The 143,835-nt window shown below is 48.6% G+C and overlaps 4 protein-coding genes and 2 non-coding genes across 6 annotated transcripts; all 6 read right to left on the reverse strand.

Annotated features, from left to right (window-relative positions):
• Positions 1–12,964: 12,964 nt before the first annotated feature.
• LOC149336966 (uncharacterized) lies at positions 12,965–14,518 on the reverse strand. Its single transcript, XM_089554295.1, has one exon. The coding sequence runs from the start codon at positions 14,324–14,326 to the stop codon at positions 12,965–12,967; it is 1,362 nt and encodes a 453-aa protein (XP_089410421.1). The 5' UTR covers positions 14,327–14,518.
• Positions 14,519–24,478: 9,960 nt separating this feature from the next.
• On the reverse strand, positions 24,479–41,946 carry LOC149336967 (uncharacterized). The gene is made up of 3 exons (XM_089553216.1): positions 41,621–41,946; positions 34,393–34,522; positions 24,479–24,658 (listed from the first exon to the last, which is right to left on the reverse strand). The coding sequence occupies exons 1-3, from the start codon at positions 41,944–41,946 to the stop codon at positions 24,479–24,481; spliced, it is 636 nt and encodes a 211-aa protein (XP_089409342.1).
• A 4,459-nt stretch (positions 41,947–46,405) lies between these two features.
• LOC149336968 (uncharacterized) lies at positions 46,406–80,688 on the reverse strand. The gene is made up of 8 exons (XM_089554296.1): positions 80,625–80,688; positions 70,255–70,477; positions 64,817–64,973; positions 55,671–55,774; positions 54,967–55,099; positions 52,240–52,434; positions 50,580–50,702; positions 46,406–46,570 (listed from the first exon to the last, which is right to left on the reverse strand). Exons 1-8 carry the CDS (start codon positions 80,686–80,688, stop codon positions 46,406–46,408), a joined length of 1,164 nt encoding a protein of 387 aa, XP_089410422.1.
• A 37,149-nt stretch (positions 80,689–117,837) lies between these two features.
• TRNAT-GGU (transfer RNA threonine (anticodon GGU)) lies at positions 117,838–117,911 on the reverse strand. The gene has a single exon. It is a non-coding gene; the product is annotated as a tRNA-Thr (tRNA).
• Positions 117,912–118,403: 492 nt separating this feature from the next.
• Positions 118,404–118,477, reverse strand: TRNAT-GGU (transfer RNA threonine (anticodon GGU)). Its single transcript has one exon. It is a non-coding gene; the product is annotated as a tRNA-Thr (tRNA).
• A 2,743-nt stretch (positions 118,478–121,220) lies between these two features.
• On the reverse strand, positions 121,221–125,627 carry LOC149336971 (uncharacterized). The gene is made up of 3 exons (XM_089554793.1): positions 125,367–125,627; positions 124,595–124,721; positions 121,221–121,392 (listed from the first exon to the last, which is right to left on the reverse strand). Exons 1-3 carry the CDS (start codon positions 125,612–125,614, stop codon positions 121,333–121,335), a joined length of 435 nt encoding a protein of 144 aa, XP_089410919.1. The 5' UTR covers positions 125,615–125,627; the 3' UTR covers positions 121,221–121,332.
• Between the last annotated feature and the right edge of the window lie 18,208 nt (positions 125,628–143,835).

Raw genomic sequence — 143,835 nt, forward strand, 5'->3', positions numbered from 1 at the left:
AGCGTGTAGCTGCGCGCGAGGGAAAATAGCTTTGAGGAAGTGACAACCAAAAAGAAAAAAAAGCGCTTCGCGGGGTGGGGGGGGGGGGGGGGGGGTTAGCCCGCTACCTAAAAAAAGGGCGCGGCCGGGAGAACAGGTAGGGAGATATGGGAAGACTTGAAAGAGAGGGGGAAAGGGGCCAAAACACGTGAAAAGGGTTTGGATTTTTGGAGAATGAGTCACATGGCCACAGGCAGTACGGAAAGCAATACCTACAAGGAACAAGTGGATGGGAAACACGGAAGCGTCAAAGTATTGCTACAAAGCTGCAGCAAAAGCCCGAAAATTTTGAAGTGAAAAACTTAGAGCTTCAAGACGAATTTCGCCAAAACGAGTTCAGACACTCGCGTATTTTGTGGGGCCGTATGATGTGGCTTGTGTTAGTTCAAGATAGTTTAAAATGTTACCACATAATAACAAAAATATAAAGCAAAAAAATATCCAAGCAGAATGCGTGCTCTTTCATAGTTTCATGTACCGTACATACGCCAAACAAGCTAGGTTAACATGCGTCTAACGCCAGTTGTCAGTCCATTTATTCAGTGGTCGTCGAGGAATCCTCAAATTGTTTGTTGGTGTGGAAGTTTCGCGCAAAAAAAGCAAGAACAAACAAAGGCATGTTGAATTGTGGTTCGCAACTACTTTCGATGGTTTTCATCAATAAAGGTCATATTCGAAAGAAAAAAAAAATTGCGAGTAAATATGCAAGGACGTGAGCAAGAGCTATATTGCCCCCAATGCAAATTACGCAACAGAAGAATAAAATGGTCAAAAACAACAATTTCCAACACTACGATTTGCAGAAAAGGAAGGAAGTAGCAAATCAGAAAACACGGGAAAGGCGCGATCACAGGGCACTAGGTAGGGAAGCGTAGGAATCGCTTAGCACGTGTCCGCGTGCGTTTATGAAGCACCCGCCTAATATTTCACGAGCGCAACGCATGATTCGAAATTACGAGGCGACTGCTTCGTTTCTGGACGTTGCCAAAACTGAGCACAATTTCGGTTTAGCGAATGCATTACGTTGCCAGTGAGCATCCGATATTGGTTGTGCCACTCCTTAGCACATCCAACAATGGCCCTGGTTGTCCGTCGCTTTACCAGTATTGGCTGAGCCGTAATTAGATCCTGGCTATCATGGGCCAGGTTAGCCAGGATTGCCCCACTGTTTGCCATTGCTGGCTGTGCCATCATCGAATCCTGGCTATCATGGGCCATGTTAGCCAGTGTTGTTCCACTCTTTGCCAGAATTGGCTATGCCATTTCCGGGAGCTGGCTATATTGGCCTAGGATTGCCACCGCTTATCCAGTGTTCAAAGTATACTGGCAAACGTTGGTAAACATTGTGTCATCCATTAAAATGGGTTCAAATTATTTTTATTGTCGAGTACCATATCGGCAGTTCATAATTTTCGAACGCGCTAAAACATGCGAGTTCAAAGATTTTATTTTATTTAGTATTATATTTTAACCGAACACTTTTGCAGTTTTGTGAGCAAAGCTACCCATGATTCCGTTGGAAAAGCTGCACTCTGGTTGCGCAGTGAGCAGCAATAATACGTTTAGGAGAACTGCGATCGAAATCCTGTTGATCAGAATTAACGTTCTGATTACACCCGAGACGCCTTTAACAAAAATTGTAAACAGGCGCCTTCAACAAAAATCAAATAAGTTTGATTTGATTAAATTTTTGGAATACAAAAATCACTTTTTTTTATTCGCTCTAGGAATTCACTGCCGCAGTGGGCAGCTGGTGTCTGCTTCATGGAGATCGCGATACAAACGTAATAGATTAGCGCAAGTGCATTCGCTAAACCGAAATTGTGCTCAGTTTTGGCAACGTCCAGAAACGAAGCAGTCGCCTCGTAATTTCGAATTATGCGTTGCGCTCGTGAAATATTAGGCGGGTGCTTCATAAACGCACGCGGACACGTGCTAAGCGATTCCTACGCTTCCCTACCTCGTGCCCTGTGATCGCGCCTTTCCCGTGTTTTCTGATTTGCTATTTCCTTCCTTTTCTGCAAATCGTAGTGTCTGAAATTGTTGTTTTTGACCATTTTATTCATCTGTTGTGTAATTTGCATTGGGGGCAATATAGCTCTTGCTCACGTCCTTACATATTTACTCGCAAGTTTTTTTTTCTTTCGAACATGACCTTTATTGATGAAAACCATCGAAAGTAGTGGCGAACCACAATTCAACATGCCTTTGTTTGTTTTTGCTTTTTTTGCGCGAAACTTCCACACCAACAAACAATTTGAGGATTCCTTGACGACCACTGAATAAATGGACTGACAACTGGCGTTAGACGCATGTTAACCTAGTTTGTTTGGCGTATGTACGGTGCATGAAACTATGAAAGAGCGCGCATTCTGTTTGGATTTTTTTTGCTTTATATTTTTGTTATGTGGTAACATTTTAAGCTATCTTGAACTAACAGAAGCCACATCATACGGCCCCACAAAATGCGCGAGTGTCTGAAGTCGTTTTGGCGAAATTCATCTTGAAGCTCCAAGTTTTTCACTTCAAAATTTTCGGGCTTTTGCTGCAGCTTTGTAGCAATACATTGACGCTTCCGTGTTTCCCATCCACTTGTTCCTTGTAGGTATTGCTTTCCGTACTGCCTGTGGCCATGTGACTCGTTCTCCAAAAATTCCAAACCCTTTTCACGTGTTTTGGCCCCTTTCCCTCTCTCTTTCAAGTCTTCCCATATCTCCCCACCTGTTCTCCCGGCCGCGCCCTTTTTTTAGGTAGCGGGCTAACCCCCCACCCCGCGAAGCGCTTTTTTTCTTTTTGGTTGTCACTTCCTCAAAGCTATTTTCCCTCGCGCGCAGCTAAGCGCTTCGCTGTTCGTGCACCCTTCCACGATCTCCCTGTCTCCACCTTTCAGCTCGAGGACTTTTCTCGGAACCACAAAACCTGTGTAAAGGAAAATGACTCTATCCCCTCCAGCCAACCCCTCCCAGCCCCCACCATCGTCTCCACTGCTCGTCTTGAAACCGCGCGACGCATCACAATAAGACATTCTTGACTCCACGGCGGAGCCCAACCACGTGCACAACCAACACGACGAAAATGCATGCACACTCGAGCTAGCACCGTTCATAGTCTGTGCACGCGAAAAGCCACGCTCATATATTAGGAGAGCACCGACGCTGTTCGTACCGCCTGCAAGATCTTATTTGTAAGTACTAAAACTCTTTTATCTTGATATACGACTGGAAGTTAAAGTGGTTTTTGTAGTAAACGTTGCTTTGACTACATGCGCCTTTATTTTTTCGGCAGGAAAACAGAGCGAGCCAAAAAGCACGAGGACGACTTCTGTGTACCCACTCTCATTGCGAAATGGCTTGCTTGACGTCGTGCGCAGTGCAATTGTGGCCGAATGGTGAGAATTTAATTTTTCGTCTTTGGTGAGATGAACTCACTGAAGATTCACTACTATGGCTAACAGCGGGTTTGAACTCATATGACTTGAGATGGGATGCATTCGGGAATATGTCCTTTACCGCTTATGCACGACGGAAATCAGAACCGCATAATTAATTTTCCACTGCAGACCAGTTGGTAAGAATATGTGTAATACTTCCGTACTGTTTCTTTTTGCCTTCTACACTTGCAGACTCAATAGAAAATCCGCAATTTCTGGTTAAAGCTTTTGCCCAAGTTATCTCGCAATGAAAAAGGGCATTACTCTGGACTATCAGACTAGTATTTTTGTGTGGTTTCAAAGTCGCAGTTTCGAATCCAATATAGCATGCATGCGAAGCGACTAAGGTAAAACAAAGGTGCTGGTTGGTTTGGTTTATGGGGTTTGACGTCCCAAAGCGACTAAGGCTATGAGAGACGCCGTAGTGGAGGGCTCCGGAAATTTCGACCACCTGGATTTCTTTAACGAGCACTGACATCGCACAGTACACGGGCCTCTAGAATTTCTCCTCCAAAGAAATTCAACCGCCACGGCCGGGATCGAACCCGCGTCTTTCGGGACAGCAGCCGAGCACCATAGCCACTGAGCCACCGCGGCGGCCAAAACAAAGGTGCCCTGAGTTCCTTGCGTTTAGCGTATTTCGCAAAAAATCGCAAGCCGTATTTTTAACCCTGTTAAAAAAAACTAATCAAAAATGTTGTTTTGACGTCCATGTGGAAGAGACGCTACAACCTGTGCATATTTACTTGAATAAAAAATTAGCTCGCAATTTAGAGATACGAGTTATGATATTAAAACAAAATAATACATTAATCTGTTTTCAATATCACATTAATTTGCTTATCTCGCATTGAATATATTTACTGGGAGTGCGACACGACGCATTGGACTAATTAAACCATTTGGTATAAGAGAAGTTTAGTAAATTAAATTCCACTTTGTGCAACTAATGTTGTGCTGGTTCTTCAGAATACATTTAAAATTATCCTGTAAAATATGTTGCTAGTGTCTTCACGATGACTGTGTTTCACAAAATTCGGTGTTATTTAATCATTTTTGTTTTGTTCTGTGATGGCTATAAGAATTCAACTTACCATGACATCATGCATCTCGATCGTTGCAGGCTTGGCGCTTCGTGAAGCCATCGTGCAAGAGCTGGACGAGGAATTTTTTTGAATGCAGTCCAGCAGCCCTCTTGCAAGTGGAGTGCAACGATTACTTCGGATATGACTGATCAGTTCACTGGACAGCTCCGTTGAGCATTTTATGGATGCCTTAGCCGTGCCGCAGCAGCTTGCCCAGATGCTTTGCCCAACCTGATCGGCACGCACCAAACTTGAAAATAAATTGTTTTCCCACAGCCTCTGCCACCATGCTCTTGGGCCCGCTTTTTTTACTCCCCAGGGTGGCTGGTGCTAGCGCAAACCATCCTGTGCGGGCTAAAAGCGTGATTCTTGTAACTCAAAGCAATAAACGGGTCTTTTTTCTGGAATTCTTTCGCACCCTCTATTATGAATATTTGCTAGGTAGAATGGTATGTACATCCATCCACAGTGCCGGTCATTGGCGACTGGGTTAATTGCATGTGCCAGCGTTCGAAAGCTGGATGCCATTATTCGAAAACTGGAAACCATTATTAGAAAGCTGGATGCCATTATTCGAAAGCTGGAAACCATTTTTCGAAAGCTGGCTACCAATGTTTGAAAGCTGGCAACCAATGTTTGAAAGTTGGATACCAGTATGAGACCTTTGCTGGCCCATGCTGCAGAACGAACATCGGTACTGCGTTGGCCGCTTGATCGTCCGAACATTAGCCCAAAACTGGCATGAAAGTAGGTCCAATGTGTAAAGTGGTAGCGCTCGGCCCAAATGACAGTGTAGGACCGATGTTCGTGCCAATTTTTGCCAACAGTTGACCGACCTTCGGCCAATGTTGTTGTGCTGCCTGGGATGCTACTCCTATAATATATGGTCGTAGGTTCCCAACTCCTGGCACCATCTTCAGACTGGATTAGTCTCCTCCGGGTATATTTTACTCAACACATATGGACTGAGGAAAGATCTAGTGCTATCTCCTTATTCCTTCCCTCACGGCGTGGTTCGCGTGTCCACAGAGGTGTGAGACAGTTACTGCGCCGTTCCCTTTCCTCAAAAACCAATTTCGTAACCTTCTCCAGACGCATTCCTGCGCCTTGAACAGCTGCTTATCCGGGACGCGGATAATTCCTCCACTGCACACACTTCAAAGGGCACCAGCCCATCTCTCGTGGACCTCCGCGGAACGGCCGGCTCGTCTGCTTGGCTGACGAAACCTTCAGCGTTGACGTGAGCGGCCTTGATGACAGAGTTCCCAGAGTCTGCCGGTACCCAGACAATCTCCGCCTCCCTACTCCCTCGCCCTGTGGCGCGATTCAGAAGCCGTGTCGCTGTGACATTTTGCCTTTCATTAAATTCCGGATGGCGAATTTTGAATTACTGACAAGCAGGTCAGCTTTAGTATTAGAGCCCTCCACTACGGTGCCTGTTACCTTGCTGCCTTCTATCACGGCACTGTTAAGGTGTACATCCAGAAATGAGACAGTAAATGCCTTTCATTTCCTAAATAAAAAAACTCTTCGATGAATCCCTCCTTACTGCAACTTAGATTGTTTAGCCTTCGTTCATTCGCAGAGCGCACGGGCGCTAGAAATCTTACCTAACCTTACCGGGAGTATCGACTGCCCCATGTGAAAATAGTCTATAGACTTTCTGTGCAGTTTTTATGAACTACTGCCATCCTCTAGACCTTCTTTTGAGGCTGTTGACAAAAAAATCAAGCTTGTTAGACTTTCTATAGAGATTCTATAGACTGCTCAAAGACTCTTTGTACTATAGTCATGTAGATATGTTATGTATGGATTCTGTATAGACTGTACACTATCTACAGACCGATGTCCATAACAATTTCCATTTCTCTATATTGACAATCTTTAGGCCTTGTTTCGACGAAAGGCAGTAATGATTTCAGTTTCCTTTTGGTAAGTACAGTCGATAGTTTTCTTTTAGACGTAAGTCTAAAACAATTTCAATTTCTTTTTCTCCTAAGAAAACCATAGAGTGCCCGTAGACTAAATTCATTAACGATTGAAATTTCTGCACTCTGCTGGGAAAAAAACGGCGCTAAGACGAAGGACAAAGAAAAGAGGACAACAGGACCGGCGCTGACTATCAACTGAAAGCTTTATTAGAAACAACACGCAATTTATACTCCATCGACAACCAAGAGCGCATGGCAACACCAAAAGCTACAGTGATACATCAATCACCTGGATCCGGATACTTTAGTTCACAGTCATGAACTGTTACAGAGGGGATGCTCACGCACGAGTCAGTTTTTTTTTTTATATATGAAACGCTTCACTGATTTCCCGTGTTAGTTTATCTTTGTGCTTAAGCAGCATCCTAGTTTCATTAAAAATGGGGTTACATGATTTTTCAGAAGAATCAGGTTGGTTATTCCGGGGACAGTTCCTGTAATGCAAGGCGAAGTTTGACGACGGAGCCCCTTTTAAAGAGGTGTTGTGGTCTCATAAGCGGGTGTTCAAGCACCTTCCTGCTTGACCTGTATAGGTCTTCCCGCACGTGAACGGCACTTCATACACAACCCCTTCATCATAAGGGACGAACCTCAGGTCATGCTTAATCTGGCAACCTTTTTTTTGTTTTTCTTCGTTTCTTTTCCTCTTCCCTGGCCCTTCTATCTACAATGGCGCACAATTTGCCGAGATTGTTTGGTGCATAGAAAAGAACATCAATGCCATATCTGCTGCCTACTTGCTTCAAACGATGTGACATTTGGTGAATGTACGGCAGAACAACGAATTTCTTTTTTTTCCTTTTTTTAAGGTTCCTGTGGTTCATGCCTTTTGACCCTTTTAATTATCTTACTTCAGGCAAGTAATAAAACATCATCTGGAATGCCCGCACTTCTCAGCCTCTGAACTTGCTGATTAAAACTTGTACTGATAGCATGCATGCATGATTTGGCTATGGCAGCACCTAAGCAAGAAACTGCTATGCCACATTTACCAACCTTAGAATGCGCTGAGCGAAAACTGAGCAAAGGCTTCTCAGATCTCTGAAGGAAGGATTAGCACACGTGATCTTGCTTCGTTGCCAGTCTTATATATAAAAACTGTAGCTCATTGTCGTAAAAGGTAGGTCGTGTCCGCTTTCGTCAAAAATCTAACACCTCATCGATCTGCCTATTGAAGTCATGATGTTCGACAAAAACGAGATTATCATCCACATATCTGAAGATGCGTTTTGGACTGACGCCCAAATTACTTTTAATAGCTTGATCTACATAACTGAGAAAGATGTTACATAGTATAGGAGCCATTTCTGAACCAATGCACACCCCCTGTTTTTGAGTGTACAACTTCCCTTCCCATTCAGTAAAGGTGGACTTAAGATAAAAAGACAAATGCTCCAAAAATCAAATCACTTTCATCATTATCGTCTTTTATACACTTGCTAACATATTCTAGCAGGCTATTCTACGGAAGTGAATAAAATAAGTCCTGAACATCTATGCTGAACATACTGCACAAACCCAGATTATGACACTTCAAATAGTCGACAACAGCCAGGAAATTAGACAAAAGAAACGGATCAACAATTATTAGTTAACTAAGGTTTTTCTGTAAGAAACTTGACACCTCATATTGCCATGTTGCTCTTTCTGTAACAATACAGCAGAATAAAACATCGGGATTGTGCGCTTTTGCTGAAAAAAATACATCCAGACAATCTTTAGCATTCTTAACAGACGAGTGGAGCAACTGTAGATTCATTTCCCCCAGTAACTTCAAGGCTTCTCGCTTTTGCTGTTTTACATTTGCAGGCAATGGTTTAGAGTTCTTTGCGATGGTTACTCTGGCTTTTTCAGTAAACAGTTCTTCCGGGAGAAAGACAAAATGCCCCTCTTTTAACAGCCTCAACTTTTCAGACTCCAGAAAATTAGCCAGCGGCGCTAAGTTACGACTTCTTCCCGGCACGTCCTGAGTCCTTTTCAGAGCATCAACACATTCAACGACGCACCTGGGCCGCTCCTCTTGCCGGACAAGACGTGAGATGGACCTTCCAAGAGCCAGTTTCAAGCATTAAATGCTTTTAGCTCCCGTTGTCGGAAGTGTGGTGACGTCACGCCGAGACCGAGAGCCATCATCCGGGCACTGAAATCCACTCATCCGGGCTCTGAATAAAAGGGAAGTTTATTCAACAGTTCAAACAAAAAAAAACATTGGAAACACACTCATGACTGAGGGCAAAACAAATGTATACAAAGTGGGTGGCCACCCAGAAACACCATGACCTTATTTTAACACACCGTACATATCACAAATTACAGCCTACAGTGCATAGAACGAACACTGCAAAAAGAAGAATCAGCCTCCCGTGGCCAACGACGCACGGGGGGGGGGGGGGGGGGGAGGCAAGGATCTTTCTCAAGGTGATTGGCCCTTTCAAAATTATACGCCACCATCCTCGAACAAACCAGCATAGTCGGTAAAGAGAGGGGGGGGGGGTCGGCCCGGCTAATACCGCAGCGCCGGCATAACCAGCCGACTTCGTGCACGACAAAGAAGTGTGTGTGCCACCGTCGCAGAAACCGCGCCTCCCCATCCGCTGCAAGCCTTTCAGACAGGTATTGCCAGATGAGGAGACGCAGGCTCTGCAACGCGGGGTACTTAGCCGTCGCCGGTTGACGCCGGGCTTCGGCCAGACAGCGGCGACGCCACAAAACAAACATAGCGGACATAAACACTAGTTTGCCAAAATAATCCCGTGGTTGCCGGATGCCTGGCCCGGCACGAACTGAAAACATCCGATACACCTGCCACCACATTATCCGGGCAACACGGCACTCAAAGAAAGTGTGTCGCGCTGTCTCTCGCGCTCCACATTGCGCGCACTGGGCGTTGGGCACAAGGCCCCATGATAAGAGGCGTTCGCGCGTGGGGAGGACTCTCCATCTCCTCCTCCACTCAAAGTCGCGGACCTGCGGAGGGAGCCGACTTGTGCACCACGTGCGCCACTTGCGTACCGCGGTGCGCCGCTGGTCGTCGGCGCCAAGGCGCACGCACGCGATCATCTCGCTCAGCCGAGACGCGGGCGTCTCAGTCAGGTCGACTCCTGGCAAGTCAGTACAAACAGACTGCTTAAAACCAGCAGCCGCTCTATAGAAGCGCAGAGGCCTCTCAGCCTGTGGACCTATATGGCGCTCATTGGTGAAGAAGCGCCGCACTGTGCTCATCCAATAAAACATGAGCGAACGCCCAAGGTATGCGTCGCTCTCCACCAGCGTGGTTACGAGCTTGGCGCTGAGCGCACGCGCCATGGTGGCTTCACAGGGCAGCCCGAGTCCTCCTCTAGAAGGCGGCAGCTGGCAAAGGCGTCGAGCGACCTGCGCCGTGCCACCGTCCCAGACAAAGGCGCCCACAAGGGACGCGAGCCGACCCGCCGTACGACGCGGCATCACTGCTACGCGGGCCACATAGTGGGCAAAGGCGCACGCGTGGCCCTTGATGACGCTCACCCTGGCCTCCATGGAGAGGCCGAACTGCGCTGCCATCCTTAGCGCGCTCGTCGTGCGCGCAACAACTTCATCCCATGTCCGGGACGACACACCGCTCTGCTCAAAAAGGACTCCTAGCACTCGGACCCCGTCCACGAAAGGAATGGGCACCGGGAGGGGATCGCTGAAGGTCCCAAAACGAAGCGCCCTGCTCTTGCTGGCGTTGAGCTCGGCACCAGACAGCGCCGCGTAAGTAGTAAATACGGCCAGGAAGGCCTCAAAACTCCGAGCGTCTCGGACGAAGCTTGAAATATCATCGGCATAGGCCGAGACGACGATTGTTTCCTGTCCTGTCAATGGAAAGCCGCGGATGCGTTCGTTGGAGGCGACGCTGCGCAGCAGGGGGTCCAAAGACAGGACGAAAAGAGCTGGAGAAAGAGGGCATCCCTGGCGCACGCCACGTGTTACGGGGAAAGGAGCGGTGACTGACCCGTTCACCAAGAGTTCGGCCGTGAGGCCCGAGTACAACGATTTGATGCGCTCAATGAAGCTCGCAGGCAGCCCAAAGCACCGCAAAACGGAGTATAAGTAGCGATGCTCTACTCAATCAAAGGCCTTAGCTTGGTCTAACGAAACAAAAACCACGCTAGTCCCTTTCGCGTGTGCGTATGCGAACACATCGCGCGTGAGCGTGAGCGACGCAAAGACCCAACGGCCAGGAACAGCGCAAGCCTGGAAGGGGCTAACGAGGTTTGGCAAAAGAAGACGCAAGCGAGCGACGAGAATCGAGGCGACCAGTTTGTAGTCAGTATTGAGCAGGGTTATCGGCCGCCACGCCGCCGGGCATGACGACGTCGTTCCCTGCTTTGGTATCAACACGATTCGGCCCGCACCGAAAGACGGTGGCTTAGCTCCTTCCTCGAGGAAGGCGTTCACCAAATGCGTGAGGAAGTCCCCGAGCATATCAAAGAAGGTGTAGTAAAACCCGGAGACTAGACCATCTGGTCCGGGTGCGGAGGCGCGACTCATGTCGCTTAAAACTGCGTAGACCTCCTCCCGCGTGGCGCGAGCGCAAAGAGCCGATTCCGCGTCGTCGGGCGCGTCGGGAAGGGCGGCGCAAAAGGCGTCTACAGCAGCGTCAAACCCATCCCACTCGCACAGGCCTTGCGACGCAAAGATATGGGCAAAGTGGTCACGGAAGACGTGCTCGATGTCTTGGACCTGCTCGGAAATCGTGCCATCTGGCATAGTTACGCTTCCAATACGGGCCGGTCGGTCGCTCTTGTGGCAGCAGCTGTTCGCGTGAAAGAGGTCAGCGCGTTCCTGCGACGGCATGCGGAGATTCGCTGCGGTGCAGGAGGCCTGGGAACCCTCTTCCAGGATGCGGTGGTACCGGACGCGAAGAGTGTCCAGGTACTCTCGCATCGCAAAGGTGAGCTCACCCCCTTGCTTCACGATACGCATGCGGCGTAGCACGTCGTTGAGCGCCGCAGTCTTCCGCGCATGCTTTGCTCTGCCAGCCCGAATGAGAACTTCTCGCCATCGTGTTTTCAGGGCGTCCCAAATCAAGGGACTGAACTCAAAGAGGGCAACAGAGTCCACCAAATCTGCACGGATGTCGCGAATGCTCTGGTCGTCCACCAAGAGTGAGACGTCCATTCTCCAAGTAGAGAAGGTCGCAATTCGGCCCTAAGCGCACCTCAAGGATACCGCGACAGGTAAGTGGTCGCTGAGTGCTCGGGCGCCTGGTGGAAATGGCACTACCTCGCAGGATACTAGTTGCGGCACGAGGGCTGGAGGTAGGTACACCCGGTCGATTCGACTGGCGCTACGGCCCCTAGCACGTGTGGCCACGAAAAGGTTCCCGTGCAGTTCGACCCACGCGTCCGTAAGGTGCAGCTGGCGAACCAGTTTGCCTAGCTCTTTGGCGTAATAATTGGACGCACCTTGTCTGGGGCCCTGAATGTCACGCCACGAGTCTAGGACGCAATTAAAATCCCCCAGCAGGGCATATGACACGGATTGAAGCAGGTGGGATGTAAGAGAGCGGAAAAACTCGCCTGTCAGAGATCGCGTGACGGGCTCGTACAGGTTTACAAAGCGAGTCCTCCGCCCGTCGAGGAAAATGTCCACCACCAGTACTCGACCATCGTAACCAAAGGTACAATGCGCATCTGCGCGGAAAGCCGGCGTGAGGAAAACAACGCCCACACCGCAAGACCGTGAGTCCGTCAAGGAAAAGAAAGCATCGACATGAAAGCGTGAACGAAAAGAAATAACGACTGCACTGGTGCGAAAATTACACTCCTGCAAAAACAAAACATCAATTTGGTACGAACGCGCAAGGTGAAGCACCTCCCGTTGCTTATCGGGAGAGCGAAAACCCTGCGCGTTAAAGGAGGCGAAACGAAAAACAGCCATCATGAAAATAAAGGAAGCAATGTAACAAAAATAAACAACGAAACAAGTAAACAAAACAAAACACTGATGGACTCACAGTACAGTTCTGCGGATAGAGTCTGCGAGTGCGTTGATACACCGGCGCTGGGGGGGCGTCGAGGTGCTTGGGAGGCGTCCCGGGTCCCTGCTGGCGTCCTGGCTGGCGGCCCCGCGGCGGCGGGACGACGATGCCAAGCGGTGCTAATGGTTGCGCGGTGGAAAGGTCCGGCCGATGCGCGCGGCTGCGGCAGCAACACACAGTCACACACGCACCAACACACTCCACCGCACAAACACCGTCCATCGTTCGCCAAACGCGCCGACGGAGCCAGCGCGCCGAAAAGATAACGGCGCCGTAGAGCGTCGACAGAACGGCGCTCGGGCGGCCGCCGAGCAGAGGGGGGGGAGGGGGGGGGTGGAAGGAAAAGGCCCGGCAGGGCCTGAAGTCCGGCGAGGAAGCGCCATGGCGGAAACTATTCGTTTCCCTCGACTATATTCTAGTTCACTATACCCTCGACGTCCTTGTGGACGCCGTCGCCGTCGTCGTCTGTCGTCCTCGGTGTCTTCTTCGGCGCCTGGGTGGCCGAAGAGCAGGTCGCGCTGCCGTCCGACGACGAGGAGAGCTGGCGCTTGGGGTCGTCGAGCTCGAGAGCCTTGCGCGCCCCCCGCACCAACTTAGCTGCGCACGGGCCCTGCGGCGGCAGGGCGACCGGGATGTGCGGCGCCATAGGTCGCGACTCGCTTGAGCCGTCGCTGCTCGGGGCGTCCTTCACGGGTGTGTGCAGGGCGTCACTGGGGGAGGGCGAGCCAGGCGACGCGGTGTCCGTGCCCGTGCCCTCGTGCTGCGCCGCCGTGGGCGCGTCAAACAGCGAGACCTCCAAACTCGGAGGTTCCACAAAAGACGACTCGCCCTGCGAGTCGTCAGACTCGGACGAGGTCGATTCCGCGACGTCGGAGTTGCCCGTGGACAGCTCCGTCGCGGATTGGCCGGACGAGGTGCCCGCCGTCTCCGTGCCCGCCTGGTCGTCATCGGGCTTGGTCGCGGCGTCGTCCCGCACGTCAGCCCCCTCGAGAGGGCTCGCCGCCGCCTCCTGTGCCGCGCCGCTCGAACCGGCGCCAGCCCCCTCAGGTGTCGCCTTCGGCCCGGGTTGCACACCAGGCTCCTGGGAGGGTCTGGCTGCCGCAGCAGCCGCGGCCGCCGCGTAGGACCGCGGCACGACGCAGTCGGAGGACGGGTGGTCGCCTCCGCACCTCTTGCATACCGGTTTGCAGTTGGCGCCGATGTGTCCGTACGCGCCGCACCGGCCGCAGCGCACCGCCTTACACGTAGCGCCGAAGTGGGCCTCGGCGCCGCACCGGGAACAGACGCGTTTCATGCCTCGGTACTCAATCATGGCTCGAGGACCGGCCACCGTTAGGAAGTTCGGCGGAGCCCGGGTCATCTCGAGCTTCACCAGGCGCGTCCCGTTCCCGATGTGGTTCTTGGACTGGAAGGCGACCTCGGTGATGGCGCGCACCTTCCCGTACGGTGTGAACGCCGCGGCGAGGTCCTCGTCGCTGACGCACGGGGGTAGACGGAAAACCGTCACGTGCACCACTGGAACCCCCATCTGCTCCAGTGGCACCTCCTTTCCGGCGATGAGCAGCGAGCCCACCGCCACCATTTTCGCTGCCTGCGCCATGAAAGCCACGGCCGCCAGGAAACGCAAACCACCAAGGTGCTGCAAAAACGTCAGCCCGCCGACTCCGACCACCTCCTCGAGGGTGTCGATGAGGCGATCGGCCGGAACAGGTTCCGGCACAGAAAACAAAAAGCATTGCGCCTTTGTGGGGCGCACTGCTGGGCAGGGTCTCTCCATCGCGACGGGGCCCGGGTCACCACGGCAGGAGCGCGGCGCCGGGCAGCAGGACGACAGGCAGGACCTCCGGGACGCTGGATCCGGGGGCCCGCCTGGACAGGAAAAGCTCGATGATCCGCTGGCTCGACGGGCAGCGTAACGGCATCCGGGCACCGTACGAGACTTAACGAGATTTAACGAGACTCTCTAAGCCCTCCTACGGGACCGGCATACAAGTGCCGGTTGCTCTCCAAGCGAGTCACAAAAAATAACTGCTGCCAGTGTCTTCTCAATGTTTATCAAGATATCAGTCGAGCTGTGCATTTGATAATGCACGGAATTATAATTTCCGATTTCTGATGACGCGTGCAAAAAGCACATACATGCCACAATACACTTCGTTGTCATACGTGATCTGTTAGGGGCTTTGAGAGAAAGCCGCTTAGAGAAAGAGGGGAGCTCCAGGGCGAGAAGGGCTTTCGGCTGAAAAACTGCTTTCGCGCGCTCCCCAAGGATGGCGCTGCGGTCCTACACTCACGCATGTAAAAGACCGGCCACTTGGCCTTCAAGCCCTTTCCCCCTCTGGCAGGCAGATGTATAGACCGTTTACAGCGCGCAGTTCTTCCGTTTGAGACCAGATGGCGCCACACGTGCGCTCGGAACACGGCACCATTACTGGCCTCGTAAGTCGCCGGCGTGTAGGCCTCGACGCAGCCGTGGAAATATCGCGGGTGGCTGCCGAATGTGTTCTTTCTACGATGTGAAAAGGCAGAGGAAACACGTGCTGTGCTGTGGATTGCAAGAATTGCGGCAGAGAGTTAAAAGTGCGGGATGCGATCGTTTGCGAGCTTCACGGAACCGAACTGCACAAGTAGGTAATGCCGATGTTCACGCCCGTTCGACACGCACCCTTTCCGAACTGGCGAACGCAACAAACACGTTCGCTAGCGCTAGATAGCTAATAAAGAAAGGTTTCGTTCCTGGAAAATCTGCGAGGGTAAGTGCACAACACAGGCGCATGAAGAAGCTGTTCCGCCACCGAAACCATGACGGCGTGCTTTCAGTTGTTGTGCACTGTTTTGAGACCCCATTGATCGTAATTGTGTGTGGCCATTAGTAAAAGGAGCGCCCGAAGCCGAATTAGGAACGAAAAAAAAAAAGACGACTTGCGCTCCTACATGCTGCTTCTGTTTAGTATGCACCGCACAGCCGTCCGAGCCGACAACGCTTACCGTCAGTCCGTGTATTACACGCCGTCTTGGTGCTACTGTTCAATTTCGCTCCAAGTAGCGCGGTTTCCGTGGACCGTATTCGGATTACAGCATTTGGTTTACGGCTGCTGTGCTGGGCGGTTGTCACTTGGTCGCGGTCCATGCGAGACAGTCACTAAAAGTGATCCATAACTACAGCGCAAACGACAGGACAGAGATGAAGAAGGGACACCACACAGCGCTGTGTGGTGTCCCTTCTTCATCTCTGTCCTGTCGTTTGCGCTGTAGTTATGGATCATCAAAAACACCAACTCGCCAGCGCTGTGTGGTGTCCCTTCTTCATCTCTGTCCTGTCGTTTGCGCTGTAGTTATGGATCATCAAAAACACCAACTCGCCCAACAAACAGCGCTGTGTGGTGTCCCTTCTTCATCTCTGTCCTGTCGTTTGCGCTGTAGTTATGGATCATCAAAAACACCAACTCGCCCAACAAATGCTTTTGTCGAACTAAAAGTGACTCCGCACGCTCAGAGTGAAGCTGATTAATTACAACCAAAGAGACCACGAACATTTCCATGTCCGCATATCGAGCGTCGAGCTTACCAAAAATTTTTATATCAGGCTGACGTTATTGTGAAATTCGTCTAGCATGAACGCGTTGCCACGCGCGCGTTATAACAATTATATCGCGGAATCCTTCGAAATGATTGCACGCCAGCTTGTGACGGCTGCTTGATGCATGGTACTGCTACCATGATAGTCAACCTTTGTGCGTCTATTTATATTTGTGCAATTCTATGTTTATTCAACCAGTAGGAAATATTTCAGGTTTCCTTAGCACCTTAACAGGTTGTAAACAAATGCATACGATGTGCATGTGAGCGTTTTACAGCAGTGTCTGCATGCAGGTACACGATAGGACAACGACCTGTAAGGCCGCAGGAACATTCAACCTTGCCGTTTTATATAATAACAATAAAAAAACATTAAGCAGAGCCTTCAGCGCATGCAAAGACAAGCATTCGGGCGATCCGTCCGTTGGCTCGAAGAATCGGAGAGCTCAGCGGCTCTACGCGACATGAAGTCCTATCGCGTTTTCACGCCTGAAGTGATCAAGTTAGGGTTGTCACATGTCCTTCCAAGCTTTGGCCAAACCACAGTTTCGTCTTCCCTCTCCTTTACCACCGCACCAGCCGAAACACTGCCTGTCGGAACAGAACCGTCCGACGCAGCAGCCTTCGCGACGAGGCGCGCGCCGAGCGGTCAGGAGGCGAGGAATGGCGGCGTGATCACGTGATCAAAGATGGAAGCCCCCATGATACGGCGCTGTAAAGCGTCTATACACGCTCGCGGAGTATTCGAACGCGCTGCATATACATTCTTGTCAGGCCTGCGTCTCGTCGTGTCCGCGTACGCTTCTGCATCGTCCTGGATTTCAATGCCGCCACCGTCACAGCTGCTTAAGCCGAGCAATGGAGCCTGTGTTAGGCCCGTAAACATTTCATGCTTACTCTACTCTCGATTACGGGAGAGGCATTTTTTTTTCAGCCAGCGTCGGCTTCTGCGAACGCGGTTGTTGCTGCGACGCGCGTCTTCCCTTTCTTTTCCCTTTCCTATGATCTTTTTCCTCTTTGTCAAGCGTCGGCTGGAAGCAAAACTTCGGACCGACCTTCAGCACCTCCTGGAACCTCTCTGGCACTCGCTGCTCACCCAACACCAGTATCTTCCCTTCAGGATTTGTGGGCTTCATTTTCGTAGGCGTCCAAGGGCGGCACGAGTACCAAAGGAAATACGCGTACTTGTTTGCCACTTCACACCACTCACGGAAACGCCGGGCGTGAAGAAGATCCTGGCCGCATGCTACCCAGAGGCAGTCCTTGTAAAAGCGATGCTGTCGCCACCACTCCGAAGATATTATCCGGCACATCCTGCGGCTGTGGCCCTTTGAAGGAAGCATACCGCCGCACAACACCTAAACCTCAACCGGTTACAGTGCACGACTCGCATGCCACGAGGCTAGCCGTGCCTTAAAAGCACACACAGCGATTAGTGAAGCCAATGCAGACTGGTTGTCAAGTGGAGCGGGGTTAACACAAGGAACAGGACTCAATGTACAAGAAATAAACTTCAACAAAACGGACATTTCAGCTAGTTAGTATATACTGCTGGGAAAAAAACAGCGCTAAGACGAAGGAAAAAGAAAAGAGGACAACGGGACCGGCAGCAAAAGAAACGAAGAAAAAGAAAAAGAAAAGGTTGCCAGATTAAGCATGACCTGAGGTTTGTCCCTTGTGCTGAAGGGGTTGTGTATGAAGTGCCGTTCACGTGCGGGAAGACCTATATAGGTCAAACAGGAAGGTGCTTGAACACCGGCTTAAGAGACCTTAACACTTCTTTAAAATGGGCTCCGTCGTCAAACCTGGCCTTGCCTTACAGGAACTGTCCCCGTAATAACCAACCTGATTCTTCTGAAAAATCATGTACTCCCCTTTTTAATGAAACTAGGATCCTGTATAAGCTCAAAGATAAACTAACACGGGAAATCAGTGAAGCGTTTCATATCCAAAAAAACAGTGACTGGTAAGTTAGCATCCCCTCTGTAACAGTTCATGACTGCGAACTAATGTATCTGGATCCAGGTGATTGATGCATCACTGTAGCTTTTGGCGTTGCCATGCGCTCTTGGTTGTCGATGGAGTATATATTGCGTGTTGTTTCTGATAAAGCTTTGAGTTCATAGTCAGCCCCGGTCCAGTTGTCCTCTTTTCTTTGTCCTTCATCTTAGCGCTGTTTTTTCCCAGCAGTATGTACCAACTACTTCAACTCTCCGTTTTATAGACACACTAGTGACTATATTTAGACCACTGTATATAAAAATATCAATTTCTTTTTTTTCTATAGGCAACCTATAGAATTCCATTAGACTAAAGTTTCCAGCAATTTCAATTTTCTATCTTCTATAAACAACCTATAGACTGCTTTGCAGCAAAGTTTAAAACAATTTCGATTTCTACGCCTATAGATTTGATTCTGTCCTCTACGCATTGACTAGTCTATAACGAATTCAATTCGTTGTGGCCTATTCGACATGTATACATAGCACATAGACTCAAGTTAGTTGATACTAAGGCCAGTTGTCGGGATCACTAGTGTTGTCTCTTCCAGTTTTCTTGGGATTAATGTGCTGCCGCTGCAGTGTGCAATCACAACACATTCACCTAAGACGGAGGTTTTGCATTCCTGGAACGCTAGGGTCCACTTTCTACCACGTTACCAGGACAGTAAATGTCTTGATTATATGTAAAATCTGAGCACCTGTTCAAGCGATGATTGAAGACATCTAAAAATCTATACGTGTATGAGCGCCAGTTTACAGGAGCTATTCAGTGGCCTGAATTGGAAACAGTTTGGGATAAGAGTTAATATAGAATATCTTGGTAATCTGCGATTCGCTGATGACGTAACCTTCCTAAGTCACTCAGGATACGAACTGCAAAACATGAGGAATGCATTAGACAAGCACAGCAGTACTTTGGGTCTAAAAATTAACAGGCAGAAAGGCAGAGTAATGCTGAACAGCCTCGGAAGAGAAGAGAGAGAGAAAGTAACTTAATGAAAGGAAAGGTAGAGAGAGAGAGAGAGAAACATTATTGCAATCGAATGGCGGGAGTTAGGGCAGGTGGGCTTGTTGCGGCCCCCAGGTGGGGGCGACTTCCTGGGCACATGAACCAAGTACCAGTTGGATGGTCTTGTCTGGCCTTCTGAGAAGTTGGTTCCATCCCTCCTCGGAGGGAGCTGGCATTAAGGTTTGACGGGGCGGGTTTCCCATGCAACCCCAGAGTGTGTGCGCCTCAGTGGCGACTAAGAGGTTGGCCAGCGGTAAGGTGACCCTGGCCTGCTAATCCACGCTGGCGAAGGGGGAAAGAGAAAGTCTAAAGAGATTGAGGGTTTACAGCATTTTGAAACTGCTATTGAGGTGCTGGGTGCGAGTGGTAAGGGAATACGTGTAGTTATGAAAGGTAGTGACCGCAGATCCGTATTGCGAGAGAGGAATGAACAAGTATGTGGTGGAGCGTATTTGGCAGATTCTCTCAAATCGTGAATGGCGGTTTACCAATATCCCTCAAGAGAAAGGTATATAACAGCTGTACTTCGTCATTACTCACCTATGGGACAGAAAAGTGGAGGATAACGGAAAGGGTTCAAATTAATTTATAGACAGCGCAGTAAGCTATGGGAAAAAAATGATAGGTGTAACGTTAAGAGACAGGAAGAGGACAGAGTGTGTCTGGGATCAAACGCGGGTTATTGACATCCTAATCGAAATCAAGAGGAAGAAATGGACTTGGGCAGGGCATGTAATTCTTTGGCAAGATAAACGATAGTCCTTAAGAATAAGACAGGTTGCGGGATAAATATAGATGGATAAGATTTAGTAGTTCGCTGGGATAGGCTGGTCAAAGCTGGCAGAAGGCAGGGTTACTTCTGGAGGACAAAAAGTTGGGCGAGTTGGTTCGGTTCCGTCATTATACAGTGCGAAAGACGAAGACAAAAGAGAATTACGCGAGACAAACCCGACGTTTTCTCCCAGCGCCGTGTTTTGCACGCCTCGTTTTCTGTTGTCTGTCTTTCGCGCTCTAGGATCATATCGACAGGGTTAATTGGAGAGATATGAGTGAGGCCTGGGTCCTGCAGTGGGCATAGTTGGGCTTATGGATGATGATGATGATAGCTTCCAGGGAACTGGTTCCGCGAGACATGCTCACGCCCGACTACTGACGCCCCCAGAGGCAGCATAAAAGATAAAGGTTTATTGCGGACCGAACCAACGCTTTCAAAGGGGCACAGCATAAAACAGCCGCTGAACGGGAACATTCGGTCGAGGCTTTCGACAGCGTAATGCTATGGCTACAAGAAAATGCGCGCTAACAGGTTTGGTTTATTGGGGTTTAACGTCCCAAAGCAACTCAGGCTATGAGGGACGCCGTAGTGATGGGCTCCGGAAATTTCGACCACCTGGGGTTCCTTAACGTGCACTGACATCGCACAGTACACGGGCCTCTAGACCTTCGGCTCCATCGAAATTCGGCCGCCGCGGCCGCGAACAGTCGAGCGCGGCAGAACAAAAATACACTGAGACCCGAATCGCACGGACAAACAAAAAAATGGCCTCAGGGTACATGAAACCTGACTGCTCGCATAGCGGCCACTCAGGCCAAACAGCAATTCCATCTTCGCAGATGACACTTTCATCCTGGCTCTTCATCCTCGTCGGGCGCCGCTCCGCCACCCGCGTACTGTACAACCTAATAGCTCGTGCTGGTCGCCGAATGCGTGACCGCGATGAATCCCCCCATCACGCAGCTTTCGCTGCCCTTATCATCACCGCTGCGATCACGTGCCACAACTCCCGAGCAAGAGCTCAGTCATGCGCAGTGGCGCGGCGTGCGCGCACCCAGATGACTGGAAGAGAGCGCGCGCAGTTGAAAAGGCTAAAAAGGGGCCGTCAAGACGCATACATATATACAAAAAAAGCCACCATATCTTAACGACCGTGTGTAGTATAGTCGTTCAACTTGGTGACATTTATTGACTTGTGTCGACGCTTTTTACTCGTTAAAAGCACGAGAAATGTGGGTAGCATCTCTCCAGCCCTTTCTGACGAAGCTGGGAGGGTCTAGTGTAACATTCTCTGTCGCACCTTCGATGTCCTGCACTCTTCATGTGCCCTAATGTTCAATAGGTTGAGCATTACGCACTGCGTCTAGAGAACAGCACTGCAGAAGGTGACCGCAACTATGTCTACAGCCATGCACCTCCTAGGCTATTTCGGGAATTTAAAAGAGATGTTCGTACAGGACAATGCAACTTCCTCGTGTCTATTCTGTTGAAGGAGCCTTGAAAGGCTTCTTTTGGTTATATGGAGACGTACATATTGTACGCGCCAAGAAAAAACTATGGGGACACTTTGGCGGCCTACAGTGCGCTAGGCGAAAGCCTTTGTCACGCTACTTCGACTGCCAATGACTGCCTATGCGTGTTACGGCTGCACCACTTGGGAGCCATCCTCCTCCACTAGCTGTAGCACACCGACTAGGTGTTGGCTCCAGCATGGGTGTCGTGCAGAGAAGCGTGTTTCAGGACATAGTCCCGTTACTGTAGACCGTCTGTTCGACCCACTGCACGTTTCGTTTGTGGCTCCGGTCTCCAGCGTGTGTAGAGCGCTCAGAGCACGACACTACATATCGCCTGCATCCATGGTTCATCTATTCTGCCTTTTTCATTTACTTGTGCTGCCATCTGTCGTACTGCACTGGAATCAGACTGGCAGGGTACTGACCCAGAGTAAGCGCCCTTCAAGACAGCCGAACATGGAGTTGCTGGCGCCGAGCACGCAGTGATTACGCCGAAGATGGCAGGCATGAGTCAGTGTGTCGTATCTGGAGGATTTCTAGGACTGAGTTATAGCTGTGTGAGAAGTCTGACGCAGGCTGCTAGTCCCACGGAGGAGAAAATTCGCGATCTGCAGGATCGTCGCTCCAAAGAGGGCTGGTCCGACGTTTAGGGAAATCACCCAAGCTGGAGTGTATTCGAAATGACGGGGTAATTACTCATCAGCATGCTCTCAAGAGCGGCCGTACGGCTAAAAGGAAAGCGGCACGGCTGCCACAGAAACCACGTAGAGAAAAATTCGTCCTGAGGCCAGGACTCGAACCCGGGACCATCACCTTACCGGGCAGTCTGTGTACCAGTTCAGATTGGTGTCTGGTTTAGAGACATTTAATGTCCCAAAGCGAATCAGGCTATGAAGGACGCCGTAGGGAAGGGCTCCGGAAATTTCAACCACCTGGGGTTCTTTAACGCCCACTGACATCGCACAGTACACGGGCATCTAGAATTTTGCTCCGATCGAAACTCCATCGCCAGGGTCGGGATCGAACCCGTGTCTTTCGGGTCAGGCTGAGCAGGTGAGCAATGGCGCAGTGGCACAAGACAGGTGGTATGGCAGGTGTTGCCATCGGCCAGACTCGGGTTGCTTGGGTTGTGTTGCTACCCAGGTAGCTCTTCCCGAGCAGCCTCTCATGATTAAATAATGGGCTGTGCCGCCAAACACTGTAGACAGGTTGCCCACCACCCGGTGGGCAGGTGAGTAGCCTGCCACAAAACCGGTGTCAGACAAACAGGCAAACACACAGCGTCCAATTGTGCTGAAAGGACAGTAGAAGTCCTAGCGCACTAACTCGATCGTCATGTTGAAGCCCCGGAGTAACTCGCGTAAGCTCGGAGGAGTGTCGCGTTAGCTGCAGCGATTGGCAGGTGGGCGTCGCGCCCGCTGCCGCCCACTGGAGAAAGGGTGTGAAGTTGGAAGAGCGTGAAACGCGGTTGCGTGCACATGCAGATGCCAAAAAATTGGCAGTGTATCAGCTCTCTTATGCCAGGATATACGTAGCGTGAGGTCACGACGAGGTGTCCGCATCTCGGTGGACACCTGGACCAGAGGGAAGGCGCATACACTGCCCTCTTGTAACAGTGGACACCTCAACCATCACTCGCTCCTCGCTCATCGCGCATGCGCAACTTGGCTCATCCACGCTCACGCGAAACTGCTCATCCATGGCCAGTGTAGCTCACGCTACAAAAAGGGGACGAACGATGAAGTCACCGAAGGAACTTGCAGTGCAGCAAATCGTCGACCATGGATGACAGCAACGCAAAAGAAGGGGCCAGCGTGAGCCAGCCAATTCAGTGGCTATAGCGAGGCGGCAAGCCGAAGAAGAGCGCCGAAGAGCGTGTAACTTTGTTAAACACGATGTTAAAAAAGATGAAAAGTCAGAAACGCGAACAAGAGCGAGAAAGAAGAGGCGGAAGATAAAGTCGCAAAAAGAACATGCAATCGATAGATGTTTAGAATTGGCTACAGGGACTGCCGAACAGAGGCCACAAAGTCTGAAACGCCAATGAGCAGCTCTGGCAGCTTATCGCAAGAAGAAATCCGAGGAACGACAGCAAGAGCATAAGGCTGCCACTCCAATTTTCAAGCTTTTAAAAAGCCAAAGAAAGATAAGCAAAGCTAAACAAGGGCAAACACTAATCTGGCAAGACTAAAGGTGGGAGGGAAAGGAATTGAGGAAAAAAAGGATAGCGGCGTACGCCGCATCTATGCGGAACAGCCATTTCCTCGGATCACTCAAGCAGCAAATTTGAAGCTTGAGAGGGCTATTGCTTCTCTCCCTCGGTCTCTGGCTGGGGCGAAACATAACCCCGTTTCGTAACCGAAGAAGCAATTGTTTTAGCACAAAAATGTGCCGTACGCCATTGGTTCTGCGAGCATCTGGAGTACACCGAAAACAACGCGGTGCCTTGATGCATTCGCAGGATGTCCTTCGCCACTCGTAGTTTCCTAACTGCGCAGCACCGCAACCTACTCACACCATGGGGTACAGTAACGTGCACCTCACGCCTCGGTCTTCTCTAGACCGTTCCGAGTTTTTCCTAAATCCCAGCTCCATACCAGCCTCATTGTGGTAGAGGCCGCTCGACTTCAGCGTGGCAGACAAGATTTTACTCGAGATAGCCCGTGCGAAAATGACCCTGACACATGCCAAATGCGTCCATGCAACCAGCCAAGAGACCATGCATGGAATATCAGTGACTAAACAGCATGGGTAATGGAATGGATTCCCAGAGACGGTAAGTGTAGGAGGGTATGGCAGAAAGTTAGGTGGTCGGATGAGATTAAGAAGTTTGTGGGGATAGGCTGGCCGCAGCTGGCACAGGACAGGGCTAATTGGAGAGATGTTTCCTGTGCAGTGGGCTTAGTCAGGCTGATGGCGATGATGAAACAGCATGAGAGGCCATTTTTTCAGCAGTCAAGATGCGGCCATCTATATAACCTGAAGGAGTTCTCAAAATATTCAAGAAATTAAGTACACTCGCATAACTACGCATAATTTTACTGCCCCACTAAGAAAGTGCCAGGCCGTCTGCTTCGTTCTCGCCATGCCGTGCCGCCTGTTTAGAGCGCCTCTTGTGGGTGCTTATTTTGCGCCTTCGGGTGGCCGTCTCCCTTCCACTCGGGCGACTGCGGGAAGCACTGGGAGCCGCGTTCGTTGTAGACTTCCAGCCTTTCAGTGGAGCCCACATCTGAAAATGAGAAGCAGCACTGATGAACATTTCTTCACCGGAAAACACTTCTTCAGGAGGGTGGCTATGTCATCTAACCATGAGGCACTTAGCTAAAGCAAAAACTCATGTTTGCCCAGGCATGTCTAATGCAGAGGTGGTTGCATGTGGTTGTACTCCTAATAAATAGGTGCTAGGAATGTGGAAAGTCGGGCTGCTTTGTCCATATCGCCAAATTCGAGGGAAAAAGTGAGTTTACGCGGAGCACGGAGGCCGATGTTTCTCTTACATATGTGTGTATTTCGTGCTACTTGAGCGGTATTTTCCACTGCTTTACGAAGCGCATGCACGTTTGCAGGTACACGCAGTCGCAACAAGTATCGAGGGCAAAGATGGCAGCCTGCGTTACGCGGCTACAGAGTTGTAGTGGTGCTATTAGATGCATTCCTTTCATCGCAAGTGGTAATATGCATGCCTATATATGCAGCAACAGCGACGCCTTTAATACCGTTACAGAGTCGCTTTCGGAGATAGCTCTCGTTGTAATACAGGGGCGGAAGTATTAATTAAAAAGATCAACAGAACCCGCTACGTTGTGAGCGTGCCTAACACGGCTTCCAGGGTCTTGATCGCCGTCATTAGGTCAGGTCACCGCCAAGTAAGTAAAAATAAATAGTAAATTGGTTTTTGAGGAAAGGAAATGGCGCAGTATCTGTCTAATATATCTCGGCGGACACCTGAACCCCGCCCTAAGGTAAGAAAAGAAGGTGTGAGTGAAAGAAGAAAGAGAGAAAGAAGAGCCGTGGTGGAGGCCTCCGGAAAAATTTCGACTACCTGGGTGGGGATATTTAACGTGCACTGACATCGCACAGCACACGGGCGCCCTTTGCATTCCGCCTCCATCGAAGCACGGCAGCCGCTGTAGGGTTCGAACCCGGGTACTCCAGCTCGGTGGACGCGCGCCTTAACCACTGAGCCACCGCGGCGGATCCCCAAGTAAGGCATGATATAAGGTTCTCCCAACGACCTGAGAGAAGCACATATCCTGCCTGAAAGCATACATCCTGAATAACAATTTTTAAAGCGGAAACCTTTAATGCCTCATCGTTGTAAGCAGGAGTTGTCGACAGAAATTTCACGCTTTTCAATCGCTCGAAATGGTCGTGACGTCACAGTGCGCGAATTTCAAACGGGGGCAATTGTACTTTGGCTAGTGACCATGCACCGGCTCGTTTCCAGGATTGTCCGAATGGGCGGGGACCCAGATCAATGTGATCGGGCGGGTATTGGAGATCTTTCGTAAGATTTTGATGGCTTCTGAGTGGGGCCTTCCTTTTGCAAAATTTCGAATCGCTGTTTTGGAGTCACTTATGATTTGTTTGGCAGTGGTGGAGGTAATGGCTAAAGCTATGGCAGCTTCTTCGGCCTCCTCCGGAAATTTTGTTTTATTGATTGTCGTCGATGCAAGGGGAGAACATCGATGATCGACAACTGCCAGAGAAAAGGCGTCTCTGTCCACATGTTTTGCCACGTCCACGTGTCTCGTATCTTTCTGAACTGAAAATCTTTCGTGAAAATTTTGTGCCCTAGCCTTTCTCTGTCCGTACCGTAGCGTGGATGCATGTTTTTGGGCAGAGGAGGGACTGTTAAGTGTTCGTGCACGTGTCTTGGAATTGGCAAGGTGTATGTACGGATTCCTTCATATTGTATTCCTGCTTTCTTTAGGATAAAACGTCCCGTTTCAGTGCCTAATAGCCTTTCATATTGTGCGGTGAGGTGTGCTTCCATCATTTCCGCTAAGGTGTTATGAATTCCTAACTGTAGTAGTTTTTCACTTGGTTTATGACGAGGGAGGTTGAGCGCAGTTTTGTAGGACTGCCTCATTATACAATCCAGGTCGTCTCTTTCTCTCACTGTGAGGGTGACGTATGGTGTAGAGTAGTTGACTCTGCTAAGAACGAAGGCTTGTATTAGTTTCTTGGTCTCGGCTTCTTTAACTCCTCCTCGCCTATTCGCGATGCGTCTGATGACGAAGGAGATTCGGCTGACAGTGTTTCTCAGTTTCTTAATTAGTGTGTCGTTTTTTTGGTTTGACTGTATCAGCATTCCCAAGATTCTTAGTGTTTCCACTTCTGTGATGGCTGCCCCTTCCACGTAGATTTTGATCTCAGGCGCTGTATTCTTTCTTTGACGCTTTGGATGTAGGATGAGGACTTCAGATTTTTGGGGGGAACACGCGAGTCCCGCGGCTTGTGCCTCCTCTACTACTACATCTGCCACTTGGTGTAGCGTATCTTGTATCGTGGCGATACTCCCCTTGGTGGTCCAAAGAGTGGTATCGTCCGCGTACAAAGAGTGTTCTAGGTCTGGGATTTTTGCGAGTGCGTGTGCCATTTTGATGAATAAGAAGGCGGAGAGGACCGATCCTTGCGGCGTTCCTCTGTCTCCTAAACTGAAGGTGTGGGATTTGATTGCGCGAATTTGAATTTTAGCCGTTCTATCGCAAAGAAAGTCCTTGATGTAGTTAAACGCTCTTTCGCCCACATTCAACGGTGAAAGAGATTCTAGGATTGCTTTGTGTTTGACATTATCAAACGCTTTCGTTAAATCTAGAGCTAGTATTGCCCGGGTACTCCTTTATTGCTCCTGGGATAGGACTTCGTTTGCTAGTCTGAGCATCGTGTCCTGTGTTGATAAATGTGGTCTAAAGCCAACCATAGTCTGTGGATATAAATTCTCTTTGTGCATGTGAGACTGGAGTCTGTCTAGTATGACGTGTTCTATCAGCTTTCCTATGAGAGAAGCACGCGAAATAGGTCTGAGGTTTCCGAGCGCGAGCTTTTTGCCCGGTTTTGGGATGAATTTAACGATGGCATGTTTCCAAGCCGCTGGGAGTTTTCCCTCCCTCCAACACTCGTTCGCAAAGTCCGTGAGGGCTGTGATGGAAGCGTCGTCTAGGTTTCTAAGTGTCTTATTGTTATGGCGTTTTCTCCCGGGGCGGATGTCGTACGTATCTTATGGAGGGCTGCTCTTACTTCCGCTATTGTTATGTCAGCGTCCAGGATGGGGTTAGGTTGTCCTTTATAATCGTGTAGGGACTGCGTCTCTCGTGTTGTGCAGAAGTATTTCTGCTGTAGCGTGTTGATAATATCTTGATCCGTGCCTGGGTCCATGTTTAAAATTTTGTTCGGCCAAGGAGCGAGTGACAACCTACAAAGAAATTACTACCCACTTCAAGAAAGAAAGACAAATCTTCCCAGAACCACATAAATCTCTGAGTAAAACACAACAAGTCAGTTGGCAGCAGCTCCAGACACTTTCTTTAATCCGTATATGTACTCCATATGGTTCCCGGAGCAGTACAGCCCCGTCTGTTCTCTCTGTGGGCACCAAAAGGCAGACACACCGCACATCCTATACTCATGTAATTACGACAAGCCATCGCAGAGCCTGAAGCTCTCTACCCAATCTCAGTGGGAGGCCGCGCTGCTCAGCTCGGATCCGGAGGTTCAACTTCGAGTCACAGAGCGAGCCAAAGAGGTCGCCGAACGACATCGTCGGTCGGCCACCTGCCGTCCGGCCTAGAAGAGGAGCCCACCGCGCGGAGGGGAACACGACCCCAATCCGCGCCCAAGACCTCTTCTTTAATAAAGTTTACCTCCTCCTCTTCCTTCTAGTGACCATGCAACCAATTGAAGGGATCGTACAGTGATGTGCTAAGTAAGTGGGACTGAGTTTAGTTAATTGCTTAATTAACCAGTTAGCCTAATTAACCTTTCTAGTCACACCACATAAATAAATAAAACCGAGTTGCAAATTGGTCGAGTTGGGGAATCGAACCAGGGTCTCCTGAGTGCGAGATGAGCACGCTAACCACTCCGCCATGCCAGCTCTTTCCTCCCTTCTCTTACGGCGAGGTCCAGGTGTCCACCGAGATATGCGAGACAGATACATTTCATTTCCACAAAAACCAATTTACCGACGAGCAAGGCGTACAGCCGAACGGGCGATAGCGTTCTGTGGACTCCCTGGCAGCGCTGCAAGACGCTGTTGCAATCCACTCTTAGAAGAGTAACAACATTTTAATCACACAAACAGCAACACCGCGCTTAAGGCTTTCGCCTCATCCCACTTTAGGTCAACAAAGTGCCGCTCTGAATTTTTAGCCTCATCCCTCTGCCGATATTCCCGCCGCGGTGGCCCAGTGGTTACGGCGCTCGGCTGCTGGCCCGAAAGACGCTTGTTCGATCCCGGCCGCGGCGGCCGAATTTCGATGAAGGCGAACTTCTAGAGGCCTGTGTGCTGTGCGATGTCAGTGCACGTTAAAGAATCCCAGGTGATCGAAATTTCCGGAGCCCTTCACTACGGCGTCCCTCATAGCCTGAGTTGGTTCGGGACATTAAACCCCAATAAACCAAACCTCTGTCGATATCCACGATAACGGATGCCCGCAGTAATACATAAGTAGTTTTCAGCAATATTTTGTGATAAATTAAGTCCTGCACAATCATAGCAACGACGTTGGTGTACCTCATAAACACGTGAGATAAGATTATTACCATAGTAACATGTACGCTCAGTTGAAAAACACATTAATTAACTAAAATCCGGCATTCATAAGTACAGCAGTTAGTTTTCGTTGCTAAATAAAATGGTAGTATATCGTCAGGGCATCCAATATCAATTATTAGATCGGAAGAGACGCAATTTACTTTGGAAGTGTGGGGGAGGAATTTGTGCTGTCCAGACGCATGGGACAGGCGCGCGGAAGCCTTGGAGCGGGCGCAGCCACGACTACGGGCTGACTTGGCTCGGAGCGGACGCCCCACTCTGCTTTCGCTCTTGCCATCTGGATCAATGCGTGGGATGCGCCACTCGAACAGGGGAGAAAGGGAAGGAGCGTCCATATTCATTAGCTGAAGCTTCCCCGCGCTACTCCCATGCGACTGTACAGGCGAAATCCTTCGATCCATAGTGCCAATAAGGGCAATTGCATTTTTTTCTCATCTGATAATCCTTATAAACTCGATGCAGTAACGGCCAGCTACAATTCTTCAATAACACCCAAAACACTAACTGCTAAACTCAAGAAGTTATTAGCAGAGTAAAGATCAGGTTCTTCTTCTTCTTCTTCTTTGCACCACAGGTGCACCGCCAGAGACGGTTGGTAACTCGAACTGAAGCTCTTCGCACCAGGGGTGCCACGTCAGAGACGCTCTTGTGATCAGTTGACACGCAGGGATAAAAAAAGGCAATAACTGAGGTTTATGTACAGATATTTACAACGTACAGAAGTTTAGACACTCGAGACAAATTAAACGGCAAAAGACAAACAACAAAAAGGGCGGAACTGGCTAATACTAGGGGAGGCCCCTACTCGGCGTTGCCGAAGATGCGTTGCATCTCACCTTAGCGCAGAACCCCGCTTCCAGCTCCGGGGCCCGGTTTTAAAGCCCTAAAGGCCCGGCCCACATTTCGTAGCTTCCAATCATGTTGTGCTCTCAACATGATTGGTCCATCAAGAGCCTGGCCAGCCCTCCAGCTGCTGTAAAGTAGAGCTCTCTCTCCACCACAAAATAACAACAAACACAAATAGACATCCGTGCCAGCACGTGTGCGAATCAGTACCGCGGGTGGGGGGACACCCGTATACCTGCCGGCGCGTTCGCGAGCGGCCGCGTTCCAAGAAAGGAGACGCTGCGCTTTGAACCCCCCCCCCCCCCCCCAGCCGCGTTCCGATGACCCCCGCGAACGCTACCGAACCCTTACACGCCCTTCCCAAGATTCTACAAAGGGCTCAAATGCCACTTTTAGAATTATAACAAAGGGATCGGTACGGGTCACAAAATCACCCTGTGGGTGACATACTGCAGCTACACAAACACTGGCACGAACAAAACCAAACAGCAAAAAAAAAAATGCACACGGGCACCAAAACGACACAAGCAAATTGCACACTCAAATACACACAGTGGCATGCCTGCCGTGCGCCGTAACACAGCGTCCAAGTTGATGGGCTGTACGCAGTTCACCAGCATGCACACCCGCGTCCTGCTCGACACACACACACCGACACTCGCAACTAGAGCGTTCAGTAGCACTGATACGGGCCACGTGAGCCTCCTTGGTCGCACCGAGCGTCCCTGTGCGCGTTCGAGCCACCACGCGTCTCAACACTAAGAACGCCTAATGGCCACTATACTCATTAGGGTGGTGCCACAGCGGGGCAAGAACTCGAAAGCCGGTGCCCTCCAGGATCAAAAACATCCCGGTTCTCGATGGGTCTAAACCCCTGACCACACAACGCACCTAAGGGCACGCTCTCTCCGGCGCGCCAGCAAGGGCCGCGCCCTGCGCAAGGGGCATATCCCCTTCTCAGTCTAACCGTACCAGTGAGGCCGGTTTTACTACACTTGATCTGGCGTACTGCAGTACGGAACGAACTGTTCCACGCGCCGACTTTCAAGGCGAAAGCCACGCACCTGCCTCCTGCCACTCCACCTCGCCCGGGGCCATCTGCACCTTTACTGCACGAGCAAACTTTGAAACCGCCGCTCCGTGCTTGATCAGCGCTCGCTGGCCCCGTGGCATAGTCTGAGGCTGCATGAGCTCTCTCGCAGTCGCTTGATCCGAATTTGTTTTGTGGCAACTCGCCACGCATCTCCTTGTCCTCCAAGGACCTGGTGGGACACACGTCGAGCGCGTTCAACAAATGCGTGGTGCTCGGTCCCGTCGGCCCATCAGGCCAACCTTCGTTCTTTGCCTCGGATGGAACGCTCCTGCCACTATCAACGCTATGGGGCACTTCATACCCTATGCCCGACACAGTGTGCGGTTGCGGTGACGCCAGACTTCCTCCTTTCACTCGCTCGCCGATCTGACGTCTGTCCTCACCGACCGTTTCCTGCTGCACGAAATGCTCTTTTTCACAGCTTGCTTGGGACTGCGTTTTCAGAATTGTCAGAGTGACTTCCAACAATCCTGAACTCGCGTCCGCGTCCCTGGTCTCATTAGGGGTTGAGCTAACTTGTGCAGCTGGATCGTCGGAGTGCGCGTTCACCGCCTCGACTACCGCGACGCTGCGTTCCGTCACGATACTTTCAACTGCGATTCTAGCTTCGCAGAAATCTGGCTCACTTTGTACTTTTGCCCGGCTGTTTTCTTGACCTGTGCTTGACAAGCATAACGCTTTACCTTCCAGCACAGGTGGCCTCTCCTCTCGCGACTCGGAGTAGTTGTCCCTCGCTAGTTCACTAGCTCTCTTAGACTCCTTGAGCTCAGCGAGCTCCAGCGCTAGCTGCTGGCGCTTTGCTTCTAATTCCTCCAAGACGCACTTAACATCCCGAGGTTTCTCTTCGCACAGCGGCGCCTTTCCTCCATTCACTTTCGCAAGTTCGGCCTGAAAGTACGCTAAACGCGCCCTCGCTAATTCAACTCGGTACTTCACATCAAGTGAGGGCAGGCTTGGATAGCTCTCCATACCGCCTTCCGTACCCCTCAGATGTCCTATCGGCTCGAACACAGGGACGTGAACAATGCGACCAAGGAAACTCACGGTTTCGATGCGTCGATCCGCATTGCCAGCTCTTTGGCGTCGGGGTCCACCGCCACTTTCCCCGGACGCTGCGATGAGCTGTCGCACGCCGCTGGTCCGCCGCCGGTGATCGTCGAGTTCCCGACGCGCTGCTTCCTTGACCGGACGCAGTCCCGCGTCGCTGGACTACTGCCGTGGTCCTCACGTCCTTGCCGCCGTGTCTCCGCAGGTCCGTTCACGAACGCTGACCTGTCGCCTTGTCGTCACCTTTCTCCCTGCCTTGTCTTCTTCCTGCGCCGTCTTCCGATGGCCGCAGGATCCTGTCGACTGCGCCAGTAAAGATCAGGTTCTTCTTCTTCTTCTTCTTCTTTGCACCACAGGTGCACCGCCAGAGACGGTTGGTAACTCGAAGACTGAAGCTCTTCGCACCAGGGGTGCCACGTCAGAGACGCTCTTGTGATCAGTTGACACGCAGGGATAAAAAAAGGCAATAACTGAGGTTTATGTACAGATATTTACAGCGTACAGAAGTTTAGACACTCGAGACAAATTAAACGGCAAAAGAACAAACAACAAAAAGGGCGGAACTGGCTAATACTAGGGGAGGCCCCTGCTCGGCGTTGCCGAAGATGCGTTGCATCTGACCTTAGCGCAGAACCCCGCTTCCAGCTCCGGGGCCCGGTTTTAAAGCCCTAAAGGCCCGGCCCACATTTCGTAGCTTCCAATCATGTTGTGCTCTCAACATGATTGGTCCATCAAGAGCCTGGCCAGCCCTCCAGCTGCTGTAAAGTAGAGCTCTCTCTACCACAAAATAACAACAAACACAAATAGACATCCGTGCCAGCACGTGTGCGAATCAGTACCGCGGGTGGGGGGACACCCGTATACCTGCCGGCGCGTTCGCGAGCGGCCGCGTTCCAAGAAAGGAGACGCTTCGCTTTGAACCCCCCCCCCAGCCGCGTTCCGATGACCCCCGCGAACGCTACCGAACCCTTACAAGCAGATTTTAGTTAATGAAAATAGTAGATAACTTGTGTCAAACGTTAATGACGTCAGCCAACGCAGTTTCTTCGATCGCACAGGAATTACCAGTTTATCACAAAAAAAACTTCTTTCTCAAAATTACTGCGTCTTCCTGTGAACGCCCGGTATTAAGCTCAATGAACATCGAGAACTTATTTCCCTCACCAACGGCAAAACACGTCCTGTAGCGCTCCTTACTTAATGATGTCGCCTTTTTTTCTCCGGTTTATAGCATACCACGAATTTTCAAATCAAATTAAAAGGAGTTTCTTTGTGGAAGTAAAGAACAGGGAAAGCAACAATTCATTTTTGAGGCGTTTCCTGTGAAATAAATAGCCGGTTGGCTCTTCGAATGGCACATATATTGGCATGAGAGAAAAATTTTGAAAAATTGATTTGGTTTATTTGGGTCTAACGTCCCAAAGCAACTCAGGCTATGGGGGACGCCGTAGTGAAGGGCTCCGGAGATTTCGACCAATTGGGGTTCTTTAACGTGCACTGACATCGCACAGCACACGGGTCTCTAGAATTTCGCCTTCATCGAAATTCGGCCGCCGCGGCCGCGATCCCGCCCGCGCCTCCAGTAAAAGGTCAGCTGCCGAGCGCCGTAACCACTGAGCCACCGCGGCGGGGCTGAAAAATTTGAAAATTTTAAGTTCCTAATATGGAAATAATCAAAGTAATGGTCCATTCTTCTCATATTAGCAAAATATTTCTTTGAAAGTGTTTCCATCGATCGAATAATTGAGTAAATCGATTAAAAACTAATGGGGAACGTTTCTGATGATAGCAAGAACGTTAAAAGAAATAAAATACAAGACTTCCGTCGGGTGATATGCGTATATATTGATCATTAAAGTGAAATTTTACATTACATGAAAAAAACTGCGTTCATAAACGGTTTCCCACTCAAAAATACTTTTGTCCGGAACTGTTGGTTATGAACTTAAAAGCGAAGGAAGGAACAAGGCGAGGCACGCGGAGAGGCCTGAAGCAAAACCTGGGTGTTTGAACCCTGCAGCTTATTCAAAAGCGTTCGTGCATGCTTAACTTACTGCAAAATACCAACAGGCAGCTGTATGCACATGAGCACAATGTGCGTTACAGAACGCGATGGGTGTTTCCACTGTGTCAGTCCACAGGCGCTTTCACCCGGCCACGTTACGAAATGAATTAAGGATGAGAAACGAACACTCACAAGAACTTCAGCGCGGGCCGCCTTGGAATCGCCGTCTTCGCCTTTCGAGTCGCGGTTATCATCGGGAGGATAATATTCGTCTTCCGTGGCGTCCGGTCCGTGTGCCGTCGTCCTCCTGACGGGGGTCGGACTGAAAAAGGACGTTTAACGGGTGAAGAAAATTTTCCTGCGTTTGCTGCAATAAAATTATTCAGGAAACGTCAGCCTTGCGGAAGCACCCGACAAACATAATCGTCAGCGTAGAGAGCAACGCGTGGAAGCTCCCGTGCGCTACAGGGGAGCCGAACTGGCAAATTGGAGGTGGCGCCTCTGGTCGGGCACCCGTCTTCAAACTTATACACAGAGCACTAGGATTCAAACAACGTGATTACTGCGACCCTTAGAACCAGGCCTGAACTTCGACCTGAGCGGAAGGGAAATGGTGGTTCCTTCCACCTTCAGACATCGGCCGTCATAACAGTGGGTAACAAACACCGCTGAATGCTGCAAAAGTAAATTCGGCGCAATGTGATAGTAGAGCCCTCTGACAAAAGAAGGAAATCGGCTTATCTTGTTTTCTCCGTCAGCTGCGTATTCCGTTTGAATTGCCTCAGGAGTAAAATGCCCTATTCTCTTCTCTGACATCGAGCAAGAGAGCCTTAGCATTACCCACTAGGAAAAAACAAATTGGAAGATGGTTCAACTGCCTTCGTTTATTTTTGTAGACCACAGCAAATTTCTAGTGTGTCCTGGATCTGGCATTTTTTCCCGCTTCTAATCTCTGTCACTTCCACTGAGGAGACGTCCGTCTGAGCATCACAAATAAGGGATGCACCCAGGGACTGAGCGAACAAAGCCACTTCGGTACTTGAAAGGACTCCACCCAATTTTTGCTCTTAGGAATAATTTCTTCTCTGGTTCCTTCTGCCTATGTCGGCATTTGTAGGTCAGGAAAAGGCGCATAGTTCGGCGAGATAATTGTATTTAAAAATGATCTCTCCAGACTATTCAATGCCGTGAGGTCATTATACTGAAAAGATGGGGTTGCCATGGTTTTGAAGTGAATGGCTGAGTAGCGCAGCCTCCGAGAGAACCAATCATAGCAATATCGCTAGGTGAAGGATTTCAGTCACTTGATAGGTTTATTCACATCTTCGCAGCTACGCTTGCCAACAGCACTCGTTCAGGGAGGAAATGCCTTGCGCAACTACCGATCTTTCGACTAATGCTAAACACTTCTCACAGCCTGTGGCGTAATTACTTCATGTGACCGCAACTACACTATCTTTTTATGGCATGAGTTGTTCTGTCTGCATGCGCATATTTCGACTTGTTTTTCTTTTTTTTAGATCATGGTCCCAAAACTCAAGGGTCGGCCAATGCCCATATCACGGCCAGGCCCAGGCGCAGTATGTGATAAACACGGAATAAAAGGCCGGATGATAATGACGCTAACGATGCTCTACTAGAGACAGCCCAGCGTTTCGGCCGACTTTGAGTCTATGGATGGCAGCTGCTGACGCTTTAACTCCTCAACAGTTTCACGCTCCCCTTCTTTTTCAAGAGAGCCGCCCAAAAAATTCTCCGGCCCGAACATAAGCACGAACTTGCATCGTGCCGATCGCGTACTTTAAAGGCGTCATATGTTGCTTACATGCCACATTTCTGCGAGCTCTCTTATTATTACTTGCTTAAAGGGTAACTGCATCACTTTTTGAGAATTCCACGATATTCAAGGATTCACACCTATACAGGCTGTAGGTAAAGCATGCCAAGTGTTTTTGCGCCAGCCTTTAAAACAGCGACTTAATGATTGAATTTTGCGCTTCTCCTCAAAGCAAAAACGCAGTGCGGGGAAGTTTGGCGTGACGTCATGGAAGGTAAGATTTCAAATTACCGCGGCCGTCAGCCACACCCTACCGTGCCTGGTTGGCTACTGGGGCATTTTTTCTTCTTCAAAGCAACCGTTTATGCATTTGGCATGTACCGGTACGTTCGATGACGTCAACAACCCCCCCCCCCCCTCATTCGGCGCTCTGTGCTGAGGAGAAGCTTGAAGACCGTCGCGATTATAATCGGTGATAACGACACCATTACGAATGCTAGCTTGAAATGACTTCGCCTGCTTTACGTTCAATTCCAAGCATTCCACCCTTTTAAGCTCGTCGATTTCTATAGGTATGCAGTTGCCCTTTAAACTTCTAGAAAATGAGGTCCAGCAAGTGTGTTCAGTGACGCCAAAGTGTGGGTCAGGTACTGCGAAAACGAACTCCATAGAAGCTATCGCTACTCCTCCATGTGGTCCGCTGTCCCTTAGATTCCCCTTGTGAGCTAATACTGTTTTAAGGCGGAAGCCTTTAATGCCTCATCGTTGTAAGCAGGAGCTGTCGACAGAAATGTCACGCTTTTCAGTTGGTCCAAACGGTCGTGACGTCACAGTGCGCGAATTACAAACGGGGCCAATTGTACTATGGCTACTAACCATGCAACCAATTAAAGGGATCGTATAGTGATGCTCCAAGTAAGTTTGACTGAGTTTAGTTAATTGCTTACTTAACCAATTAGTCCAATTAACCTTTCTAGTCAGACCAGATAAATAAATGAAACCGAGTAAGAAATTGTCCGAGCTTCGGAATCGAACCCCGGTCTTCAGAGTGCGAGTCGAGCACTCTACCACTCCGCCATGCCAGCTAGATGGTTTGGAATGAACAAAGGTGCGTCTAGTGAATACGGTGTCTTCGTTCACTCCCATCTTCCTCCCTTCCCCTTACGGCGAAGTTTAGGTGTCCACCGAGATATGAGAGACAGATACATTTCCTTTCCTCAAAAACCAATTTACCGACGAGCAAGGCGTATTTGTCCGTGTTTCAGATTGGTCCAAATTGTCATGACGTCACCACGCGCGAATTTTGACGGGTGTCCACCGAAATGTGTGAGACAGATACTGCGCAACTTCCTTTCCTCAAATACAATTTTCCACTAGTGTCTACTGAGATATGTGAGACAGTTAATGCGTAATTTCCTTTCCTCAAATACAATTTTCATTTTCTTCACTACGGCCCCTCTTTCTTCTTTCACTCACACTTCCTCTCTTCCTGTACAGTGCGGCTCAGGTGTCCACCGAGACGACAGAGAATTACAGCCCCATTTCCTTTCCTTAAAAAGCTTTGCGTTCAAAGGGCAACGCATCGCGCCAAACGGGGGGTGGCATTCCGTGGACTCCCTGGCAGCTCTACAACACGCTGTCGCGTTCCACTCCTAAAGGCGAAGCTTAAGCGTCATTAATTGGCAGTTAATCGATGCACCAACAAAATGTGAAGTGAACAATCGCGTAGCAGAATGCAGCACTCAGGCTTTCGCCTTTCACCACTTTAGCCGCTAAAGTTCCTCGTAATTTTTAGACATTATTCTTCCTTCCTGACTGCTAAGGTCCGGGTTGCACACACACTTCACGTATCAACAAATATTCTAGTAAAGGCGGTAGGTAAAACAACGTCAACTGTTTCCGTTCACAGAAGGACAAACCTCCAACATAGGACATCGACTGGCTTCGCATAGGTAATTTTTTATGTGTTCCTTCGTTCTGCACTATGCTTTCAGGCAGTGAGCCACGCGTGCTCTAACCTAGGAACATGAATTCCTGGCCAGTTGGGCTTCCTAAACTTGTTTTGATCAACAGGGAGCGGCAATAAAAATTATGAGGTGCACTCAAGTCTCATCACGTGCGCAAATGCGATAGCTCTGAGCGGTCCGCCACCTGCACCATCTGCAGGCCGAACGCCGTACATAGCGACGGGGGTTTTAAATGGGTGCCGCATAATGGCGCTACGACTGCACGCCAAGCACGGAGGAAATTTACCGGAAACAGGAAATTCGGTACTCGCTTGATTGCGACATCTGTAATTAACATGCTCATAATTACTCATGTGGGCCTCAGTACACAGCTCGAAAATACGTTTTTAAGAATTTGGTATCTACTAGGCGCGCCTTTATTCAGCGTCAAAAGTCGAAGTGCTGCGCCGGACACGCAGCGTCCCCGCCTCGCACGCCGGCGGCCCGGGTTTGATTCCCACCTAGACCTCAATTTCCTTTTTATGTGATTGACAATTCGTGCGGGCACTTTTGCACACAGCCTGTGTCCACAACTTCCGTCCATGCCTCCACGTCCAAGACTTTCGACTTAAAACTGCAGCATATATAAGTACTTATGAACAGCACAGTTTTCGCCGTTGCAGTAGGTAGATGCCGCTCCCAAATCACAACCGCTATATTTCCTGTGTGATATTCCGGCCTGGTGTGCAGTTTTTCAGTGCGATAATCAGGGTAGCAGTCGCACTCAGCAGGAAGCGCGTTTGGCCGTTAGGTGCATCCGTTCAAATCAGAGGAAATGTGCGAATGCTTACTAAAGGGGGAAGTGGGGGACAGGACTTTCTCCCTTGAATTAGAATTGCTGAAACTGGACCACTTTTTAGAGGTGATTTATTTTCAAATGCGGCACCTATGAACATTTTTGTTTTGAATCTCAAAAGTGCCACGCTGCTTCTCCGAAAGTTAAAGAAAATGTGTTCACCAAATAATCAGTGAAGCAACATAAATACAGGACACCTACCCCACCGACGTGCCGCAACTATATGCGTCGAAATGAACTCTCATGAGGTGTAGTACGTGTTCTGAGAGCTGAAAAATATAGAGAATTGACACAAAGCGGAGGAAGAAAAAGGATGACGGAATCCTGACAGTTTCGTCTGCTTTGGTATTATTCAGAGGCTCGCCAAAACGGACGATATCCAGTTTCAAACTCCCATCGTCATCACAAGTGCGGCGCCACCTTTTGAACACGAGAAATACCAACGCAAGTGAAAAATTGGCAGGGACACAAGTTCCGCATTGAGAATCATGAAGCAATAGCATAGTGTGTTTATTCTTATATAAGCACAAGCCCATTCTCTACTTTACATTCATACATCCCTCGGAGTGCTCATACCCCTCCTCGCGCAGTGGTGCAGCGGTTAAGGGATGCGCCACACTGCTCTGCGGTGGCAGGTGCTGCCATCAGAGAGCCTTGTGCGACCCAGGCGGGAATAGCCACCAATCATTGATTTAACTGCCACCTGCCACGGTGGGTACTTCGCTCACGATCCGGTGGGCAGATCGTGATTACACCGCAATACCACGTGACCTGCCTGCCTAGGACCCACCTGCCTCCTAGGTTGCTCACCGGGGACCACCTGCCAGAGCCATGCCCGTGATTTCTCGCTAATGACGGCGGCGATGACAACGCCGACAGCGGATTTTCTGCAGGACGGGGCCTTAAACGCTGCGATAACAAAGGTAGAATTTTTCTATCTACAAATAGAAGCTGCTTTTTCTCATTGCCTTAGAAGCTCACAAATCCAAAACCACAGCATATAAAAATAAATTTGTCGTTACCCTCTGTCTCCCCTCCACCCACATCGAACATTTTTTCAACAGCTGTCACCCACACTTCCCGCACTTTTACGTGGGTAGTTCCCAGACACCCTTAGAGCGTGTGGGGGTAGCGGTCTCGGACTCAAGGGAGATGCCCTCGACTCAGCGTGGCAAGCTCAGCGGAGACCAGCTACCAAGTGACAATAGGTTTTTGGGCGTTCGGTGCCCAGCTTTCGCTGGTCGCAAGACAGAGAATGGGTCGGAGCCAAAGGTTCACAAACAAAACAAAGTTCATACAGCAAAGAGACGATACAGAGGATTACACAATCACTAGTACAAACACATACAAAGTGATTAACAAACAATGCAATTCGAGCAAAGTTAAACTCGAGAGAGAGACTACAATACAGAGGCAATACTGCACCTAAAGTGCTCTAACACAAGAGAGAGAGGCAAACAAACAAAACACAATTCGTTCACCGGGCACTGCGGCAGTCCGACCACCAGAGTTCCACGACGATGCCGTCCCGCAGACTGGCGAACGTTGCCTCGTTGGTCCGATGCTGGCCGAGCGGTGTTTTCCCGGGAGTCGAACGGGCGCGCTTCGATGAAGCTTAAACGGCGGTCCGGGCTAATCTGACAGCGGTCAACGCCTTCTTTTTATGTTGGCTCGCTTCCACGTCTGTTTGTTCTACGCGCCAGAGTAGGCGCGCCCATACACGCAGCATCGGCAGTGCTGTCTCCCTTCCGTCTCTTAACCGGCCGCGCGTCCCCATTGGTCAGAGTACGGGGGTCGCATCTCGAAGTTTCCAGCTTGTTCTGGCGTGGCGCCGTCGCCGACGTCCTAGTGTAGAGGCGGAGGACATGTCTTAGCGCACGCAAGGCTACCCCCTTTTTCCCCGGTTAGCAGTAGAAGTGACTCGTATGTTCGAGAGAAATCTTCGGCATGGATGACTCATTCCCTCGGCGCACGCCCTGTCGGTAAGCGGTGGTGGAGGGGAGAGAGAGCCACGCGCTCAGCGGGGGGTTTTCTTCTCCCCCGTTCGGCTTGCGCCGGCGAGACGCCGTGCGCGGCGGTTTTTTCTTTGTTTCAAAAATGCGCCGAATTTTGTGACAACAGCGCTACACAGCAGGACATGAAACAAGAAGTGATAAACACGGCGCTGAAACACAGTTTCGTGTTTGTCTTTTCTTGTTCTGTCTTGCTGTCGAGGGCTGTTGAAAAAAAAAGCTTATTATGGATTCCCAACTCGCCCAATCTGCCTCGTCGCCGTATTTATTAACGGATAGCTTTGAATATCCCAGTCCCCAGAAAATCCTGTGTCGGCGTCGGCGTTGTGAGCGAAAAATGAAGAGCATGGCTCTGGCAGGTGGTCCCCAGAGAGCAACCTGAGAGGCCGGTGGGTCACGTAGGTCTCGTGTCCTTGCGGCATCATCACAATCTGCCCACCTGATTGTGAGAAAACTACCCACCGCGAAAGTTAAGTTAATGATTGATAGCTCGGGAAGAGCAACCTGGGCCGTAAATTATCCACAGTTGGAAAGGCCCATCACTTAACCGCTGCATCACTATACCAGGAGCAGTACGAGGACTCCCAGGGAACTATGAGTGTAGAGAATGGCCTTGTGCATACGCCATTTATGGGAATTAACTCATTACGCTATCTCGTCATAACCTTAGGCGGAGGTTAATGTGTCCCCTTCATTGTTTCTTGCTGTATGTCCTGCTTTCTAGCGCTATTGAAAAAAAGTTCATTATTCATTTTCAACTGACCCAATCAGCCGCTCTTCTACTGCTACATCACTAATCTTTGCTGCAGAAGACAACCTAAAGACTCACGCCGTGATTGAAGGCTGCGCCCTGGTTGTCGCCGGTTCCGGAGAGGAGGAGGAGGATAGGGCACTGTCCTTTCTCCGCTCAAACAGCCCGCTCTCGGTGACCATGACGAAAGCCAGGAAGAAGGTCACGACGGCCACCACGAAGATGGTGAACAGGCGCAGCAGCAGCAGCGGCTTGGAGTCGACGAAGTCGTCGTGGAACGACCGCTTCTTTTCGGGGACCACGGGAGGTGGAAATTGGCGCGTGTACGACGGCGCATAATAAGGCGGCCCGCCGTAATCGTCCAGCGAGACGTAAGACCCTCGCCTGGCGTCCGGTGCTGCCATAGCTGCATATGCCTCTGCAGGCCCAACTGAGGTCAATACTGCCGGCTTCGTCTTCTTTCCTTTCCAGTTTCTTTCACGGGGAAAAAAAATAACCAGCGGTTACGCAAAGTGGCACCCGGTTAGTGTGCCCACCTAGCATTCTAAACACCCCTGCTACGCTTCCGAGGGAAAGCAAGCGTAGTAGAGTACGACAGAAAGTTAGTTGGGCGGATGAGATTAAGAAGTTTGCGGGGATAAGGTGACCGCTGCTGACGCAGGACGGGGTTAATTATAGATATATGAGGGAGAGCCTTTGTCCTACAGAGGGCTCAGTCAGGCTGATGATGGTATTGATGATGATGCAAAGTGGTAATGCAGTGAAGAAACGCTGGCTAGAGGCGATAGTGGTTATGCACAGAAAGATTGTGTGAGCGCCCTACTTTAGCGGCCGAAAGACGTACGCTGCGTTGCACCCTGTACCATCTCGGTCCTCGCCCTTTAACAGAGTATATGGTCCTGGGACCGTGGCCACAGCAATCGACTGGCCTCGGGGACTACAAGGCACTGTTTTGCTTCCTGAGAGCGACTGGCTTGAGGGACCTATTGCGACTGTGCCCCTCGCCCATTCTCTTTCCCTTCTCAGCCCCATGAGCTCTGTCCCCCAGTGCAGGGTAGCCAACCAGAACACCCTTCTGGTTGCCATCCCTGCCTTCCCTCTTATTCTTTATCTCTCTATCACACACACACAGAGGGATGGTGGTGCAATAAAATGAAACTGCGATGACAGAGTGCTGAGCCGATTTCAATGACTGGTGGGCGGCTTAGGCAGCCGGCTTAACTGCTACTGCATATGCTAGCAGAATGCTGTCCGATCTAGTAACTTCAGGTTGTTCACCTGAGGGTTGTTTCAGCGTAGTTGGCGGCGCCGTATGATGGCAACATAGTTACCAACCCTGAAAGGACTATGATACCAAATTTTTGTTTGCGTGCTTTCTTTTTTCAAATTATGTGCTAGATATTAGGATACATGGACCACAGCGTGGTATTTGCCTACGATGGATAACTAATTTATAAATGAATTTCTTCTTGCTGCTGTTTCTGGTTGTTTAAGCAACCGAACGATGACTGGGACGTGTAGTTCGCACTTAGGTCGCGTAAGGCACAACAAAAGCGGCCATATAACTACCGTTTGTTGTTATTCCAGCTCTTGAAGCAAGCTGGTTTAAGTGCTGTAGTGAGTTAAAACTGCTGATCAGTGTTTATTTGAAGGAAATTTCAAGCCTCACGTGACCTAGAGAGAGAGAAAGCATTTATTGCCAAAAACTTGCTGACCGTAGGCCGCTGAGCCTCAGTATGACCCCCATACAGGGATGGCCACCAAGGCCCCGCTGACGAGAGCTTTCGGCGTTATCCGTTCCTCCTTCATTAGCAGTCCGTTCCAGATAAGTGTGAACTACATGTAACAGCCATCGATCTGTGGTTGAAACCTAAACAGCGTATGTAAGATATTCAATTATAAATTGGTTACCAGTCGTAGACAAGTACCACGCGGTGAATGGTGTATTCTAATGTTAACACACCATTTGAAAGAAGAAAACCCACAAGCACGGAGCCCACAACCATGGAGTGCCCAAAACTAAAATTGTCTGCAGTAATTGAAGAAGACGAAGTTGGCGGGAGGCATGGGCGACATGCACGGGGTGGTCACTTAATGCCGGGCGCTAAATGGCTGCGAAAGAGAGCCCAAACACCTTTTTTCCCGGGAGCATTTGCTATAACAGTTGGCGCCCTGAGAAGCGGCGACACGAGTTAAAGGGACACTGAGGAGAGCTCTATTAATATTTTTTTATAGCAAAATCCGATAGTTCGGCATTTCATAGCTTTGTTGCCACTTGGCCGGCAGCGAAAGATGCATTTATTTCTAAGAAATTTGGATTCGAAGTTGAAATAGTTTTTCCCGCCGCTCTGATTCAAACTTGGGATTCTGCTATGACGACACAGAACTAAGTGACGTGAAACATGACATTCACATGACGTAACGCAGACTCCGTGATTTCTGGCAGCCAGCAGTGCGGCCCAGCAGCAGCCGAAAAGAAAGCTACCGCCGGCCGCACGTTGAAGGCATCTATCGGCTATTGCGGCCGTCGCTTCGTTTATATTTGCACCGGCGTTCTGCCAGCGTTACAATGGATCCCGTTCTCGAAGTCGTCAACGAAGTTCTCGCAAATAGACGCCTTTAGCATAGCGTGTACCTTGTTACCGTTAGCGGAATACCGGGAGCCCCCATACCGCTGAGAGCAAGCGCTGATTGGTCCCGGCAAGGCAGGAGCGCGCGTAGCTGTCGGGTACGTGGCGCCATCTGGCGACGTCAAGGAGATTTGCGCATGCATTTGCTGCGCCTCAGTGATTCGTAGCTTCTCGTGTCCTAGTGTTGCTAGAACTATTGGTTCTAGCAACACTGTTTTGTCCTATGCCGCCATGAAGCTTGTACTTGCGAGTTTGGCCTGTGGCGGCGATACCTGTATTTTGGTTCTTGCTCTTTTCTATGTTGCAGGAGCTTTGTTGTCAGTATGAATGGCGTTTTTGTAATCAGGAGCTGGTATTCTGTCGATGCAAGTCAACTTCAATTTCTCCTCAGTGTCCCTTTAAATGTTATCAACAGCCGACAAGGTCGCCCAATGTCGCACTTCACCGAATGCTGGAGATGTTCTGACGCTTGATCATCTTCTGTACGCAGCGTATGCCCACCTATGGGAGGTGACCCTGCTGTGGCACAGCGAATGTCAGTACCCGAAAGGAATATGGTGTACAAATACATTCTAGTAACCCTTCTTTATAAAACCCGATTCTGATGCTCGGTCTGGCTCTGTTAAGCTTTATCCGGCAGTTATAGACGCTCTTATTGCCGAGATGATCGAATTTGAAACTTTTTAGGGTGCAGCTGTTAGGCGCCCGTTACCGGGTTGAGCGGCTTGCCTCGTCGTCGTTGGCATAACCGAGCGCGGAGCGCAGCGGAGGATGAAAGAGGGTGTTAGCGAAGACAGCGCGAGTGAAATGCTTAGAGGCCCGTGTAGTGTGCGATATCAGCGCAAGTTAAAGGAGTCTAGGTGGTGTCATGATATCCTCAGTCGCTTTGTGACGTTGAACCCCTTGAAACGATACCACACAGGAGAGCAAGCACCGCATCCGATCAAAGTAAGTCTGCTAGCCCGAACTGCAGCTGGGTACAAAGCACGCACTACCCATAATCATGGTGACTCGGTTTTTTGGACCGGGCTGCAGGGCTTCGCAGATATGCCGCAGCAACAACCAATCCATCAAAGCCACGACGGGGCATAGGCCGCGACGACCGTCCACGTGTTTGGACGCGCCACCGTGGGACTTGCGCAACGATCACCACGGAAGATATCGTACCGCAACACAAAAGCCTAGTCTCAACAGAACTTGTTCGTGCATGGATCCCAACGACGCGCAGAAGCTGAGACCTAGCGCTCACACACTGACATACATTCGGGCAGCAGAAAACATAGAAGAACGCAGCTTGAAACACCACCGAAACCCATGTATACCGCTTGGCTGCGTCCCCCGTTCCGCAGACGGTTGGCCGACATGCTGCAGCGCCACGCGCCGCTGCGGTAGGTGCCTGTACTAGAGCGCGAACGTTATCTGTGCGCGCTCTCCGCCGTGGCGGGTCGTCAGTGTAAACACCTCAATACGCTCTTATACTGTGGTTAATGCTGATATATGCGGAATTGGTCAGGCGCTGATTTACATTCACAAGTCGCAGGAAGTCTTCATGCCACTCCTCGCGCCGTGGTGGGGAGGTCAAGAGATCCGGCGCTGCCACGGCAGGTGAATGTTTCAGACACAGCCACTGGTGTGTCTTGCGAGACCCATGTTGTTCTTCCCGAGAAACCTTCCTCGAGCAGTCATTAATTTAACTTCCACCTGCCACTGTACGCAATTTGCTCGCAATCCGATGGGCAAGTTGCGAAGACGTCACAAAGTCACGTGACCTAGGTGAGCCACCTAGGTTGTTTTTCCGAGAATTTTTCTCTCGCCCCTCTGACGTCAACGACACCGGATTTTGTACGGAACGGTACGCTTAACGCTATCGGTTTCAATTCTTATCCCATGCATAGCTGTTGGCCATATCAACACCACTCTATAGAGCCGTAATTGCGGCCCTCGTGAACTCAGTATAATTGCTCCTCTAAGTCTTTCTAGCACGGCAACAAGACCGAGCTGAAGTCTGTTGAACCAATTTCAATCATTCTAGTATTGCAGCCTATAAGGTTTGTAGTGGACTTGTAGTTTCTTTCTCGGTTTAAGAACACAGACCCCTACCAATACTTTAAAAAGGGCACTTTCATTGATAGCGCTGCGTCTGTTTCACCATCCAGTGGCAAAGAGATCAGAGCTGATAAACAATGCTAGAGTCGTTCCCTGCGCCAGTGATGGCGACGCAGCTGTCGTAGGCCTAAGCGTCGGCGAACTTCTGGTGCAGGTAGTCCACGAGCTGCCTGAGGACGCGCAGTTGGGCGAAGTCGCCCTCTCCGCACTCGTTCCTGCCGTCGGCGTACTCCAGGTTGTAGGCGGCTACGGCGTACTTCGCCAAAGGGACGCGCCGCTTTTCAGAGCACAACTGCACGGGAAAACAGAAAGGACAAAAAAAAACGAAATTGCAGTCAACGGCTTCATACGCATAAACACCAAGAAGAGGAGACTCGCTTGCATGTGGACGTGCAAGGCTAGCTCGCACGTCCAACGTGCGTATGTGGTCCTGCTCCTGCGACTGGTGCATTCAAGATTCGCTGAAGGTGGCCTTCCCTGCACGGAAAGGGCTTTATCCACCCCATTCGCACGTTCTCGACGTATGCATAATGGAATAAATGTGTTCTGTCAAATCCAGCACAAACCATCTTCAAAGGTAGAAGACGAAACTGGTTAGGTTCGCTTGTTGTAAACTGAAAGTTCCGGTAATTCTGTCCAACAGCTAAGCAAGTATCATATTCAGTACGCGCATTTCGTGGTACGAAAAACAAAAACAAAGGATTGGATTAGTCTCAGTGTTCGGCCATTGCTTCAAGGTATCGAAATTTCCATTCGTCATTACACCTGCGACGATTCAAAACGACTGAAAACGATATACAGCCAACAAGAGCAACTAGATGTTAACTAAGACCCGTTTTTTAATTGCAAACTACCTTGCAAACATTAATATGCTGTCTTCGCGCCAATCGTTACACGGTGGAAGCATTTCACTTGTGAAATGGCATTGGCTACATTTGGAGACATTAGCAGCGTGATGGCCTTCAACGCTACTTTTTCAATTCATCTAGCAATGCCTGCGCTGCCCAACCCGCAGAAGGTTTATGATCAGAGTTGTTGCTAAAGTTTGTTCTCAGCACTACATCGAAATGTACCAACACTGCACCAGAGCCAGAGTAGTAAACCGTCAGGTCGAAGAATGATGAGCTGGGCTAGTTAGTATGGACACGCATTGAAGAAAAACCAGCGCACTAAACGGCACCAAGAAAAGGACCGACACACACAGCGCTGTGTCCACCTCCTTTTCCTTTCGTCCTTTCGTTTGTCTCGTTTTGTGCGCTCGTTTTCCTTCAATATGAAATGGTGAGGTGCAGCCCTTGCCTGAACTTTATAACCCACAGAATTTCCTTCTCAGCCGTGCAGTGGGGCTCCTGTAGCATTCGTGGAATTCCTACCCATTGCAGGAGGCAGGACAAGAAATCTCCTTGCCATCAGGCGACTTGGAACGCTCGGCATGCATTACGAACCACACGATCTGGCTCGAAAGTAAAACCCCTGGCTGCTGGGCTGTAAACTTTTGACAAAAGGTGTACATGGCCGCATGATCTGATTTCCCTTGCTCACAACGTTTTTTTCTGTTTCTTGTTTTCATGTTTCGTTGACTGGAATGCTGCATGCAGTCGCGGCAAAAGAAGTCACTGTGTTAAACTTATGAGGAGGAGATCTATCGTGTCTTCTGTTTACTAAGCAGCTCGTCTTTTTCAGGTATCAAAAGACCCAAGACATATGCTCCCCAAGGTTCGGTGCGTCTGTGACGTGCGTTTTGTGCGAGTGCAGCATTTGGCTCGACTGAAGTTTTTTGGGGAAGAGAGCAGGCAGGTAATGCGCTCTAGAAAAGACCAGAGCGCGTGATAAGAGTTAGATGGAAGAACCACAGTGTCTATCTTCGTTTTCTTTAAGGTACCACGGAGGCGAGGAGAGGGACGTCGTCCGTTGGCGAAGCGGCGTACGACGCCGACTGCAGTCGCGGGGACAACAAGACACACTTCCGCCTCCCTCGATGAGGTTTAGGTGCCAACCAATGGTCCGCATGAATGACGGCGGCTTGCACTGCCGCCGCAATACCTATGCTCCACGCTAAACGATGGCTTTAAAGGGCGCGAGGTTTGAAGAACACGCTTCCGGTACAGGGTCGATGCTGGCACAGTTCCTGTTTGCGCCGTGCTTGCTTTCGCCCGGAATAAACAGGTGCCAGGTAAGCACACTGTTTGGTGCCCCTCTTTAGATACACCACCCCTGCGAACTTACTTGACTAGATGACGTGGCCTTTCAAGTTATCCACAAAGCAAAAAACACTTTCCGTGTTAAGCTCACGCCCATTGTTTTCAAGAATAATACCCGGAATAGACGATATGCGAAATGCGCAGCGCCATCTCTCGGCGCTCCGAGAACTAAGTCCTCCATGTTGGCACGGTACAGAAAACGAAACCGCTGCCTAGCGTTGGGTTAAAACGGCTGCGCTTCGTTTGGAAAATAAAATGCCGATGCAGTGTTGAGCTGCCCTCTCCACTGTGAAAAGACACTACGATGCGTGCCAGAACTAGGTGCGTTCCAGTTTTTCTCTTTTCTATTTTTTTACTCCGTCCCACCGTTTTAGTAACACAAAACGACATGCGAGGTATCATGTGTCAGCACGCGGATCAGCGCGCAGCTTTCGCTTTCTGGGCTGATTTTTGACAAATCTCTCGAGGTGATTTGCGTTTAAATTAAGATAAGGACCACAGCCTTTGTTGTCTCTGATCAAAATTAGAAGCCGATTTCGTGCATTTATCAACTCTCCGGTCGGGCGTGAATATATATAGACGCATACTTGAACAACGTAACAGAGAAGGTAATTTTTTTGAGCGGGCCAATCGCTCGTGCCGTGGCGAAATAAGTTCACTCGAAGAACCATATGCCGATTACTGCTTAGTTTGCTACTTGTTCAGTTAAGTTTTTCCCGTGTTCAATTAGTTTTAGAAGGGCGAGCAAACTCTCTGGACCATGCGCATATGTTATGCGCGTTAAGGAGTCTGTGAAGCAATACACCCTGCGTATAAAAACTCAGGTGCGAATGCTTTATTTCTTGAGGATTCCTATACCTTCGATATCTGCGGCGACGAAAATCTAAAAAAAAAAGAAGCGAATAATATAGCCACTTTATTATGAAGGAAGGATGCATTTCTAAGCTAGAAAGTACGTGCAACAGTGTTCTGAAAACGCTTCAGGCCATCAGATTTTATTATCGTTGTGGCAAGCTCCAACAGCTTGCTTCGCAACAAAGCCATTTGTCCAAGTTTGGGAGTAAGCTAATTAAGTTTCGGAAGCAACCGAACATGCTAATTTCGCCCCTGCACACACAGCTTGACCAGCGTATCGAGTCCGTGCATGCACCTACAGCTGTAGCATCTTTCTCTAATCAAGCCGCCACGGTGGCTCAGTGCTTATCTGAAAAAAAAAAAAAAAGCTGCGTCTTTGCTTACAATATTTTGAATTATATGCGCATGCCTACTTTCCTCTTGTTAATGTCGACTGACTGCGTCTTAAGCGGGACGCGGTTTCAACGAATTGTGGCGAAAATCAACCGACGCCGGGCTCTGAAACGGTGACGTTGAAAACCGCGGATGCGCATTGCACATTACAGTAAAGGAATCGAATTACGCAGCTGGTCGAGGGTCTTGTGTGATTATACTGCAATGCACGAAGCTCCTGGCGTCGGCGCGAACGAAAGTTCGCACTGTGACAGAAGTTTGTCAACACACGTGCGCACTCACCGCAAAATAACCGCTCGCTACCCTACCAGATGAATTCGCGTCCACCTGGGAATAAAATAGCCATGATAATGCGTGATGCTTGAACTGGCGCTTTAATGCGAGCATTAAAACGACAACAGCACACGGTCACGGTTCGACTTTCCAACCCACTTTCGAGTGCCGATTATTGCGATCATCAGCGCCAGACTTCAAGCGAAGCTGAGGACGCGGTAGGAGTAAGATGGCGCTTATTGAAAGCACCTACATTTGGTCAAAGATCAGCTGTGAAAACAACGCAGCAGCTGAAGCTTGCCTGTTGAAATCCACTCACAAGAAGAAAGTACGCATAGCAAACGATGCACCAGCTCGACGAGCTCGACCGTGCCAAGATGGAAACCGGAAGTTGTGGGCGCGGTGTTGCCAGACCGCCAAGCAATTTCGCATATCGTCTATTGTAAAGGACTGTGACTTCATGTAGACAGAAAGCTTTAAAACGAACCAAACAACCGAATTTCCTCTCCCGTTAATAAGAACTAAATTGCGTGTAGTGCACAGAGGCTTTAGCTAAAATGGCTCTTTTATCTTCCCCACCTTGGATATTAAGGTCTTGGAAGAGTCGAAGGCGAATGTCCTTTCCGTCTTTTTATCGTAGCAGTATTCCGCTTCATGTTCACTGGAATACACCTTCGTTGCCCACATTGGATGCTTGCAGACCTGTAAGTGTTCATAATATTTAAAAAGGACGTACGCTGTTCATTGGTAAGAAAACGATCCCTAAATGACAGCTAAGCTGAGCACTGAGTTCACGTAAATACAATCCATAATACATGTTTGCCACTCACACTATGCGAATAGTGGTTGCTACTGAAAGCACAATACTTACTATCACGAGGCACACACGTGAACATCTTGCAAACCTCATGTAATGCCCAAAGTGTGTGTACGGTAAAGGGGGTTTTAGCACCCAATATTACTCATTGTATCGCCACGTGGTTGTGGTGGCTCTAGGGAGACAAGAAGACTTTCAAAGGAAGCCGTTTATTGGGAGAGCCTGTTCCCTAAACTGAACTGAACTTGGCGGCGGATACAGCGTGATGGGCGGTCGTTGTAGAATGGACATTGCTCCCTGCCGCGTTCAATTTAAAAGCGACGAATAACTTTCGCAACGGAGCGGAGAACACCGATAGAAATCCGAGAAGGCGTAGAAGCTGTCGTGCGCGGTGAAATGCGACCACAAAAATCTGGTTGCCTCTATCTTCACAAACAAGTCGCGTGCCGGCAGCCTTGAGCAAGGAACATGAAAAACAAGCATTAGAAAGGTGAGCGGCCGTATTCCCATTTACTACTCGCGCTTATCATCAGGGATGCGCACCTTTCAAGCCGAAGTTCGAAATCATTGAGGGCTGTTGAATTTACTGTATTGTATTGTATTGTATTGTATTGTATTGTATTGTATTGTATTGTATTGTATTGTATTGTATTGTATTGTATTGTATTGTATTGTATTGGGTTTTATGGCACATAGGCAACTCAGACCATCATGCGCCAAACGCATGGTATAATTCTCTCAAAAATTGGGTGCCCTTAGCGTCAGCCCTTGCCCGGACAAGGACTCCGAAGAGCCTAACAAATCAAATGAAGACCTCAGCCTTCTTCTCAATCCTGAGAAAATGGATGAGGTGCATCACGGAATGTTTTCGTTTTAAGCGATAGCGCAATAATAGATACGGTAATAGAAGAACACTACAAAAAGAGCCCTGTGTGTTCCTCGCGTTGCATATCCCTCACTTCTGCTCAAAACAGAGAAACCCAGAGATCATACCGACGCAGACACCGAGACACCGCTTAGAGCTACGCGTAAATAAAAAAGAAAAGACATCAGACTGCACTGCTATTAATTCAATGGTTTCAGGAAGATTACACCATTGCGCTCATTAAGCGGCTGCTGAAAAAAGCGCCGAGCGATAACAAATAGAAAAGAGTGCAAAAGTAAAGCAGCAAAAATGTACGCCGCTACATTTCGCTATTACCACCTCGCTTTAGATAACCGTTCGAAATAACTGCCTTCTGCGTTATTATCCCCAGAACTCACTGCCACAAAACGCACGGATAAAATTTTCTTCAAACTGCGCGCGGTATACCGAGCGACGTGCACGATAATCGCTACCACCGCACGTGGTACAGCGGAGTTGTAGTGAAGTTTGCCGTGCCGTGACAAATAGGAAAACCGGGAGGGGCAGCAACCACTAACCTGCGTCACGCTGCCGAGCTGCTCGTCCGCCGTCTCCTGGCACGGGCTGAAGAGGCTGTAGTTGGCATGCTCCGGAGGGCCACCATCATCCAAGTACCGCGGCATGTACCAGCGGCCGAACATTGCCACGGACACGGCTAAGGTGGCCGGGATGTTTTCCTTCTGCAGGTGCATCACGCTGTTGTGTGCTGTTGACTGTAGAGGGAGGAATTTGTGACTCAGCAACAGCATAAGTGACACTGCCACACGTAAGCCGATCCGACGTCATTAGGCATATTTTACATACCGTGTACCGTGTATCGTGTTAGCGTTACCAGAGTGCAGGCATCCCGCCCACTGCCAGTGAGCACGCGCTGATTGGTCCCGATGCGGCAGGCGTATGTCCAGCTGCCGGGTACCTGGCGCCATCTGGCGCCATAGAGGCGATCTGCGCATGCGCATTGACGGTAGGCGGGCTCCTGGTACTCCGGTAACCTTTGCCATGGAGGAAAAAAAAACTAAGGAGGGAGCGTGACGTCACGCGGCCGGGGTTCGCAAGCCGAGTGTTTATGAAGCCGTTTTCTCCACTTTCAGTTTTCGCTCTCCCAGTCGGTTTTGGTTCTGGTATGTTTTAGTGCACGCGTATGCGCGGCTTATGGAGCGGAGCGTCTACAGCAAGGAAGTTGATGTAGTCAGTTTCCTGCGCTACCCCGCGCATGCGCACTCGCAGCGGGGCTAGAGTTTACCGCACGCTATCACGTGGTGTGATCACGGGGGAGGGGGGGACAAACTCTTTTTTTACTATATTTTTACTTCTTAAGACTAGGCTTCAAGGCTGTCGCCGGACGCTCCCTCCTCAGTTTTTTTTTCCTCCCTAACGCTGACGGTAGCATGCCTATTCTGTTTCTTGAGCAAAAACTCCGCAACGTTCCTTCGAGGACGGAAGTAACGAAATGAGCCCTAAGTATGCGTGTGCAAATAGTACTCTTTCTCAACTGCATCGAATAAAAATAGGGTAGCTTTGCACAAATTCAAATACGAATAGTTGAGCTAAAAATCAAATCGAATACGAATCGAATAGCAGGAGAACCGAATCGAATACGAATATAATAGTTTTATCAATATACTTCTGCGAATATTCATTGGGCAGTCGTGAAAAACAGTAAAGCGCAGCTTTCGAAGTTATACCTGTAAATGTTAAAAGACGCAAAACTAGTCTGCATTTGCGGGGCCGCAACACGAAGTCAATGAGTGTATTAAGCTTATCGTTATCGTGTTATTCGCATAGGAAAAGCACCTTTTGCTGTTGATAACAGAGGATAATAAACTAGCGCCACATCTCAGTCGAGAGCTACGCATGAAGCATGGCCTCCGAACTCGGGCATAAAGGACGCGTTTGCTTATCCTGTCTGGGCCCTGCCAAGTTGTTGGATCTCTGAGGCCATGTATGAGGATTATGAACACCGCCACACGAATGGACTGCACCGCAGCGCTGAATCCTCCACGCCACGCATATCGATCGCAGTAGCATGATAAACGGCGTATATGTACCCTGTTTCTGTAACATTTGTGGATAAAAATAATGCCGGTCTTATTCTAATATCGCGTCAATGATTTGAAAAGGACTCAAAAACGTAAGTAATTAACATCTATTTGTTTCGAGTAATACTGAACATTCACTCTTTTATTCGTTCCAATAATCGAATTGGAGGATATTTTGCTCGGTATTAAGAAATTTCTGTATAATCGCACACCCCTAGCCCTAAGGCATAATAATAGAGGCGATCTAGGCAATCCTGTGTGGTTCGTTTGAATGCGTTACCAACCAGACGCTCGTAATATCCGAGGTTGACACAAGAAAGCTCGTTTTATTCGAGGTGGCACACTTAGGTCCGTTATACCCAAGCTAGTACATTAAATTCGTGTAAGTAGTCTACTAAGTTCGATGAAATTAACGCAAAAGGATGTTATATCCGAGGTGGCATACTGAGGTTCGTTATACCCGCGGTAGTACGACCCTAAGTTCGTATAGGCAGTCTGCCAAGTTCGTTCGTACCCCATGGGCAAGTTGTCATCTGCCGACCATGCCACTGAAACTGGCTACTGACGGACGGCGGCCGCCATATCCGCTCGCACAGACCCGACGCATTCGTAAGCTGACGCATTAAATATTTCACATTATCCACTTCGCCACTTCGAATGTGATCTGGGAAGTAGGTCATTGCACTGCAGTCCTTGACTGCGGACACTTGAAAGTAAGCAAGACACTCCATGACAAAACCAGAGTCTCAAGTGATGCTACTAAGTTCGTTCTTCTGTGCGTCATCGGTGGCGTGACAAACGTTTCGAAGTGACTGACAAGTGTCCCCATTGTGGTGCTGCGCCCCACCAGTGTGACGAAAAACACTTGCTGTGGACTTGCCCGGCTACAGCTTCCGTGAGACGACGCTTCCTAAGTAAGGTAGGCCTGCGATGGGACGTTGCAGGCGACTATCGCAAGTGGACTCATGATAATCGCTTTATCGTGAACTTTTGCCGCTTTTTAAGCGAGGCTTGTTTACACTCCTTTTTATAACTTACTTTCCCTTTTTCATTATGCCTAATGGCAAACAGCTCGAATAAAAAAAAAAGTTCGTTGATTGGTCTGGCCCCGCGTAAAAACACACATCGGAACCTTGAAATTCTCCTCTATGTGTCGGTTGAAGCCACTGCATTTCACGATGCACCTCTCAGGCACGCACCGCTTACCAGCGAGTATATGTACGCGCCGGAGCCGGGAGACACGACGAATGTGGGCGGCACGATCTGGCAGTCAGGCCATGCCTGGTCCTCGGCGAAGAAGTGTCCGTACATGATCAGGACGTCTGGCACAAAGTCGTCGCTGTAAGAGCCAGCATACGTGAATGAATGCTCTGAGGCTCGGATGCTGGCAGCGCCATTACGTTCACCTGTGCATAATTGTGAAACGGTGCGCTATTGCTCTCTTGTAATGCTTGTTGTCCCGTGAAGTTTCATCTAGCGCCTCGAGGTCAACGGCGTACAGAGAGGACACATGACGACAGTGATAACCGTATGAGAATATAACATGGGCTATTACTTTCTTTAATACAACACCATCTTTGCTTGTTTACTTTCCCTTGGATGCAAGAAAAGAGCTCAGCTACATGTCCTTTGCGAAATGAAGCCTTTATAGTAATAAAATACTCCAGCTTTGTTCTCACCACTACCTTTTCAATAAGCAGCAGTTGTTGTTTGGCTAGTTCGTAAGTTATGATCTCAGTAGAAACAGCGCAAAGGACAACGGAAAAGAACGAAGGAGGACGACACTTCATTCATGTCCGTTGTCCTTTGCGCTGGTTGTTCTAAGATGACTTTTAAATTAGGCCTTCGATGGCGGTGACACTGATTACACGCGAGCGTGTCAGCTAGCCGACAGGTTCACGAAGACTCACTTCAGTATGGAAGCGAAGCTTTTCAGCAACGCGTCCGAGTACAGCGATGCTGCGAACACTGTGTAAAGCGGTCCCTCTTTGTCCGTTAGTATATCGTCAATTGCCTGAAAAAGAAATATGATTGAAAATGCTGGAAGCCTTGCCAACAGAGAGAAGCACAGTTGGTCAACGCATACCAAAGGCAAACGAAAAAAATATATATATTTACAAAATAGGTGCAATGCAAATCCCGTTTCCAGCGTAACAAAGCACAGGTGCCTGTGCCTCGTATAGATTTTAACACGACAGAGTTAGTACCTCCATGTTGGAAAAAAATGTGCGGCAGCGGCGTTGACGACCGTTTGAGCAGAGCATAAGAATATATACTTTCTTACACCGTGGTATGAAGCCTCGCAGTCGGAGCGGCCGGCGCACCCAGTCGGAATGTGGCGCCTTGGGAGAGAGGGCGAGAGAGGAGGCTCCCCTCCCACCCCCGGAAATTCCCGGAGAAGCTATCTAGGTGGGTCACCATGTCACGTGACCTTGTGGCACATTCACAACCCGCCAACTGGATTGTGAGCAAACTGCGCACTGTGGCAGACGGCAGTCAAATCAATGACTCATCGCCAGAAGTTGCTCGGGAAGAACAACCTGGGTCGCACAAGGTCCACCACCGATGGCAGCACCTACCATCGCAGGACAGTTGTGCATCGCCTAACCCCTGCATGATATGCTGTGTCGAGAATGGCGAATTCTGCATGTATGAACATTAAACCACTGACGCGATCACTTTATACCGTAAAGACGGAGCTTAAGTGCCCCCTGCAAATTTGTTATTCTCCACTGTCTATTTTCAGTCTTTAAACCCTCCTTGATGAAAGTGCTGGATATATTCACCGCTTTCTAGATGTCGCATCACACGTCCCAAGGCGACTTATATAACCCACTGATCTCCACTAGGGGTGCTGGATGCCGCATCGGGCGCCCGAAAGTGAAGCCACCGGAAGTAAGCGGCCTTGTTTCGGAAGTCAGCCTTTGGCAGTGCATCAAATCGGACCTCAGCACGGTTTTTCAGGTCCAGTTTCGTTTTCCTATTTACCATTTCGTCTTTTCGTCGTTCTCACCTTTTTCCATGACAATTGCTACCTGTTGCGCCGTCAACTGAGCGAGGAGACCAGCGAAGTCTTCGGGAAAGACGTTTCAAAAATAAGGGTCCATTGCACCGCAATTTGACGGCACTAGCAGACTACAGGATGTCGCTACACGCAGCAAGTATGGAGCCTCGTCTACTCGGCTCGGTTCCATAGCTCGGTGTCGTCTCGTTTGCCTAGCTTCGCCAACTCAGCTCTTTGCTGCGATGCTTGTTCCCCCGCTCAAGCCCAAGTTATGCTATCAATGGGGGATAAATATAAGAAATGTAATTAGACGACTCGCACAATTAGTGTCGACGGCCGGTCTTTGTTCAAGCGGTGCTGCTCTGCAGGCCAGCGTTCGCAAGCGCGCACCCGAGTTTCGTCAGCTTCGTCTTCTGTCTTCTTCCTCTCCTTCGTCGGCGCTAGCCGCTGGGGCAGCACACCCCAACTCTCTTTATTACAATACCCCCGGGGTGAAAAGGCGCCATCCTGGCGGCCTAAGGGCTCGAGACGATAGCTGTGTCGTAGTAGGGCTTCAGGTGGTCTAGGTGCACAATTTCACGGCCGCGGCGGCGATTATCAGACGAAGGCATGATGGGCTCTATCAGGTAGTTAACTGGATATGTCTGTTGAACAACGCGATAGGGGCCTTGGTATTTGCTCAGCAGTTTTGTAGACTGTCCCGAGCTGGAGGAGGGCACCCAAAGCCAAACCAAGGATTGAGGAACATAAGACGGCGACAGACCGGGGGAAGCGACGCGGGCGCTTTTCTGACGGTACTGGCCGTGAGAAGTAAAGGAACGGGCCAGTTGACGGCATTCTTCGGCGTACGCAGCGGCTTGAGAGACGGTGGTCAATTCGGACGAATCGGGGCAGTAAGGGAGTATGGTGTCCATGATGGAGGAAGGCTCGCGGCCATAGAGAAGAAAATACGGGGGAAAACCAGTAGTGGCTTGCGTTGCAGAATTGTTAGCGTAGGTAACAAAAGGTAGAACGCGGTCCCAGTCTGAATGATCGGCAGAAATGTACTTGGCCATCATATCGCCGAGGGTCCGGTTAAAGCGCTCGGTCATGCCGTTCGTCTGCGGATGGTCCCAAAGGAGGGCTTCCACGATGCCGGACAAGAAGACGCGACCCCGATCGCTGAGCAATTCCTTAGGCGCACCGTGACGAAGAATGATGTTCTGAAGTATGAAACCGGCTACTTCAGAGGCGGTCGCAGCTGGTAATGGTGCAGTTTCCGCATAGCGCGTGAGACGATCAATGGCGACGATGATCCAGCGGTGGCCGGCGGCAGTGAAGGGAAAAGGGCCATAAAAGTCAATTCCAACACGGTCAAATGGCCGGACGGGACACAGTAAAGGTTGCAGAGGAGCAGGTGAGTGGGGTGGTGGGTTCTTGCGACGCTGACATTCCAGGCAAGAGCGTATGTACTGGCGGACAAAACGGTACATGCCCCGCCAATAATACCGAAGGCGTAGGCAGGTAAAAGTTTTTAGCAGACCGGCATGACCACATTGCGGGTCATCATGATAACTGGCACAAATGGCGGAGCGGAGATGCCTTGGAATCACGAGCAGCCATTTGCGACCATCGGGGAGGTAGTTCCGACGGTACAGCAGCTGGTCAAGCACGACAAAGTGATGGGCTTGACGACGGAACGCTCTAGAAGGGAGGCGCGCTGAGCGATTGGCTAGGAAATCCAAAAGAGAAGTAATCCAAGGATCCTTGCGCTGCTCAGAAGCCATATCAATAGTGTCAAGAGAAGGTGTGATGCCGGAAATAGATGGTGGGTCAGACTCAGAGGTCACAGGGGAGCGCGAGAGAGCGTCGGCGTCGGAGTGTTTACGACCGGAACGATAAATGACCCGAATGTCGTAATCTTGTAAACGCAGAGCCCAACGAGCGAGGCGGCCAAATGGATCTTTGAGTGACGACAGCCAACAAAGGGCATGGTGATCGGTAATGACATAGAACGCGCGCCCATATAAGTAAGGACGAAATTTTGTGACCGGCCAAATAATCGCCAAACATTCTTTTTCTGCGACGGAATAAGTAGTCTCCGCTTTTGTGAGCGCACGGCTGGCGTAAGCAACGACGTACTCATTGAAACCAGGTTTCCGCTGAGCTAGAACGGCACCGAGACCAATGCCGCTGGCGTCCGTGTGCAGTTCTGTAGGCGCGGAAGGGTCGAAATGGCGCAAGATCGGAGAAGAGGTGAGGAGCTGGCGCAGCGTTGCAAAAGCTTCGTCGCATGCAGGGGACCAAGCCGACAAGTCGTGGTTACCAGCGAGAAGTTGAGTCAGCGGGGCGATAACGGCAGAAAAATTCTTGATGAACCGGCGAAAGTAGGAGCAAAGGCCAAGAAAGTTTCTGAGTTCTTTCAGGGATGTGGGCTTCGGGAAATCAGCAACTGCGCGGAGCTTGGCAGGGTCCGGGAGTACACCATCCTTGGACACGACGTGGCCTAGAATAGTCAGCTGTCGAGCGCCGAAGCGACACTCTTTCAAGTTTAGCTGCAGGCCAGCGTCACTGAGACAGCGAAGAACACTCTCGAGGCGAAGAAGATGAGACGCAAAATTCTGGGAGAAGATGACAACGTCGTCCAAGTAGCAGAGGCATGTCTGCCATTTAAGGCCACGGAGGATGGTGTCCATCATACGCTCAAAAGTGGCAGGCGTGTTGCAGAGACCGAAGGGCATGACATTAAATTCATACAGCCCATCAGGTGTGATGAAAGCTGTTTTCGGGCGATCGACTTCGTCCATCGGCACCTGCCAGTACCCAGAGCGCAGATCCAACGAAGAAAAGTACTCCGCTCCCTGCAGACAATCCAGCGCGTCATCTATACGAGGCAAGGGGTAGACGTCCTTCCGAGTAATTTTGTTTAGCCGGCGGTAGTCTACGCAGAATCTAACGGAGCCGTCCTTTTTCTTCACGAGCACGACCGGAGAAGACCACGGGCTGTGAGAGGGCTGGATCACGCCGCGGTGTAGCATGTCGTTCACCTGTTCATCAATGATGCGGCGCTCGGCGGAGGATACGCGGTAGGGGCGTTGGCGCAAGGGTCCATGGGTGCCAGTGTCGATATGGTGGCGAACGGCTGCTTCACGACCCAACGGTGCTTGAGGGGAGTCGAAGGATGCGCGGAAGCGCTGCAGCAAAGCGATGAGCTGGGCGAGGTGGTGAGGTGGTATACAGCGGCATCGACAGAATGGGAAAACCTACCCGAGGAGGACGGGTCGGCGACGTCAGCGGGAGGAGTGAGGGCGTTGATGTCATGGGCGTCAGGGTCATCAAGGACAGGAGAAGCGTCGTCGAGATCGATGACCAAGCGATTCTCCCCGAAGTAAAGTGGTGGGGAAAGGCAACGGGTTCCCGACGTACAGGGCACCACAACCACCAGAAAGTGTGAGCACGGCATGAGGGAGCATGACAGATTTTCGGTGCGCACAAGGAGAAGAGGGTGAATAAAGGACAGTAGCTTCAGAGAGGGCCGCACAAGTCAGCGGCACGAGAACAGATGAGAAAGCTGGCACGTCGACGTCGTCAGCGGCGAGAATAGGCGCGGCGGTAACAGGGGAGGCCTCCAGAAGAGCATCACACAGCGGCGACAAATTAATTTCAGCACGTGCACAGTCAATTATGGCGTGATGCGCGGACAGAAAGTCCCACCGGAGGATGATGTCATGAGAGGAGCAGGTGAGAACGAAGAACTCAATGGTGTAGGAGAGGCCATGGATGACGAGGCGGGCAGTGCACGCTGCCAGAGGGCGAATGGGGTCAGCGCTGGCGGTGCGAAGCGAAAGGTCCGAAAGCGGCGTCATCACTTTTTTTAGTCTGCAGCACAAGTTGCGACTAATGATGGACACGGCAGCACCAGTGTCAATGAGCGCGTCAACAGTAACACCTTCAACGATCACTTCAATAACATTCATAGCAGCGGTGATAGGGCTTGAGACGGTCGTTGACGGCGCAGTTCTTGCCTCCGGAACTGCGGCGCCTAGTTTTCCGCTTGAAGGGGTGGTGACCGGCGGCGCATAGGAGAGAGCGAACGGCGTCGAGGAGACGGCGACCGATGGCTTCGGTTGTAGGAGTCGGAGCTAGACGGGGAGGGATTCTGAGGAGGCAGAGCAGAAGAGACAGGTACGGAAGGCAACGGAACGTCGTACGCCGGCGGGCGCCCGTAGTCGTGAGAACCGGATCCGCGAGTGCGGCACCAGCGGGCCACATGACCAGCGAGACCACAAGCATAGCATATCGGGCGGTTATCTTGGGTACGCCACGGATTCATAGGGCGGGGACCGGTGCGAGGCAGAGGATGGTGAGTGAGTGGCAGTGCAGGGGCGAGCTGCCGCTGAGGGTACACGGTGACAGGTGGCGAATAAGCAGGCACAACTGGCTGAGGTCGTGGCCGGGCGACTGCTTCTGCATATGTCAGCGGTGCAGTGACCAGAGAAGGTGGATTAGTGGGCGGCAGGACCTCAGCTACCTGCTCCTGGATGACACGCTGAATAGACGGGGACAGCGATGGCGTTAGGGCGGGTTGGCAGGTAACTATCGATAACTGACGAGCGACCTCCTCCCGCACAAACTGCTTGATGTGCTGAAGAAGTGTCGGCTGATCGTGGGCAGGACCGCCTACCGCCAAGCTGGAAAGGCTGTCGTCCGGGAAAATGGCACACCGGGTGACATGACGCTGTTTGCGGAGCTCGTCGTAGCTTTGGCACAAAGAGACTACGTCGGAGACGGTTTGAGGATCTTTTCACGCCAGCATTTGAAATGCGTCGTCCTCAATGCCTTTCACAATGTGTCGTATTTTGTCAGTTTCGCTCATAGATGGATTGAGCCGCTTACACAAGTCAACTACGTCCTCGATGTAGCTGGTGAAATTCTCGCCGTTCTGCTGGGCACGACTGCGCAAACGTTGTTCGGCACGAAGTTTTCGGACAGCGGGGCAGCCAAAGACGTCAGTCAGGCTGGTTTTGAGAGCCGCCCATGTCGTAAAATCCGCTTCGTGGTTGCGGAACCACAAGTTGGCGACATCGGTCAAGTAGAAGATGACGTTCGTGAGCTTAACGACGTCATCCCACTTGTTGTAAGCACTCACGCCTTCCTAGGAAGCCAACCAATCTTCTACGTCGGTATCGTCCGTGCCGCTGAAGATCGTAGGGTCGCGCTGACGGACGGCACCGGAACAGATGACAGGGGTGGTAACGGGCTGGGCCGAGGAGTCGGTCGTCGTGGTAGAGCCTGGTAGCCTGGGCATCGTGGCGTAGCAAGGGAAGAGCAGGCCGCACCTCCACAAAGTGTTATGAGACGACTCGCACAATTAGTGTGGACGGCCGGTCTTTGTTCAAGCGGTGCTGCTCAGCAGGCCAGCGTTCGCAAGCGCGCACCCGAGCTTCGTCAGCTTCGTCTTCTGACTTCATCTCCTTCGTCGGCGCTAGCCGCTGGGGCAGCACACCCCAACTCTCTTTATTGCAGAAATAATAGATTGAAACCTTCAGGCAGCTGACTTTGCAGTGACCATTTTACCGAATTATGTTTAGACGAAAACGGAGCGAGGGCTGGGCTACTATCTGATGAAGTGTCGGCGGCGTTCGGTTGGTTCGCATTAGCGCCTCCAAAAGGTATGGTACTGCTTTTTTGACGGAGCGTGTCATGTACTGTTCTGTATTCTAGCGAGTTAAGCCTGAGTAGGCTTTTATTCGTGTTGCTTGGTGCAGTTGACTTCTAACAGCGCTTCTCACGCGCACTGCAGCATTCGTCTTTCTTGTCAGCCGTTCCTCTCGCGATGTGCCTGTTCTTTGCTACACGAAAATTCGGATCTAAAAGGATCTAGCCTCGTCGTCATTCCACTACTTCTCCTTTACGCTCGGAAGGCAAGAACCAGACAAGAACATAGTGTTTAATGCACGTACTCCTTTACCGCGGCAAGGTGAGACCTGCATGCCTGTTTTCTTCGGTTTCTGTGAAATTAAATGGTTCTGCACACAATGCTCACATTTCTCGCATTCAGCTTGCTTGTTCCTTTCATACAGCAGCAGACATTACACGAGAACAGCGCAAAAAACTGGGAACGAAATGGCGAAAGACGCGACTTTTTGCATTGAAATACACAGCAGACACCCGACTTCCGGGACAAGCCGTCCAACTTCCGGTGACTTCACTCGCGCTCGTCTCGGAAAGCGCGAATGCGGCATCCAGCCACCTAGTGGAGATCAGTGATATAACCTTATGAAGATAAGTGAGAACAGACTCGCCGAAACAACACAAAAACATACTCCCCATACTTCGGACCTACGCCGTCACTAATTTTATAACCTGCAAGATGTAGACAATAGATATTTCTTTTACAAAAACTGAGGTCATTTCTGTAAGTTTTATAATTGTTCCTACAATCACGGCGACTAGCTTTCATACTGCCGATTTTTTTTTCCGTTAGAACTTTGAAGTTTCCTGCGGCTGTCACGAACGTTCAGTGTATTTTCAAGTGAACATATACAGGCAATGCTGTACTGTATTAAGGCCTCTGAGGTACAAAAATAAACTGGGACTTAGCTCATAATTACATCGAGGCTCAATTGTAGAAAATAAAGTCGATTCGTGCTTCGTGGCGTTTACAAGTGGCGCCACCTATGCACATGGTAGGTATTTTGTTATTAAACTCGTTGAGATAGGTCTTGGTGCAGCCGGCACATCACTAACCGGCTCTGCCACTCACTGTGCCTGTAAATATTTTTTTTCTACCAGATAAATGAGTTCCGCAGCCGAAAATAAGTGGATTGGGCGGGCACCCACACGAACCGCTGCACCGAGACTGCCGCCTGCGTGCGAGAGCAGCGCGCGCCTCTTCCTCACAACTTCTATGCTTCCGAAGGCAAGGTAACAGACCTCATGCAAAACATGCGGTATACAACATAACAGATACGGTACTCGTGGTTCCTCCTCTTAGTCACGGAAAGAACACACTAGCATTTTCTGGAGAAGTTAGCGCAAAAAAACGGACAAGGGACAGAAAGAAAGGACACATAAGACATTCACGAGCGCTTATGTATCGCAAATGCATCACCAACTAGCCCGGCAGCTTGCTCTCTTGAACGCAATAGCGGCGTACAAACAAGGCTAAACCTCCAGGCAACTAGCTGAGCAAAACTTGTTCTCGGGCCAGTTCCTCTCCAATGCTTATTAAGTGTACCACTATTTATCTGTCAGATTTCATACTAGCATGCATCGTAGAAATTATGTATAAGTACTTCCCCATAAGATGACCTCAAGCTTAGTATTCGATAACTTCATCGCGTTTACAGAACACAGTTATTTTATGCCTGGCCATAATTTGTGGTTTCAGTCGCACGGAAAACTGCTTCCACGTGAGAGCGTGAACAATCATTTGCAGTCCACGCGGCTTCCTCCATCTCAGCCCACCGAAGAAGGAGCCCCGTGGATAACAATGGAACGGCGAGTGTCTTGCTCAGGGGGAGACTCGCAGCATAGTACACGATGCTCGCAATACAGCAGGACTCAGCGCACGCACGCACTGTCGCCCCTTTCATGTTCCGTCATAAGGCATTATAAGGTATTAACGTGTTATTCTCAGTTGTATTTGCTTTGTCCCCCCCCCCCTCTTATGTAATGCCTCAACAGAGGCTTTTTTTAAAGGTAAAATAATTTATGATGATGATGATGGTGATGGTGATGCATTCTTTCACTCTGAGCAAGATTTTTCTGCGCTAATTCATTATAAGAAAGAAATCATCGCATGAACATTTTTTCACGTTTCATTCTCTGCTGAATGTGAGTGAATCATACGACGTCTTGGCGACCTATCAAACCGCGCGGTAAAGCTGCTGCGGCTGGCTGCGTATGCATAACGACGTTCTATGATCCGTCGATCCCAACACGATTACAGCAGTGTCACAGTGACGATAGGGCACCCGTACGCGTTAGTCTCAGTAGTTTCCTCAGAGCTCTACTAAGTATTCCTAGTAAATTGAGAAGGTCCTTAAGGAAGCAATGCGGTGACTTCACCTTGAGAACCTGGAACGCTCTTTTCACGTCTTCTATCCTCAGCAGCGTTGCGGGAGTGTTGAGGAAACCATAGTGCCGAATGCCATCTCCCAAAAGACCTTCAATGGTGGACTCCGCATTGTGCGATTTCAGGAACTCTTCAACATCCTCGACGTTCCTACGGTGGAGAAAAAAGGAAGAGTCGAGTCAAGACGCTTACCAGCTTCGTGTAGCAAGCGCAGACAGTAAAAAGATAGGTTATATGCATAAACAGGTATTCTCAAATGCACCAGTCCTCAACCGGCAGTGTCTCCAAATTTTGGTACGCTTCATTAGTTACTAGGTAACTTAGTAAAGAATAACTTTTAAAAGACACGTACCCAATGACTTCTCGAAAAAGTTGCAAATGCATGCACGCATTAGTATTTCAGGACTCTTAAATTAAACTGAATACGTTCAATATTCACACAAAATTTGCTGGAACGAATTCTGTTAGGCAAGAGACACAGGGTGATGGAGGGGCAGTCATAGCTCTGCAACGCCTCCTACTCCTCACCCCCCCCCCCCCCCCCTTGTTCTCTAATACGTGAGTCAGACCTCTTCAAGGCCACGTTGACCCAGCCCACCTCTACGATATGACCGCCCAGCGCCCATTCCTGAAAATGACCAACCTCTGTCCCCTCGCCCGCCGCCCCCTCGGATGGGTTCTCATTCGTCAGCCGGTGTTCGCGGAGGGCATTTTGCATGCTACGCATCAGATGAATTCTGTACGCAGCTCGCTCTGGAAATTCTCTCATTATGTCTGACCTCCCCACTCTTTGCCTTTGGAAAGTAGGAGTATCTAATACAATTTAATACCACCACTTACCACATCACTGCACAAAGACAAAATATGGCGGCAAAATCTCTAGCATCAGGATACAGAAACTAGAGTTTCTCTGTCACTAAAAGAAAACAGGTTTCTATTACATATTTTCTGTCGCGCTTGCACAAGGGCTGCGCCAATTTCACGGTCCTCATTATGTGCCCCTGTAAAGCGCTCCATGGTGACTCTCACCCAAGGACGGAAAACAAGCGCAAGGGCTAACTGACTGCGACCCATGAAAGATTGCGGTGTGGCTTTTCTATAGTTCGAGTCTTAGAGCTGGGCCCAACTGCCAAACGATGATTTTTTTTTTGTTCCGCTAGCCCTTCATCGCACACTATCCAACGTGCATGGTCTGCTTGGGAGTTCGCGTGAACGTCGCCTGGAATGCAATGAATGCCAGTTGAGAAAAATTTTGTCAACACTTATTCGTCGAGAAAAGAATCTGCATTACGTGCTACAACACAATAAATGTCCATAAATAATAGAGCGTAACACCTAAAAAAAAATCTCTGCCTCTCCCGTAACCAAGAGTAGAGTAAGCATGAAATGTTTACGGGCCTAATGTCATCTCGGTGGACACCCGAACCGCACCGTACAGGAAGGGAGGAACGCCACCACCCGTTCGGCGCGATGCCTTGCCCTTTGAACGCAGCGCTTCTCCCCCGGGCCCCTGTGCGGCTTTGCTTCGCGTATGACAACGAAGTGTATCGTGGCATTTATGTGCTTTTTGCACGCGTTATTAGAAATCGGCAATTATAAGTCCGTGCGTTATCAAACGCACAGCGACTGATATCTAGATAAACATTGAGAAGGCACTGGCAGCAGTTATTTTTTTTTACTCCTTTGGAGACCAACCGGCGCTTGCATGCCGGTCGCGTAGGAGGGCTTAGAGAGTCTCGTTAAATCTCGTTAAGTCTCGTACGGCGCCCGGATGTTCTCGTTTCAGAGCCCGGATGACTGGAATTTAGTGCCCGGATGACTGGAATTCAGTGCCCGGATGACTGGAATTCAGTGCCCGGATGACTGGAATTCAGTGCCCGGATTAGTGGATTTCAGTGCCCGGATGAGTGGATTTCAGTGCCCGGATGATGGCTCTCGGTCTCGGCGTGACGTCACCACACTGCCGACAACGGGGGCTAAAAGCATTTCATGCTTAAAACAGTCTTCGCCAAAAGTCACCTGTTTACAGCTGATGGATTCTAGCCACCACCACGCGACACAAAACTACGACAAGTATACATCCGTGAGAGCCCGTAACTGTTCACATTATATATTTAAAATCAATAGGCAATACTTTCCTAATGCTCCTATCAAAACGTGCTTCGAGTGAGCACTCAAAAATTAACTTCGAAATTTTTCATTCGTCAAATTACTCGCAACCGCACCTGCAGAATCCCTTCTGTATTGAATAAGGTTTTCAGGGAGATGATACTTCCGAATGCGCCCTCCCACTAATGACGATAGAAACTCGTTGCGTTAAGCCTCGATCTCGTCCAAGGGCTGACACGTTTCCATGGGATGAAAAAATAGTGCTGCAGCTCCCGGTATTTTCCCAGCCAGTTTACATCAGGTGTTTCACTGGGCCCTATAAATCCGATACACCGAAGCTCAGTTGTAGCGTCCCCGCTCGGAAGCTGAGAATTAAGTTGATTTTGACGTGATAGCGTTAAAGGGACAGTGAGGAGAGCTCTATCAATATTTTTTTTACAGCAAAATCCGATAGTTTGGCATTTCACGGCTTTGTTGCCACTTGGCCGGCAGCGAAAGATGCATTGATTTCTAAGAAATTTGGATTCGAAGTTGAAAAAGTTTTTCCCGCTGCTCTGATTCAAACTTGGGATTCTCCTATGACGACACAGGACTAAGTGACGTGCAACATGACGTGAACATGACGTAACGCAGACTCCGTGATTTCTGACGGCCAGCAGTGCGGCCTGGCAGCAGCCGAAAACAAAGCTACCGCCGGCCGCACGTTGAAGGCATCTATCGGCTATTGCGGCCGTCGCTACCGTCGCTTCGTTTACGTTTGCACCGGCGTTTTGCCAGCGTTACGATGGATCCCGTTCTCGAAGTCGTCAACGAAGCTCTAGCAAATAGACACCTTTAGCATACCGTGTACCTTGTTACCATTAGCGGAATACCGGGAGCCCGCCTACTGCCGGTGAGCAGGCGTGATTGGTCCCGATGCTGCAGGCGCGCGCGTAGCTGCCGATACGTGGCGCCATCTGGCGACGTCAAGGAGATTTGCGCATGCATTGGCTGCGCCTCAGTGATTCGTGGCGTCTCGTGTTCTAGTGTTTCTAGAACCATTGGTTCTAGCAACACTGTTTTGTCCTATGACGTCACCACGCTTGTACTTGCGAGTTTGGCCTGTGGCGGCGATACCTGTATTTTGGTTCTTGCTCTTTTCTACGTTACAACAGCTTTGTTGTCAGTATGAGTGGCGTTTTTGTAATCAGGAGCTGGTATTCTGCCGATACAAGCCAGCTTCAATTTCTCCTCAGTGTCCCTGACACTGAGGAGAAATTGAAGCTGGCTTGTATCGGCAGAATACCAGCTCCTGATTACCAGGGACACTGAGGAGAAATTGAAGCTGGCTTGTATCGGCAGAATACCAGCTCCTGATTACAAAAACACCACTCAAACTGACAACAAAGCTGTTGTAACGTAGAAAAGAGCAAGAATCAAAATACAGGTATCGCCGCCACAGGCCAAACTCGCAAGTACAAGCGTGGTGACGTAATAGGACAAAACAGTGTATGGTTCTTGAAACACTAGAACACGAGACGCCACGAATCACTGAGGCGCAGCCAATGCATGCGCAAATCTCCTTGACGTCGCCAGATGGCGCCACGTATCGGCAGCTACGCGTGCGCCTGCAGCATCGGGACCAATCACGCCTGCTCACCGGCAGTAGGCGGGCTCCCGGTATTCCGCTAATGGTAACAAGGTACACGGTATGCTAAAGGTGTCTATTTGCGAGAACTTCGTTGACGACTTCAAGAGCGGGATCCATCGTAACGCTGGCAAAACGCCGGCACAAACGTAAACGAAGCGACGGTAGCGACGGCCGCAATAGCCGATAGATGCCTTCAACGTGCGGCCGGCGGTAGCTTTCTTTCCGGCTGCTGCGAGGCCGCACTGCTGGCCGCCAGAAATCACGGACTCTGCGTTACGTCATGCTTTACGTCACTTAGTCCTGTGTCGTCATAGGAGAATCTCAAGTTTGAATCAGAGCGGCGGGAAAAACTTTTTCAACTTCGAATCCAAATTTCTTAAAAATAAATGCATCTTTCGCTGCTGCCAAGTGGCAAAAAAGCCATGAAATGCCGAGCTATCGGATTTTGCTGTAAAAAAACATTAATAGAGCTCTCCTCAGTGTCCCTTTAAGGATACCGCTCAGCTGAGAATCCGGCAGCGGCGGCAGAGGCGTGAGCGAGAAATCTCCACAGAAGTCCCCAGACGTGCCTTTGTGACGTCTTCACAACCTTCCCATCATGACAGGTAGCAGTTAAACTAACTGTGGGTGCGTTCGAAACAGTGGCTGTGTTTGAAACAGCCGCTGCCGTGGCAGTGGCGCATCGCTTAACCGCTGCATCACTGCGCCAGGAACGGTATGAGTACTCCCAGCAATCTTTATAAGAGTCAGGTGGAAAATAACTAATTCCGCATATATGGCAGCATATTGGTCAGCTGGGTTAGTCAGTATGCACCCATACTGAGGAAAAACCAGCGCACAAAGTGGTGTGAAAAAAAAAGTGTCGCTTCTTCTTCGTCGTCCCGTTTTGTGCACCGGCTTTTCTTCTATATGGATCCGCATATATGGGCATTAACTCATAAACGCTATCACTTTATGCCAATAAGGCGGATCTTATCTGTCCCCTCCAGCTTTTCCAAGAATTACCGAAGACACTTTGGAAATTCTAAAGTGTGCTTGGAAAAACCCTTATGGTCAACCCACTGCATATTCGCTCCATGTTCTTCTGGCGTTTGGTGTGGGGGAATCCGGCGTCCGCTGCCCCTTCCCCGAACGCTTGGCGCGGAACCACTGGGCCGTTTCGAAGCCATCCGTCTCACTCACTCGACTGCGACGAGACGTCTGGCGAAGGAGCGGCGGTGCAGCTGCCACCGCCGAAGCGCGCGCGCTCGTTCTACAGCTACTGTGTGACGTCACGGTTGCTATGCACAACTGCGCCCCCCACCGGCGCGCCGGTTGCTAAGGAGGGGAGGAGGTTGCGCCGCTGCGCGGAGGAGAAGCTACAGCTGGCTTGATTTCAGCGCGCGGACAGACGCGACCGCGAGCATGAGCCATTAAAGGCTTTCGCCTTAAAACACAACCACCCATCGTTCACAGAATAAAGTTGTGCAGTAAAGCTTCCAATGTGCATGGATGCGTTTAATCGGGTGCTCATGCACAGAAGCCGAGCCGCTGTGATGGACTCGCAGTGTAGCGTCAGGCGCAACCAGCACCAAGAGATAGAGCAATTCCTCGTCTTTGAGTGCAGCGTAGCCTCGGCGCATGCCGGTAGCGGAAATTGTGACAGTTGAACAAGTCTTAACTGTACAACAGGGATAAAGGGAATTCACTTACCCATAGTCGAGCCCTGCGCCGTAGGTCGTCAGGCTGCTTTTATTCGCTTGAATTAAAAAGTAATCGAAATTCGGGGAAAACGGGCCCTCCAACTTGTTGGTGTCGTTCTTGTAGAGCGAATCGAAGAAGACAAAATCGCAGAGGCCGTCAGGCGGGAAGACCATCGTGGAGTTGAGCTTCGCGCCGTAGGTGCAGAGCAGAGATTTCGGAGGCACGCCGCTGTCTGCGTGGATAGAAAAAAACAGTGAATCACGGGTTTTAAAAGTGTCTTCTATTGGGAAAAAGAAAAGGGGTGCGCTTTCCAAAGTTTTATCGCTTAACACTTTCACTAAAGCAGCGATTTGCGGAGCCCTATTCATTGTGTGTCGTAGCCCACCTATGGGCCATTCTTAAATTTTCTTAGGTGCGGCGTGACCCACGAACGAGGCATCGGCGAAGCCAACTTCTTGGAACCGCAAACAGTTGGCAATAACGACATGGCATGAGTGCTTTCCTCAGGGTCCTTGAAAAGTCTGACCCGACGCGTGGTTTCAACGCGTAACTCAGTATTTGTACCGCACGTCAGGAATATATGATGTGGCCAACCGGTGACCCACGACGCAATGAACGGGTTAAGAACACCGTCCGACTTCCCGCCATGACGTTCCCTGAGTGGGCTTGTCGGTGCCATCGGAACAACGAAATGCCAGGCGACAGAAACAATGCATAGCCTAGCAACTTACCTAGACGCAACATTCTCGTAGGCAACTGCAAACAAATTCAATTGCTTCCTATCATCTGCTTATACAGGGTGTTTCACCTAAGATTCTACACAATGTTTAAAGATAGACTTTTTTAGTTAGAAGAGTGATTTTTTCGACGTAGCAAAGTCAGCGCTGTAGCCGATCAGAATACGTGCAAGACATCTTGCCTAGTAGGATCCTTGATTAATACTGAATCGTTAACTTTGAAACAATTGCTGTTAGTCTGCTTATTTACTGGGAGGCGTGCAGCCCACCGCAAGTAGGTAGGTTTGTTTGGTTGGTTTATGGGGTTTTACGTCCCAAAGCGACTTAGGCTATGAGGGACGCCGTAGTGTAGGGCTCCGGAAATTTCGACCACCTGGGGTTCTTTAACGTGCACTGACATCGCACAGTACACAAGTTTCTATAATTTCGAAAACGCAGTCACTCTAGACGCAGTGACCAAACAAATTTTGCTTATTTCTACCTGTTACGTGCACTGAAGAGGTTGCTCTGCCTGCAAGCATCCCGAAAGAGCATGTATTTTGGTACGATGTAGCCAGAATTTGTTGGGACACAGCGCCAGTGGCAACTGTGTGTTCGAAATTCTAAAAGCTAATACGGGTATTACTTGCGGTGGGCTACACACCTCTCAATAAATAGACTAACAGTAATAGTTACAACCAAATTATTCCGTATTAGTTAACAAGCCTACCAGTTAAACATTCAGCCCAAGCTAGGTGCAAGGCGATGGGAGCGGAATGCTGTGTCCCTCATGTGCCGGAATTTCAACGAATATAGTTCGAATATTTTGAAACCTTGCAGTGCAGAGTTGAAGGTCTCAGGATATTCGGACCACCTTCGTTGAAGTCAAAGTTACAGTCTAGGCATGCTATAAAACCTACGCTTTCCAGTATGTCTAAGACTGTAACTTTAGCACGTGCGTTTTAAAAACCGAGATTTTGCCACGCTTGCTATTTTTTCGCATGTTAAAGTTCTCCAGGAAAGCACCAAGGCTAAGACGAGCCCCGCGTGGCCAAACTCAATGCATATATCCCTGCAAAAAAACACCAGACGTTCCAAATACGCCCTTTTAGGCATTAACACCTTCATATCCGCAATGCCAGGTGGTGCTCGAACTTCCTCCACAATATTTGTCATGGTGTTGTTGAAATATGCACTTTCTGAACCTGTCAGAAACTGTATTTTCGCCCATGAACAAAGGCGGGAGTTTGTGCCAAGAGCTCGACCGAATGCCACCAACGCAAGTTTTCTTCACCGCCATTAGCATTATGGTACAGAGAACCATCATTCCGCATATACAATAGCGTACTGGTGAAAATGTTGGCAAGTAACGAGGCCGTTTAAACCCTTGTCGTCCATATGAGCATTCGAGACGAAGTACCTTGTCGCAAGGGGTGACCACAAAGCACCTGGGATTAGCGCGCAAGCTATAAAGGATGCAGGGGGAAAGTTACCATCCACCAGTGTCCGTCGATGAAGCACGCTACGTGAAGAGCTGTGGAGAGACCGTCACAGATAACCGCAGTTCAGAAGAGACCCAGCAGGTCTTTGAAAGCCGATTGCGCTGCCGATTACGCCTACCCGCCAAATTAGGACGGGCCTTCTCGGTCGCTTCAAGACGCCACCATATTGCATTCATTGCATTGTCTCAGCGGTGCACTGCCTTGTCTAACTGAAGAAGTCTGCGGAAAGGCAGAGCACGTTATATCACGAAATTCTACGTTCTGTAACCATGAAAGTTTTAAATCCTGACAAATAAATTACATTCAAGGTTGATCGTGTCCAAGCAGCCTTCCGCTGCAGCAACTAAGGCCACCGGACAGCAGCTTTCTATAATAAAAGCAGCTAACTCGCCCAGGTTCGAACGGGAAAGCTGCCAGTATTCTAGCCTTTTGCTTTGACGTCGAGCTCATGCTTCCCTGTGATTTCTTCGTATCCAATACGTATCGTTTGGTTTATTGGGTTTAACGTCCCAAAGCGACTCAGGCTGTGAGGGACGCCGTAGTGAAGGGCGCCGGGAATTTCGACCACCTGGGGTTCTTTAGCGTGCACTGACATCGCACAGTACACGGGCCTCTAGAATTTCGCCTCCATCGAAATTTGACAACCACGGCTGGAATGGAACTCGCGTCTTTCGGGCCAGCAGCCGAGCGCCACAACCACTGAGCCGCCGCGGCGGGCTGTATCCAATACCAGTGTGCAGGAGGCAAGACAGGTGAAGCCATTCAGTCTAACCCGGGGCATATGAGCTCTCATCACGGTATAGATGCTTCGCCAAAGAGCCTCGCTGACGAACCGACCGTGAAAACTGCCGCTCGCTTAAGCGCGGGAAAGTCTCTGCAGCTCACCCGAATTCGGGCCAAACCCCAATAGACCGATGCCCGCAGTTACAACCTGTCACAACTGCACGAGGTATACAAGTTCGGTAGCAGTAGGGCAGACTTCTCCGCCGTACAAGATTAGTGAAAAGCTGCGAAGGAAGAACTGCGAATCAAAGAATATTCATTCAGAGGATTTGTCTGCGACGTCGTTACCGACGGAGTGAGACCATCCGGGCGGAGAAACATCGAGGACACCAGAAAGTTTTGCAGGTAACGCCAAGAAAGCCTTACTTCGACTGGCCCAATGCCTATTTTCCAGCTTTCTGTTTCGTTCTAAGCCTCGGATGGATCTTTCATAAGAAGCAGAAATGGCACTAGGTTTCGTTATGCATGCAGGAAGTTCAAAATTAAGCTTTAAAGATTTCTTTAAATTATGCACTAAGTGCTACTTGAAATCCACCGCTTCACATAGGTTATGCGGCCGCGAGGACACGAAGAGAAATCATAATTGTCACCATCAGCCGCCTGTTATGAACTAAGGTATTAATTAACTCTTTAGCTGCTGTGGCTATCGTGGATGTTTATATTAGAAACACAGAGGCGGTAATATTTATAGACTACTTCATTCGGTAGAGGTCGCTATACGCCGTTGGCCGACGAAACGCTGCGTCTTGCCTGCGGTAGTTTGGCGCCGATCGACACCGCCTAGCGTACGCAATTACACGTATCCAGCTGAAAATTTTGAAGCGAATATCTCGGAATACACGCGTACTAGGAGAATTCTACCAAATAGAATTGTGTAGGAATACGATAGCTGCAGTTTCCAATACAAACATGTCCGAATATTGCAGTCAGTGGAAAGCTCATTAATTTGTTTCCGTTAATTTTATGACTGACGGTTATATTTCTTGTCTCCTTTTGCATCCCCCAGGCAGCCATATGTGCAGATGTGCATTTCACGTACCTCTCAGCACCTAATGTTAAGAAACCTGTACGGAGCACCCGGGTTGGAACCCGACCGCGGCGGCCGCGTTTCGATGGAGGCGAAACGCAAAAGGCGCCCGTGTGATGTGCGATGCCAGTGCACATTAAAGATCCCCAGGTGGTCGAAATTAATCCGGAGACCTCCAACACGGCACCTCTTTCTCTCTTTCTTCTTTCACTCCTACCTTCCTTCCTTCCCTCAGGGCGCGGTTCAGGTGTCCGCCGAGATAAGTGAGACCGACGTGGCGCCATTTCCTTTACACAAAACCAATTTACTAATTTACCTGTAAAGCCTAATTCTGAACATCCTGTATGAGCTTCACAATTGGTTTTCTTCTGTTAACACCGCAGGTTTGGGGTGATTTCACGAAAGAGTTATGGCTATTATTCATATTCCGCAACAACATAGGTCTGCGGCAGTAATCGCCGCGCGCATGCCTTTTCACGACGCTCTTGATTCCTCTCCACACCGCATATATCTAGAAATAAGTTTAACGCCATCTTTTAACGAAGCTCGGCCGAAGGCCGCATAGCGAGCCACCGTCTTACCAAGACGGATAGGCGCGCAGTACACATGCTCCTACCTCGACATGATAGCTCTTTTTTTCTAAACTCATATGTGTACCAGAAAAACAATTTGTTCCGCAAACCTTAGAGTCCCTTCTGACTTGGCTGCCTGTCCTCACCGCCACCACTGCGTGACAATAAGCAATCGTTCTAACTGCGCTCTATACAAGCAGCCAGGCATACAATTATGGAAAGTTATCACGCGGTCTATACGCACATTCTCACCAAAAAACGGACCTCTACTTTTCATCCGTTCACTACCTTTGCATTAATATCTGAGCGCGCAGCATAGAGGTTAACCGAGCTTGATACCAAACGCACAGATGGCTATGGACTGGCACACATATAGGTTGAAGAGCTCGCGCTCTGCTCTAGAACAGGCCACTGGTGGGCAGTGCACACTTACCAGTTGAATTATCTGCTGCATCAGACGTGGTCGATGTCTTAGTGGTGCCATTAACGGAGGGCTCATCGCTGCCCGGGGTTTCCTCCGAAATGGTTTCGGATGCGGTCATCGAAATAGCTTCGGAGGTGTCCTCATTTTGTGACGTATCTCGTGACGTATCTCGTGACGTAGCTTGTGAAGTAGCTCGCGAAGTAGCTCGCGGCGTAGCCCGCGACGTCCCCCTGGTCCGGAATTTGAAGACGGGAACCATACCCCGTGCGTTCAAGGACGGTGCGCCAGCTGTGGCGGCCGCCGTAGCAGCCTCGGTCGATTCGCCTCGATGACGAAACGCTGCAACGATCCACCGTGGATGCCACATGCTGTGTAGTTGATGTTCTCTTGTGTCTTTCACGGCGAATTCATGCGGCACTGTGATGCGCCACTTCATGTCAATGTTGGGCGTCTCGCTGACATTGCAACCCCACCATTACTGAAGGAGGCCCTGAATGCTGTTGCGACACAGCCGTTCATTGCTAAGTCACGTCCACCACTTGACAGCAACAATGTCGCCAGCTACATTAGCTTTCGGACGCGATTCAGGTAGGAAAACGCGACGCTATTCATCTAAACCAAGTTCTCGGCTACACAGAGCCACATGGCACTTCAGGGTTACATGTGAGCTAAATATGAAAAGGAGGGAGTAAGAGAAGAAATCCTTAACTGAAGGCAAGTGTTACCCCCTCAGAGTGCAGGGGCTGTATTCCATAAGCTCGCCAATTTCCGTTCTCCATTGCATGTCCAGTTGGTCCGCTGTTATTGGTCACTCAAGTATGCCCGCGGATTTCAAGCGTCCGTGCAAAGCGACTCTGTCATTGCGTGGTTGGCGACCAAACCTCATCAATGGCTGTATATTGCAGCCAATGGGAGCCAATGGTGTGATCCGGTCGCGAACCATCCAGTGGTAGGGTTGCTTCCTACGGACGATTGAAAGCCTCGGGTGTATCTGAGTGACCAATGACAGCGGACCAAATGGACGTGCAATGGAGAACGGAAAATGAACAGCATACGGAATACGGCCCCTGATAACTGCACTGCCTGAGCGACGCCGTTGAGGAAGAACGGGACACCCGTTTTACGATGCACTCACGTAAGACGCGGACACGAGGCAGACAGATGGGATATTGCGTGATGATGAAGATGGTGGTAGAGATTTGTAATGACGCAGGGGTAGCTTCGTCAAAGACCACCAAGGCTAATAGAGCTTGGTGCGCACAAGGTGTAGTCGGAAACCCTTTTTCAGTGAACATATTCTACCAGGCCAAGGAAGAGCCCCGGCGGCACTGGAGATTAAACCCTGTACCTCCGGACATAAGGCATTCAAAGACTGTAAGCCGTTAAATGCACCAAAAGCAAGTGATACTTTTTTGCTGAGTCTGCTTCGAATATACTAACTTTTTTGTTTTGGCAGTCTTCACAACAAGGAACATATGTACACACAATCCGATACATCAGTGAGGTTTGTTTTAGTGTAACCGCAAATAATATTAGCGAGAGCAATACACCAGCAATGACTCGGTTACCGCTCTGGACGCTGTAACAACTGCAAAGTACAAATCGTACGCCGACGTAAAAATTCTTCTCTTTGGGAGCTGGTCATTTTGCGACAGCTTATTAATTTGCGTCGCCGCTATTGAGCATCTCTAGTTTCCTGTTCGCATAGTGGAATATTTTTAATAAAGCTTAGTTGCTTCCCTTCCGACATCTTTTTCCCTTTTCAATACAGCTACTAGAACTTGGCATAAGAGGCGCCGATCGACAGTTACGCTGGAGCTGTCAGTGGCAGCCCTTCAATAAATGCAATGAAGTTGTCCACATTATTTAGGAGAAACAAACGACGATGTGCCGGTGGCCTTCATGAAAACTGTCGCAGTGCGCACCGTCAGCACTTACGATTAAAAAATGTGGGATCGTCTAATTTCGCCTGATTTTGCCGCGAAAGAATTTGTGAATCGGCAACTGCAAACCTGACTGAGCGACTGAGAGTGGTCGTGAAAGGCTGAGGTCACAGTCAACTGTACTCACCTATGGGAATGACTTTATTCAAAGCGCGAACATAACCCAAAGAGGAGTAAACCGAGGGGGCTTATCAGGCGCGTATCCCTTTCGGGCTCATGAAGCGCCAGCCAGCCGTGCTAAATATTACGCGCAGCTTTTATCGTTTCTTTTGTTAATGTTCAAAGCCGCTGACACGCGGAGTTATCACTTTGTGACGCGAGATGCGGCTAGTTTCATCTTGAATGACCGCAGTCACACGCAACTGTTTCTAGATTGTTCGAGACGGTTGTAGTTGTTTCTGGTGCCTTATCTCGAACGTTAATGGTCGGTTCTTAAGGGGCTCTCAGGAAAGTTGTGGCATGCCATATTAAAGTACGCGCCGCTTCAAAAATTTCCTCCAGCAAGATGTCTTTTAGTGCGTTTGTCAGAAGCGCCGCCGCGGTGAATCAGTGGATATGTCGCTCGGGTGCTGGCCCGAAAGACGCGGGTTTGAACCCGGGCCGTGGCCGTCGCATTTCCAACGAGGCGAAATGCTAGAGGCCCGTGTACTGTGCGATGTCAGTGCAAATTAAAAGAACCCCAGGTGGTCGAAATTTCCAGAGCCCTTCACTACGGCGTCCCTAATAGCCTGAGTCGCTTTGGAAAGTTAAACCCTCATAAACAAAACTTCGTCGCAAACTTAGGTACCTGTGGTTAATTCTCTCGTCTCTCATCATGTTGTGCTCGCTCAGAGGTAAGCGCTCCTAGGCCAGCCCTGATCACTCGTCCCCACCGCCTGCTACCGACGCGCGCGGGGATTCCCCGCGGCACGGAGCTTCCTGACCATCCAGAGCAACGCGGCTCGTTGGTCGCGTAGCTGCGTAACGTCCGAAAGTAACTGACAGCCACCTTTTAACCGACGTACGCGGAAGCCTGAAATGGAGGAGGGTGCGAGTACGAAACTGTCGCCGGAAAGGGCTCGACACTTTTTCTCGCGATTGTGGAATTTCTGCTGCGTGTATAAGTAAATAGTTTGGCTCAGATGGTCATGACAACACAGTGTAATGATCGAGCGAGATTATGTACTCTCCGCAGAAGGTGTTTCAGGGCCATTTAAATTGGGCGCTGCTGAGAGCAGCGGGTATTCTGTTCTTCAACGACTACCGAGCACGATTGTCCATACCCCACCGCCAAATTTATATTTTTTGGGGGGAGGGGGTTGAAGAGGGGAGGGGGTAAAAATCATTCAGGCCTATGAGGTGTTTGTTTTGGAAGCCTTTCGCTGTATTCCTGACTGCTGAACTAGCCACCACCTCGTGGCATCTAAGGTTCGAGGTCTTAAAGGCACCAAAATCAACTGCAACAACCTCGAACAATGTAGAAGCAGTTGCGCGTAGATGCGATCACTAGAGATAAACCTGGTCGTACCTGTCGTCGCAAAGTGACAAAGCCGCTTGTCGGCGGCTTTGGGCATGAAAAACAGTCAGAGCTTCGCTGCATTATGTATTCAGTTAAGCCGATCCGCATGCAAGAAGTTTTTTGAGTGACCGTATTTGCTGCGCGCATAGTTGAACATTATATATACGAAGCTTCTGTCATATACCGGTCTGAATTTTCAGATTTTTTATTTATTTATTTATTTATTTATTCATTGTACCCTCAGGGCCATAGGCATTACAGAGGGGAGTGGGTTAATTAGGATAAAGAACAATGAATACAATACAGTGAAAACAGGTAGTACAGAATAAATTTTCTCCAAATTAAAACAAACAACATTCACAAAGCGTAAATAACATAAAATCAATGTACATAACACAGTGGAAACAGATATTACACATGAATCAACTTCTTTCAGAATAAACAATGTTAGCTATTGCGTCGTGAAAGGTTTTGTTATCTGCAATGGCTGCAATATCGGGGGGAAGGCGGTTCCATTCCACAGATGTGCGAGGAAGATATGAGTTAAAAGATTTGGTGTGGCATGTTGGGATGCCAACCTTGTGGCGGTGATCGATGCAACGTGAAATGTATTCTGGGGGTGATATGAAATAGTCGTGAAGCGTAACGTGATGATATAGCTTGCGAAATAGTGTTAGGCGACCAACTTTACGGCGAGATTGTAACGGTGGGAGTGACACGTTAGATTTCATGGCTGTGATGCTTGCCGTACGGTTGTAATTTGAAAGAATGAAGCGAACGGAATTATTTTGGACTAGTTCCAAGGAATATACAAGGTTATCATGTGTAGGGTCCCATATTGATGCTGCGTATTCTAGTTTAGGACGTATAAGTGTTTTATAGAGTATAAGCTTAAGAGATGAGGGAGCGGCTGAGAAATTGCGACGTAAGTACCCTAACATGCGGTTAGCGTTATTAATAACGTAGTCAATATGAATAGACCATGTTAAATTTTGAGTGATATGAATACCTAGGTACTTGTATGTTTTTACCCAATTTGATGACATCTCATTCCATATGCTAATATGTATTATTGTAATCCGTTCCCGCGGCTTGCTTCAAGCTGGCCTGTTATCTTTTTTTAAATATTCCACATATGACATACCTTAGAAGGTTGACCGAACTGAAACCTATAGAATGAAATCGTCCCCTATGTACCCATGTATGTTGCCGGAGATGAGGCTTATTGTAGATCAGTGAAAAGGTCCCTTCTATTACAGTCGACCTCAAACCATGAGTCGCAAGACCCGTGATTTGTGATCCGTGCGCCCTCATGAGTCATGCGTCATGAGGGCACGCGTCGGTACTTAGAACAAGGTGGGCCTTTCAATGGGCTCGTCCATCGGTGGGGGGGGGGGGGGGAAGCAGCTACAGTGAAGCTGTTGCAGTCGCTTCGCAGTGGAAGAAATAAGTGCCGTGAAACCTCATGCTCACTCCTTAGCCACCTCAGACGCTCCATTCGCCCTTGCTCCTGCTCCTCGCGAACCAGTTTGCGACTCTTAAACGAAGGCGGCCAATAGCCGCTCGTGGCTTAGGTGGTCACCCTATGATGGCAAGGACTTCCAGCGACCGCAAGAAGCGTCATATTTTAAGCAACGCTGCGGGTTCTCTAATGTGAGTGAAGGTGCATCTGATTTGCTGGGGTGTTCAGCACGATGTGATATAAAAACTGAACAAGCTTACATACGGCTTTCAAACAGCCCTTACAGGATCCGTAGACGTGATATAAGCTTTTGAAAGGGCATTTTATGCGGAAATATATCCTTCAAAAGACAAGGCGCCAAAACTCAGTTCAGAAAAATGAGTAAGTGAAGGCGGCTTCCGCTTTTCAACGAAGCTCACGTGACCTTGCATCCAGAGGGCGCTGTCGCTTACCGTTGTACGCGAGGAACTGGCCACCAATCGCGAGCACTCCGAGGACCAAGAGCGACAGCGCCATGGCGAAGAACAGCTTGAACTTCCGTGCGTCCTCAATGCACAGAAAAAGAAAGAAAGCAGGAAAGAAAGGAAGAAATAGAGAGAGAAAGAAGGAAATAAAAAAGGAAGAAAGAAAGAAAGAAAGAGAGAAAGAAAGGAAGAAGGAAAGAAAGAAAGAAGGAAAGAAAGGAAGAAAGAAAGAAAGAAAGAAAGAAAGAAAGAAAGAAAGAAAGAAAGAAAGAAAGAAAGAAAGAAAGAAAGAAAGAAAGAAAGAAAGAAAGAAAGAAAGAAAGAAAGAAAGAAAGAAAGAAAGAAAGAAAGAAAGAAAGAAAGAAAGAAAGAAAGAAAGAACTGTAAAGTTTGCGGGAGAAATGCTGCCTCAAGCCTGGGTGTATGCAAGCCGACGAAAGCAGCAATTTTCTCTTCGAAACGCTCAATATATACTCGTATGTCCGTTGTCAACCCTAAATCATACTGCACTCCATTCTGCTCTAAGGTTTCGCCGCTTGCTGCGTTGACGATTGCAGTTCGGAAGCCTTAGGTATGCGTCATGTTTCAGTTGCGCAGCCATATCCCTTCATTTCCCAGTTCCCACTCCAATTTTTAACTTTTTAAAGAGAAAAGAGACCAAACTTGTTCAGGCAACACAAGACGCCAGAAAGTAAAGACCCGTATTACTTTAGCGCTAACAGTATTGCGGCCTAAACTTAGTGTTCATGTTTATTTAACACAAGATTCTGCGTTCTTGGAGCGAGGCATCTACAGTGAATTGCGAGTAGCTGCAGCATACAAAACGACCTTATGTGCTGTTTTTTTATGAACACGAAGGTCATTTCTGCCGCAACTGCACAGAAACGGAGCAGCTCTGAGGCATCTTGCACCAAAGAATAACTGTCTCCGTAATTTTGCTCTTTTCCAAACCTGATTCTTTTTTTGCACAGTATTTTTAAGCCTCAAATGCGGTCAGCATTAGGTCATCGTCTTTTTGTAGCAGAAGTACTTCCCTCGAGGGTATTTCAAAGCGTGTGCTTGACAGCCCTGTTTGAGTTGATTATCAGAGTTGCACTTACTGGTCCCACATTTCTTTAGAACCTGGAAATGATTGAGAAAATCGCTTTATTAGCAAATTTTCACACCGATGCGACAATAGTGTGTCGCGGGTCGATTTATAAAGGTCAAATGTTAAAAGAAGACCGCAGTCTATGACTTATATACCGTTTTCTGGAGACACTTTACAGGCTACAATGCCTTCAAGCATTGCAGAAAACCCGCCACGGAATGCTAGACTTAAAAGAGGGCGTCAAAAATAGTGGGTTATTATTTGAGAGAGGTCGGCTATGAATTGAAGATAAAACATGAAATAATGTGTCTCTTCGTACAAATCTATCTAAGACGTTTTGTGTTATCCGCTTGTTAAAGGTGTCTACTGGTGTAACCAAAATCCATAAGTAGTCAATTACCCGTTCGGTTTAACAGGAAGGTAAAGTGCATAATTCCCTGCGCAGCAACGACATTCAAAGCCTAAAACATGTCGTGGAGGATAGGTTACAAGTTTATATTGTAACAGTTGTTACAATGAAAAGGAACTGCAGCGGCTGAACGAGGGCACCAGAGAAACGGACCTACACTTCAGCGTCGTCTACTTCTTGCGGCTGCGATCTCTTTCTTCTTCTACTTCCAATCCTCGTGTCACTGCCCCCTCTTCAGGAGCATCGCCCCGATGCGGTGTTACCGTCAGACCGAACAGCGGAGAGAAAAAGTGTTCAAGAGTTACACCACGAGTCTGACATCACGGAATATGACTGCATGCAGTCTGTTACGTCTCGCCTTCGTCGTGGGGAAGACAACGACATGGGAGCAGCGAAACGCCGACAAACCCCGAGACGCGCGTTGGGTGAGCGCCTGGATTGCTACGGAAGCCGCGTCCGTCTGCCCGGTTGAGCGAGCGTTTCCCCTACACCGAGTGTGAACGCGCGTTCGTAACGCGCGGGAACGCCGCTCATGGACATTCCGGCGTCTGCGCTACGGTGATGGCATCGTTCCCCCTCTCCCAGCGCGTGACGGCGGTGTGATGTCTCGGGAGTGAGTGAGTGCGTGTGTGTCTGTGATTGGTGCCAGTGAGCACTTCCTTCCCCTGCAGGCCCGGCCCCCATCTAGGGACCCTAGGGAAGGGAACTCTTAAAAACCCCGGCAGCGGCACGGCCGAAGAGCTCTTTGTCATCGAATGATCTCCTGATGAGCTGTCGTGATGCAGCGTTCCTGCAGCTCACTTGTAAATATGTAAATTCCTGTATAAAGTCCTCTCTCATTGTCTTTTTCCAGCAGCATCGTCTCAGACGTCCCTCATTCTCTCTCCGGCACACGACCATGCTACCTCGTCTGTAACAAACTGGTGGCAGCGGTGGGATGCTGCTACCTCGTCCTTAACAAGCCGTAAAGTCACTCGGGGGGTCGCTCGTAGTACGGCTTCATTCGCACCACATGCACAACGTCGCTGCGCTTGCCGTTGTGCGATGAACGAGCTGGCGAGGCTGGTGCAACTTCGTACGTTACGTCGCTGAGGCGGCGGACAACAAGGTAAGGGCCGAAGTAGCGGCGCAGTAACTTTTCGGACAGCCCGCGGCGACGAACGGGCGTCCAAACCCACACATAGTCCCCTGGGTTGTAGGTAACGTAGCGGCGTCCAACGTTGTAGCGGTCAGCATCGATCTGCTGCTGACCGTGAATGCGGTGTCTGGCCAGTTGCCGCGCTTCTTCCGCGCGCTGAACATAGGTGGCGACGTCGACATCAAGTTCACTCTCACTGTCAGGGGGGTCCACGGGTAGCATAGCATCCAGGGGGGTGGTAACCTGTCGACCGAAGACTAATTCGAACGGAGTGAACTGCGTCGTCTCTTGCTGCGCGGTATTATACGCGAATGTTGCGTACGGGAGAATTTCGTCCCATGTCTTGTGCTCTATATCAATATACATGGAAAGCATGTCGGTCAAGGTCCTGTTGAGGCGTTCCACCAAGCCATTTGTCTGCGGGTGGTAGGCCGTTGTACGTCTATGGCTGGTGTGCGTGAGCTTGAGTACAGCCTGAGTGAAGCGGGCCGTAAATGCAGCTCCACGGTCAGTAATGATAGCTGCAGGAGCGCCATGACGCAGGACGATGTTGTGGACGAAGAAGTCGGCGACTTCAGCAGCAGTACCGTTTGCAAGTGACGTGGTCTCAGCGTATCGGGTCAAATAATCTGTCGCGACCGCAATCCACCGTTTTCCTCTGGTCGACTTCGGAAAAGGGCCGAGGAGGTCTATGCCAATTTGCTGAAAAGGGGTCTTTGGTGGTGCTATGGGCTGCAGAAAGCCGGCTGGCTTCAGAGGAGGAGATTTGCGCCGTTGGCAACCCCGGCATGTTGTTACGTATCTACGCACGGATGGCAGTAAATTGGGCCAGTAATACTTAAGCCGAATCTTTGCCAGTGTGTGACTAACGCCCAAGTGGCCGGCGGATGGTTCATCATGACAAGCGCTTAAGATTTCGGAGCGTAACTGGGATGGCACAACAAGAAGAAACGTCTCCTTGTTGCTGTCAGAGTTGCGCTTGTAGAGGACTCCACGCCGCAGAATGAAGGACTGTAGTCCACGGCGAAACACACGAGGTACATGAGAATTCAAACCCTCCAGGTACTTAACGAGTGGCGCCAACTCAGAATCTGCTCGTTGAAGCTGCGCCATACGGGAGATGCTAATGGCACAAAGAATAGGGCAATCTTCGGTGATGTCTTGCGTAGCAGGTTCCATGGGCGCTCGTGATAAACAGTCCGCGTCTTGGTGCTGCCAACCCGATTTATAGACGACCGTAACGTCGTACTCCTGTAAACGGAGGCTCCATCTGGCCAACCGGCCAGAAGGGTCTTGAATGCTGGCTAGCCAGCATAGCGAGTGATGATCGCTGACAACACGAAACGGTCGGCCGTAGATGTAAGGTCGAAACTTACTCAGAGCCCAGATGACGGCAAGGCACTCTTTTTCGGTCGTCGAATAGTTCCGTTCCGATCGAGAAAATGTGCGGCTCGCGTAGGCGATTACTCGCTCTGCGCCGTCCTGCCACTGTATGAGGATCGCTCCGAGGCCGACATTGCTGGCGTCAGTGTGGACATCACTCCCTGCATTCTCGTCAAAATGAGCTAGTATTGGTGGACTTTGAAGGCGGCAGCGGAGTTCCTCGAAGGCTGCGGCTTGGGCACTTCCCCATACGAAGGGTGTGTCATCTCGAGTCATGGCAGTCAATGGCTCAGCTAGGCGAGAAAAATCTTTAACAAAGCGGCGGTAATACGAGCAGAGGCCCAAAAAACGTCGGAGGGCCTTCTTGTCGGTTGGGCGTGGAAAACTGGAGACGGCGGAAGTCTTGTCGGGGTCTGGAAGAACACCTTGTGCGCTGACAACATGTCCTAAGAAACGGAGCTCCTCGAAGGCGAAATGGCATTTCTCTGGCTTGATCGTTAGTTGTGCAAACTGGAGAGCTTGAAGGACAATGCGCAATCGCTGCAAGTGTTGTTCGAAGCTAGACGAAAAGATGACCACGTCGTCCAGGTACACAAGGCACGACTGCCACTTCAAACCAGCTAAAACAGTGTCCATCGTGCGTTGAAATGCGGCCGGAGCGGAGCAAAGTCCAAACGGGAGCACCTTAAATTCGTACAGACCGTCGGGTGTCACGAAAGCCGTTTTCTCGCGGTCTCGCTCGTCCACCTCGATCTGCCAATATCCGCTTTTCAGATCTAAGGAAGAGAAGAACATGGCGTCCCGGAGTCGGTCAAGGGCATCATCGATCCTCGGGAGTGGGTATACGTCCTTTTTGGTAACATTATTCAGTTTCCTGTAATCAACACAGAATCGCAACGTGTTGTCTTTCTTTTTCACCAGGACCACCGGCGACGCCCACGGACTTGTTGACGGCTGTATAACGTCGTCTACAAGCATTTCATCGACTTGCGTTCTAATAGCTTCGCGCTCTTTAGGCGAAACGCGGTATGGACGCTGACAAACTGGTGGCGTGGCCGAATCGGTGACAATGCGATGCTGCTACCGGCTTACGTCCGACCTTGGAGCTCGCCGCGAAGCAATCTTTAAAATCAAGTAGCAGCGACGACAGAAGGTTCTTCTGATGAGGTGACAACTCCGGGTTGATTTTAACCTTCTGAAGGGCGTTACTTGGTGCGGCATCGTCGTGAAAATTCACCTGTACGGGCACAGATTCGGCAACCTATCCACGTCGTCGAGGAAGGCGACGGCCGTTCCCTTGGCGAGGTGCTGAATTTCGTTCGTGAAATTCGTCAGAAAAACTGTCGCACAGCCGTCATTCAGTTCAACAAGACCGCGCGCGATAGCCACACCTTTCTCGAGCAACAGCGAAGGGTGACTGTCCGCAATACCTTCGTAGTCGTGAAACGAGTCGTTCCTCACTAACACCAGCGCACTGGACCGTGGTGGCAGCATTACGTCGTCTTCGACTATACGCAGAGCGTTGACTTCTAGGCCTTCTGTGTCACTGTGCGCCACGGCTTGCTTCGTCGAAAATGTGACTCGCGCCTCGTGTAGATCGATCACAGCAGCGTTTGCCTGTAGAAAGTCGAGGCCCAGGATCAAATCTCTTGAACACTCGCGCAAGACGACGAATTCACCCCCGTAGACGAAACCGCGGATGCCGACTCGGGCTGAATAGTCAGCCCCAGTATCAAGTAAAGCGATGGTGTCAGTTCCGTCAATCGTCACACACAAATCAGAAGTAGCGCGTCGGATGCTGTCGCTACCCTGCCCCGGTGAGGAATCAGCGTATCGGCATATCGACGGCGGAGGATCTTCAGTTTTCCCGACAGCAGCGGCCTTGCCTCCGGAGACCGCTGGAATTAGTTTTCCCGGCGTGGACTGGGAGAACGCCGCTCAGGGTAGCCGGTGTCTCGGCGAGGGCTTGGGGAACGGTAACGCAGCGGAGATGACGACCTAGGATCGTAGCGACCGTATGTCCCAGGCCTCTGACGGGCCGACAGATGAGCTTCAATTTCGAATGGTCGTTCGCCATTCCGGAGGCAAGGGTCGTCGGGCGCGAAACCACGCAGACCCACTCGGCGGTACGGGCAGGCCCTGTAAAGATGTCCCGCCTCACCACAGTGGTAGCGAAGGGGCCACCGGTCATGTGCACGCCACACATCACACTTCCGTGGCCGCTGATAAGCTGGTCGAGCAGGCACACGGGAAAGACCAGACTGCTGCGCTGCGTGAGTCGCGGTATTCACGTCGTAGCCTGGCGTTGGGGCCCGGCAGAGGACAGATGCATAGGTTGGTCTGACCTCAGTCTGTCTTGGGATCTCAGGCAGTTTTTGCTGCTGTGCTGCTAGGCGCACCTCGTCCCGGACGACTTCAGACAGCGATGTAACAGACGGCGCGCTGGGAGGCAGCTGGAGGGCTTGTAATTCCTCCCTAACGATCGACCTGATTAGGTCACGTAAAACGACCGCATCACTCCCTAGCGGCATCGAAGAAACAGCGGGCCCAAGCGTGCTTACATCCCGATTGTATTGCCGGGCTTGTTGCAGGAGCGTTGTCTCCATGGTAGTCTCTTCCGTGAGGAATTTGGTAACAGTACGCGGTGGACTGCGCACAAGACCGGCGAAAAGCTCCTGCCTGACCCCGCGCATGAGGTGGCGAAGCTTCGTCTCCTCCGCCATGGATGGGTCAGCACGCTTGAAGAGGCGCGTCATGTCCTCTACATACATGCGGACGCTTTCGTTAGTCCGCTGGTTACGGGAGCGAAGCGCAGCTTCAGCTTTCTCCCGGCGGTCTGCGTTGGGGAATATAGCTAGGAGATTTTGGCGAAATGTCTCCCAGGTGGACAGGTTGCTCTCGTGATTCTCGTACCATGTCCTAGCGGAGTCCTCGAGCGCAAAACACACATTATGGAGCTTATGGTCGTCGCTCCAATCGTTGTAGCGGGCGACCCGCTCGAAGGTATCCAGCCAGTCTTCCGCATCTTCGTACACGTCGCCGTGAAAAGATGGCGGTGTTCGCGGCGTGTGTTACAGGATGGGCGCCGGGGACCTACTATCTGTGGCCATTTCCGGTGGGACCGTCGGTCGAGGCTGCGTCTTCCTCGTTGGGTTGGCAAGAGGCCCGAACTCAGGTGACTCACCGCGGAGGCGGCGGCTTGGGCGCTGATGGACCGGTGTGAGTTCCGTCTTTATCTCGTAGGCGTACGCAGGTCGGGAAGCATACCCAGCACCTCCACCAGATGTGTAACAGTTGTTACACTGAAAAGGAACTGCAGCGGCTGAACGAGGGCACCAGAGAAACGGACCTACACTTCAGTGTCGTCTACTTCTAGCGGCTGCGATCTCTTTCTTCTTCTACTTCCAATCCTCGTGTCAATATGACGTGCTTTAATAAAAGTCCTTATGACAGCATAAGTGCCCTGCCTGTTTTTCTTCGAAATTGATTTTAAGCTCCATAACAGAAATGTGGCACTTTGCAACTGGGTATTTTAAGCACCACCAGTTTTCAATCGTGCTCCATGATCCCATAGCAAAATGCACCCAAGCACTCTTCCCTGTCGATTCCCCTGAAAAGATGCCGCTGATATATGACGCAACAATTCAAGGCCACGGCCTGAACACCAGAACATGGAGACACGGAGAGCAGCGTTCTTCTGACTTATAAGTATTCTTCCGGATCCTCAATTAAAAGTTAGCGTTTGTCCGTGTCTTATCGTTCACCCTGACTTCTTCTGTGCTCCATATGCATCAGCAGCGCGAACACAACACGGGAAGAAGGAGAAGAAGGTAAAGAGCGCTGAACTTCCAACTTTCCAGCGCTCTGTACTATCTTCTCCTTCTTCTTACTGTTTTGTGTTCGCGCTGCTGATGCATATGGATCGCAACCAACTAGCCCGGCAGGTGGTGTTATTCTTTTGTTCATTATTATTTCTTTTTAAGGGCGGAGCATCGACCTTCGATCACTTTCTCCTCATACGTCAAAATAGTTCGATGTTTTCTTCATGGACTCCGTCGAAAATAAAATTTAAAGTGGTATGTGAGCACCACAAGGAATCTGTCATGCAGTCGCCAGGTGCTCGCATAGTGTCAGTCATATGAGAACACTCAAGTCCTCCTCACCCACTGTGACTGATTTTTCGCACTGTGAGTCGGAAAAGCACTGCAGCTCTTCAAGTCTTGTATTCTACCACGTCATTCCGCTAATCAAATCAAGCCAACAAAGCCCACTGTTTTCAAGCTATGCTGAGCCCTTCAATTTTCTTTCACAAGGTGACACAGTATGAAAACGGCACTCAGGACAGCTCCACACAGCTTTCGTTTGTAGTAAAAGTCGATTGTGTCTGGCTTTCTGGCTGTATCGATGTTTAGTCGGCATTAAAGGACGCATTTATTACTGAGAGTCTCAAAATGAAAAATTTTATTCCCAGAAAGTTTTATTCACGCCCACTCGATTCAAAGTTCTGACATAAAATCATAGGGGGTCAATGTCATTGATGAGTGAGAGTATGCGATAACATGATTGTTCTCCCCGGACGGAGCATCCGCTGTCGCTGGCTGGTTCAGACCGTGCGAGCGGGTGGCGTCATCCAGTCGTTCAATCATCATATAAAACGCTGCAACCGTGCTCAATACTGACGACCTACTCCAGTAACCACAGTGTAACACGCCTCAGTGTTCATTTGAAGCGCTCCATTAAGTCTGGGCTTCCTGCGTCTCTTCTGTCAGAAAGATCACCTTAGAATGAACGTACCTGTGCGGGAAAAGCTGCTGTCCGTATTCTCCCGGCTACAGCCTGAGCTGTCGCGCGACGACATCGTGCGCTCTGTCAAGAGGGAAAAGGAAAAGGCACTAAAGCATGCTATCAGCAATCAGCATTGCATGTCGTGCATTCTGCTTGCCTAAGATCATTGCACAGTGTGCGTTCGCTGTCAGCTCTTTATACTTTTTAGTGAATGAAGCGCGAGCACATCTTCGAGCTAGGGATACAACGCGGGAGAAAGGACGTAGTGAGAGACACGTACTCTTGTGTATGTCAAAGCAACTATCCCAAAAAGCCATTTTCGTCATCTCTGAACATCGCGTTGCACTCACGGGCATGAGGAGAAAAACTTTTCTAGAGATGGCTTACCAGCTTAGCGCATGAATCAGCGAAAGCTGTTACAGCTTTGGTTTAGCCACGCAGCCCTGCATTCTGCCGTGGAACCACCACCAGGTTTCGCATTTCTCTGCCCTCGACATAACCTCCCAAGCCACTGGGACACCCGTCGGCGCCCATCCTCTCTCTCTCTTCCCTCTGTTCTCTCTTCTAAAAGAAAGATATTTCCCTCTCTCCATTCGCCATTCGGTAGACAGGTGGCAGCCATTTAATTTAATTGAATTATTTAACTTTAATTAACCGGATTCATTAAATAATCTAAAGTATTTCGGCGGACGCTGTAGATTCCACGGCAACCCAAAGCTAAAAAAAAGTTTCGCTTTCAAATTGGGGCAACGTAAATGTCAGATTTTGCGGGAAGCCTGCCATTTGTGCCGAAAATGGCAGACCACAGCCGTATCGTCTATAACAACGCAGCCTCAGTGAAACACTGAAAACACACACACTGAGGGCTTCCATAATCGCCTGACTTTCCCGGACCCTTTTAAGCAGCCGGCCCCATCTTAAGGCGCGAAACATCGCTAATCACATGCGCTAATCACAGCTCGCACAGAGACGACCTCTGGAAGCAATGTTAACGCGCTCTGCACCAACAAATGAAACTACAACTATATAGAAACATTAACCTAGTCACTTGTTTCTCGCCACAGAAAGCTTTTTCGAAGTGAGAGAGCTACTGCAGTAGCAGAAAGGCAAGAAAAAACTGCAGCGCTAGTACTGAGCGCAGTCAAATAAGAAAATTAGAAATAAGAGATATTTTGGTCGTGGCAGTGGTTCGCATGATGTCCAGCCCCAGTCGTTACATGTCTCCTGTTTTACACCCGGAACTGTATCTGCGACATTGTCCGATGCCGACGTGCAGGTCTGCGTAACCTTGATCGCGAGGCTATCCCCCGCACGCTGCTAAAACCCCGTGCTCGGTGCAAGCTCTGTCGTCATCGGGTGGGGCCTGCCGCAGTAAGGTGACGTTAAAGACTAGGAAACACCTCTCGGATGCTGTGTGTGCAGCCAGGAGATGCGAGCTCACAAACATGCGAGGGGTTTAACACAGGGAGCATGAAAGTGGGCCCCGTGCACTCAAGAGTGCTGCCAGAAAATATTCGCTGGACTGTTCCCGCACATATAAGAGTTAGAAAGTTTACATATTTTCTGCCTATTGCGTACAACGCGAAACTAAACAAGAGGTAGTTAAAAATTGTCAATTTTTGGAAAATCTTGGAAACCCTTCCTGATCGCAATCGTTTTTCACGTGTCCGTCTGCTGTGTGACTGCTATCGCGCCTTTCTTTACACCTACCTACCTACACCAGTAAATGGAACCGGTGTATACTACGTTGACGTGGCAGGGCCGTCGCTCAATGGATTCTACACGGCCGCAGTAGTTCACCAGGATCAATGCGTTAACGGGCTCTCCTTTCGAGCTCGAAATTCAGCACAGGCTGAGGAAGTAGCCATTGCGCTTGCCGCCTCGGACTTGAATTCGAAGGTAGTCATGACAGATTCGCGTCGAGCCTGTCAACACTACCTGGCTGGCGAGATTTCACCTTTAGCCTACAGTATATTAAAGCGCGCAGTGAGGGAATCGGTCCCTTCGCCCAAACGCATAGTTTGGACTCCGGGCCATCAGGGCGTTAGAGGTAATGAGGCTGCGGACGCGGCTGCCCGAGCGCTTACCTACCGGGCACCTCATCCAGGCTCTTCCGGCTCGGAGATTGTGCAACCGCTTCTGCGGTTCAGAGAAATTCTGGACGACTATTGCGAACGCCATCGGCTTTTCCCGGTCCCTGCTAAGGGCCTGAGTAAAGCTGATGAGCGAACTCTGAGGCGCTTGCAGACCAACACTCTGTTGTGTCCTGCAATAGTGAAACATTTCGACCCCAAAATTGATGGGCGCTGCCCTCACTGTGGGGAAGTATCCGATACCTTCCACGTGGTTTGGGCCTGTCAAAAGAATCCTTCCCTTCCCCCCAATCCTTCCCCTTCCCGAGAGGCATGGGAGGCAGCCCTGCTCAACTGCTCGGGGCTGGAGTCTCAAAGGGCTCTAGTCCAACGGGCGCGAGTAGCGGCCTCGTCCAGCGGGGTCCCGGACTAAGGACTCCACCTATGTAAAGGGCCATTTTTGGTCTGCAAACTCTCCTGTTGTTTATTAAAAAGTTTTCACCACCACCACCGCCAAAAATTAGTAAAATTAACCGCATGCCTACAGTCGGATACAACTCAAGAGTGAAGAAGCGGCTTTTCCCCGTCAAAGAACCCCTTTGCAGCCAGTGGCGTCGGCCGATTCTTATTAACCTGCTAGAGTGATAATGCAGGGAGTGGCAGATGAAAGCGGATAATCCCTTCCCTCTATAGACGGGGATAGAACCCCCCCCCCCCTCACCTTTGTGGTGCCGCTCCATGCATTGTGACCGTAGCAAGGTAATGAAAATCGGCAGACGCCATTGGCTGGAAGGGGGTTCTTTTGACGGGGAAAAGCGCTGCGGTCTTGCGTTGTATCCGACTATTGTTGGCATTGGCAGAACGGTGACGCTCCTGCCTCGAGCTACTCAGCGTGAGGCCAACACTTTCGAGCTAAGATAACATAATTTCAGGGAATAAACAGTTCCAATATCCTAAATAGTCTATGCGTACAAGAAACGGTAGCATGAAGCGCATTTTGGTACATCTTCGCAGCTTTCTACACGCGTATAGGCTAATTCACCAAAACATACTTCGCAAACCTGCATTACCTAGACCATACATGGTCTGTTCTGAAAGTAGTAGGACTGGTTTTTTCCTGGGCGAACGGGCGGACGAAAGGTTGTCTGCGCGTGCTGGATCGTTGAAGGGGGATATTGGGAATGCTGTGGAAAATCGGCAGTCGGCTCTGGGCCGTTAAAAAGAGGAGGTCGCTTGTACTGTGAACCCCTGTCGAAACGTCTCGTCACGCAGAATCGTCGAGCGTTTACTGCATCAGCGATACGCGATCAAATTTTGAGTAAATCTTGGTAAAACGGGCTAAGAGACTCACAACATGATTAAGGAGGCCTACGGTGACGCTTCCATGGGTAGATCAGGTGTTTTTTGAGTGGCACAAGCTTTTGCGAGAAGGTAAGGAAAGAGTGGAGGAAGACGACCGCTTCAGACGCCCTTCGACCAGCAAGACCAACGAAAATGTGTAGCGAGGGAAACATTTACTTAACAGTGATCTATCAGAATGATTGCTGATGACTTGAGCATTCCTCAAACCGAAGTTTTTGGGATCGTGACAGAAAACTTACCCATGAGGAAAGCGTGCGCGAAGTTTGTGCCGGGAGTGTTTTCAGAGGAGGAAAAAGCCAACCGGTAGGATCTTCTTCGTCATCTGAATGAGGACCCCGATTTTTTGTCCCGCACAAGGCGGCAACGCTGTCTCAGCCCCCCTACAGCCTCGACTTGGCCCTGCCAGACTTTTTTCTATTCCCGAGAATAAAATCGACGCTCGAGGGGAAACATCACGGATCGGTAGAGGTGGTTCAACAGGCCGTGACGAGGGAGCTAAACAGCATTCCGGTCCAGGCGTTCCTGGAGGCGTACGAAAATTGTAAAACTCATTAGCAGCAGTGAGTAAGTGCGGGAGGGTGCTACCTTGAAAAATTGTAATCGTTTGTACTATTCTCTTGAATAAATTTTGTTTTAAAAAATGAGTCCTACTACTTTCAAAAGACCATGTATATATTTTCGTGTGCACATACTATGCAAGGCGAAGGAAGACCCGAGAGGCACAATTTTTCATTTGGTGAAACTGCCAGGACACTTGCCTGAAGAGCTGTAGTCGGTCTGAGTCAGTTGGCGAGCTGCGAGAAGAAAAAATAATTGCAAGACAGCGACCGGAATGTTCACTTTGGGTTCAGCGTATGTATTCTCAAGCGTACGCCAGCAAACTGCTCTGAACATCAGATCAAAAGTGCCGTCTGCTGGAGTCTAACGGCGACACCTGCCTGAATTTCTGCACCCAGCACGCTAGAGGTAATATTAATAATATTAGCAAAGAGTTTAGTTGCATCGCAATTACAGGATACTAGAGGCCTGCAGATAACGCTGCCACATCGACGGCGTTACAGAGCACCAGGCGCACGCATTGCCAACTCAACGTAGCAGCGAGAACAAAACATGCCAAATACACGTATCGAAGCCGCACTCATTGAATATTGGTGGATACAAGCAAAAAAAAACGGAACATATCAAATTTTAACACGCAGTCTTAAAGAGTACACAAGTACAAAGTACAATCATTTGAATTTCAGGTATACCTTCTTGCAGTGTTTGCAGTCATCATAATAAGCAAGCAGAAATAATTATAGTCACAGACATAGTTACACGGGAAAACTTGGCTCAAACAAGAAAGATTACAATTTGCGCAAAAAATTTCTAATGGCGGCACACACAGAGATGACAGTAATGAAAGTACAGCGAACTGGAACATTACCGATGCTATTTTGTTGTCTTGCTTCTTTTCACACGTAACTCACCGACATACGTTTTTACGCTTGTTTAACATTTCCACTCTGTGCATAGCTCCGTCGGCACATATACCGACGATTTCACTCATGTGCATCGAATACAGAACAAAAGTACAAAGATCAGTATTCCAGGCCTCAGCTTGACAATGTCCCTCTAGCGAGCGACACATGGCAGCATAAACACTATCACGGCCTCTATGCACCATCGTCATCATCATCAGCCTGACTACACGCACTGCAGGGCAAAGGTCTCTCTCACGTCTCCAGTTAACCCTTTCCTTTGCCAGCTGTAGCCACCATATCCCCGCAAACTTCTTAATTTCATCGGTCCACCTAACTTTCTGCAGCCCCCTGCTATGCTTGCCTTCTCTTGAAATCACCTCCGTTACCCTTACGGACCAGCGGTGATCTTGCCTTCGCATTACATGCCCTGCCCAAGCCCATTTCTTCCTCTTGATATCGACTAGGATGTCATTAATCGGCTTTTGTTGCCTCACCCACTCCGCCCTCTTCCGATGTCTTGACGTTACACCTATCATTTTTCGTCCATAGCTCGCTGCGTTGTCCTTAACTTGAGCCGAGCCCTCTTCGTTACCCTTCACATTTCTGCCCCCTAGGTGATTACCCGTAAGATAAGCTGTTGTATACTTTTCTCTTGAGAGGTATTGGTAAACCATTCGTGATCAGAGAGAACCTGCCATATGCGCTCCACCCCATTCTTATTCTTTTAGTTATTTCCCTGTCGTGATCCGGATCAGCGGTCACTACCTGCCCTAAGTAGACCTATTATTTTACTACTTCCAGCACCTCGCTACCAATTGTGAAGTGCTGTTCCCTTGCTAGACTGATGAACATTACTTTGGTTTTCTGCATGTTAATTTTTAGCCCCATTGTTCTGCTCTGCCTGTCTAACTCACTGATCACGCTTTGCAGTTCATGTCCTGAGTGATTTAGGAAGGCAATGCCATCGGCGAATCGCAGATTGTCTATGTATTCTCCATGAACTCTTATCCCCAACTGTTGCCAATTCTGGCCTCGGAATACCTCCTCTAAACAGGCGGTGAATAGCATCGGCGAGATCGGGTCTCCCTACCTGACACCTTTCCTTATTATGTTAATTTTAAGACCAGCCTTTCTGCTCTGCCTGTGTCTTCTCGGCTTCTGTTATCATCATGATAACCACTGTCGCCACCAGCCCGTTCGTGTAACCTGCTGGACATCGACCACGCCCATATATCTCCACTAAACTCTGTCACTCGCCAGGCGAGGCCACCTGCAAAACTTGTAATCCTAAGCGCCCACGTGACTATCTGCCACCCCGTGTCTACGACTGCCTTCCCTAGGAATCAACCCCGGTAACATAAGGAACCGTCGATTAAGTGCTCTACGATTAAGTGCGATACAGGCCTTAATTGCACCGTCCATAAATTTCTCTTCTTTTGCTTTTGTACAAAGACAGATTTTCTCCTTTACCTGTTCTGCTTCTACTCGAGTCATCGGTGGCTGGCTCGCCTCCCTCGGCTCCCGACAGATATGTTCTCCCCAAGACCAACATCTCTTCTGTGCCTCTCCCTATTACTCGTCCTCTGTCTCCTTTCCATGCACTATTCGGTTTAATCTCCCTCCTGATATATACTGGCAATTTTTTAGATAAATTAATGAGAAGTGTCATTGGCGATGCCTTCGTCAATAACCGAAGCGCTCGAGAAAACTGCAGGTTTACAAGCTAGGGCATCTCTGCGGTTTCTCGCAGAATCAATCATCCCTGCGGTAGTAATTCGAGCACTGATTTTGGTGTAAGCTGAAACACGACGCTTATTTGTTCAGGATCAAAGGTAGCCATGCAGTAGAAAAAGCAGCCCTGCACTACAACTGCACTACAAATATTGTTTGTTGGCACCCTGGAAACTGGTTGGAGAAAACTGCGACACCGTAACCACATATGGCTCCGCTTTTAACGGACGTAAACAGCCTTAACGAGTGCTAGAGCTATATCGCACTGCAACAGCACTAGCAAATTGGTGGCGGAACTAATGTCAGTTTTACAGAGTGCAAATTTCGAAGCGATACGTAATTTACAACAACCCTGTTTGAAAAAAAAAAGGCGCTGATTCATTCTCTCCGCTTTAGTACCTGTAGCGCCGTGTCAAAACAAACAAGTGCACAGATGAAAAAAGCGCAAAAGGACGCCATTTTAAAGGAGCCGAACTGTAGAGGTACTTGAATCGCGAACACCCAAAGATACTTGAAAAGCAGACGACATTCTCAGTGGCAGCCACTCAACCATCGTTCCTGAGATCTTCGGAAGGAGAGAGCGCCGGAGGATTGTTATGAATGGGTGAGACAACAGCCAGCCGGAACGGCGGCTGAGAATCTTCGGGCTTCGATGCGCGCACTAAGAGGAGATGCCGCTTCTTTCTCCTCTTCACACACAAGGCAGCCGTGAAAAAATGATCACCTTAAGCTTGAGATTGACCTTCAAGGGACACTGAGGACAAGTTCAAGTTGACCTTCATCGACGCATCAGTTGACCTCTGTTGACGCGTTATTCCAATGCAATGAGAAAGAGTCACTTGCACCAAAAATGGAATTCAAAAACATCTCGAATCTAATGATTTCTTTTATATTCACCAGCATAGTTATAGAAAACACCTCGCACGGTTCGGAAAAGACAGAAGGCGGACAGGACAGAGCGCTGAACTATCAACTTTATTTCAAGAATGCCCAAGGCCCCGCTCTTAAATACACACGCCACAGAAACGCCACAGAACAGAAACAGAAAAAGTGATAATATAATCGTTCGCGCTCTGATTGTGTTGTGCTTAGATAAATCCCCCAGGTGGGCGTTTCTGTGGCGTGTGTATTTAAGAGCGGGGCCTTGGGCATTCTTGAAATAAAGTTGATAGTTCAGCGCTCTGTCCTGTCCGCCTTCTGTCTTTTCCGAACCGTGTTCGCGCTGCTGAAATCGTATGGATTCCCACCAACTAGCCCGCCAGATTGTGTTATTCAGTCGTACTGCAGCGGCAATTTGTCGCGGCCGCGCGAACCCCAACCAGACGGCGACGTGGAAGTACGAAGGAGAGAGTAAACTTTATTGCTCTCATAAAAGAGGTTGATGCTGGAGTCGTCAGGGAGTGGTCCTTAGTCCTGAGCCCCTGTGACCCGAATCAGCTGGGTTCGAGGGATCAACTTTCCCTGAATACCCAAGCCCGAAATGAACAAATGCGCCTTCCACTGCTCCCAATTTGCGTTTGGTATCGTGTGCATCCGCCTTCCTCAAGAAAGACACACGAAGTAACTTCTAATTTGTTTGCCAGCATCTCACACACGAATATCTAGTGTTTGTCTCTAATGTACGTAAACAATTCCTTAGCTTTCGGATACATCTCGATTAGGTGCACTGACTGTTTAAGGCGCAGCGAGAGTTAACTGAGCGTGTACGAATGCATACAGTCTACCTGCAGTGAAGTGAAAACTGTTTCTCACAGCTGTGTGAGCCGTCCCTTTCAGGAATGCAGACAGTACTGCCCAGGACAACAAGATGAGACTGCATTCACTCTATATACACAAGCAAGTCCGAGAGAACGAGAAGCCAGACATATTTATTGTGCGAAAGTGTGGAAGGTCAGCCGGAACAAGTCTCTCGAATCTTGCTCCTCTACATTGGGGCAGGGAGAAAGGACGCTATCACATTTCACTGCACGCTCGGGTTCTGCTACAGTTGTAGGGCTTGTAACACTCTGCCTTTCTGTTTAAAGATTCTTTGAATCGTCAAAGAACGTGGAGAATTTTTACCGTTGTTGCTTTTCATCCCCTTTGGCCTCATCTCCAGAGACCAGTGGACATCTTGTGATCGACCCACTCACATTTCACAACCACTTCCAGCTGAAATGACGGCTATCAGCAAACTGCTTCTACGGGTTTGTGTAATCAGTAGCATTTGGCGATTTCTCAGAACTACGCAACAAATATGGCGCCCACCGGCCAGTAACGCTAATATATTCTCTACCTCGAGCTAATTGCTCCTCGTAGCTGGTATTTTCCTTTGTGTATTAAGAAGAAGATTTTATTCGGTGATATAGCACCCTGGCCAATTCCTCGCCGTGGATATTCAATTCAATTCGTTTATTTTCCAGAATGATATAAACACAAACTCTGAATGTTCCCCTGGACTAAAAGTTGCAGAAAGCGACTTGACGACGGCCCAGAAGCCAGGGGCCATATGTTGAATTAAGCCTGAGGATATCTTCACCACCATCATCATAATATCAACCATAGCATGCACGGGTGCGCAAGGGAAATTAGTAAATGGGGCATTGATCCGATCCCAGGGAATCGCCAAGGCAGAGGAGGCGGAGATTGGTTTGGCCATGGTTTCCCGGAAGGTCTCGTGTTGAATTACGGACTCCCAGACTGCATGTACTAACTATACAAGAGGAAGGATTGGTAAACATGCAGAAATAACAGTAAGAACTAAAGAAGGTACAGACTTTAAATTCATAGTTATATGGACTCCAGGACACTCGGCAGAAGTTCGAAACCAAGGCGCTGACACCGCTGCCCGCACGCTGTTACCTTGGGTCCCCCCCCCCACCCCATTCGCAGGAACATAATTATTCAGAACCGCTATTAAGCTATAGGGAGTTATTCCAAGATTTGAGATTAACCAGGGAAGTACACGCCGAACCGCAAAAAAAAATGTACATCGGGAGCAAGGGGTCATCCCAAGGAAATTTCGATCGAGTACTTATATAAATCCCGTCAAATTCAGCTATATGGTTCAAAGTTCGTGCGATCAGCACTGCGCCTTCTGCGGTGAAGTGACTAACATGTACCATATGGTATAAATAACCCAAGAACTGAGGACTGGGAAGCGGCGCTGTCCAGCTCACATTCGGAAGAGCAGCTTTCGCTGGTGGCAAGAGCGGCGGAAAAGGCAATGGGCTCCTGGAATTCTGGCTCTCAAAACAATTTTATTCATTAAAGGATTCTCTCTTTCCCTCTCTCTAAACTCCATTTTACCGGGGCGTTGCCATCTTGCATACAAAGCGCCGCCTATGATCTGGGCAATACGTCGCCATGTTGGAATGTTGGATCACGCAGTTGTGCATTCGCATGTGGATCAACGGAAGCTTTCTCTCTAGTGTGTTTTAATTTCTGTGCTGCAGTGCGCATGACGCGAAAAAATATTGTTTGAGTTTGAGTCAAGCTCGCTGAGACATGTCCGGGGATTCGAGTAGCAACGAAGCTACAAAAGCCCGTCTAATCGCAGCAGTGCGCTGGCTGTACCTATGATTAACATTGCAGGAGTGACGACTCATTATAAAGCTGTTTGCCTTGAATGGCTTCATAGATAGTTATGTTCCCGTTGGACAACATTATTGTTCTTGCTTCTTCTGTACCCACACTAATATATGTACACAGCGCGAAGAAAAAGCGTGAGAGGCCTGAGGCGCCTTCAGAGATCGGCATTCGCTCTGCACTGGGTTTTCCCTTTCTGATCGAGTGTGTGTGCATGGAAGCTTGCGTAGACTCATCGCATCCCACCGTCAGTGCATACGTCCTGAGAATTGTACTTGCTCTTCAGAATTACATTTCCTATTTCACACCAATCATAACTGCGTATGGATCGATCGCGGCTGATCCACTGCTGGCGGTACCGTTCATACGCCCACGTTGCTTTATTGGTCGCCAGGCAAAACCGCGGTCATAGGATTGAATCGGATAAAAACAGTTACTTTGAGAGCTTGCACGCAAGCACACGAGGCACATTTATAGCGGCTTCGCCGTTTTGCGCTGCAAGTTTAGCCTACAAAAATCGAGTTCAGATTAGACTACTTGTTATCAAAGTACAACAAGCTAGCGTTCGTTGGCCAGCCTGTAGTACTTGCCTTTCGTCTTTTTGTCAGCCCATAAGCTTCCCTGTGGATGCGTCGCGTCGAACTTTCACCTGAGTAAAAGTGGTTTTCAAGTCATAATTTTTTTCTTAAAAGGTAGATAGCTCAAACATAATTGGAACAGTTGCACCCCTTTCATTTACGCCCAAGATTAAAAAAAAACCTTCCCGTTGTTTACGTCTGTCCGCTTTTCACCAAGTGTTCCAAGGAGACGCGAGATGAAAAATAAGGCAACAAAATTGGGGTCCAGCCATAATTGGGCGTGCCCGACACAATGGCTGCTTCTAAATTTGGCCCAGGCCATTGCCAAAATTTGGTATGGGCCAGTGCCAGAATATGGCCCGGTCACCCCCAAAATTTGACCTCACCCGATTTGTACCAAAACCATCCAACCATAACTGACCGTACCCGACATGGAGGCAACCTCCAAATTTGATCCGGGACATTGCCAGAAATCTGGACAGGGTGAACCCCGTAATGCGGCCTTGGACTATTTGGACAAGAATCGACGTCCACTCATAACTGAGCGTGCACAACACGATGGCGACCTCCAAATGTGGCCCGGGTCACTTCCGAGATTTGGCCCAGGCCAGCCCCGAAACTCAACATTGGCCAATTTGGACCAAAATCGATGTCCAACCATGATTGGTCGTTCCCGGCACAATGACAACTTCCAAATTTGTCCTGGACCATTGACAAAATTAGGCCCAGGTCACCGCCGAAATTTGACCTTGGCCGATTTGGACCAAAATCGATGCTCAACATAACTAGGCGTGCCCGACACGATGATCACCTCCAAATTTGAGCCGGGTAATTTTCAAAAATTTGACCCGGGCCACCACCGAAAAGAGTAGTTCACAGCTTTCAGATCTGCGCCATCTCGTTGCTATGGTGTCACTTGTGGCGTCGCCATTTACGTCACGCTTTTGCACGCCACACGAAGGTTTAAGCGGAGTTAAACCCCGGCTATTTTTTTTTCTTTTACACTACAGATCAATAAAAGTATAATTGAAATGACCGCATATATTGACGCATATAATAAATGGACTCCGATTTTACATCAACCCTCCCAGTTAGCAGCTCTCGTTGGCCGAAAAAAAAATATGTCAGTGCATGCAAATATAATTCGATCGGCAGCCTCCTCTACGACCCTGCGTACCTGCAGCCCTAGGTGGTCAAATGCGAAGGCCTCTTGTCGACAGAATGCTCATCTTTCCGTAGCTCCTCGCGCTAACATTCTTGCTCACTTTCCCTTCGCCCACTTCCTGCAGAGGCGCGAACGTTTCCTTGGGCAACAGACGCGTAGCGACACTACTGTAAGGCCAATATTTGGAGGCAAACGGAGACCAAAGGCGGCAGTATGCGCGCCATTCCTACTCGCGTGCATCCCAAATGACTGCACCCTGACCAGCGACACACTGAACAGCCAGCGGTCCTGTAGTTTCTGATTCTGACGTGACGCACGCCACGGAGAAAAAGCTGCCGAAATTTTACTGCGAAAGAAGTCATACTCTCACCAACACAGATCAAGAATCTTGTCAACCGTCCTATCTTTCTTCCTTGTGCTGCCGCCTAGCAAAAGTCACGCCGCTTACCCGAGTAACTCGGGGAAGCTCGGGTAACCCGCCGCGGTGGCTCAGTGATTAGCTCGTCTACCGATCCGGAGTACCCGGGTTCGAACCCGACCGCGCCGGGCCCGTTTCGATGGAGGTGGAACGCAAAAAGCGCCCGTGTGCTGTGCGATGCCAGTTCACGTTAAAGATCAAAAACTTTTAATCTCCGACAGAAAGAGGGCAGCTAGAGGGCTACCCGCCTAGATGACCGCCGAAAGGTCTTGGCTCTCGGCGGCGGCTTCGGCCAGTCGGACGAGTCGTAGTTGAGCTTCCGAGTCGGAGCTCAGTATTAAGGCCTCCCATTGGTCTTCCTACTTTATGCGTCGTCCCTCCCAGGGAGCATGAGGACACTCCCATATATTATGTGGTCCAAGGTGGCCCTATGTTCGCAGTCTGCGCATTTGTCTGAAAATTGCCCTGGGTACATAATACTCCAGAGGGCCGGGTGTGGAAAGGTGCAAGTTTGTAACCGGCGCCAGCTGATGGCTTGGTATCTGGTTAAGAATATATCCACTGGAGGAAGTCTAGCTCTTTGAAAACGATAATGCTGTGTAATTTCTCTGCATCGCACCATGCGATCCCTGTCTGTAAAGACCACCTCGCTCGGGTCCGCCCGGAAGGAAAAGCCTCGGGCAAACTGGTCGGCCGTCTCATTACCAGGCAGGGATGCAGGTGCTGGTGTCCAGACAATCGTAACGAACGGTACAATGCGTTACAAAAAAGCATGAAGCCCGAATGTGTATAAAAGTCACATAAGCTTCGGGCGTAAATGGTTTTTGTTCGCCACAAGTGCAAATTGGAGTCATTGTTTAAAGACAGGCTTGCCTCTTGAAGAACACGAGCGCGCACCAGCGAAGTTCCTGGGCATGTCCACAGTAGGTGGCGGACATTGGTGTTTGAAGCGGGCGCTTCGCAGTGAGGGCATTTTTCCGGCGCAGAAATCTTGTCACTTTGCCACTGGTTGCAAACTGCAGGCGTAAGGGCCACTCCGACCCGCAGCCGCCTCAAAGAGACCTCCTCCACCCGTGATAGCTAGGTTGGGGGAAGTGGGTAGGTACACGGGGGAATAAGAGCACATGTACGCTGCCTGAGGGAGGCTGAAGATGTTAAATGTGTCAGAAGTGGATCTGGCGACAAAGAGGTAGGTGGAGTTTGTGGAACGTCAGTCGAAGGAGATATGTCAGGTGCGATGGTATGGACATCTGTGCGAGCTTGAACCCAATGGATGAGTATAGGCCCCGGGTAAGATTTACAAGCAGCATGTGTGGTCTGGGAAACCCGAAGGGTACCACGGACTTTCTTTAGTTGCTTCAGAGCTTCTTGTGAATGAGTATATAGGTGCACCTGGTTATAAGGAGGGTCTTCAGGTAAAGCTGCTATGGCATTTAAAATCGCTTGCAGCTCCAAAGGAAGAGATGATGAAGTGTCAATACAGTAGGTTTGTTGACTGAAGAGTTGAGGGAGTGTCGGGCTTATAAAAGCAGTTTATCCTTCTGTTGGGGTTATGGCGACATCTGTGTCAAGGATACAGCTATCATGTTGCGCAGAAAAAGTTGGTATTAACGTCAGAGAGAACTCCGACTTCTTATGACGAGCAGGCTTATTTAATGTAATGTGACAGTAGTCCCATGGAGGTGGTTGAGTCTCGAACATCGGACGAAGAGAAACTTTCCGTGCTCTGTTGGTTTGTCGCTGGGTAATTAAATCTCCCAGTGTGTTGAGTGGTTGAGTGCTTCAAGAGCGGACCACTATCATTTCGTAAGTTGTTGAAACTGAGCCGGTATAGGAGCCGAGGTTGAAAGACAGTACGAACAAGTCAACGAGCTGTATCTGAACGGGCACCTAAAGAGCGATTGGCTATTCTGCTGATGAGGACACGTGTGTTTATAGCCCTCATGCGCATAGCTGACAACCAAGCCGTGCCTTTGCCTGACGCATGAACGTGCAGGCCCAAAACATTGGTATTTTCCACTTCAAGAAGTGGTGCACTGTCAATAGTGAGCACGAACGGAGTGGCTTTGAAAATACGGTGGCCAGCTTTATTGCCCACATGGACATAGCAGGATTTGTAGAGCTGAAGGAGAGGCCAGTGTCGGCAAGAAAGTTGTGAAGAAGACTGGGGGCATTTTGCAGGGAGTCTTGCTGCACCTGAGCTGGGTGATTTGTGGACCAGAGAGATGTCGTCTCCATATGCTGGAACTTGAACATTAGGAAGGGTGGGTTTACCATTAACCTGTGGGTTTACCATTAACGCGGATAGCAAATGTCCGTTGCGAAAGAAAGGCATGAATTGCTGGACATAGCTGCAAGGGCATGCCAAGTGATGATATAGTGTTGAGAATGGCTGCGTAGAGAATGTCGTCGTAGGCCTTTGTGATACCTGTTGCTAGGACTGTGCGAACGAGATGGCTGTGAGGTGAGCGGCATATCACGTCGTTGGCAAAGCGGTCAAGACCATCCTCAGCTCCGTATCCTGGTCGGAAACCAATTTGGGCAGGCGAATATTTTTGATGATGGTCGAGCCACCAGGAGATGCGAGTGACAGTTTTTCATACAGCTTACAAGTAGTTGGGGTAAGAGAAATCGGTCGTAGAGATCCAAGAGTTGTGGGTGATTGCATGACGGTCTATTACATGACGGCTTAGAATTGTATTCGTCAGGGAGGAGACCTGACCGACCCCTGCTGAAATTTAGTATGGCAACTTTAGAGTAACTTGGTTTGGTTTATTGGGGTTTAACGTCCCAAAGCGACTGAGGCTATGAGAGACGCCGTAGTGGAGGGCTCCGGAAATTTCGACCACCTAGGGTTCTTTAACATTCACTGACATCGCACAGCACACGGGCCTCTAGAATTTCGCCTTCAAGAAATTCAGCCGCCGCGGCCGGGATCTAACCCGCGTCTTTCGGGCCAGCAGCCGAGCGCCGTAACCACTTAGCCACCGCGGCGGGGCACTTTAGAGTAACTGATGATATACTTCTGTTTTGTGCCTACACAGGCCAGTGCTATGGCAGCTCCCTCTGCAGTCTCTGGGTTACCCGACAGTATAGAGGCAAGATTTATTTCGTACCCACCGCGGTGACTCAGTCGTTAGGGCGCTCGTCTACCGAGCCGGAGTACCCGGGTTCGAACCCGACCGCGGTGGTAACGTTTCGGTGGAGGCGAATCGTAAGAGGTGCCCGTGTGCTGTGCGATGTCAGTGCACGTTAAAGGTCCCCATGTGGTCGAAATTATTCCGGAGACCTCCACTACAGCACCTCTTCCTTCCTTTCTTTAAATCCCTCCTTTATCCCTTCCCTTACGGCGCGGTTCAGGTGTCCGCCGAGGTATGTGAGACGGATACTGCTCCATTTCCTTTCCTCAAAAACCAATTTATTAAGCTCGGGTAAGTTGGGAGGAGCGTCGCGCCAGCTGCGCGAGAGGTCGCGTGGGTGGTGGTGGTGGTGAAAAACATTTATAATACAATAAATATTTACAGAGAGGTGATTGGGGTAGGCCCTATTGGCCCTTTCCCCTAACAATACTAGGTGGAGCCCCTATTCCGGGGCCCCATTGGCAAGCAACGCCGCCCGCGTCCGGTGAACCAAGGCCTTTTGGGTCTTTAGGTCCTGACAGCCGAGCAGGGCCGCCTCCCAGTCCTCTCTGGTGGGGTTGGGGTTGGGGGGGGATAGATGGGTTTGACTGACACGCCCAAACCATGTGGAAGGTGTCAGCCACCTCCCCACAGAACTGGCACGCGCCATCAAAGGATGTATTGAAATGTTTAAGCACCGCCGGGCACAGTACAGTGTTAGTAAGAATTTTGATGAGGAGGCGCTCGTCAGCGCGATCCAGACCCTTACAAGGGGCCGGGTAGCGCCGGTGCTCCTCCTTGTAGTAATCGGTGATTTGTTTGAATGTAATGGCCAGATTGTCTGATTGGGAGTACCCTTCCAAGGACAGGGAGATAGCCCGGGGAGAGAGTGCGCGGGCGGCCTGATCGGCCTGTTCGTTTCCCTGGAGTCCCTGGTGACCGGGGGCCCAAATCAGGTTGCGTGGAGTTGGATCTTCAGATCGACAGCTATATTCCAGTATGCGCCAGGCAAGCGGGGGAGCCCAGCCCAACTCGTAGTTCCGACAGGCCCCTCGCGAGTCGGTGATGATGTGTTTCGACTTGGGAGTAGTGAGAGCAAGAGCAATGGCAATCTCCTCCGCGTGTGTTGCGCTGTAGGCTTTGAAAGTGAGCCCGTTGACTGTGTTTGTGTTGTGTACGACTGCGGCCGTGTACCACACCCCGTGGTGTGGGCCGGCAACGTCCACGTAATACACATGTTGTGGGTTACCATAGTATCGCGCCAACGCTTCCGCGCGCGCCTGGCGACGACCGCTATGGTCTTCTCTGGACATGTTGCGGGGAAGGGGTCGGACCCGGAGGGCGCGTCTCCAGGGTGCTGGCACTCTCTCCCTTTCCTCAAGCGTGGGAAGAGTAAGTGGAACACCTCATACTCTAATGTGATGGTAGCCATCCGGATGTCGTTGCAGGCGCAGTCACTCTCCCCGAGGCCCTAGGGCACCGTGCCCTAGGGCTGAGATAAGAATGGTCATGCAAATAAATTTGCGGTGTAAGTTAGCAAAAAGTGATTGGAAGACTGGTGGCCCAAAAACAGAGAGGTGGCATAAGGTTAGAAGTGTGGGACTGAAAACGTATTTAAAGAAAATGAAAAATTTTAAGGTCAATTTAAAACACATTTAAACAAAAAAATAAAGCAAAAGCCGGACATGGTGGCAACTGCCACCACCCCATCAATGGGGACGCTCCATCCGTCCGTCCGTCCATCCATCCATCCTGTTCTCGCAAGCACCACCGGTGGCAGCACCTACCATCGAACGCAGTGGCGTATCGTATGACCGCTGTGCCACTGCGCTGGTAATAGAACTTGCTGCCATCTACGAATGTTAAGTATAGAATGACCAATTCTACATTTAACCCACCAAAGATATCGCGTCATTCCCTTAAGGTGAAGCTAAAGTTCCCCTCCAAATGAAGAATGAACACCTGCTTTCTCACGTCTACTCGCTTTAACTACGTTAATTAAACCTCCACCACTTTTGGTCTTGCTACATATCGCTCGGCATTGGAAAGCGATGGCCAGTGCGATTGAACCAAGAGGCTACGGCTGCGCGCATTTTGCGTCATGGAACCGCTCTACATATGAATTGTTTTGTTTTGTGGGAGTTTAACGTCCCAAGCAACTCAGGCTATGAGGGACGCCGTAGTGAAGGGCTCCGGAAATTTCGACCATCTGGGGTTCTTTGATGTGCACTGACATCGCACAGCACACGGGCCTCTAGAATTTCGCCTCCAACGATATTCAACCGCCGCGGCCAGGATCGAAGCAGCGTCTTTTGGGTCAGCAGGCGAGCTCCCAACCACTCAGCCATTGCGGCGGAATCCACCATCTGGCGACGCGGGTTGCCTGTTCAGTTTTAGCCTCACTCCCAGCGCGCCGAACACCGCCATGTTGCTTTCCTCCTCTCTGGCTGGTTCGGAAAGGCGGTGCCCGTGCGTCCCGTGCATTCTGTGCGGTTATCCGTGTTTGCTGTATGCGGTTGCTTAGCTGTAGCAGCCCGATTTGGGTGTATTTTTTCAATTTCAATTCAATTTCAATTTCAATTTATTTTCGAATTTCTTTTACAGGAAATACAAACACTTTTTGGACCCATAGCCAGCGGCTAGTTCGGGTCCAAGTACACGAAACACGTAAAAGCAAATTCAAAAACGGCGGACATATACAGAAAAGCGTAAGCGTTGTACAAGATTAAAAGCAAAGCAGTCTAAATAACACTGGTAGATAACATTCGGCGCGGCAAAAGAAAGAAAATAGCTTTGAAAACATGACATGCAAAAAGAACTTTCGGACATCAAGTGTTAGTAAAAACTATCGTGTTACATACAAAGTACATAATAACAGAAAACTGTGACGAAAAAAGAATTTCAGGTTAAATCAATTATTTCAATTAAGTGTTTCTTAAACATACCAGCAAAATTGTGTGAGTTTTTAAGAGAAATGGGTATCGCGTTCCAAATTTTTACCCCAGCAGACTCCACTAAACGCTCACCATATACATTGCGGATGGTAGGGAGGTTGAAATTGCCGAAAGAGAGGTTTCTAGTGGACCGAAGCGGGAGATGTAGTATTGATGCATGAAAAGGGTGGTTGTGTCTTACTATGTTGTGAATACATACAGAGATTTTTAATCGGTACAGTGAATCAAATGGAAGGATCATTGACTTGCGGAATAACGGTTTGCTGTGCTCATAACGGTTGGACTTGTTTATTATTCTTAATGCACGTTTTTGAAGACGGATAATAGGATTTAAATACGTATGGTAAGTTCCACCCCATGCTTCGACACAGTATGATAGATGGCTTTCGATGAAGGCAAAATAAAGCATTCGTAATGTAGAGATGTCAAATAATTCCTTAACCTGATGAAGAGCATGACATCCAGATGCCAACTTCCCGCAGACTGCCTCAATTTGGTGTTGCCAGTGTAAGTGGCTGTCAAATGTGACACCAAGATATTTAAATGAAAATGTGTGTTCTATTAGCGCATTATTTACAAGGATTCTGACATCAGTTGGGGCGATTAGTTTTCTTCTTGAATGGAATATCAGGTATTTAGTTTTTTTCGTGTTTATTGTCAGCTTGTTAGCTGAGAACCATTTCGCTATTTTATGGACTTCTTGATTCGCTTTTTCCTCTAGCTCTTTCATTGCATCTGCCGTTATAATTAAACATGTATCATCAGCATACATCAGAAGTTTTGAACAGCCGATAAATGAAGGTAAGTCATTAACGTATAAGGAAAACAATAATGGACCAAGTACGGATCCTTGCGGTACTCCAGTGTAAAGCTTGTGTGGTGAGGATGTAAAGGAATTCGTTACCACAACTTGTTCACGGTCAGTGATATAACTAGTGAGTAGGTCGGAAATATTATGACGAAAGCCGTAGTGTTTTAGTTTTGTTATCAGTATAGAATGATCAACTGTGTCGAATGCCTTTTTTAAATCCAAAAATATTACTCCAACTAGCATGCCATTGTGCAAAGCCGTGTTAATTTTCTGGGTAAGTGACAGAACTGCTGTGGAAGTTGAATGGTGTGACCTGAAACCATGTTGTTGTGTAGTGAGGATACCGTATTTATCTAAAAACTTGTTGAATCTGTTTGCAAGAATTTTTTCAAAGATGTTATTAATTGTGCTAAGAAGAGATATTGGCCTGTAGCAATTTGCGTCGTTCCGGTCACCGTCCTTATATACTGGTACTACCTTCGCTGTTTTCAATACAGACGGATACTTGCAAGCATTAACAGAATGGTTAAAAAGCGAGCACAAGACGGGACCAAGGATGTCAAAATTTTCTATCACAGCCCTATTGCTTATGCCGTCTAAACCTGTCGCTTTATTCGTCGGCATCGTTAAAACAACAGACTGTATTTCTTCTAGTTCAATTCGGAACAAAACAAAACTATTTGGAATCTTAGACTCAAGGTCTATTACATTTAAGTCCTGTAGGTTCTGCGCTAGGAGTGGGCCCATAGAGGCGAAAGTTGAGTTGAAGTGTTCCGCTGTCCCCCTGTCTACTGTTTCAGGGAGTATATGCGGAGCCTGTTTGCTACCCACAATGTCTTTGAAAATGTGCCAGAGTATTTTTGAGTTTCCATTTGCCCTCTCTATGCGTTCTCTGTAAAATTCTCTTTTACGAGCCCTCATCATCGTTACCGACTTGTTACGCATCTCCTTAAATTGACGCAGGTAAAAGTCGTTCTCTTTTTTATGCTTCCATTTCTTGTACCAGTAGTCCTTTTTCTTTAAAACTTCAAGAATGGGCTTATTCATCCAGGGACAAATTGGTATGCTGCGAGAGCGACCTTTGATCTTTTCAGTACTGTTTGATATCGCACCTGTAAGAATATTAATAAAGTTTGAAAATTCGGTGTCAACATTCTCGTGATAAATCTCATCAAAATTTACTGATAAAAGATTGTCACGCAATAGTTGGTAGTTTATCTTGTTAAGGCGGTGAGAAAAATAGGTTTCTGCTTTTGGCAAATTATCTATGTCGACAAATATGGGAAGGTGGTCAGACAAGGGGTCATCGAAAACATCAGCAGTAATACCTGTGGTGAAATTAACGAGTGCATGATCAATTAATGTTGCTGATGTGCTCGTAACACGAGTAGGTGTCTTGATAATATTTTGAAAGGAAAAAGACTTGAGTAAATATGCGTAATCGCTGTGATTTGCATTGTTCATATCAATGTTTATATCTCCCACAATAAGAATGCGTTTGTTTGGCTTTCGTGTCAGGAAGGATAAAATTGCTTCAAATTTATCAAGAAAAGAAGCTTGGCAAGAATTAGGAGGCCGATAAACGACACCAACTATGAGCGAGGGTTCTAAATGAATAAAGAGGGCTTCAATAAAAGAAGTGCTACATGTGACATCATGCAAGACAGAGAAATGTTGACCTGCTTTTACAAAAAACGCAACGCCACCGCCGCGAGTGGAAGACAGACGAGGATGAGATGTCATCGTGTAACCTGGAACGACTACACTCTCTCCTTTTTTCAGCCACGTTTCTGTTGTTGCGATTAGGTGAAATGTTTTTTTTTGTAATGATAGAAAGGTGATAAGTAGATCTATGTTTTTTCGGATACTTCGAATGTTACTGTGAAAGACGGAAATGGTTTTGCTGCCATCCGTTAGCGATGCCATGAGGGAACTGGTTTGTTAGGGAATAGGAAAAGATACAGCTAAAATACTTTGTCGAGGTCTTCTTCGCAAGTCACATGAATGACCCGGGAAGTTTCTGTTTTCCGTAACAGTATTTTGCCTTCAGAAACCCATGCAAAGCGCCACTCATTCTCTCGTTTTGCCTTGATGGCCTTTCCAAGAAGTATCTTTTTCTCAGCACACAGATGTTCATTGATGAATACTGGGTCTTCTTCCTCAAAGCCCAGGTGGGATGTGTTCAGTCTGTGTTTTTTGGCTGCTTGCAAGACCTTATCTCGGGTACCTCGTGAAAGAAACCGCACTATGATGTTGTCAGGTCCCTTGGCCTTCGTTGGAACCCGGTGGCAAACTTCAACATCGCTCTCTGAAAAATCTACTTTAAGTGATTTGGCAACTTTCCCAATCACCTCACAAAGGTTTTCATTCGAAGTTACTGGAACACCTTTTATTTCAATATTGTTTTTCCTGCTAAACTGTTTCAGTTCCACCAACTCTAGCTTTAAGTCCTTCATCTCCTTGTTTAGCTTCAGGTTTTCCTTTTGGAATTCTTTGCTCTGAGTTTTCACTTCTGTCAACCCCTCTCGTAAGGACTTCATTTCGGACCGTAACTCCTCAAAGGTTTCGTTAATGAAGTCCATTGAGGAACAAACCGATGTGATTTCAGTTTTGATTGACTTAGTGGATGCGTCAATGTTTCTGACTTCATTTCTGAGCTCAGATAGGGCTTCCACAAATTTTGAAGTCATTTCTACAAGAACCTTTGCGACCTCTTTGATGCTACCAGGTGCCTTCTCACTCAGGGTGGCAGCGAAGCTGGAAATGGCGTCACCATTTTCACCAGCCATCACGACTCGAAAGATGTGCTCCAATGAATCAATACACGTGTATGATCAATACCACAAGAACATCACAGCTTCAGAACGGTTCAGCAGCCGCAAGGTCTACAATGTAATGCAGAGTGGTGAATTGGTTAACTCACCTGCACACAAGAAGTGGCGGTTAGCAGACGTAGAATGCGCGGCTGCCAGAACCGTTCTGAAGTGTCGATTGCAGTTTGCAGCTGGCTTATATGGTCGACGATGATGACGTCACAGTGGGGCGTTGTCAGACGGTCAGCCACGTGGAATGATAGCCGGTCAGCCTGATTGAGCTCTGGCTGCGTTGATTTCCAACTGCCGGTGCGCCCGTTGGGAATAGGGGGCCGTATCGAAAATGCCTGCACACAAGAAGTGGCGGTTAGCAGACGTAGAATGCGCGGCTGCCAGAACCGTTCTGAAGTGTCGATTGCAGTTTGCAGCTGGCTTATATGGTCGACGATGATGACGTCACAGTGGGGCGTTGTCAGACGGTCAGCCACGTGGAATGATAGCCGGTCAGCCTGATTGAGCTCTGGCTGCGTTGATTTCCAACTGCCGGTGCGCCCGTTGGGAATAGGGGGCCGTATCGAAAATGCCTGCACACAAGAAGTGGCGGTTAGCAGACAAAGAATGCGCGGCTGCCAGAACCGTTCTGCCAGAACCGTGCGATTAAAGCTGAAACGAGGTCTTCGGGAAACCACTGCGCAGTCGTCTGCTGTTCAAACAACTTCAGGAAGCGAGGCGGCTTGAAGCGGAGCAGTGCGAAGAACACAAAGTGCCACGGCGGCAGTGCGGTTGCGGGCTGTTTCAGCTACACATACCTTACACGCGAGCACCTACTGCTGACGTCGCTAAGATATGTGTCGTCTGGGACCCTTGCAAAATCAAAACATAAGTAATAATTCGGAGAAATGATGCACCATGCACTACGGGTTACGTGAAACATTTCTGTTATAACTGCCGACGCTGGCGACTGATTGCATATAAAAACAACGACACTGTAAACATAGCTGTTTGACACTACTTGAAAGCCATGATGCATTGCAGAAATGCCACAGCTGTTTGCTTGCAGTAAATATCTGAAAAACCAGCAGGACTTAAAAACTGAAGGCCGCAGCTTTGACGTGTCCACCTTGCATCGTGACACCTCATGCTTCGACCAAATACTATTTTCAACTGACGCCATAATGCAAAGTGCTGATTGTTTAAAAAAAATGTGCCTATTAGGGACGTGCAATCAGCACGTAAGCAGTGCCCACCCGATCACACGCACTCGCTCTTTCGGCATTAATCAGCGGCCGCACCCGAGACGGACCAAGCAGATACGCCCCTCAGGAACTGTCAGAACAGGTGCACCAGTTTCGAGTGTATAAATTACATCGCGTTCGAAGGCCAGATGCCTCTCTACTACATCTTTTTCCGAGTTTAGCGAAATGTCAGACGACGCGAAGCTCCAAATCCAGTTTTCTCTGTTCCTGCGACACTTAGCTTCGATGCGCGGCGCCGACGGATGCACTGGCGCTCCGAAGAGCGCTGCCACACACTCGCATGTTCACGCTAAGAGTGGACCACCCTACACTTGCACGCTTCGCCAGTTATTTTACCGTTAGTACGAAGTAATCAAGAAATTTATGCAAATCCAAAAGCCGCAACAGAATTCTGTGCGCTTATGCGCTCCAGCGGTGCCTTTTCCATGTACAGAAAGTACCGTTTTTTATGGCAGTGCAGAGGGAAAATGCTGTGAAAGACGCGGTCGAACGCAGTTTCAATCTGTTCGTGTCACGGGCGCAACGCAGAGCAGACAGCTTGAGTGCTTCACAGCAACACTGCTGTTAGCTCGGAACGGAGCTGTTCTATGCGAAGCATATTACTAGAGCTACACTACAGCCCGTCGAGCGGGACGGTGGAGCTACCATTGACCTTTAGCGTGACCACGTGACACCACGTGACATTATGCGAAGCATATTACTAGAGCTACACTACAGCCCGTCGAGCGCGGCGGTGGAGCTACCATTGACCTTTAGCGTGGCCACGTGACACCACGTGGCAACATGACGTCACAGCAGAGGAGAGATGGGCTGCCGGCTCGCGCGGTCGGCCACGGCGGTGGAGGCTCCACATCAGAGGCGCGGCGGCTGACCACGTGACAACATGACGTCACAGCAGAGGAGAGATGGGCTTCCGGCTCGCGCGGTCGGCCGCGGCGGTGGAGGCTTCACATCAGAGGCGCTGCAGCTGACCACGTGACGCTACAGCAGCGGTATAAAGCTGAGCTTGCCTCGCTCTCCGGGCACTTACGAGGCGGCCAGGTGTTGGGATGCCGCCTAGAAGCAGGGCTGATTTGAACGAGAAGCGAAAGCTTCAGCGTGCCACAGAGACCGATGAAGAGCGGGATGAACGCCTGGCTAAGCGGCGTGCTCAATATGCGGCTCGGCGACAACGTTCTACAACGACTGAAGAACAAAGCGAGGAACTTTACCAAGCCTAGCCATCAATATGCTTCGCATCTGACTAGGCTTAACCTTAGCTAAGCCTCAGCCATTTTTTTTCTTTTATAATTATAACTACAACATAGAAGCGCTCAGCAAGTTTCCTGCTCGCATTAATAAATGTCTCCATTATAGATACCGAAAAGCCGTTAAATGAATTGCGCACACTTGCGTAGAAGCGCACCTCCAATGTCGATTTTCGGCACAACTTGCAGGGAAACATCCGCGTCGCCGATCGCCGAAGCACGGGCCATTTTGTTCACAGTTTCTCAGTGAATACAGTGCAACACTATGTAGGTAAAAATAATTCAAAAATGAACACTCGGACAAGGCTGAACAGCGAGGTGAGTACTCGCTGCGTGTATTACAGCGGCGGCCACCCAAGCCAACATGGCGGAGAAATCGGCCAGACGCAAGACGGCGCTGCTGTCGAAAGACGAAAGACGCCATTTATAGCTACGTCTTTTAGCAACGACAATGTGGTAATCTCCCCAAGTGAGGCGGCAACACAGGACAGCACAATAGAGAACAGCTTACAACTGACTAGTCTTAACTGGGGAAAGGCGGAAGCGAATATTCCTAAAACCACATCCGCAGGGATAGACGATATTCCAATGAACCTGATTAATGAACTTGGCCCAAGAAGCAAGGAAGCGCTGATAAAAGCATTGGAGACAGTCATAACAAATCAGCAAATTCCGCACAGCTGGAGACAGAGTAAAATGAATTTGATTTATAAAGGGAAAGGAGATAAGATGAATATAAAATCCTTCCATTCGATTACGAAAACATCTGTTATGTACAGGCTGACAATGCAGGCAGTGAAATTAAAAATGCAGTCATGGGTAGAAGGTAATCGGATACTCGGAGAACTTCAGAATGGGTTCAGAAGGGGTAGGCGCTTAGATGATAGCCTGTTCGTGCTTACCCAATGCATAGAAATAGCTAAGGCGGAAAACAGACCGCTGTTTTTAGCCTTTCTGGACATAAACGGTGCATACGATAACGTGAACAGGGAACTCCTGTGGAGCATATTGAAAGATTTAGGTATCGGACATGAGGTAATTGATTTTCTACAGGAAATCTACTGAGATAATGAAATTGAAATTACATGGGAAGGGAAAAAAGTACCACAACTGTGGGGGTGCACAAAGGATTAAGGCAAGGTTGTCCTCTATCACCGCTGCTGTTCATGCTTTACATGATAAATATGGAAAGAAGGCTAGAAGAAAGTAATCTAGGTTATAATCTGTCGTACAGATTAGGCGGAAATGTAGTTGAGCAGCGACTCCCGGGTTTAATGTATGCGGACGATATTGTACTGTTAGCAGATAGCCAGGAAGATTTACAAACTTTGGTTAATTGTTGTGGAGACGAAGAAGACGCTCTAGGATTCAGTTTTAGCGCAACTAAGTCAGGTGTGATGATTTTCAACGATACAACTGATCAGGTGCTTACAATAGAGGGCCACGAAATACCCAAAGTGGCCGAATACAAATACCTCGGGATATGGCTAAACTAAGGGCAGATATGCACGGAAAAGCATGAACAGGCTCTTAGGGCAAAAGGATGAAGAGACACCGGGATAATGAAACATAGGGCATTATGGGGGTACAACAAATATGAAGTACTAAGAGGTATTTGGAAAGGAATAATGGTGCCGGGACTTACTTTCGGCAATGCGGTTCTGTGCTTAAGGGCAGAAGTTCAGTCGAGATTAGACGTAAATCAGAGAGCTGTTGGAAGATTAGCACTAGGTGCCCACAGCAAAACCACAAACGAGGCAGTACAAGGGGATATGGGCTGGGCATTGTTCGAAGCACGGGAAGCTAAGAGTAAAATACTATATGAAGAACGCCTGAGGAAATTGGACGATAACAGGTGGGCAGCTAAGGTATTTAAATATTTATACAGAAAGAGCGTTGACTCACAGTGGCGAAAAAGAACTAGAAAACTAACCAGTAAGTATGCCGGTCATGAGGACGGAGAAAGAAAGAGCATTAAACAACAGGTTAAAAACGCGGAAGTTAAAAATTGGATGAATTCAATGGAAAAGAAACGTAGTGTAGAACTATATCGATACTGGAAAAGGCAGATCAGGAAAGAATTTTTCTATGATAACTCAAGAGGCAGTGCCCTACTTTTTGAAGCTAGGTCGGGGTGTCTTAGAACGCACAGCTACAAAAAGAAATTTAACGAAGAAGACGACACATGTGCAGTGTGTGGTAGATCTGTGGAAACAATTGAACACCTCATACTCAAATGTGATGGTATCCATCCGGATGTCGATGCAGGCGCAGTCACTCTTCCTGAGGCCCTAGGGTTTAAAGATAACAATGGTCATGTAAATAAATCTGCAGTGGAAGTTAGCAAAAAGCGATTGGAGGATTGGTGGCTGAAAAGCAGAGATGTGGCATAAGGTTAGAATTGTAGGAAACCATAGGTAAAGATGATGGCGAATCTTAATGAGAATTGCCAACACAGTAAACAAAAAAATAATAAAGAAAGAAAAGCTGAGCATGGTGGCAATTGCCACCACCCCGTTTCAAAGGGGGCGCTCCTATCCATCCAGCCGCGCGCACCTGAAAAAGGTCTATACGAGGGGGTACCCAAAAGAAACTGAACTTATTTTTGTTTGAACTTATTTGTTCGCATTTTAAGCACAGACCTTCAATCTCTTTCAAAGTACTCTCCACTTGCAATGATACGCTTGTCGAATCTTTCGTTCCATATTTCAAAACATTGTTTAAATTCATCTTTTGTGATGCTTGACAGTGCCTCCGTCGTTTTTTTCTTCACCTCAGCAACATCAGTGCAATGCTTTCCATTCACCTATTTTTTCATTCTAGGAAACGAAGAAAGTAGCACGGGGCAAGGTCGGGAGAGTATGAGGGTTGAGGAATAGGGGTCATGCCATTTTTGGTCCGAAATTGTCGTAGAGGCAGGGCTGTGTGAGCAGGGGCATTGCCATGATGGAAAAACCAGTCACCCGTCTGCCACAAATCAGGACGCTTCCACCGCACATGGTTGCCCAATCTTTTCAAAACATCCAAGCAGAAAGCCTGATTAACTGTCTGACCCTGCGGAACAAATTCTGAATGGACTCCTCTCACGTCGAAAAAACAAATCAGCATTGTTTTAGGTTTGGTTTCACCTGACGAGCTTTCTTGAGGCGAGGTGAATTGAAGTTTTCCATTGGCATGACTGTTGCTTTGTTTCAGGATTTAATTCAGGAACACTTAAGTTGTCGCCATAGCATCGTCCTTGTATGTCTTTCTGAATATTTCAAGAGTTTCCGTTCCAGTTTTTCAGAGAAAATATCTGAATTTCACCGGCGCACGCTGTTCACGAAAACCAGCCATTGCAAAAACGACACTCACACAAAACAGTCGTCACTCTAAAACTCTGCCTAAACTAGTCTGACCTCCTTCAACGACGGCACTCGGCTTACTGACTCTGGAATGTTCGTTCTATGCGCTCCTAGCGGCAAAACGCGGTACCACAGAAGCTGTGCCGATTCAAAAAAGTAGTTCAGATTCTTTTGGGTACCCCCTCGTAGTTGCTCGGGAGCATCAACCTGGGTCTCACAAGCTCCACAGGTGGCAGCACCTTCCATCGCAGAGCAGTGGTGCATCGCTTAACTGTAGTACCACTGCACCAGGAGTGGTATGAGGTGTCCCAGCCACCTCTGAATGTAAAGCATAGAACGACCGATTCCGCGAATATGTGCATTAACCCATTAACGCTAAAATGAAACTTGTAATAAGGGACTAATTACTCATTGGCATCCACCCGAGCGCAGCCATACGACTACAAAGGAAAGCTATACAGCTTTCTCAGAAACTTCGTAGTTAAAAGAAAAATTTGTCCTGGTCCGGGGATCGAACCCAGGACCACTGCTTCACCGGAGCAGTCGCTCTACCAATTGAGCTAACCAGGACGGCAAGCTTATGGTAGGGCGAGAGCGAATTGATCAGTAACTCGAAGTGGGAACTGTGTTGGTCAAATGTTTTAGGGGAATCCCCCAAGGTGGAGTAGATTTGTAATAAGGGAGTAATTACTCATTGGCATCCACCCGAGCGCAGCCATATGGCTACAAAGGAAAGCTATACAGCTTTCTCAGAAACTTCGTAGTTAAAAGAAAAATTCGTCCTGGTCCGGGGATCGAACCCAGGACCACTGCTTCACCGGAGCAGTCGCTCCACCAATTGAGCTAACCAGGACGGCAAGCTTATGGTAGGGCGAGAGCGAATTGATCAATAACTCGAAGTGGGAACTGTGTTGGTCAAATGTTTTAGGGGAATCCCCCAAGGTGGAGTAGATTTGTAATAAGGGAGTAATTACTCATTGGCATCCACCCGAGCGCAGCCATACGGCTACAAAGGAAAGCTATACAGCTTTCTCAGAAACTTCGTAGTTAAAAGAAAAATTCGTCCTGGTCCGGGGATCGAACCCAGGACCACTGCTTCACCGGAGCAGTCGCTCTACCAATTGAGCTAACCAGGACGGCAAGCTTATGGTAGGGCGAGAGCGAATTGATCAATAACTCGAAGTGGGAACTGTGTTGGTCAAATGTTTTAGGGGAATCCCCCAAGGTGGAGTAGATTTGTAATAAGGGAGTAATTACTCACTGGCATCCACCCCAGCGCAGCCATACGGCTACAAAGGAAAGCTATACAGCTTTCTCAGAAACTTCGTAGTTAAAAGAAAAATTCGTCCTGGTCCGGGGATCAAACCCAGGACCACCACTTCACCGGAGCAGTCGCTCTACCAATTGAGCTAACCAGGACGGCAAGCTTATGGTAGGGCGAGAGCGAATTGATCAATAACTCGAAGTGGGAACTGTGTTGGTCAAATATTTTAGGGGAATCCCCCAAGGTGGAGTAGATTTGTAATAAGGGAGTAATTACTCATTGGCATCCACCCGAGCGCAGCCATACGGCTACAAAGGAAAGCTATTCTTTTCTTTTTCTTTTCTTTAACTACGAAGTTTCTAAGAAAGCTGTATAGCTTTCCTTTGTAGCCGTATGGCTGCGCTCGGGTGGGCGTCAATGAGTAATTACTTCCTTATTACAAATGTACTCCACCTTGGGGGATTCCCCTAAAACATTTGACTAAAATAAAACTTAAGTGTCCCCTGCAGTTTTAATGTGCTATCACGAAGGGCCTCACTCGTCAATCTTCGTCTAAAGCCTGCTTGATCTTGAAAACTGAGCCCCGAACCGAAACCAAAGTGAAAACTGAAGTGCTGGTGCACTTAATTTTCATTTGGCGTAACCACACTAAATTGTCCATAATTTTTTTACACAACTCAGAACAGTCCACGGTTCAAACCACTAAAATAGGAGTCAAAACTACACTATTCTCTTAGTCCATACATAGCAGCATGGTCAGACCTTATGTGCTTTAGGAAAGCCCAGAGTTAGGAAATTGCAAAGGATTGGGAGGTCTAAGCAAAAAAAAATGTAGAAATGCTGGCACAACATAAATACTAATATTCCAAGCTATTTTTATTAATAAGCTTTATTCAGGCAATCTCATTTTTAACTATACCCTTTAATCAACAGAGGCTCACACAGGTGACTCTTGGTATGCTGTGACATGAGAGAAAAATGGAAGACGTGTCCCAGGTGAAAATCGCAACTGGTCAAAGTGGTTTAAGGAACAATTTCCCAGTTGATTCCAGTTGGATACCAGTTGGATGCAACTGGAATTCAGCTGGGAGCCAACTGGAAACAACTGGAATCAACTGGGAAATTGTTCCTTAAACCACTTTGACCAGTTACGAGTAAATGAAAGAAAGCTGGAAAAGAATTATTGCCACTTTTCTTCCAGCTTAGCCCACCATAAAAGAACATTCTAATAACTATGATTTCTTCAGGTGCACTGATCCTAAACTCGGCACTTTAAGTTTTTTAAAAAGAATGCGCAGTATATGAGCATAACAAATGGTTCGTTAGTTTGGTTTATGGGGTTTAACGTCCCAAAGCGACTAAGGCTACGAGAGACGCCGTAGTGGAGGGCTCCGGAAATTTCGACCACCTGGGGTTCTTTAACGTGCACTGACATCGCACAGTACACGGGCCTCGAGAATTTCTCCTCCAAAGAAATTCAACCGCCGCGGCCGGGATCGAACCCGCGACTTTCGGGTCAGCAGCCGAGCACCATAACCACTGAGCCACCGCGGCGGCTGAGCATAATAAATGAACAGTTAATATCTAATGTCATTCTTTTCCTACAGTTTATTGCTTTTTCTGGGCCAAAATATTCCCTCATCATTGGCAGCATACTGTCTTACATCTCCTTCGTTTCTTCCTGAAGCTTCAACCCTTTTCTTTTTTTCTGAAGAGTGTACGATTTCATCATCATCATCATTTATTGTACCCTTAAAGGTCTCGTCCGGAACATTGCACAAGGGGGGAAAAGACAGTGGTGTGAAGCGATCATACAAAAGCATGTCCTTCGCATACTCTGCAGCCGTGACAGCTTCCTCCTTCTGGAGATGTAGCAACACTGCTGCAGTACAGTGTTGCCAGGCCGTTCGTTGGCCCTTCTAGGCATAGAGTTTCTTACTATTACCTAGAGCGAAAGCTGGCAGCCCGTCTATGGGAGTTTGCATGGCGACGCCTCGAGACCACTTCAGCCACCATGGGCGCTCAAAGCATCATGGGGCGGTGAGCTACTTGTTGCGGAACTGCAACTTTTGGCCAAAAAATAATAGAAAAATAAAGTTGTTTGATAACTACAAACGTCCTAACATTCAAAATCTTGTCTAATGATTGCAACAAACGAGCAGAAAAGCATTTAAGTGCAAAGTTTGCCCAAAATAAGAGACGACTCGCTCTCCTATTGGCCAAGTAAAGAACGCTATAAAAACTAATATTTCGTAATTAACAGACGCACTTTTAGAAGTAAATATGTTTTCAAAAAAGATTTTGTTGCTTAAATACTATAAGAGGTTTTTTAATGGCATTTCGGAAAAGTGAAACCTTTTATTGGCGTCATGTGTCGTCGCGTTTTTACTACTATGATTTTTGCCCACTGCGTTCGAGCAAAAGTCGTCTGCGCACACACGGACAGCGTTTTTGGAATGAAACATCTTAGTAATGACACTCCGTGTTCCCGAAAAACTACGACTGTTCCGCAACAAGTAGCTCACCGCCCCATGATGCTTTGAGCGCCCATGGTGGCTGAAGTGCAGCGCCGCCAGCTTTCCCTCTAGGTAATAGTAAGAAACTTTATGCTTCTAGGGGTGCTGCCCACATCTGCAGTCGCAGAGTCACTGCCTTTGAGCAGAGGTTGCACTTTCAATAGCAGCCATGCTGGGAAACCTGTCTGGCTGGCTGGTGTCGATTGCAACGCTAGTCTTCCCATGTTGCTAGTACTTCGGCCCCTTCAACAGGAGCTGTCGCCTCCACCACCTGTAAAGCATTGGCCAAAACCCGTTTGCATTGCTATAATCCGAAAGTGAAGCCAGAACAATAGGCACACGTCCATGACCGTACCACACCTAATGCCCACAACGGTACTCTACATGACTGAAGGCATCCTAGAAGCAACTGAAACAGTTTATGCATGAAGATATATGCAGTGTTGGTGAGAGGAAACCTACCTGTATAGTGATGGAGCCTATTTCATTTCTTTAACCAAGAGCCCAAAGTGGACATTACATAGAGACAGTAGGAAACAAAAATGCGGTAATTAGATACTACGAAATACAAGAGCAACCATATGGGCACATAAATTTTAAAAAAAGGCAAGATCACATATTTGCCAATAAACACTGAACCTTCGGCAGAATATAGCAGAGTAACTCTGAAGATAGAAATGAAATAACGCGCATTTTAGTTGTTTTTTTTTAATACACCAGCTGCTCCTAAATCGTCAAGCAGTCTGAAAAACTTCTCTAGGTTTTTAGTTCCAGCTAGGTCTTTCTGTAGCCAATTCCATTCAATGATGTAAGTGCAAAAATGATTAACCATTTATATCAATGTGTAATCATAATCAAGTGAAGTGTAATCATAATTTCAAAGACCAACAGAGGTGTGCAATTGAGTGGGAAGCCTGGCTACAAGGTAATATGCCCTGGAGCAAGATTTCAAAGCATAAAACTTTGTGGTTTGAGTGTTGTCACACATATATAAATGCCTGAACAAGATTTTGGTGTTTTTGTGACCTCTGCAATGATAATGTGATATTTATAACACCTAGTTTCGAACGTATCCACTTATGTTATGTGACTTCAAGACAGCTGATTTTCAACACATGGAAAATGACTCCAATAGGGATCACGTCATGAAACAGAAAGTCTTATTTCGTGTACTTCAGAGAAATTAAATGAACATTTCCTTACTTTTGTTTCAGAGTAGCTTTGCAGAAAGTGTCCATGCAAATGGCTTAATTAGTTATTAAACCCCTTGAATACATTTAACTACGTGAGCATCACATTTAAATAGAGCCGCCTGTGCCTGAGCAACCACAACGAAACAGTGTGGCCCAGTGGAAGACAGTGGAGAATTGTTCATTGAGGGGGATTGATAAGTTTTTTTTTTGGCTATATGTAATTATATAGAAAAAAAACCGTGCCAAGGGTAGGATCTGAACCCTATGACCTCCCCATCACCCTATCAACCTGTTTCAAAACTCATTACATCAAGGGTGGTATTCTCCCAATGTCACCTTTTGCGACATGTCCACTTCGCTCTACGCTGATGGACTCGAGCCCTATCAGCCACGGCGACGGTGGCGTGACGACAGCGCATCCGCCTTCCTGTTATGTAATCGTGACGTCGTCTCCATTTACTACGCTTCATCGAACAACGAAATACGCTGAAGCGGTTTGCGCGGCTCACGGGCTAGGAAATCGATACTAGACGCCAAGGATCCCACTCTCCTTGCCTGGTTCTTGAGCCGCGAAGAAGAGTGCCGTGTCCGCGGACATCGCGACCTGTTTACCTTGCCCGACGAATCTTTTTGGCGGCATTACCGGTTGTAGAAGAGCACAGCACTGTGGCTACCGTCTGCTGAGCCGGACTTCCGCTCGCCATGCAAACTTACTTTGCACCGTCGTGAACAGACGACGAAGCAGACGTTGCCCACTGCGACGAGATGGCCTTGGCAGCATTTGTGCTCGCAGCTTAATGACCCTTCAAGGTGGTTTAATGCACATTAGCACCACGAAACAGTGTCCGCACGAGCCAAAGAGGATTTAAAGCAATGTGACGACTTTTACAAACATACAACTGAACATTAAACACCTCCGTGTTGTCGTTCACATGTTTCAACCACCGATGCGGCTGGAAACAGCACTGGACGAGGTCAAAAGACATGCTAGTGCCCATAAATAGTTGCCCCACACGCTAAGCAGACACTAAACGTACATGACAACGTTCATACACGCATTACTGAGAATAACGCCATTTGATTTCTCGACAATATGTTTCAGACACCGACATGACAAGCGCCATTTTCTTCATGGCTTAAACCGCAATCGCACTCGTAAAATGAATGATAAATTTAAATAAGTGCCATCAGTCTTGCATTGTAAATACTCACTGACTGTAGTATGTACATTATGCTGCTTGAAATGAAAAATAAAGATCTCTGCAATAATTCACAACTACTAATCAAAGATAGGAAACTACTGCTGCTAGTGAATCAGCAGTGGTAAATTGTCGTTTTTCATGATCAATGAAAGCACCTCAGACGAAAGTGTCGGGGCCATTTGCAGTTTCTTCGAGCAACTGCACGCCCTTTTTCAGGCCCCGCCCTAATGCGACCTGTCGCAAAAGGCGACACCGGGAGAATACCACACCATTTCCCCTCTACAAGAAAAAACAAATCAGCCATCTGTTTTTAGGCATCAGGCTTGTTAAAGGTGCACTGAAGAGGAATCTGAACTTGTCTTTTTGCCGCGGGAACTCGATCTACACGTTCCGAGCTTTCTTAGAAACTGCGATTTACTGCCCTGTGTGGCCGATTTCCCCAATTAAATCGAATTAACGTCCGGCTCCCGCCTTTTTTTTTTAATTCTGCCTCGTACGGTGGGCGGAGTCGACCAACGCGTGGAGTGCCTTTCACCCAGTCCCGTGGTGGCTTGCCGCTCTGCCATCGGCGGAGTAATACGTAGTAGTCCGTAGTAGCAAATAGTCCACGCGTATTTTTATTTCTTCGGGCTTATTTTGCGGCTATATTAGCTGCGAATGAAACTATTTATTCATGGAAACCTAAAAAACAAAATGAAGCGAAAGCAATGCCTCCACGGGACTGGGTGAAAGGCGCTCCACGCATTGGTCGACTCCGCCCACCGTACGAGGCAGAATTAAAAAAAAAAGGCGGGAGCCGGACGTTAATTCGTTTTAATTGGGGAAATCGGCCACACAGGGCAATAAGTCACTGTTTCTAAGAATGCTAGGAACGTGTGGATCGAGTTCCCGCGGCAAAAAGACATGTTCAGAATCCTCTTCAGTGCACCTTTAACTTCTAATAGCATTTTGACTAGCATCTCAACTCTCTTATACTTGATTTTGCACTGCTTATGTAAGTAATTTCATGAGTAACATTCTAGTTGTCAAATTTTTGTTTCAAATGTAAACAATGTAAGATTAAAATGTGAACAAATACCTCAATACTCTCTTCTACAAATGTATCATCATTGGTTGCCAGGGTGCCTAAAAATTTATGTAGCAACTGATAAAACTGCCAGTCGATGCCTGATGAGCCAGTCATTGTGCTATCACGCCTCATTTTCCTGAAAAAAAAAAGGGGGGGGGGGGGAGGGGTATTTATAATTTCAAGCATGAGTAATCCACTAAAGCACTGAACAAAATACTTTACAGGGCAGATGGAAAACTACTCGTAAATTTGAACCACAATTCTCGGAACAATGGTGCTTAATTGGGAAACTGAAATGTTTAACTACTGAAAAAAATTATGTATACTTTACATACATATTGCTATGGTTATGAAACTTTTTTTTTTTTTTCCAGGGGGGAGGGGGTGAACAAGTGTGAATGGGGCAAAATTTGCACATAGTACGAGTGCACATCGTACCATGAGATTGCCAACAGAGTTGCAAGCAAAATGTGGTGAATCGATGAGTGCAATTAATGAATAACGGAAGCCTCGTAAACAAATCTCCGCTGTGCGCAGTCGCTCGAGCTACACTTCACGTTAACCAAACACAAACCTGAGAAATGCTTAAGGGTAAATAATTTCACCAACCATGCACTAAAATTACTGGAACCACTGCATCCTGTGTGCACGAGCTCACATGTCGTCTCGGCATTCGCGCCATTCTCGGCATTCGCGCCAACACAGTCATCCTGGCGCGATTCTGCAACTGCTACCCGGGTGAAACCGTGCGTCAATATCAAAATGTATCGTTTGCACTTACCGGTATTTTTTGTGGAGGTTGTCGATTTTCATCCGCACTTGTTTTATATTGTAGGGCCCTTCGTCAGCAGGTAGCCCCGCGTTCAGTTCCCCAGTGATGGCTGCATAAACCTTCGCATTGCGAACGTTCCTTAGTTGGGGCAGATAGTTTTCCCAAAGCCTTATCAGGCTGGCAGTGGTGGCAGAAGGCCATCTTGTACGCTTCGGGTCGGCAGCCGGCTCGCACGCTGTCGCACAGGGCGCCGCCATTTTCTCACTTGATGCCTGTAACCAAGGTTGCCAAGCTCGCTTTTGGTGATAACCGCGGTAAGCAGCTTAAAGGCGCGTTCACACTCGCCCAAAAATCCGGCGAGCGAAGCGGATTCGGCCACTTCTGACGCCAAGCGAGGCAGAAGGCGGCGCGGTGAGGCCGATCAGTCCACACCAATTTCCGCCACACTGCAACAAACATGGCGGCGCCCTTCAAAGCCAGATCTCTCGCTTCGGACAGAATTCTTGTTGTTGCTGCCTTTTTCAGTGTGTTCACTGGCCATAAATGGGGCATCGGTCTTTCACTTCATCTCACTTCGTCTCTAAGGAAACGTAAAAGTGACAAATTTGCTTATTTTTTTTATTCAGAGTGACGATTCTGCTGCTTCTAGGCTTAAGAGGAGAGTCAGTTTGTTGACAGTAATGGTTCCCGTCCTGACAACCAGATGGCGCCACTATAGGCTGTTTATTTTTGCGTTTGTGCTAGCATACGCTGAACTAGAAGTGGAAATACGCCTGAGTTTAACGTACGTAAGCATGCATACGCTTATGGTACATAGACAGCGTAGATTTATCCTCTCTTCTCACTATATATGTGTATGCTGCCAGCAGCGACATGGTGTGGAAAAGCGAGAAACAGCAGCGGTGCGGCGGTTCCGCCTCACCTGGGCAGCAACAGATGTGAACAGGTCCTAGTTTTTGCGGCGAGCAAATCCGCTTCACTCGCCGGATTTTTGGGTAAGTGTGAACGCGCCTTAACCGTGGTTTCATCTGCCCTGTAACAGCCACGAACCGTGGTTACACTTAACCATGTTCGCCTTAACCGCGGTTAAGTCCGCCCGTGTAACTAGGGTATTACAGTTGTGTAAATATGGTACATGTTAGCTTATGAAACATTCATGTCCCAAACTTAAGACCATATCTTTGTTCCTCATCACCTTAAAAGTTTACAAATACCAAATTTTTGTTTGCATATTTTCTTCCTTCAAATGACGCACAAGACATGAATAGTATGCATACATCACCACGTGATGTTCACCTATGACTGCTAAATAATTTACAGCTGAATTTCTTCTTAACGCTACTGCTGTCATGGGTTCATCCGCCAAACAATGGTTGTGGCTCGTAGTTGACTTTTAGGTTATGTGAGGTTTGAGAAAAATGGCAATATAACTTCTAATACAACACTTGTCATCCCAGCTCTTAAAGAGACACTGAGGAGAAATTTAAGTTGGCTTGTATCGACAGAATACCAGCTCCTGATCACAAAAACGCCACTCATACTAACAAAAAAGCTCTTGTAACGTAGAAAAGAGCAAGAACCAAAATACAGGTATCGCCGCCACAGGCTAAACTCGCAAGTACAAGCGTGATGACGTCATAGGACAAAACAGTGTTGCCAGAACCAATGGTTCTAGCAAAACTGGGACACAAAAAGCCACGAATCACTGAGGCGCAGCCAATGAATGCGTAAATCTCCTTGACGTCGCCAGATGGCGCCACGTACCCAGCAGCTACGTGCGTGCCTGCAGCATCGGGACCAATCAGCGCCTACTCATTGGCGGTAGGCGGGCTCCTGGTATTCCGCTAACGGTAGCAAGGTACAGGGAGTGCTAAAGGTGTCTATTTGCGAGAACTTCGTTGACGACTTCGAGGACGGGATCCATCGTAACGCTGGCAAAACGCCGGTGCAAATGTAAACGAAGCGACGGTAGCGACGGCCGCAGTAGCCGATAGATGCCTTCAACGTGCGTCCGGCGGTAGCTTTCTTTTCGGCTGCTGCTAGGCCGCACTGCTGGCCGTCAGAAATCACAGAGTCTGCATTACGTCATGTGCACGTCATGTTTCACGTCACTTCGTCCTGTGTCGTCATAAGAGAATTCCAAGTTTGAATCAGAGCAGCGGGAAAAACTTTTTCAACTTCGAATCCAAATTTCTTAGAAACAATGCACCTTTTGCTGCCGGCGAAGCAGCAACAACGCCATGACATGCCGAACTATCGGATTTTGCTATAAAAAAAATATTAATAGAGCTCTCCTCACTGTCCCTTTAAAGCAGGCTGGCTCAAGTGCTATAGTGAATTAAATGTACATTACGTATCAGCATTTATATTGCAGGTTTCTTGTGCCCCACATGACCTAAATATGTCAACTACATGTATAGTCATCGTTCAGTAGATGAAACTAAAATCAAGGTACCATATAAACGTGTATAAAGGCAGCATTTTTTTTCCAGATTCGAGGGCCAATTTTCTGGGTGCAGCAAATTTACATGCGATGTGCGAAAAAAATAAATTAAGTAAAAAGACATCAACCACGGAATGAGCGGCATTTCTTCTACGTTCAGTCGTCACTAACGGAGTCTTCTGACTCCGCGCTGGTGCTGTGCTCCGGTGCATGCTTATCCCACAAGAAGTCATGCAACATGTCCACTGTCAACACACAGCCATTGTTCTGCAATTCCATCACGTAGCAGAGCAGCTTTTCTTCCAGTTCAGGAAACTTGCATGGCCTGCCTCGGAAAGCGTGCTTTTTGCAGCCTGTGTTCCTCAATGCATCTTTTTGGTTGCACCATCGTGAGACGCACTTCTCAGCTACGTCAATTTTTTGCCCGCCGCATGATTCTCCCGTTCGAGAGCAAACTCCCAGCCATGTAGCTATTCAGATGCTTGCCCATTGTGTTAAAATTGCAATGCTCAGCAGCAGCACACAAAAGATACAACTACGGTGAACTAACATGCTACCACAACTCCCGTGCCTTTGACAGCCACAAAAAGCTGGAGTTGATGATACTAATGGCGAAATAGATAGCGGGAGCTCGTGGCACAGGAAAAGGTTGTTGATGATGATGATGATGACCTTGTTCTCGGGCGCCATCTGTGGGCGGCACCTGGAAGCTCCTGTACGCGCATGAGGCCTCCGCGACCAAGCACAACATAGAGTTGCTTACTATTCACTAGAGGGAAAGCTGACGGCTCTGCACTTCCCCAACCATGGAAGTGCAAAGGCATGCTGGTAAGACAGCGCTTCGGATTGACATTTGGTGGCTTGTTGACTGTGCTATGGATTGGATTTTTTTAATTGCTCAGTTTCGTTTTCACCACTCTAGCTTTCACTGACATTTTGTGCGCTCTGTGGTTGTCTAGTGAAGCTGTGCATGCAGTTCATTTGAGATCCGAATCACTCGAAGGTGCTTGGCTCGAAGTGAGCTCAGCAGTGTCTGGTGCATGCTAGGCCTAAAGTCGGTCGTACTCGCCGAGGACTGCGTTTGGTTCATTTCGAAGACTGGTGGTGGTTGCGCATTGCATGCAGGAACAACTTCCTCTTCACGAATTAATCAAGGCAAATACCCGCATGTTCAGCATGAACACGGCCGTCACTTACTTGTGGCAGGACAGGTCTGCGCTTCCTAATTCATGTTTTTCTTGGCAAAATCTTTAAGCGCAGCGCCAAAACATGGCGAGATCCGGCACATAGTGTGCGCAAACTACTTTCTCATAAGAAGCAGGGGGCTTGGGCAAGTTTCTGGTGGCACTAACATAGCATATGCACGGACATAGGGCACGTCCCACAATAGCAGACTACACGAATGAAAGGCCACCGCGGTGGCTCAGTGGTTATGGCGTTCGGCTGCTGACCCGAAAGACGCGGGTTCGATCCCGGCCGCAGCAGTCACATTCCATTGGAGGCGGAATTCTAGAGGCCCGTGTGCTGTGCGATGTCAGTGCACGTTAAAGAACCCCAGGTGGTCGAAATTTCCGAAGCCCTCCACTACGGCGTCCCTCATAGCCTGAGTCGCTTTCGGATGTTGAACCCTCATAAAGCAAACCAAACCAATGAAAAGTTTGTGTTTTCCACAATGTGAAAACGGAAGCTTCTAAAGTGTAGTATTTTAAGCGCTAACAATATCTTTTGGAAAAATAGTCGCTCTGAATAGTGTGTCTGTTAAACGCAAAAAAATATTTTCACGTCAGCTATGTTTGGCGGCATGAAGAAAAAGCTGTCTCCATGGGCCAATTCGGGTGATCATTTACACCTATATGCGCTTTTCTGCTCATTTATTGCAATGTACAGTAAGCATATTTTATTACAGGACACATTGATTGTAAAACAACGCTCCCTTGCAATGTATGTTTTCGGAAAATTTTCATTTGTGCAGTTAAAGTAAAGTTTTAGCGCCAAGCCAAGTATGCCCACACTGCCTTCCCAGCATTCCAATAGTGGATGAAGGTCCCTTTAGGAACCCGCATAGATGGTGGCACCATCTATCCCTCTAAGTAATACTTAGAAACTCTGTGAAGTGCACCGTTGCTCCCAGGTGGAGCCGATCACGCAGGCCACAGTGGGCACGTGTATTCCGAAGGCCATTCTCGCGTGAGTCGTGGAAGGTTAGGGTGTGGCGCTTACATGGTTTCTTTTTTCCAATACTTCCTTCAGGAAAACAGGGTGCGGTAGCCCATACACAGGTGCAGCCCATACAGGGGTGCAGCCCACACATGGGTGCAGCCCACACATGGGTGCAGCCCATACAGGGGTGCAGCCCATACAGGGGTGCAGCTCATACAAGGGTGCAGCCCATACACGGGTGCAGCCCATACACGGGTGCAGCCCATACACGGGTGCAGCCCATACAGGGGTGCAGCTCATACACGGGTGCAGCCCATACACGGATGCAGCCCATACATGTGTTCATACGGCAGCATGAGAGAAGAAATTCTATTATAAATTATTCAGCCACCTTTGGTGAATACCATGTGGAGATCCATGCATTCTAATGTCTAATGCATCATTTGAAAGAAGAAAGCACGCAACTAAAGTTTGTTTCTATAGTCCTTTAACTATGCAAACACCTCTGAATTCATTCAAAATCATGACTAAACACACTCGCCAGTATACATGACAGCACTGCAGTTATGCTGTTGAGCAGAAAGTTTTAACACCAACCCAGCTACAGTGGCCATGATTCGATTGAGGTAGAGTGCAGAGATGCTCTTCTACTAAAATTTTGATGGACATTAAAGAACCACTCTTCAGCTCTTCAGTACGGTATTCCTCACAGCTCGGAATTTTCCACACTCCTATTATGCAAGTGCCTCCACACTTTCAACTTTCTACACTTGCCTTAGGCTTCAGGCCAGTGCTTGCTACTGCTACTCAATCTTCCATCACTTGCCACAACACAACTGATCATGAAGCCATCACACTGCAAAACCAGCCCATGGCATTTTTAATTGCGCTAACAATATTAGTTGTCCTGGTACTCCCACAGAGCACGCCAACTGCTTTCTTCCGCAGAAACTAAAACTCCGATAATCACATCCACTGGTGTAGTCAGAAAAATATTTTTATTTATTTTTGCACGGGGGGGGGGGGCATTCCCAAAGTAACTAGACCATGATGAATTCAGCCATTCCATTTCTGTGCTGCATAATGAACAATGTCCAAAATGATACAAGAGCACAACCACATGTGTGAAAGAGTTAAGGTATTGTTTGGTTTATTGGGGTTTAACATCCCAAAGCGACTCAGGCTATGAGGGACGCCGTAGTGAAGGGCTCCGGAAATTTCGACCTCCTGGGGTTCTTTAACGTGCACTGACATCGCACAGCACACGGGCCTCTAGAATTTTGCCTGCATCGAAATTCGACCACCATAGCCGGGATGGAACCCGTGTCTTTCCGGTCAACAGCTGAACACCATAACCACTGAGCCACCACGGCGGCAGTTGTTAAGCGGACCAAAGCTGGTAACATGAGCAGATCAGAGAGAAAGAAGGAGTGAACTTCACGACAGGAAAGGCTCAGAGGTTGACCAGAGGCAGCTACAGCCATGGCCAGCTACATTACACCGGCATTATAACCGGCATTCCAGCGTCACTAAGATCAAATTATCGCTATCTCTTGAGTCTTTAGAAACACGTCGTACAGTAGCACTTCTTTGCTTATTTCATAAAATGGTTTTCAGTCTTCACAGTCACACATTACCTTTGTCACGGCCCTGTCGCACATCTCATCGCCTCCATAATCATAGCAGCTTCACGCGTATTTTTGGTCATACAAAAGCATTCAACATGTCTGCTCTCCCACGTGCCATAAACTATTCGAACAGCCTTCCTGACTATGCTACTAATACCAGAAATCCTGCTACATTTCATGGTAAGATAAACGCAATCCTCGTCTAGTGTCTTAGTTCTCTATGTCCTTGCGAAAAATCTCTTTTATTGCTGCTTAGTGTGAACTAACTTGTGCACTTTTTAGCCTCACTGTCAAATTGTGTTCCATTTGTATGTTGCCACATTTTTAAACTTATCTAATTATTGTGTATTGTATTATTTTATTTGTATTCTACTCAGTGCCTCCTTCTAACTATTGTATAACGTTTCTCTTCAGTCGTTTTTTTTTTTGCGCTGTTCTCCAACTTCTATGTACTGCCCCACTCACACAATGCTGAGGTGTAAAGGAGCCTGTGAGTAACTTGAATAAATAAATAAACAAGTGGTTGGGGATGAAGGGTAAGAAAAGAGTGGTGAAGGCAAGCATAGGGCGAGAATGTGTGCAGATCTACAACCCAGAGATAATTATTGGGGCACATTACCAATCGATTACAGCCCCATCCACAGTGGTTATAAGGACAAAACTTACCGGTCGGCCAGAGTTTTCCTCCGAAGACGGGTAATCTTCGAGTGCGTGCACACCCGTGGGGCTGGACGCTGGAAGCACAGGGCAGTCCTCTAGCAGCCTGGGCACGGGCTTGGGCGCAATAGACTGCACTGTCGCTTGAACACGCCTCAGTTCAGACAATATGTCCGTCTGATTTCGAAGCATCTTCTTCTCAAAGGCTGAAACAAAGAAGGGAAGACATTGCATCTGGTATGTGAGCTACCAAAAAATACGCATACAGAGGTACTTGGTTTGACGTGTGACATTATAAAATTGCGGACGGCACAAAAGGGCGGTAGTAAGAAGATACAGAAAGCTACCAGTAGCGTGTTTCTTTAAACTGTTCTTAAGTCTGCGCACGGAGGAAAGCCAGGTGGAAGGGTGGCCTCAGCAAGTGTGCAGGGATAATGGGGCTGCAAATGGCATAAGAACAGGGGTAACAGGAGAGATGTGGGAGAGGGTTTTGCCCCGCAATGGATGCACCTAGGCTGATGATGACGATGGAATGGGGGGTCACAAATATTCAAACCTTCTTCCAGTAGCACTGATGCTTCCCGTTCTGTCCAGGTGTCCCACTATTCCAAGCGAGTACACAATTTCTGACTGCAATTGCCTAATTATTTTACAGTGAAAACTACACTACTAGAGGTACAACTCAGAATTTCGCCTGCCTTTGTACATTTGACCTTAAAGCCCAACCAAGGTCAAATCAAGCACCCCCCCCCCCTCTTCCAGTAGTACTGATGCTACCCGTTCTGTCCAGATGTCCCACTATTCCAAGCGAGTACACAATTTCTGACTGCAATTGCCTAATGAATTTACAGTGAAAACTACACTACTAGAGGTACAACTCAGAGTTTCGCCTGCCTTTGCACGTTTGACCTTAAAGCCCAACCAAGGTCAAATCAAGAACACAACCCCCAAGACTAACAATGCATGACAATGTGTCTTGCAGCACATAGTCATGAATATGCCTGTATGGTATGGTCACAGCTACTGAATAGAAAGCTTTGTGACCGATGACCAGTGGTCACCTGACCTTTGACCTTTACCTTTGGAGCAGAGATTCGCATTGCCTGATGTGATGTCACGCAATGACGTAGCAATGATGTCACACCATTATTCGCTATAAATGCCGCTGGCTTTGCTCTGGCTTGTCTACTAGGTTCAGCTGGGTTGAACCTCAGATATATTTTTCTAAGCATCAGCCAGTAGTGTCTGAAACTACACACGACACTGGGAGCCGAAATTAGCAGGCACTGATAAGCACTAATGTAGCATAAAAATTTAAAGCACTGCCATTTTTAGTATCTGATGTCTGATGAAAATGTAGACACTCGGTAAGGCAAGGCAAACAACAGCCTGTAATAGGATAGCTTGACCCGTACAATAATGATGGTTTTGGTTTTGTGGGGTTTAACGTCCCAAAGCGACTCAGGCTATGAGAGACGCCGTAGTGGAGGGCTCCGGAAATTTCGACCACCTGGGGTTCTTTAACGTGCACTGACATCGCACAACACACAGGCCTCTAGAATTTCTCCTCCAAAGAAATTCTAGCCGCCGTGGCCGGGATCGAACCCGCGTCTTTCGGGTCAGCAGCCGAGCACCATAACCACTGAGCCACCGCGGCGGCCCGTACAATAATGAGAAAAGTGGATAAGCAGCACATGTTCATGGACACGTTGCAGAAATGTGCAAGTCAGCTTCCCTGCATAGCAACCTCTTCACCATCGCCACTAGGCCGGTTCTGGGAGCAGAAATTAGGCGCAATGCTGGAGACTTCTACAGTCAGAGAAGCGCTGCAAGTCTTTCGTGCATGCTGCATTGTGCTGCTGTCATGTTTAAACGGACAGAACACTGAATTTTAAAGGACTCTATAAACACTGAAATTCTGCTTGCGCGTTTTCTTCTTTCAAACGATGCTTTAGGCATTAGTATACATTGCTCACTGCGTGCTATTCACCTTTGACCGCTAAACAACTTATTAATTGAATTTCTGCTTGATGCTTTTTCGGTTTCGTCAGCTGAATGATAGCTACGATGTGTAGCTGGTGTTTAGGTCATGTGAGACATGAAAAAAATGACTACAACTGCTGATGATTCGTTCATTGTCATTCCAGCTCTCAAAGCAGGCTGGGTTAAGTCTTGTAGTAATTAAAACTACGAATCAGGAAAGATTATCCAACGTTTTCAGTGCAAACAAAAGTACTTCAGAGCGTAACCAAGACTTGGAGGAGCATGGTTCCCTGTTTCTTACCAGCAAAGTGTTTGCACAAATCTTTGCTGTATTTGCATGTGTGGGTTGACGTAGACGCTGCAAAGTCTGTAAAGAAAGCAGAAATAAAAAAAGAAAATGTCAAAATGAGTCACTGGTTCTGGTTTCTGCACCTAATAAATGAAGTACACAGTTTTTCCTTTTTTTTATTTGTGAGCATATTGTAAACACCTGCAATATGTTGCACTTCAAGAACTGCAAGAAAGTAGTAGCCACAGATACCACAAGACCCTAGCCCAGCAAAAGCAGGACACCAAAATTACCAGGTCCTAACGCGCAAGTAATGCAAAAGCATCGCAATTCTATTCCAATCTCACTTTAATTCTATTTCAATCCTAATCCAATTCTACTTTAATCCTTTGTAGTTAGTGCAGTTGTAAGTACTAGTACCGATTAGTATTACTGGTTAACATTTCATATTTTCCTGCCTCTGATGACGTCACACGCTTTCATCAAATTGCGAGTTTTGTAACAGCGCCAGTTTCTGGGCGATGCCGGGTTTTTGGTTGATGAGCCATAAAATGTTTTCCCATTAATAACAAAATGCTGACAAGTTGATACCCAGAACATCCAACAGTCACGATAAAACACAATTTTCGCAACAACTGCTGCTGCAATAATTCGACCAATGTAGTGAACATACATTATGATTCGGCTTAATCCTATCTCACTTTGTTTGAACGAAGAAAAGAAGAATATATTTCATGAAGTGTCTTGAAAAACCTCTCTTCTATATGTCTATGATTTTTATAGCTTGTTTATCGGGAAATGGACGCTTTAATACAGTGGTCTTTATGAACAACAACTTGACTATTTATGATGCAGTAGAAAAGGTTTAATTGTTTCTGTTTCTGTCCCGCTTGAAGGAGGGGCAGGTTTGTTTTGTTATGAAGCGAGAAAACTGAGTCCTGTTCATGAAAGCGAGAAAAGATGAATTCTAGCGCATGCCTTTCCGCTTGTTCCGGTTCAGTTACCAAGTACCAACTGTGTGGATCCCACAGTTCGCAGGCATACTCCAATACCGGGTGTACTGGTTTATTGTAAGTACAGTGAACTCTCACTTGAGTGAACTTCAAGGGACCGAAGGAAATAGTTCACTTAACTGAAAGTTCACTAAACTGAATATTCACTCGACTAACATAAGACATGGCATACAGAGTCAAAAGTTTGAAGTTCAATTCAAGGAGCATAAGACATGGCATCCATAGTGTCAAAAGTGTGAAATTTATACATATCACCTTATACAAGGTGCGTAGCAGTTAAAACGCTGCCTTTCTCACTTAAAAAATTCAGTAATTTTCTTCTGCACTTGTACATTTAAAGCACAGGAAGTAACAAAACTGTCGAAAGAGTCAATGTTTAGGCTGAACGGAGCCGATGAAAAACACACACCACGTGGGTCGTTTGTGTGGACACGCGGAAGCGACGAGACCGGAAAGAAAAAAGCGACGTTCACGACTAGCCGATCGGAAAAGAACAGGCACACCACGTGGTTTGTGGCGACACATTGCCGCGTTGCTCCGGCGGCGCTGTAAACGCCAGCGATGTTATTTTGTTCATGGCCTCTGAGATCACTTGCACGTTTCACTATTGATCTCGGAGACCATGCCTCCCTGCTGTTTTTCTTCCGCACCGCCGCTTTGCCCCATGGGCGCTGTAGCATGAGCGACGTTACACTGCCGCAGAAGCGGCGGTTCGATGAGGGCGGGCATCGGTTGCGCCTGCAGTGTAGGGCTCAAAACTTCGTTGAACTGATCGGAAAAATAAGCCTGGGTCCTCTGAGCGAGTTCGTTAAACTGAAATATTCACTATTCCGAAATTCGTTTAAGTGAAACATTTGTGCATAGAATCTATAAGAAAACTGCCGGGGATTTTTAAAAAGTTCGTTATTCTGAAATATTCAATAAACCGGCGTTTGTACAACTGAGAGTTTACTGTAATTAGCTCAGTCTCAGCAGAAGAAAAACTAAGAGTTCGTCTTACACAGCCTAACCTTTCACTGGAGTTACCAATTATACTTAAAGCGTGACTTCCAGCTCAGGTTTGAAGAAATAACGCCCATTCATTATGTTTATCCAGGAACTGTATCGACAACCAAGGACAAAAGATCTGGAAACTGCAAGTTTTGACGTGGCAACAGTACACTCTAAACACGAATACGCCTCTATGGGAGTAAAAATGGTGTAACTCCCTTTTATGAAAGGGTGTAAGAGCACAACTTACTCCGTTCTGTTTAGAGTGTACTGCACCAAGGTTCAGCAGTGAGCTCTTTCTTCATCAGCATAATAACAGATGCCCTCACAGAGCAGGTTACAGAAGTAGTCTGGACTACATTGTATGCTGATGAAGTTGCACTGTGTACAAGGACCGAGAAGAGTGCAGAAGCAAAGCTGGTAGCCTGGAGGAAAATGCTAGAACAGTGAGGCCTCAGAAGTAGCCAAAGCAAGACAGGATACTGCATTTAATTGTGCAGTGAACCCACTTTTTTTTCCAGAAAAGTTGATGTCAATTTGGGGGGGGGGTCATTACGCAGGGAAAAAAAGTTTTGACAGATTTTTTTTCCAAGAGTCGAAATTTTATACAACATGCTCACCAATCCGCCCATCCATTCATCTATCATCAACAAAACCATACAGGCAGCAGCGTTCAATCATCAGTGCTTAGCAGCGTTCACTCCGGAAGGTGTTTGCTATATCATGGCACAATCTGATGATTTTGCGATAGTCGACAGCACCGGCCAATCACGGAAAGATAAAGCAAATCGCTGTCACTCCACAGCAGCAGGCAACAGTATCTCTACTACAGTTGGATACAACTTAAGCACGTAGTGAAGCTCTGCCCACATTCTGGACCACTGCACAGAATTTCTTCACAACAAAAAGGTAGCCCGTTGTCAAGACTTTCCTTATTAAACAAATGCTAAGCACCAGAAAAAATTAGAAGTCTAAAATTTTTTATCCCTCTGGCTTGTTCAATACAGTCAAATACTAAAAAGCTGACCTCGTTTACGGCTGTGATTGGTCAGCGAAGTAACATAGGATGCTGTGTACTATGGCCCACTGTTACCAACAACTGTGTCTTAAGTTGTATCCTATAAGGAAAAAAAGAAAAAAATACAAATGTTCACCTGTGATGCAAATGTGGGACTAGAGCGCACCCATGCCCCTCGGCACACTTTCTGCCGCTACATGCGGCCCACCAGGTAACAGTGCACCCCTTGCTTGGTTTCACTAGGCCTAAAGTGCCCAGCACTGAAGCCAAAGCAAAATTCAGGGGGCACTTTGCTGACCTAAAGTGCAGTGGGGCGAAAGCCTTGAGCACAGTGTCGCTGCTTGTGTCACTGGTGTGTGGTTGAGATGTTAAGCTTCGCCTCTAAGAGTGGAACGCGACAGCGTCTTGCAACGCTGCCGGGGAGTCCACAGAACGCCATCGCCCATTCGGCTCTATGCCTTGTTCCTCGGCAAATTGGTTTTTCAGGAAAGGAAATGTATTTCTCTCTCATATCTCGGTGGACACCTAAACCTCGCCGTAAGGGAAGGGAGGAGGATGGGAGTGAGCGAAGACACCGTATTCAATAGACACGCCGCGCCATTGTTCATTCCAAACTATCGAGCTGGCATGGAGGAGTGGTTAGCATGCTCGTCTCGCACTCCGGAGACCCTGGTTCGATTCCCCAACTCAGCCTATTTCCTACTCGGTTTTATTTATCTGGTCTGACTAAAAAGGCTAATTGGCTAATTGGTTAATTAACTAAACTCAGACCCACTTACTTGGAGCATCACTATACCTTCCCTTTAATTGGTTGCATGGTTACAAGCCAAAGTACTCTGTTCCCCGTTTGAAATTCGCGCACTGTGATGTCACGACCTTTTTGACCAACTGAAAAGCGTGACATCTCCGTCGACAATTCCTGCTTACAACGATGAGGCATTAAAGGCTTCCGCCTTGAAAAGTGCTTTCAAACTAGCCACCTTGTTACTAATTCTGTTACTGCTTGCACAATAACTCTATGCTGGTATGAAAGTATGACTGATTTCCGTAGCGCCTTCATCAGCAAAGTGTGCAGGAAAACGGGCCAGGTGAGAGCCGCCTTAGCTGCGGGCTGCATGCATGCAATCCCAGTCGTCAGCAAAACCGTCCCTACAGGCCGGCGTGTGCTCGATTACATCGTTCTGTGCTTGTATCAGTCTTGATTCCTATTTAGAACCAAATGGGTTGATGTGACGGCGGCGAATGAAGGGCTCCGCCAGCGTCTTTCATTCCGGACAGTTCCCACCGACCGTCGTACAAAGTGGGGCATGCATAATTTCCCATCGCATAACTGAGGCTTTTAATGCATTATCTCAGTGGGAAATTTGCCGGGCCCACGCCCAATCGTCATAAACTGCGAGTCGTGTAATCGGGATTTCTACTGTGTTTGCTTTCATTCACCTGTACCCGTGTGCTCCTGAGTTTGTTCTGCAGGTGTCAACGTAATTATGCACTCTGGAATTGAACCCCACGTCTGCAAGGAGCTATGTAGACATCTGTGTCAAGCCAGTGAAACAAAAGAAAATGAACGAGCAAAAAGAAATGAGTCTCCAACTCCAATGTGCAACGACGCATCGCAAACGAGCCGGCATCTTTCCACTTCGGATTCATGCTTCATGTGTTCCTACGCTGTGCTACTGCACAAACTACCAATCAGCCTGAACATATACCAGGCACCAAAAGAACTTCAGCAGTACGGCGCCGGACACACCGCTAACTACACTAATCACCACCATCCTGCTGACAGCAGCAACTAATAGAAGACGATTTCATGGTGCTGTCGCACGAGGTTTGTGAGGCAACTATTTCACAGGAGTCTAACTGCAGCAGTGAAAACGATCCTCCCCACTGTGCATTCTTGTATGTCTCTCACGGTTCAATGCTGTTCAGAAGGCCTGCAGGCAGACAGAATGGTTTGTGAGCAGTCTATATGCGTGTGCAATACAAGGCTGCCCTTGATGGACATTAATAGCTCTCAGACAATCAGGTACACCCTGCCAAATGTTCTGTTCGGTTAAAATTTCAGTACGATCTGTTAGTTCGTTCACAGCAATATATAGATGGAACCGGCACAACTAGGTAAACTAGCAAATACAGATGCAACGCTCTTTCCGTCTCAAGTGTCTTGGATGTCCTCATTTAGATGCCCTGGTTTCATTTGTATACCTCAAGTGTTTCAAACCTGCTCATGTGCTAGAATGTTCTCATAGGAGGAAGTTGGCCTCAGAGTCTGGCAAGGAGAACAGCTTTATCAAGCATTACACGCTGGCCATTTTCCTTTCCATTTTGAATACAATGCCTATTTCTTTTACGTGAATGTATTTGCGTTCAGACTGTATTCTTGCTATCTACTTCAATGTATTCGGTCCTTTATATCAACAAATTTTTCCTGCCCCGTAAACGGAATCCAGGGCTCATCGAGCTCCTTTCAGGCTTTTGCCTTGACTCCTAACAACCCACTTTGTTCGAGAAGTTGAATAAACTGGCATTGACTTTGTACGGGCATAAGTCGGACAGCAAATGATCCAGCCGCCCGGCAACCTGTCTCACCTGGGCGCTCAAGTAGTTCTTTCTCGGCCAGGGCGATCGAGTTGAAGAAAGCGCTGACTTCGGACTCTCCGTGTTCAGCTGACGTTGAGGATGGGTTGCTGGAGGAACCGCTCGACAGCTCCTCGTTCTTGATGGACAACACGTTGGCTGCTGCCTGGCTGGCACTGCCATTAGTTCTGCCTGCAGCACGCACAGAAGTCATCATAGCGTAAGCTATGCTTGCGACGAAATCTTTCTTGGAGAATGCCACCTCAGCATTTTGGAAGAAATCATGGTGACATGCTGAACGTGGTTCATCCTTATCATTGAATGATACACCCCTATTCAACTGCTTACCCGAAAGACACGGGTTCGATATCGGCCACAGCGGCTGAATTTCGATGAAGACGAAATTCTAGACGCACGTGTACTGTGCGGTGTCAGTGCACATTAAAGAACCCCAGGTGGTCGAAATTTCCGTAGCCCTTCACTACGACTTCCCTCACAGCCTGCGTTGCTCCAGGACGTTATACCCCAATAAACCAATAAAAAGCAATACCATTAGGAGTACTACATCACTGATCAATGCTGTAATCGACATGCCTTCTGTAGGTCCAGGTCCCCTCTATCTCCTTCTACAGCTCTAACCCTTAGTCTCCCTCACTCCCCCATTCTCTCCAAAACTTGTAACGTGCGCCCAACAAACTAATTTGGCTTCCACTGCTTCAAAACCAGCACCCACTAGGCTTGCACAAGTAAGGATAATTTCACAAATGACGCGTCTAGTGCCTTTTTACAGCACAGTGCAGAGTGACAGTGCTCTTTTCAGTGCGCCAACAGGTGAAAATACTAAACAAAACAAATAAGTACGCCATATCTTGATGTGCCTCCTTGTAACTAGTTGGTTAGTTAGGCAAGTTACTGCACGTGGCTGCATTTCCTCATTTTACTGCAGTCCACTCCTCTAGGCCTGGTCAATTCAATTCTTGGTGCATTGGGAATTGTCAAACTTTCTGCAGCATCAGTAGGGCCCGAATGTAGGATACTCGTTACCAAGGTATTTCATTAAGCAACTCCTGGAGATATAGAACAACCACCACGCTGTTGTGCTATCACATGGATTTGCTGAGAATTCACCGAGATGGGATTCCAGTACGTTCTCGGAAAGTCTGCAAATTAAGGGAACAAATAACTTGGCAGAGGACAGTTTATAGAGGTTTAATGTCCCAAAGCGACACAGGCTACGAGGGACGCCGTAGCGGAGGGCTCCGAAAATTTTGACCACCTGGGGTTAACGTACGCTGACATCACACAATACGCGGGCCTCTAGAATTTTGCCATTTCATTTGAGCAACGTGAGTCTTCGCACCATGTGCACAATTTCTAAAGTCAAGGCTCGTCGCGCTCGTAGTGCACAATGACCCAGAGCTGACAGCCCAAAAAATTCCTGAAACCTGCTGGTTCCAAGTGGCACTGCTGCCAAGTTCCGGTAGCCACTGGCGTTACGCTGCCTGAGTCAATCTGTGTCCAGAGTGGTTCCTGGCCACCAATACGACAAATGAAGGACAGCCACAGAGTCCTAACCTGCCTCGACAGCATCAGAGTCGCACTGCTAGCAAACAGCCTGACTGTAGGACAGCCTAAATTAGCCACGCACTGGAGATTACACACAAGGTAGTCCCTCTAAAAACATGTGGCCACTTCACTGCAGTGCTCAGTTGAGTGTATGCAAGGAAGTCATTTAAATAAAAGCACACGATGCAATTCAGGTTGAAGGCGACCAGAAGTGATCAGTAACACTTTGTTGCAAGCGACACACAACTGAAAGTTGCAGTTACTTTTATGCGCATTCGACAATGAGTTGCGCGATCCTAGCAGCACAATAATCAGCCACGCATTGCCTTGCCGTGAGGGACAACTCCCAGAAGTAGGTGCTGGCTACAAGACAGCCCAGTCTGCATGTCAGCCACACTGGGTAATAAGCAAAGATGGAAGAGATGTCGCAAGCAGTGCCAGACAGACAAGTGGCAACAGGCAGTATTTGGAAAGTTAACACGGCACAAAACACAGGAACCCCCCAAATCATGCTCACCTGACCCTTTGTCTCGTGTATGGAGCTTTTCCTTTCTTGCGAGATACCATTCACAATGCTAGCACTGCCAAATTGATCGGTGACCCACACTTTTCGATTAAGCTTGCATACAGCAACATCATACAGGCACCCATTTTACACAATGGGGCAGGATTGCGTTTAGGAGTCACTGTCTCCTACAGCCCATTAAAGAGGACAAGCAGCATTGTCCAACTGCTTCAACATCACAAACACTTCAAACTGGAAGATGTGAGCGGTTGGGTTCCGAAACGTGCAAATCATGCACCTTCACCTTTATGATGCCTTTACCAAAGCCAGCCCATGAAAAGAATAGAGCATGGTTGCCTTCAAACAGATGGTGAGGATTTTTCTCAGTGAGAAGCTGGTCAATGAGATGAACCTAGAATGTCAAACATCACGAGTCTATCACTTTGTTTTTTAAGGCGGAAGCCTTTAATGCCTCATCGTTGTAAGCAGCAGTTGTCGACAGAAATGTCACGCTTTTCAATTGGTCGAAATGGTCGTGACGTCAGAGTGCGCGAATTTCAAACGGGGCCAATTGTACTTTGGCTACTAACCATGCAACCAATTAAAGCGATCGTATAGTGATGCTCCAAGTTAGTTGGACTTACTTAACCAATTAGCCTAATTAACCTTTCTAGTCAGACCAGATAAATAAATAAAACTGAGTAGGAAATTGGTCGAGCTCGGGAATCGAACCCCCGTCTCTAGAGTGCGAGTCGAGCACGCTACCACTCCGCCATGCCAGCTCGATGGTTTAGAATGAACAAAGGCGCATCTAGTGAGTACGGTGTCTTTGTACAGTGTCTTCGCTCACTCCCATCCTCCTCCCTTCCCGTTACAGCGAGGTTTAGGTGTCCAACCAGATATGAGAGACAGATACATTTCCTTTCCCGAAAAACCAATTTACCCCCAAGCAAGGCGTAGAACCTTTCCTCAAAAAGCGTTGAATTCAAAGGGCAACTCATCGCTGTCGCGTTCTGCTTCTAAAGGCGAAGCTAAAGCGTCATTAATTGGCAGTTAATTAATGCACCAACAGAATGTGAAGTGAACAAGCGCGTAGCAGAATGCAGCACTCAGGCTTTCGCCTTTCACCACTTTAGCCGCTGAAGTTCCTCGTAATTTTTACTCCACATGCAGGGCAGAGAGTAAGGCAGTTTTATATACTTCTCCGAACTGTTCAAAATTTCTGCACTCTGGCCGAGCACGTGGCAAACAATTTTTATTATTATTTTATTATTTACAAAATGCTGCGGACACTGAGTCCAAGCAGGGTGGGCGAACAAGTCAATCAAGAGACAAAAAAATGCAACATTTCAAAAAAGAACAACACAATATAGTAAAAATTGGTTTAAACTCATGGGACATTGGTTTAACTAGCTGATTCCAACCTGTTATTGTGCATGGAAAAAACGAAAACTTGTAAGTGTCTGTTCTAGCGAATATAGGGGTTGGAGAACTGGAATGGTGTTGAGTTTATCTGGTTGGTGCCGGCGTTAAGTATGATGAGGGATCCAAACCAATTCCATCCACACCGAAAGCAAACTGTCTATTGCTCACATTACACTTCGATCCGGCTTTAACCAAAGTACATGAAGGCAGTAAGCCACAAAGGC

This window comes from Amblyomma mixtum, chromosome 7 (genome assembly GCF_055824585.1).
Source record: "Amblyomma mixtum isolate Tamu chromosome 7, ASM5582458v1, whole genome shotgun sequence".
In the NCBI taxonomy this organism is placed as follows: Eukaryota; Metazoa; Arthropoda; class Arachnida; order Ixodida; family Ixodidae; genus Amblyomma; species Amblyomma mixtum.

Bases quoted from the DNA above. Each gene is read 5' to 3' on its own strand.
- LOC149336971 (XM_089554793.1), bottom strand. From the start codon at position 125,614: ATGGCGGCGCCCTGTGCGACAGCGTGCGAGCCGGCTGCCGACCCGAAG. The intron at 124,722-125,366 runs GTAAGTGCAAAC...TTTTTTTTTCAG, and splicing joins AACCTCCACAAAAAATACCG to GAAAATGAGGCGTGATAGCA. The intron at 121,393-124,594 runs GTATTTGTTCAC...AATGCTTTACAG, and splicing joins TTGTAGAAGAGAGTATTGAG to GTGGTGGAGGCGACAGCTCC.
- LOC149336966 (XM_089554295.1), bottom strand. From the start codon at position 14,326: ATGGAGAGACCCTGCCCAGCAGTGCGCCCCACAAAGGCGCAATGCTTT.
- LOC149336967 (XM_089553216.1), bottom strand. From the start codon at position 41,946: ATGGCAGCACCGGACGCCAGGCGAGGGTCTTACGTCTCGCTGGACGAT. The intron at 34,523-41,620 runs GTGAGTCTTTAG...GTCCTTTTTCAG, and splicing joins GCGCAGCCTTCAATCACGGC to TCCGACCCCCGTCAGGAGGA. The intron at 24,659-34,392 runs GTGAGTGTTCGT...TCTCATTTTCAG, and splicing joins CGGCCCGCGCTGAAGTTCTT to ATGTGGGCTCCACTGAAAGG.
- LOC149336968 (XM_089554296.1), bottom strand. From the start codon at position 80,688: ATGGCGCTGTCGCTCTTGGTCCTCGGAGTGCTCGCGATTGGTGGCCAG. The intron at 55,100-55,670 runs GTGAGTCTTCGT...TGGCTCTTACAG, and splicing joins AGCTTCGCTTCCATACTGAA to CGACGACTTTGTGCCAGACG. The intron at 46,571-50,579 runs GTGGGGAAGATA...TTTCCCGTGCAG, and splicing joins CCAAGACCTTAATATCCAAG to TTGTGCTCTGAAAAGCGGCG.